This window comes from Gymnogyps californianus, chromosome 7 (assembly GCF_018139145.2).
Source record: "Gymnogyps californianus isolate 813 chromosome 7, ASM1813914v2, whole genome shotgun sequence".
Classification (NCBI taxonomy): Eukaryota; Metazoa; Chordata; class Aves; order Accipitriformes; family Cathartidae; genus Gymnogyps; species Gymnogyps californianus.
Window position 1 is genome coordinate 29,930,006 of NC_059477.1, and position 115,651 is coordinate 30,045,656.

Consider the following 115,651-nt stretch of genomic DNA (forward strand, 5'->3'; position numbering starts at 1 on the left):
TAAGACAGTTGAGTGTACCTTAGCTTTTCCTGAGTCCTTTGGCCAGTTTATTGCATTTGTGTACCAACATCTCTCTGCCCTACAAAAAAAAAAAAAAAACCACCAACCAAACCCCCAAACAATGTTCTGTCTGTTGCAAAATACAGAAATGAGACACAAATTATATCAGTACTGCACTGAAACGAAGTGTCTATTGAGTGCAATAAAAGTTACATAAAAAATGTTTTCTCAGATGAGAAAATTATTCTTAGATGTGTTATTTTTTCAGGGTTTTTTTAATGGCATCAGTCAGGTTTAAAACCAGAAATTGAAACTGTATCTGCAGCAGATAGCTCTCCATGTAAACCAAAGCAGCAGCTGGTAAAATATAAGAGCCTGCTGTGGCTCCTTTGTCTCAGAGAGGTGTACTAACATACTTTGTCTTGGAAGAAGGTTAGCAAGCAAGATTCCTGAGTTTACTTTTCGCAGTGGAAAGTGGTACTTCCAAAAGAGTCAAGCAAGTGGATTTGATAAACTGAAAAGCTGTGTTTTTAAAAGAAGAGATTCAAGTGTGACATACGAGAAACTTGTGCTCCCTCTCGTCTGTGCCAACAGAGATGCAATGCTGAACTAACTCATAGTTCAGTCAGCCTTGAATAGAAATAGAAATGTTGTTAATTCCTCTGTCCTTTACGTAGAGAAATGACCACCTTTTCAATGAGAGCACATAGAAATATACCAATCAGTGGAAGAACAGTTATTGCTATTAATGCTCTCTGAACTTGCAGATTAGCACAGTTTTGTCTGGATGAACAGATAAGTTCTTGATGATGCTTTGCCTTATATTTTCCTAAGCCATGTCAAACAGTTGTAAGTTGGGAAACATGTTCATTGTAACTTAAAGCTCTTATCATAACTGATTTGAACAAAAAAATAATCCAAAATGGGATGTGTTTCTCTCGGGACAGAAAAAGATGCTTCCCAGATCTTACAATTGTGATTCAATACCTTTGCTTAAAAAAAAAAAAAGACAAAATAATTTAGGAGGAAAATCACATAGTAGAACTGTGGGTTTGGTTTTTTCCCCACTAACCTTGTTAGTGAATTCAGAAATGTTTTTTGGGAAAAAAACTGCAGTCTTTCCATGAAAAATTGGCTTTGGAGAGAGTTAAAATTAACATATGTCACTTTGCATTTGTCTGTCTTGATACTTGCAACAAGCTTTTAGTGTCATCTGAAAAATTAGTGAGACATATTTTTGTCTTTTGATGTGTGAATAGGGTTAAAGACGACCAGTGCTGATGACCAGCAATGTGTTACATTGTAAGTTGTTTTTTTCCCATATGGATTGTGTATGTGCACTGCATATGCCAGCTTTGTATTGTGTCTCTAAACTGCATGTAGCCTCAGTGCTGTTCTTAAAATGTTTTACTGAGGTTATATAGTGCCCCTATTTAGAAAAGATATACTTCAGGAGAAGGAATGGGTATCAATTAGTTTGACTTCTTAAAAATAAAATTTTCTAGAACTTGGCATTTGAGTTTTAAATCGCTGTGGCCTGTAACCTTCAAACTGTGAGCTGCTATTAAGACTTCTCTTGGAAGAGGTTCTTGGCTTTTTTTGGGACACAGGCTGCTGTTACGATTGATGCCACAGTCTGTTTTTAGTACTTGAGTGAAAATGAGGCTATGGGTGAGTCTTGGGAATCCTAATCTGCAAGTAATTCCCCGCTTACTATGTTTTAGGCTTGTGTGTTGACTCTGTAAGAAGCTACTGTATCCTGTTAGCTCATCTGAATGCACCTGATTTCCATGGAGCTGATCTCCTTAATGTTTGGAAGGACCTTTCCAGATGTAACGTCTATGAAAAAGGGGTTTGAAAGATTAAAATGTGGCTGCCTCTAAAACTGAAGGGATGTATCACCTTTGTCTAAGTCTGGATGGAGAAGAGGAGAAAGAGAAAAAGGATAGCTGCCCTGCAGTGATTATAAAATGTATAAGGTTTTGGAAAACATTAAAAAGGAAAGGTGAATATGGTTTTTTGTTTAATATCAGCAAATCTCATGACCTCATGGGAAGCTTCTGCTGAAATAACTGCGGTACACACAACCACAGGAGGGGGAAAATGAAATACAGAAGTAGCATTACAATGGAACAAATAGGTCAGTTGGCTATATTATGGGGTCATATCTCCAAATTATTTGAATATCTTTTAGCTCACTTGTTTTCTGTGAGCTTGAATTAGAATACTGATTTAGATGTTTCAGTATAGGGCTAATACAGTTGCTTCTAGTCGTGCTTCTAGCATCTCTTCTCAAGTTCACTATATGTGCAACTAGGTAAGGAGGGACAGAACATTAATGGTGGTAAGAGGTTTTTTACTTTTTTAACCCTTCACTAATGAATATTTTGCTTCTGTTTTCATTTTACCGTATATTAAAATGTACCATATAAGTCAAATTCATAAACCACTCAGTTTGGAAGTGGCTTGAACTTTTTGAACCTTCAGATATTCATATTTGGGACTAAGGAAATAATTTCATTTCGGAGATCTTTGTTGGGAAAACTTAGTATTTTTTCCTTTGCTTTCCTGTGTGGTGTGATCTGCTTACAATTTTTTTTGGCATCTTCACTTAAGTCTCTGAACTACTAGCAAATCTATTAAGGCATTGGTGATACTGTCTTTTCCCTTAGCTCCTAGTATAGATTTGAGTCCTTTGTTCTACAGCTCTTAGATCTGCTGGGGGAAGTGACTTGGCGTGAGTGTGTGTCTGGGGAGGGGCAGAATGTGGTGGATGCTCTCTGAGTTCTTTTTGTAAAGCCGTTTTTTACTTTTCACAGTCCCTGTGCTTGCAGAAACTGGATTATTTTCAAATTTTGCAATAGTTAAGTAAATTTGATTGAATTGAATGATAGACATAAATATGTTAATTAAAATATCTCTGCTTTCAAAAACATGCCACTTAAAAGGCTGAGAGAGATACAGTAAGAAAATGAGGCATGAGTAACCACTAAGCATATATACAGTTACACTTAGAACAGAATTCCTCTGTAGAAGACTAGAAAATAGACTGAAAATTAACATCTGACGAAAAGTCCTCTAAGAGGAAATTCCTACAGGAGAACTTCATTCTTGAGATTAATTAAATGAAAGATTAGAAATTCTCTAGATAGCTGTAAGCTATTTAATACAACTGAAGTAAGCAATTAAAAGACTCAGTTGTAGTTACCAGCGGAGGCATTGCTGCCTCTTTATGATCCTGGTGCTGCCCCCCCTCCCCGTTGCATATGTTCTCCCTCCTTTTACAGGAAAGCTATATGTGCAGCTCATTAATGCTAGATGAAGGATTTTCATAAAAAGCTTCCCTCTCTGAATAAGGGTGATGTAGATAATAACTTATTTGGCATTGAAAACACACACAGTCTTGAGAAAACAGAAATAAGTGCTTTGTAGGAATTACACTAATGAAATGTATGTGAGAGTAGCTTGAAAGAGAAACCTGATTAACATCTGAAACTTCAGCTAACATTTAGCCACCTTTGAATAGAACTTACATTGCCAATAAAGCTACTTTGTCAAATCTCTGGTTTCTATTTCTAAGTTACATTGATGTAAGCATTTTTCAATCCACCTCTTTACAGTGTTTTTCTTCCTGTATCTTCCAGACAAACAGATTAATTCTAACTGTTCTGCGAAATGATTGTAGTTACTCTGGTATCTGCAAAAAGCATTTTCCACTTAAGTCTTTCATATTCATTCTGAGTATATTTTGAATTCTGCCACACCTGGTGTGCCGTGACAATTGCATGTGCTCCAGCAGTTGTATACAATAATCTGGGATGTGTTAATCACCAGAGATCCATCCCTTGTCTGAGGGCAGTGTGTGATAGCAAATCATGTCATCGTGGTAGGGAGAAAAATGTATAACTGCAAATTGGCACTGGATTCCCCAAAATTGAAGTAGTTGCCATCGTTCAGCAGAATTACTGGGCTACGAGTAAATGGGAAAAATAGAAAAAAAATGAATATGTGTACAAAGTAGCGCTATTATAATAATTTTAAGTTGCTTCAAAATAAGTTAGTGAGTACTTAAGTCGTTAAAGAGAAGAGCACTCTATGATGAGATTTTTTTTTCAGAAGTGTTCATTACTTTCCGCTCTTAAGTTTATGAGAAAACAGATGTGGTCTTCAGTGAAAATAAAGATAGGCTGATACAGAAGTTCTGAAGGTGAACTTCTTAATGCTATTATTTTTCTGCTGTAAACAGAAAGCCACATTCTAAAAATCTGCTTTTCAGACTTAAATGTACTCAGAAAAAGCCACAGTGAAACTTTTTGTTTTGGCAATATATAAATATAATTATTTTCATAACATGTAACATTAAAACATAATCTGTTGTCAGACTTTAAAGCAAAACTCTAAAAGGGAAGAGATGCCTTTCCTAGTGGCCGTTTATTGCATGTATAATAATTCCTTGTGTCTAAGTAAAAATAAAAAAAAAAAGGTTGACTAACTATTAATAAAATAAATTAGCATTATTTTTGTTGTAGCTTCCAAAGTATGGAAATGGGCTTGAAGCCCACTTCGCTACGTACAATTAATAGAAAAAAAATTGTGCTTTGAAGGCCTAACATTTCTGAAGTCAAGGTAGGATTCCTTGTCCCATAACAGACTGATCTCCTTACGCTGTGGATGGGATATCTAGTTGCCTTGCAAATGCTTTAAAGTGTATTAAGAATGGCATAAAAATGAATGAATGCTTATGAACGAGGGCATTAGGGACCCAGATCTCAAGCCTTCAATGCACTTCCAGCACTTGCAGAGAATGTTTTATAATATATGTATTCCTAATAACTATATTAACTAATGTGGCCTAAAATCAGTAGGGAATTAGCTTTTCAGAAGTGTATCTGTTTAGTGTCCATAATATAATTAACATATATTGTACACTTCGATATATCTGTACACAGGCTAAATAAAATATCTTCATATTGGTGTATAGTGGACAAAAGGATGGAGTGATAACATTTTAGAATTCTGTAACAATAAATCCATGTTTTACTTAGAACATATTTGAAGAGTATCCCAAGATTTTTTGAAATAATATTTGAGAAGCAAATACCAATGTTCATGCTTCCTCTTCAGGAGTGATAGGGAAATGTATTATGTATATTGTTTTTGTATTAGACTTAATCATTTCTGCCAAAGAGTGTCGTACATGCTTGCACTTCAAAAAAATGTTGAAATGTTATGTTGACTTTTTGAAACTTTTTTGGCAACGTTAGGCTTTCCATTTATTTTGTCCCTTGTTTAACAGTTTTTTGTGTGTGTTTTCAAAAGCACTTCCATTCACCATTCAGGGAATTCAATAGAATTCTAATAGGAACTGCACATAAATAACTACAGAAATCAATGCTTCAATTCAGCCAAGAGTTTTTTGTGACTTCAAAAGCCACAAGAGCATTTATTATTAGAAACATACAATTGACTTTTCTTGTATTATCATTTTGCATAGTGATTTGGTTTTTACCACCACAACAAGATGTTTGACAGTTTCATTTGAAAATGATGTATTTACATTTGGCGTTCCAAAACAGTGTAATTTTTATCTTTTCTGTGAAGCTCTATTCATGTGAATTTGCATGTTCAGCTCTGTGCAAAGATTGTCAGTGAAATACTTGCTAGTGGATTTCTCCTCACAGGTCAACCAAATGTTAAGCATCGTCTCCTATTCCTGTATTGTAATGAAAATATAAAAGAAATTTTTAAAGAATGGAGTTGTTGGGTTAATTTTTGTCTGTTCAACTCATACAATGTAAAGCATATCCTCTCTTCCAAAATGCTCAATTTCCTGAGTATAATGACCGCAGAAGTAACCAACCTGTGATAGCACAGGGTTGTCTTGGAAGTACTTCCAGCCTTTAGTATTCGCATTACACCTCAGGCCACGTCAGCTGTAACAGTCCTTTTGATCTTGAGGTTTTTAGGTGGGTGATAGAAAGCGAGGTGGTCTCAAAGGAGTTTGTTTGAGCACACTAGAAGCTTTAGAAAATTGATGCTTCTTTTCTTTTGAAACAGCCTGAAGATGATGTGACATGAAATACAGCACCCTGTGTTCAGTAGTGCTTACTGCCTTGTAAATGGATCTTGAGTGCTGTGGCTTTTGGGCAGCTCTTGCACGTGGTTTCCGTCAGGTAATAGTACAGTGTTATCACCCTGGGTGGAGAGCACATTCAGAAGGAAACAGAGTTTTGTTCTGATTGTCAGAAGGGTACTCACAGATTAATGGATTTTTCTGCATTAATGTTTTGTTTTCACTGTGATAGTTTGAAAAACAAAGTCAAATTACCAGCAGGGGCTTTTAGATAGCAATAGCCTTCCCCCAGCCTCCCAATCTCCTAATTCCTGCTTACCAGCCAGTCTCGTTCTCTGTGAGGAGGATGAGGTGGTGTTAGGAACTGCTTCGTGGAATTTAATCTTGTGAACGAACTGGTGCTGAGACTTGCCACCCACCCCTCCAATTACCTTGAGATGCAGACCAGCAGTCCCATTCTCATCTACTTTGCTACAGGAGCAGGTGCTGGTGGTGGATGCATGTTTTGGCACTTGAGATACATTTCAGCTAGGTGGAGAGGTAACGGAAGCATGGCCTGTCTCTAGTCCTTCCCTCTCCTAACGTTTGGAGTGGAAAGACTATGCAGGTGAAACTTACACTGCACCTTGAGAAAGGTTTTAATGGTGATGAGGGGGAAGAGAGGCAAGGTAGAGCATGGTGAGGAGCAAGACTAGTAACACAGACAATGTCATAACTGCAGTTCTGTTAGTGTTCAGTGTTGTTGTCACTTGGAATTACATGCATTTAGGATTTGAGTGCTGTCATGGTGTTATCTTAAAGAAAAAATGATAAAGGAAGTGAAGTCAGACCTTCTGTTGGTTCCTCAAAGTTCTTCCCCATTTCCTTTTACCACTTCTAATTCAGATTGCATTTGAGTCAGCTGCTTTCATCTTGACACTTATGTCATTCAAGCATCTACAAAGTTAGTATGCTAATGTCTACATTTCAACTGACTGATAGGTACACCAAAACCTATCTTACTTCTGTCACTGCAACGTGAAGCTTCTTTTAATTTCCCTGGCTGTTCAGCATTTACAGAAACAAGATAATGGAACGTTGCTGGCACAATTTGTAAGCCTAATGTCTGAAGTTTATTAAACACGGTTTTCTTCCTGAAACACACTCTGGCCCTTCCTCTGTTCTTGTCCGTGCTTGGTATTTAACTGGTATATAAGCTGGAGTGGAAGAAATAATAATGGGTAGCTAAAAATGATGGTTTTGTTAGGGAAACTTGCTTCTGTTAAGGGGCAAAAAAGGCTTTTTAGATTTGTCTGAAAGCAAGCGTTCCTCTGTATTTTTAGGTTTGTGGGTCTTCTGCTTCTTTATGAAACCCAGCTTATGGCAGTAAGCAAGACAAACCAGACACCTCATGTTTTTCTTGAAACCATTGTGGGTATTATCCATCCCCTCTTGCACTGCTGCTCTTACACAGCCAGTCCCAAATGTATCAGTGGAAAGGAGAAAAACATCTGTAATTTGTTTTGAATGCAGGAAGGAGAAACAGAAGAGAAAAGAAACAGATAAGAGAGATGGGGGAGACTGGGAAAGAGAACAGTCTTCCTAGCTCTTGCAAGTAGTTGCCAGAAAACCTGAAGCATGGAGGTATTAAAATGTATTACTGGTATGGAGCAACAATGACTTTATTGCTTGATACAGCACACTGTGTTTCGTAGTTCCACCCTATCATGTAATCCCTTTTATTGAACATTGTTTCGAACTGGTTGAGGTTCCTTATACCCTGTTTGTAGAACAGGTAGTTAGAAATTTACCTCAGAGACAAAAATATAGTCCTAAATTTGGACTAAATTCTTCCCTGACCACTTTACTGTATCTTGTACTCGTCATTCCTTTTCCAGAAGTGCTTTCTTCTCCTGCCGGGGCAGTGTGTCTGTGAGAGTGTCGCTCTCCATATAATTTAAAAAAAAAATAAAAAAATCTAATATCTAATTGGTGTTACATTTTAAGCTTCTTAATAAACATTCCATCAGCTATATATGGAGAAAAAAATGTGTTTCAAAGTGCTTGAAAACTATAATACATACAATTTTTGCAATCTCAGGTGAAGCAATCTGAATTCTTTCTGTTTTATCATTGTTGTGCTTTTTCAGGTATTTCATTTTGGTACTGCTTGGTACTGGACCAGTCTCTTGACTGTTCTTAATTGATCTACATCTTTCTTTGGAAGCTTAAAAACGAATCCATTTGAGCTTTTGCAATACTGAGCAGCATGAGAGAAGACCTTCATCTGTCCCGTGGGCTGTGCGCCTGACTAAGCATCCTCATATGGGGAATTCCCTTTCTACAACAGCATGACATAGTTGGTTTATGTTTGTATCTTATGACCTACTAAAAATATTCTCTTTCCTTCCCACTTACCTTCTAAGATCCTCTTGTGCAGAATTTGTGTATAACCACTTTGTATGCAATTTCTGTATTTTTGCAGTGGATTATGCCTGCTTGATAGAGTATAGAAATTGTCCAAACTTATAAAAGAAATGTATGGTTTCAGAAAATAGTTTTCTGACTAAATTTTTAAGAATAAATGTTGCTCTTATGTTCTGAAGACACTAATGACACTTTAAGAATGTTTTTTGTTTTTTTTTTTTCCTAAATTTACACTTGTGTTACTGGGAATGAAGTAGATATTATCTAAATTTCAGTAAATGACTGGATACAGTGTCCATGAGAGGCTGTGAAAACTACTGGGATTAGTACAGAAAGCATAAATTGGATCAGAAGCTGACCAAAGAGAAGACTGCAAACAGCTACACTGTAAGAGCAACTAACAGGATGGAGTTATTAGTTACGCTTTTCAAAAATCAGTCTTGAAATTAATCCTGTCTCATTACATTCATTAATAACCTTGGTGCAAGAATTATGTCTCTTCTTATTAAAAGCTGTAGATAACAGAGTTCAGAAAATTTTTTAGTATTTCAGAGGACTGGATTATCCGGTAAGGAAAATAAGAAAAACTCATAGATTTGAGTACTAAAAAAATCGATACAATTTAATAAGATGAAATCAAGTATTTAAGGCATAAGAATATTTCTTTGGTTTTAGGAATCATGAATTGGTAAAGTAGGAGAGGAATTTGGGAACACTGATAGTACCATAAGTAGCAGCTCGCAATATGAAGCATGAGCAAGGCTAACCCACTGAATAGTTATCAGTGGTTCACTGTCAGAGCAGAATGTACCTAATAGTTTCTGCACCCAGTCTGCATTGGCTAATGATTTTTATTACTGGCTTGGATAACAGGAGAGAATTGGGGATAGCATGTCTTAAGTTTCACCCACAGCGCCAACTAGGGGTGACTGCGAATGTGCTGGAGAAGAAGTTTCAATGCAGAATTTTACATGTTTTTTTGTAAACTTGTCAAGGTAAAGTAGGGACAAATTCATTAGTGTCTGCAGAACATAGAGTGTGTGTTTAAAAATGTATTTAGAAAACTATTTTCTAAGAAATATATCAATCTTTTTAAAGTTTAGACAGTTTCTCTTGTGCAATTGTTTTCCAGACTTTCTTTACTTTTTGTGTGACAGTAGTCCTGGAAACAAAAAGCATTCTTTGAGAGTTTTGAAATGTCTTAGTTTTTAAAAGGAATTATGTAAACCGGATTCCAATTCATAAGACACGTTTACAATTTTAATATAAATATTAGAAACTTAGTTGTAACAGTAATCTATATTATAGGTAGATAACCTGATTTACTGAGCTTATGGCAAAAAACTGAAATAATGGCCTCTTACTTCAGGAGATTTGTGCTGAAACCAGCTGAGGTCATAAAAGAAATTCTAGTTCTGTCCCCATTTCTCTGAAAAAGAATGCTGCTACTCAGTGCCCTATTAGGACAGACAAAAGGCTGATCAACAGGAACATCTGGATCCGACTGTCAAATGGCCTAGTGTGGCAATGCAACTAATTGCAGCTCACTCTTTTTCATTCTTTCAACATTTGTGTCCTAGTTCAGATTTACAGCATTTGCCATAAGATTATCAGTCTGTTATGCTTTTTTTTTTTAAACATTTGGAAAAAAATAGGAAGGGGAAAAAAACTTTGTTTCTCAGCAATCGATGTAGTTTTAATAATTGTGAGGAGTAGATAATGTCCTTTAAAGGCTTTAATACATCTACTCTATGGACTGGTGTGGCTGTCTTAAACACTTTTTTCAGTGCCAACAATGTGCCAAGGTGAGCTGATCATATGGGTTTTAAACCTTAAGGATGTTTGGCGTGCTTTTGATGGTTTATATGTCTATATGTTGTGTATACCAACAGGATTTCTCATAAAGTATTGTATATTTTAGTTAAATGCTGAATTGCCTTTCCTTTAGGATTTCTGTTCTTGCTTGTGTTTAGTCTCATCTGAGCTTACTTGGATCATATCTATTACAATATGAAAAAATGTACAGGATTTATCTACATAGGAATTTCTTGTAAAATAAAATTCTGCTAACAAGCAAAATCATTATTTCAAACCTGTTGGTTGTAGACGTTCTTATTCCCTATTGAGTATCTGACTTTTGGTTGAATTCTCTTCTGAAGTGAAATAAAGGCAGCCTTACTGCTGAATAAATGGGTGCTGTTTTGGATTATGTTAGAGAAGGAAAGAAGAAAAGAAAGAGAAAGAAAAAGATGTGTTAGATTTTTAGTAAACTGGATCGAAACCTGAATGTCTGAAGTGATTTATCTTGAGCTTTTGGGGGAGGCATCTTTTTTTCTTTCTTGAGGAAAAGGATTTTGTGGAGTCTTTCATGCATCTTAAACGTCTCAACTGTCAAAATACATGGAAGCACAAAATATCAGTATGTATGGAACATAAAATTAGAACAGGTAAGAAGTGAATATATTTCATGTGATAGTTAAAAAATTTTACATGACTTGGGCTCCTAAGCACTTACAACAGTTCTGAAAAGTAAATTGAAAGTATTATTTTTATGTCAATCTCTGCGTTTGTTTTAGAAAGAAAACTTACGTTTCTAAATCAGTTAAATGGTTTTGAAGAGTTCATTTGCTGTCTGAAAGGCATCTTACAACTTGTAACCTAAAGCTAGCTAAGCTGCCTGATAGATAGATGCAGCTAAAATATGTAGGAATCTTAATACTTCTCCTTTCCCTGTGCCCAATTAAACATTGGCTACTGTGTATACTTCTTCTGTAGTAATTACTGTTCCAAGACCTACATGGATGCCTGGTGTAGTCATTTTCCAGAAGATGTTAACTCAGCCACACACGGTTAAGGCTATGTCCTCTCAACTCTTCTCATTGACTATAGCAGTAATACATCCCTTGAGCACCGTAAACGCTCTGAAGCAAGGTTTTCTATGGCTATGCAGATTCCTAAGCATATTTTTTAATGGAAGTATTCTAAATGTTATTAATACTTTGCCTTTTCAGAGGAATGTATACATTCACTGACATCTTAAGAGTTTTGTTCATACATCAGAACCTTTCTGAACAGTAATATTAATATGTTAAATCTATCACTTACAAAAGTTTTGGCCCTTACTGTTGAGAAGAGAAACTTAAGAGCATGTGTATAGGTGATGGAGCTCCCCAAACCTGTAGGGAGCCTGCAGCAGTTCCTAGAGGCAGATTGTTTCATCTATTTTAATTGCCTTTGCCTTTCTAATTCCAGTGCCACCATCTCTGTACTTCTCGGGCTCTGCTGCTGTAGCCAGGGTGTGATAGAGGTGGGTGGTCATTGCTGATGTCGGCTGATAGGTTTTTGACTAGCGTGGTGCAGCAGAAGCAATAGCACGGAGGGGTCAAGATCTAGGATGCTGCGTTCAAATAACTGTTAGAAACAGCTGACAATGACAGAAGTTTGGAAGGGAAGGAGCAGATCTTGCTTTATCTCTTCCTTCTGCTGCTGCTTCTTTTCTGCTTTACCCACAACTGGGCATCAGTACAGGTCTTTGGAGTCTATCCCTGTAGAGCTACATGGTATTTTCAGGTAGGAGAAGATGTATGATCAAGCAGCTACGTAATCAACTTGGCCTTGCCTACCCCACCCCCTACTGCCTGAGCTGAGAGTTTTATACCAGTTATATTAGATGCACTGGCATGAAACTCTTCATAGTACAACATCTTTAATCGCTCTTATATTTTCATGCATCAAAATATCATGCTTTGTCTTTTATTGGCAAAAGTGGCAATGATTATTTTCAATATATGTTTATCTATTTGGACTTGGACATCTGCAGGATAAGAAAAAATTATTGTGAATTAAAAGTCTAGACTCCAGCAATATTCTGGCAAATAGTAAAACTGAACACGCAATAAGAAACTTAAGTGAAAGTTTCTGCTAGAAAGACTAATTGTGGAAAAGTGTATCAGCACTAATTATAACAGGAAAGTCTGTCTTTCTGGAAAGGTCTGCCAAAGTCATTGATGAAGATAAAATCCAGTCTTTCCTGAGCTGCTTTGTGTGATTGTGTGCCAAAGATGATTTGCTAAAAGGATCATAGACTTTATGCCAAGTTCTGTGGGATTTAAGGATTACTTGTTAACTAGAGGAAATTTTTTCTTTGAGTTGCATAAATTAACCTTTCTTCTAACAATTTATCTTTTGTTTATGTATTACTGTTCCTTGTTCATTTGTACTGTCATCATCATTCTTTTTTTCCCCTCTTCGTGCACTAGTCACTTTTCATACCACAGGGAGAAAAATTGTGCATCAAAAGGACTGGCACAGCACGTGCTGCAGATAAGAACCTGAGTGCTGTGTTGAATCAGATTAAAGATCCAGAACTCAGTAATCCTGACAGTGATGAATAACATGGAGAAGTATAAGAAGCAGGTCCTGTATACAGTGAACCTTCCTTGGTGTAGCCACATACGAACTGGTTATAAATCAGTTTCCTGGTTTTGTTTGGTTTGAACATGTAGGTACTGATGGCTATAACTTTTATTCTGTAGAAGATGTAACTGTTTTTAAATGTTCATGGTAAACCCAAAAACATTCCTGGTGTTTTTCAGGCAATGAAGTACTGGACTGAAAAAAGGAAGCCACTAGTGTGTTATCTTTTAAATAGAGTGCATTGTATAAGCTTTAGTGTTCATTTTCATAGCAAAAGAAAGAACAAGCATAAATTTGAAATTGTGAGGATCATGTTGTTAATACATATGGCATGTAACTATTATAAAAGACCTTATTCTAATGCCAGTACCTGATAAGAACAGCAAGAGTTGTATGACCAGTGTGGGCTGCTGCCACTGACTCACTGCGTAATGACAGGCAAATTACTCAGTCTTCTGCATCTCATTCTACTCCTTTATAAATGAGAAATATTGTTTCCCAGGAAAACTCTTTGAGGTCCTTGGATAAAAGGAGATTATTTTTTTGTACGCCTACTGAGTATATAAATTTGAAGTGAGAAAGTGCAGCAAATACCAGGTTCTATGCAAGTCTTTTACCAATACAGACACAGTACGATGACTCTTGCTGCTCATTATGGATTGTATTAAAGCACCTTGTACTCCTGAAGACCTCTGTAAAGCACAAGCAAAAACAGGGGTTTAGGTCAGACTTGGCACTTGAGTCTATTCTGTTCAAGCCTTTTTATAGTTAAGTACAGCTTCAATAAAACTTCTCTGAGGTGTGCATTGATAACTACAATTCTGTTTTCTTTGGTACGCCAGACACTGTACCACCTTCAGATGAAATAGTACAGGGAGCCTTTGAGAGCAGTTTTCTGTCAATCTCCATCACCTCTTTCACATTATGTCTTTGGCTATGTTTTATCACTAAATTTTCATAATATTTTGGGAAACCTGACCTTTCCAGAATTGTCTGCGTTAATACTATAGTCTTAATCTTTACCCTGGCAGCTCCTGCAACAAAATACAAATTAATGATTCAGACACCACAAAACAAATCACATGCCACTTTTGTTTCTTCCCAACTATTCTTCATTGTCATTGTTAGCTGTATTGTATGTAAGTCCTTGTGTATTCTGTGGTGAAAGGGACCTAAATAATTCAGGAGATTTTAAGGGGGGTCAGTAGCAGATAAGTAGAGAAACGATGCAACAGTTTCAGGTATATACAGAAGATGATTTGGATAAACATAAAAAGAATGCCATTATTTCAGCACTGACATGTGGAAGTTAACTTAGGTTTGATATATGGTTTGGTTTTTAATAAATTCAGACTTATTTTGTGATAGTCCATAAATAGCTGTGGAAGTGGTGGAGGGTACATGAAATTTCTGGTCTCTGGTGCTTCAAGGAAGAATATGCTGTTGTCTCTTTTTGTAAATGATTGCCCCTCTGGTTTTGCATCTTTATCTCCTTCCATTCCATTTATCATCATTCTTCATTCCTTTTTAATTTGCTGACTTCCTTAGACTTTTTCTTCACAAGAAGTGCCTGCTTTAGCTTCATGATTTAAAAAAAAAAAAAAATTCATCCCATCAATTAGCTATCACCCCATTTTATGCAGTTGTGTTCTGCCCCAAATTCAGTAAATACACAATCTAAAACTTCAGTTCTGAATTTCTCTTTACATTCCCCCCCCTTTTCACCATTTTCCGCTCTTTTATTCTTCTCTTGAAATTGCTTTTACCAAAATGAATGATCTTCACTTGGCTGGATGCTAATATCTTTACTCTGTTTTCCTTGTTTTGACCATGAAAGAAGCAGCTTCCCCCCTTTGTGGCCACCTGCTGTCCTCCTTGTGCTGCTGTAGTACTTATGCTGCTGCACAGTGAACCATACTGGGGAATTGGTCTGACTGAAAAATAATTTTGCCAAAATTGTGTTGCTGCTTAATTCCCCACTCTGGTTTACCATATGGCTGTACAAATGGCTATGTCAGCAGTAGGGAGAGGATGATGCAAGGCTGGAAATGAGTGGCCAGACTCAGGAGTGGGTCAGGAATGCTGCGTGAGCTAGCGGTGCCAGGTTATGTCAAAATAAAGAGTTCATCAGAGTAAAGTCTAATTGTCTCTGACGTGATCACATCCTACTTCTGGAAATCCTGATCTCTGCTGCTTTTTTTCCTTAACCTCTCTCCCTCTCCCCCTTATTGTTTAACATATTTTCCAAAGCTGCTTGTTCATCTCTTTCTTATAATAAGTGATCAATAACAACATCAGTAGAAGCCTCCATTTCTCAGTGTGCACAGGAGGTGGAGCCTGTCATCCTCAGGACATATTGAAAATCTCCTATTTAAATCATTTGGGTGGGCATCATTAGTCAAACGTGTACCATCATTTGGAAATACCTGTTAAATAATTATGATAAGGTTTAGACTGATAAGCTGTTGAATACGTATAAGTTTCAAAAGAATTATTTAAATTGGTAGTTTTTCAAGGCAGCACAGTATGCTACCTGTTTAGTATGAAATTTTACAGACTTAAGCCATTTTGGTAGAATCATTGGCAACAAAAAAGATGTAATATAACCTTATCTGCTTTCATAGTGTCTTTCCAGCAGGGACTGGATACCTTCACAACAAATAATTTTGTTTTTCATGTCCCTGAAATCACAAGGCGGTCTTTGTCTGTAAACAAATGCACTAAATAATCCCACCCTTTTGCTTAGTCTACAGAGATGCACTTTCATTAGTCTGCAGTCAAGTTATTAATAGCAGCATAAAAGTGTGTGTGGGTTTTGGGGGGGGAGGGGAGGAGAGGGTGGTTTGTTTTACTCTACAGATATTAAACTGATTCTGAAATGGTGAAATACACATCTGAATTTGTTACCTGCAAAGCTGGGCATTTTCAAATCTGAGCCTAGGTTAAGGCCCACAAAAATATGAATTCACATCTGAATCCAGTTCTTCATACTTCCCACGGTGCTGGGTAAATAGACGTTCTGGCTTGATCCAAACCTGTATGTAATGGTGCATCTGCAGGTGTTTAGGTCTCAAAACGTTTCAGCTAACCTAATTATATCTTTTTTTTGTTCTTAAAAAATCCATGTAAATTATGTTCCCTCTATTCCTTTATTTACTTGGAAAAAAGTAACAGAAAAAGTGGCATTGTTTAACAGTGTGATACACACCAGAGACAGTTTCTGCAGCTTGGCTTTGATTTTCAGCTGTGTATGTCGTTTCAGAAAGGAATGATATTAATTACTCTCTGGTAAATCATATGAGCTGTAGCTCATTGTGTTGTCCTTGCCTTCTTTCTGGCTGTTATAGTCCTGATTATTGACTTTCAAAATTTCCAGTTGTTTTTAGGACAAAAGGATCAATCTTTGGTTCTTTCAAAGATCAAACCACCAAGTAAAACAAAAATCTGGGCTTCATGTACCAAAACAAACATGAGCTCGCTCTGGCTACAGATGATCATTCAGTATTAGGGTTTTTTCAGTAAACAGATCATTTTCCAAACTTTAATACCAGGATTTGATGCACTGCCCTGATGAAGGTGATCTGTTGAATTCCGGTCTCTTGAAGTGTAACCCCAAATCAGAAATGGAAAACAGACTGTTGTATGGCACGTAAAATGTAAATAAATATGACTTTTTGTGGGTTTATGTCCCATGATCTCTACACTTTCTCCCAAGATATCCTAAGGCCTTACCATGTGTGCACTTGGGGATCTGATGCCTATGTCATAAGGCTGGCAGCACTCCTCTGCCTGAGAGCTCTTACCGTTGCCTTCCTCCTATTCTCAGTAGTTGTATAATGTCTTTTTAGCCTGTATCCATCCTGTACAGCTGGTACCTGCCAATAACATGGATCCTACTGCCCGTTCTTTTCCATAAGCCCTTGAACACTGTTCTCTTTTCCCTACTGAAAGGAAGGCATGATCTTCATTCAGGAGTTGCTCTTGGATTCCTGAGGTAATATTTTTCTTGAATTGCTGCCAGTGGAGCTAGTGGTTGTGTTCTCTTTACCTAAATGTTGCTGTCAAATAGTCAGTTTTCTATTTCTCCCCTGTTGCCTTGCCTAGATTTTATGTACTTTCCATAGATGTTGTATTTTTATCTGTAAGTGTTCTGAAAACAGGCATTTAAGTAAAGGCTCTCTGATCTCCCTTAACTCTGATATAGTTATTCTGGAAAGTGGTTTTGTATTCTCTTAAATTCTCTATCAATCATATTCCATAGAAAACTGAAAGGAACTTCTTAGTGAAGCCAACAAAACAGGAAAACAAGCTAACTACAAAAGTGAATTTCAGATAAATGTTCAAACAATTATAATTTTAAGACCTTTCCCATCCCTTGTGGTTCAGACTAAAAATTCAACAGTCCATGGAATTGCAAGATGAGATGTAAGAACCAGATTTGCGGTATTATTAAAACTTGCCATGTAATGGTGGCATGGCTACTCCTACTCCAGCTACCAGTATCTTCCTATATTATGTTTCAGAGGAGTGTAACAGCAAATTTACAAAATGGCTTAATAGAATATATAATGGCAAAAATATTAGTGGTCGTTCATAGAGGTAAGTTATTTTGCTGTAGTGACCACCATGTGCCAGAGATATGTACATGTAGTGTAGCCTATATATCTGTTAAAAAACAAAGCCTACCACAAAGTATGCATAAGCTGCAGGTTTGGGTATCTGTGCTCTTCAGTTACTTATTCTGGATTTCTTGAGAGCTAGATGAGATTTTTCTGCACTTCCATGAGCTCTGTCAGCACTTGTTCAGTCTAGTTGGCACCTCTTCATTTCTCTCTGTTTTTTTCAGCAGATTTTCTTAGAGAAAGGCAGATGATCTAACACTGTGAAGAAATTCTAATTTGTGTTTCTCTTTATATACTTCCAGAGGACAGATGGACACGTCTGTTATTTAATAATGCTCATGTTACATCGTTCATGAAGAATCAGAATAGCTCCTAGCAGTCTGCCTGCCTGTCAGTAGCAGACACAAGCTTCTTGCTGGTTTTGTGTTAAATAACAGGGTTTTCTGCTCTCTGGGCTCCAGCTTTCAGAGTTTGAGAACAGCACATTCTCGGATGGGCATTGTAGATTCCTCATACTCTTGGCTGCTGAGAAGTTCTCTTTCTTTCAGAAATTTTTGGGTGACCTTCTGGTAAATAAACATGCTGTGCTGGTTCTTGGAAAGTGGGATGTACTTTTCAAAAGGATAAGGCAGTGGTGTTAATAAACTCTTTACCATTGCCTCTCTCTATGATGCACATAACATCACGCTCATTCTTAAGAAATTGCTAGAGCATCCTGACACCAGCTCCTGAATCTGGAAAGGACAAGCTTTGTTTCATTTATTTCCTCTGAATAGTCAGAACTGAAGAACACTCAGATATTCTTCAGCTTGCCTTCTGAGCCACCCCACTGTCAACTAACGCTGAAGGAGTGGCATGGTGCGCAGCACTGGCTACCTGCTGTTTTCACAAGTGGTGGGTAACGTTCCCAGCAGCCTCAGTTCAGTCATCGAGTGATCCAGCTGGAAACGCATCCCTTTTGTTCTCTGGCTTCACAGATTCTAGCTTTGGACCTGCTAGCGCTGACTTCAGAGGAGAGGACCTTTTCCAGCACTGGACAAAGCTGGGACTTTTCAAACTTTTACTGGACTGTAAAATCAGTGTGTTTCTACTCTCTTTACAACGTCCTGGAGCCACCGAAACCTTTCCAGTCATGGGTCACCAGGGTGTCCTTCCTGTGATCCAGGGAATAAATTGTATGCTGTTGTCGCACCTTTCCACAGAAGGTATCAACAATTTCATGGTAGGCCAGGATGCTATTGGTGTTACTCAGTTTGCTGACAGTTCTGAGGCTGTTGAACTCTGAAACCAGCAGCCCATTTCAACAACTACATGGTCCTGTCTAGATGACTAGTCAGTATTTGCCAACCCACAGTGACAGATACTTGCTGAAGTGTACCTGTTCTGAAGTCAGTATTGCTAAAGCTGATATGGTGGCTGGAATTCAGAAGGGATCATCTGGACTTTGTCACCTAGAGTGCTGCCCATAATCCTAATGCAAATGTAACGTATTCAGATCTCCTTTGTATGCTATTAAAGAATGCAGTTTCTATATCTGCTCCCAGGTTTATTATTCTGTAATGGGTAAAGGATCTTCTCCATTTCATGGGTTGAAGTTTTTTGCCTCTCTGTAATATGGCAAGCTTGTTCAGCTCTGTCATGGATCCACTAATGATATCAGGAAGGACTTAACTGGGAAAACCGAACTAAGTCGCTGGTGGTTTGGTTTTGGCTTGGCACTCTGAATCTTCATAAGCCTTACTATTCTGGGCTGTCTCCTACATCTTTGTTAAGATGAAGCTTGTTGCTAACTCAGTTTACCACTGCATTTTTGGAAATACTGAATTTCCTACAGTCCTTATTTAAAGTACTTCTTGTAGTGAAAGACTTGGTCCCCCAGAAGAACTGAATCTGATCTGTGATACTGTTGTGGTTTAACCCCAGCCAGCAACTAAGCACCACGCAGCCACTTCCCCCTCCCCGCTCCCAGTGGGGTGGGGAGGAGGAAAGGAAAAAAAAAGTAAAACTCGTGGGTTGAGATAAGAACAGTTTAATAACTAAAGTAAAAATAAAAATACACTACTAAGAATAATAGTAATGAAAAAGAATACAACAAAAGAAAAAGAAATAAGAAAAGACAAGTGATGCACAATGTAATTGCTTACCACCTGCTGACCGATGCCAGAGCCGCGATCTGCCCCTCCCCCCCCCCCCCCCCGGCCAACTCCCCCCTGTTTATATACTGAGCATGATGTTCCATGGTATGGAATACCCCTTTGGCTAGTTCGGGTCAGCTGCCCCGGCTACACGCTCTCCCAGCTTCTTGCACACCTGCTTGCTGGCAGAGCATGGGAAACTGGAAAGTCCTTGGCTTAAGATAAGCACTACTTAGCAACAACTGAAACATCAGCGTGTTATCAACATTATTTTCACACTAAATCCAAAACCCAGCACTGCACCAGCTACTAAGAAGAGAGTTAACTCTGTCCCAGCCGAAATCAGGACAGATACTCTGATGAGAACGTCTTGCTATTTAGAAAGTAATCGCATCCCGTCAGCGAATATGGCTATTGCTTGTGTGATATCAGCACACAATCTTCATTTTGGGAAAATATCTCTTCTGAACATGTGTGGGAGCATGAGGAAGAGCTTTGTGCCCTCAGCGGAGCATGGTACCACTGTGCAGAGAGACCGTGCTCTGCAGAACAACACTCCTGTTGCTTTCACCTGTGGCTCCTGCAGCTCCTTCCAGGGGAACTGGGCTGTGCTGCAGAGCTGCCGGCAGGGGAAAGCGCATGTGAATAGACATTGGAAAATAGAAGAACCCGGTTACTTGGTTCCTTTGTTAATGTGCACATTCCATATCCTGCCATATGTCCTCCTTCTTTAGCCTTTTAATTCTGGGATATTATAGATGATGCCTTCAGAAGTGCTTCAGTAATGTTGGGCTGCGTGCCTGTTGTGAAACACCATTAGAACAAATTAACAATTTTTTTTAATAATGTTATGGTAATGTTAGTGTTAATACAGCATGGAAAAATTAACTAAAATCAACAACAACAACAGACCATTTGGTTTTATCCTTTGTAGTGGTATTAAATGAGACTTATGAAATTTTCTTATCTAAACCCTGAGAACCTATCTCTACAGCAGTTGGGAGGAATAATATTTTTCATAGGCAATATAAATAAACTGCGCTTCTAAGATAATATAGTTTAGCTATTCGCTAAATAGCTTTTTAGCTTAGCCTATTGTTTTTTTAAGGATATGAATTCTAGATAATGAAAACGCATTGGAATAAACAGTCCAAGGCAGTATTACTGATGCTGCCTTATAATAAAAGAAGTCGCATAACAGCATAATTTTTATGATATCGTGCCTTTGCCTCCAAGGGAAAAAATAGTGATTCTCTGTATGAGGTAGAAGTTTCACTTTCTGTCATGTAATGCAGAAGGCAGCAAATAGTTTGGGGAAGCTGAGTTTAATTATAAAAGAGTGCCTAAAGAAGGGAGTGTAAGAAAGCGATTGGGCCTGACTGCAGACACCTATGAATGAGAAGAGTTTTTAAACATAATGCCCAAGAGGAGCAGTACAGGTGTGCTGCCTCAGAGAGCTCATCACCTTTTAATGCCATCTTCATAGATTCATTTGTATGTTGTTAGACTGTTCCTTCTCAATGCACTTTGTACAATATTTTAACTTTAAAGAAAAAAATGAATGTAATCTTTTATCTTCTGAGTGTCTCTTCATACTTGATAGAGGCTGTAAGTTTTCTTCTCTTTTTATGTATCGGAAAACTTAGCTACTGGAAAGCTGTATCGTGTCACTGTCAACATGTTTGTGCATGTTGAGAATAAACTTGTACTTAAATCAGTTTTCCTGCAGGGTTTTCTCTTCTCCTGAAAGTCTTGTTTTGAAGGAGGTTGTCCCTAAGCATTACAGGCGTTGAATTAATTCTGTTGGTGAAGATGATAGAAAAATGAGGCAGGGCGAAGTTCTGAAACCCAGAATTAACTCAAAATTTGTGCATCTGGGAGACTGTTAGGAGGAAGTCACTTGACTATGCAGGTCCTTTATAGATTTTTCTGATGGTGTGGGAATTTTTCTGTATCTCATGTTAAAATCTGTGAAATTTAAAAGCCTTTTAATGATTTTTGGTAATGCTGTGTAGGTCATTATGTTGCCATCCATCCCTTCCATTCATAACCATGTGGAAAGCATCTCAGCAGAGTGCATCAGGCATCTTACACCTGTGGTGTTCCTCTGACTATAGATGTACCTGGCATCTCTCTTCTAAGCTTGGGAGCAGACTTGGGCATGGTCCTTGTCTCTTGGCTACAGTTTTTCTTCTTGCGTCCAGGTGGTACATGTTTGGTTTTCTGTGGTTTGGGGGGACCTTTTGGTAATTTCTATTGCTGTTCCATTGTCCATACCCACCCCAAAGGAGTAGGGCATGGAGTAGCAAAGACAAGGATGGAGTAGGCCAGAGAGAAGTTGAAAGGTGATTAGAGAAATGGGCATAATGCAGGGAAGGATTTGAGTGAAGGGAATTAAACAGGTAGAAGGGGGACTGTTAGAGCCTTGAAAAGTGAAGAAGGGACATGGAGGAGATCTGGAATACTTGAAGGAGGAGAATGGTATGGAACTGATGCTTTCAGTAATAAATAATTATCTTTTTAGTTTCAGCGTGGCTACTGCGTCAACCTGTGAATCTGCAACCATCAGCTTCTGAATCTGACCCGTATTTGTACCTACCTTTTCAGGGAAAACAACAGGAATGAGAGCCAGGCTATTTTAAGATTACTTAATTAGTATATTATTTAAATTGCCTAATGACTTTTAAAGGGCTATTAGTAGCCACATTTAAATATCTGAAAACATAAACTTAACAATGTGCTATCTCCACTGTCCACTATTATCTATTATTTCTTTCAGGGATGATAACGCGTACTTGCTAAGACAAAAAATCTTGCATTTGATGTCAAATATTCATAGAAGAACGGTTCTCCCAAGAGACACCATATCTGGCTTTATAAAATGAGAAAATATATTGAGAAAATTTTCTTGTTTATATTACCAACTTGATAGGAATTTTTGTTGTCTATAATGGTATTCATAAAAGTAACTTAAATACTGATTATTGTAACTTGTTTTCATTTCTCTGCAAGTCTGTGCTGATACCTTTGACTATAAGAGCCATAGCCTTTTATGTGACTTCATGAACTCTGAATATAAGCAAGAATTGCAGTGGGAAATTTTAGAACTGTATTTTCCTTTAAATAAAACATAAATGCCTAGACTAAGCTCTTTTAGAGCTTTTGGGAAACTAAGCTAGATTCTTCATAAAACTTGCCTCATTCATTATTTTTGAGATTTGCTTATTGAATTGATCTTACAAGTATGATTTCTCATTTGTGCAAGTTAGCACTAGTGGAGACTAATCACACCTGATCTAATGGTGAACTTTTTTCTAAGGACTGCCCATAATTTTGGGATGGATGACACCAGGTTGAATTCTAGATATTCCTTCCTTCTACCATCAACAGTCTCTGCACATGGCATTATTCAGAAGGAGACACTGCACAGATACTCATTTGTGCTCTGTATTTTGAGAAGGGTTTTTTTTTTTCCACAGTAGCTGCTGTTCCCTTTTAGAAAAGGGAAATGAATCTGTCCCAAAATGTTGACTGCTTGGCAGTTGAGCCAAAAAAAGCGTTCAATGATGGCCTCAAAGGAAAGATATTTAAGGAAGCGATGATTTTACTTGCTGGCAGCTTCCCTTCCACTACTTTTATAGAAAACAGCAAAAATTTTGATTCTCACCTTTACCAAAAGGACAAGAAGCTGGGAAACTTGGGTACATTCTGCAAATCTTTTTCTCATTAGGGACACTTAAATTTATCATTCCTGTCAAAAGATTTGAATCTTTTTGGCTCCACAGGCTTGGAGGAATTTCAGAGTGCGTTTGTCAGAGATTCACATACTGGAAGTATGGGTCACTTCGTACGTACGGATCCTTGAGAACTGAAATGCTGGGCAGAAATACGCCTGCTTATTAAGCCCTCTACTGTGTTTGGCATGGACCACAATTACACCTGAGGAAATAGTTACTTCCTAGATTTAAGAACTGCAGCATCATTTCCATGCTTAGTTTTGACTGTGAGGAGTTATTGCCCTGTCTTTGATAGGGGTTTTGGCTAAATGCCAGCTGTCTACATAATAGCTTGTACTGAATTTCCAAATATTAAAGGTCCACTATCATAAAAGTATATTGACTTGTTGTCTTACTGAGACACTTGTCAGATAGCTTCGGAGATAGAATTTGACCCCTCATGTAGAAATAATGAATATGGTAGCAGGGTGAATTTTATACTGTGACTGTTGCTTAGGCTGTCATTGCAGATCAGCTGCTTAAAATGTGTGTTCCTTACATGCTTTTGGAAACCATGGTATTGTGGATATGTTTGTTTTTTCTTGCAGATTTACATTACCTTTTTATTTTGACTATGAAATCCCTTTCTGGCGTTTGTAGGATGCCAGTTTTGCTGAAAACTTGCTCACTAAGCTTTGCATTAGGTCTCCGCTGTCAGGTTTTCATAGACTACCAAATGCTTCAAATGCTTGTTATGACTTTGAAACAGATAGACATTCAACATAATCATTATTACTTAAAGCACTTTTTCAGTGGAATAAAAGGAGAACCGAGAGCACTGAGGGAATTGGTTAAAATCTGTCATTCAGACCTGCTGCCTTGCGTAGGCACCTTAGCCTTTGCATGGAGGAGCAAAGAGAACTGAGTGCAGTAAAGATGGAACAGCCTTGCAGACTTCTGGTTTCTAACAGCCTGGGGATTATAACTGGTTTTGTTCAGTTACAATAGTACCTGTTAACTGCAATATAGTGGAAGAGACTATCCAAATGGGTTTTTTGCTAAGCATTTTGTAAAGCTGCTGTATGTTGGAAGGTGAATTAGTTTGCATAGAAGGCTCTTAAATCAATCTGCTGCTTCAGTCATTTGACTTCAAAGAGAAAAAGAATGCTATATCCTTATTTTTAAAACAGTGGGAAAAGATTGTTAAAGGCTAGGATGTCGCAGTTTCTCCTGTATACTGTTGAACAGTAAAATAACATGTTCATTTTTAACAGTAATTTTTTTTGCACAAGTAGTGTGAACTTCACTGTGGCATATAAAGCTAAATTAATCACTTGATTAAGACTTCTTTTGAGAGCAACTTTTATAGGTAGATTATTTTATTGTGAATAAGTAGATGTCAGTTATAGGCAATGTAGTGGAAAAGTTGATTTGTGTTTCACTTACTCAAAGTTTAGAGACCAGATATAAAACCACCTCTGTCAGCACGGTTTTCTTAGAATTGGGCTTTGTTTAAAAAAAATAAAAATAAAATTGGTCTGATCTTTCATACCACAAGTTTGAGAAGGTTTGTTGTGATGACATGTGGACTTCTGTATTGGGCTGTGGCTACAATCGGGTTGGCATTTATAGTTCTGGTAGGGGAAAAAACCAAAAACCAAACTTGCCCTCAGCCTCTCAGCTGAGGCACAGTTAACTGTGTACTTGCAGCCTGCAGCACAGTGGAGAGGTTCGGGGTGGGTATTTGAACCATCTTACAGTTTTAGTGGCAGAGAAAATATTTTAACGGGGTACTTCCAGACCTCTGGTTGTTTTACAAAGAAGAATAAGAGGTAATTTGATTACTGTCAAGGTATTGTCAGGTGCAGTGGGCTCTTCCCATGTTGGTTTGTGGCAGGAGGTATGTGCTAGCTTCCTATCAGGAAATCGATTTGGCCAGATCAAAGTTCTCAGGAGCAGCAGAGAAGTAAGTAAATGAAATTGAAGACCCTGTGATATGGAAGTGATTAAACTGCATTCAGGGTTTGGTTCTTGCTTAAAAGCAGTAAATACATGAGAGAAACCATAAATAGCAGTGTGATAAATAGTAGTGTGACATTAAGCTTATAAATAGCCTTTTATAATTCTGTAGTACTTTCTCCTTTGAATAGCCTGTTGCTCTTTAACTCTGGATGTGTGTGTTCATTTGCCCTTGTCGGCAATGTTTTATTCCAAGTGGAGCTGTGATGTTTCTTTTATTGCTTCATTTTTTAGTTGATTAACTGGCTTGTAACATGGTTAGGTGCCTGCTTTTTCAGTGGATGTGAAACTTCATACTGAACTGAGCCAATATGATAAAGAAGCATTAAAGCCTCTGTTGTCTTCCTGAACATGAATGCTTTAGAGGAGGTTGTAGAACTTGTTTTCCTACAAAAAATAAATTCAGTAAATAATAGAATAATTGAATTAATTCATCTCAAACCAACAGTATTGAAAGTTTCTTGCTGATTCTGAATAGCAGCTGATTTTAGAAGTTTTCAGTTCCAAGCAAAATGGCCAGATAATTTTTCTCAGTCAGATGTTTTATTAAATGCAGTGACACTAAATGTTTTTATATAGAAAATGTATACCCTGTACCTGGAAAATAATTCACTATTACGTTAGTAAAAAGAATCTAACTTCTAATTAAAGGTCTGAGATTTAATTGGGTGGGCTGGGATGAATAGTATATAAATACAGAGTTTGTCAGTGAATTTTAGTTTCGCTTGGGTACATGGTGTAACTTCATTTTGGTGCTGTAGTGCATTTAAAAGTTCCTTCTTTCTAGGTTTTGTGCCTGTTCCAGTTGTATACCTGCAACTTTGTGCCTTTACTTTTTGGATGTGGGAATATAGGGTGTTTTGTTTTTTTTTTTCCAGTATATTCATAGTTAGCCTTGACAGTGTGATGTGGCTTTTCACACCATTAACATCTGCTATTTTTGTTAAGTTAATTTTGTGGACACTTCCAAGTGTTACTGTGTAATTCTATAAAGAACAAAGCTATAAGGAAGAAAACAGTCATATTCAGAAACAAACAAACAAAACCTTTAAAGTTTTTTCAAAAGTCTACTTTGATGAACTCTGGTAAGAATTATAAACTTTTAATGTAAGATTGGATCTTGTCTTTCCTCTTGCATTATGTTTTCTTCCAATACTTTTTTTTTTTACAGATGCTTCTGTAAGTTTGTCAATTTAATTTCAAAAGAAGGAAATGCATCCCAAAAGGTAAAGCATTTTTAGATAACTCTTAGAAATACGCATTAAGGTAATTTTTCCTCTTACTCGTTTATGTACAAAATTGATTGTAGTTACAAAAGTCAGAATGTATGAAGATAAGTGCATGGAGCCTGCAGTCTGGCCTTAACGTTTAATCATGTCATAACCCCTGACAGGGTGCGACTGTTGAGGTCACTATGCCACGATTTTGGAAAACTTTTGGTTTGGCTTTGAGTTTCACTTCGTAAGAAGTACAGATAAAATTGTCTTGTCGTTTTCTGGTCAAGATCGTTGAAAATGATCCTTTTACAAACTAGGTTTGTACAGTTTACAAGTCTGGGGAGTTTAGACCTCTTTAAGATACTTTGCTAAAGAAACTAAACCCACAAAACTGATTGATTTATTTTTCTAAATTCCACTGCGGGTGAATGATTATCAGATTTAACTGCTTAGTCATTTGAACATGAGTGATATTTTCATTGCCAGATTCACTCAAATAATTTTGAACTTCTAGTCCTCTTGAGCTGGCTTGAAAATGGAAATTGTTTCCTATAAGGAAAATCTTTGAGAGGAGGCAGAGGAGAGTCAGAAAAATACTTCCCTAAGCTGTGCTGAAGTTGTAAAAATGTGAGAGCTTTTAATAACAAATAAATAAAAGGAGAACTTAAAATTTGGGATGATATGAATAGGATGATTCTTTTGCTACTGGGCAGGTCTGTCAGCAAAGCTGCTCTTGCCCTGTGCGGAGAGCTTTTTGTTCTAGTGCCCAGATGTGCTTTGCGATCTTTCTCTAGTGTGCACCCCAAGAGCAACCGAAGAGGCGACTTGCTCTGCTCTCATACCCCAGGGCCAAAAAGCTGGGGAGAGGCTGATTATCCGGCTGCTTGGGAAAGGAGTGCGAGGCAGGGCGACTGAGAGCCAGGGGCACGGATGGAGTGAGGTCACTTCTCTGGGCAGCACTGCTAGAAGACTTCCCTTGGTTTGTTTTCTGTTGGAGGAGGAAGCGGAGCTGACAAGCGTTTTCCAGGCAGGTCGCCAGACATGCATTATTTTAACGTTTCCAGCGGAAAATCGGTGGGTTTTGGCAAAACTGGAATTTTTTGTGTGAAAATTTCTATTTTGTGGAAATGACATTTCTGATTAAAAACTAATTTTGATGGAAAGTGTCCAATTGATTATATTCAGCCTTAGAATTAGCATCTGCTGTGTTTAAGTCTATTGAAGATAATTTGGCTTAGGTTTAGCAACTCTGAACAGAATATATGCAGACAACTTTCCTCCCTCTGTCTAATACTTCAGTTCTAGTGCCAGCCAAAATTCAGCTTGAAGTTGGCTATGAGTAGAATAAAAGCTTTTTCCAAATTTTGCCAGTTTGTTTTCAGTTTAGACTGCCTTCAGGTTCAAAGGCTTCACAACACAGATGCCATGGCTGGAACTAAAGCTGCCAATTCAACTAGCTGCTCTGGACTTGTCGATCCTGCTGTGTGCAGCAGTATTGATCTGTGGGTGCTCAAGTGGCTAATAGCTAGCCCACAGATTTTCTCTGTCAGTACGTTTTCTGTTGATGTTGTCTTCAGATAGTTGTGGTTGAGGCTTGTACGGCATACAGGATGTGTGACTTGTGTTCATTTACAGTTACACCAAGTTAGAACGTGTAACTTTTCAGCATTTGGTGTTTTACCCCTGTTTTATCTGCTTAATTGTATACAACTGTTGAAGACCAGCAGTAGTTACTTACATGTAATTTCTTTCTCTTTTTGGCTTCTTAAATTGTGTTAAAAACCCCTCCTATTTGTAGATGGAAAAGCTGAAATCAAAACCTGATTCTCACTTGCTGCATTTCCTTGATTCAGTGCATGTAGTCAGGCAGTTGCTCAAGTTTAGAGCAGTTAATAATTAGTGTCCGGAAAGGACTGTGCTAGGTTATTGTAGCTATAGGCAGTAGTATATTGTCATTAAAGGCTCAAAGATTACCAGGCTCCTTTTAGATACTAAAGAGTTTTTGGTTTCTACTTGGCCTGCAGAGGTCTGTAAACTCCTTTTTTAATAGGTAAAGAAATCTTTTTTGGAGTCGTATAGCAAAGGGGAATCAAATTTAGTTACCCCTTGATACTTTTGAGGAAAACTGTAGGAAGAAGTTTGGGGTTTTTTGGGTTTGTTGGTTGGGAGTTTTTTTCCCCTTTCTTAAGCAAGAGATAAAATACTATCTTGTTATTATCACCTGGTGCTTCTGGTTTTAGTTTGTCTGAACTTGAACTGATTTCAACCCTTTTTTCTTTTGGTGAGTAAATATTTAGGCTTCCTAATCTTAGAGTTGTATGGGAGCCAGAATTTCCTTTTAATGAAAAATCTATTTAAATCTGTATAACCTAGTTTAAGAACACGTTTAAAAATTACTGCAAATTTACTTTGAGAAGTTTCTATCAAGAAGATATTTTAGTAATGTTTCATTATAGTCTCAATTTATTACATCTTATTATAGCACTGAGTCATGAAACCAAGAATAAGAGATCCAGCTCCAGGAATGGGAAGAGTTAGATGTAGTAATCATCTATGTGAGGGTCGTGGATTGCCATTTTTAAGGCTATTTTCAAACAAGGGCAGGTTATGGATATAATCGAGTTTAAAATATTGAAGGTGGAACTCACTTGGAAAACTTTTCTATTTATTCCTAGTAATCTTTACACAAGATAAACGCCTCCAAATGTCATGAGGACAGCTGTGTACTAGGAAACAAGGTGATGTTATGTCTTATCAATAGATTTGCATATTTGTTTAATTTATAATATTTTTTAAATATAGAAGGATAGTTAAATTCACCATTTTGTGATATTTAAACAGTACTCCTCGTCCTAGTTGTTTTTCCTGGCAGCTTTATCCTTTTCTGACTGCTTCAGCTGTCTGCCCTTCCACAGGGTTTGGTCTGCCTTTTTTTTTTTTTAATAGATTTAGTTTTTTTCCCTGCTAGCTTTGCCATTTTCCATCCTAAATTGCTTATTCCAGGAGCGTGAGCTGCTGCTAACTTGGTGCACATGTTTCTTGGCTGTCCATCGCACTGGCTGAAGTGGTCGTATAGCAGTGCAGTGACCACAGCCGTGCACCCGGGGGGCTCTTCCTTCCATGTGTCTTCGCTGGCTCACAGGCTGGCCACTGCTATAGCTGGTGGTTGCCATCAGCTTCTGTTTTCATATTGCAGGCCTTAAACTATACCAATATCTTTACTTAAAGACATTTCTAGCTTCAGCTGCTTGCTCTCTGTTTCTTCACACCATGGTATGCCTTGCCTAACCCATTCTGTAAAGCGGTCGCACTGTGATCCAGGTGACTCCTGAAGATCAATTATAGTTTATTGCTTAATAGAGGGATAAGTGGGTTTTTTTTTCTGGTTCGTTAAGCTGTGTATGGGTATATTGCTATCATATAGAAACTTTCTAGACTTATGCTCAAAATAATCTCTGAAACCTCACGTAAACTTCTTCGCACATCTTGTTCAAATGTGTGTGTGACTGTTGTTTCATAAAACTTCCCTTACCCCTGAGTATCATCTGCAAATGAAAGGTCTCCGACTCAGAAACAATATGGCTGCACAAATTCATATGATGTTTCAAGTCTTAATTGTGGCTTCAGTGTGTCACCTGTAGGACAGATGGGTTTGTATTTGTTGTGAATAACCATAGGTATTCCTTATGAAGCCTTTTCCTAAAGGCACGTGGACTCTGGATGTTTTTCTTGTGTCATTTGCAAGTGATGCAGAAGTCCTGTCTCTTCTGAAGTAGTTATCATCAGGGCAGTGAGTACTCAGCCTTGAGCTGGCAGGAGCTAGCTGGAAGGAGGTTTTCTGTTGTCTTTGCATTTGTTCACACTCTGACCTGTAAGACTGTTGCAGTGAAAAGGGAAATGGGTTGAACCTGCTGAAGTAGGATAGGGTTAAAAAAAAAGTCTGACTATTTTAATTCTAGATCTTTCTTAGCTGCAGACTTCTAGTGTACTGGGTGTATTTCTTCAGCCTCTCTGAAGCTCAGTTCTCCATCTAGAAAACTGGTCAAAAACTGAAAAAAGAGATCAGATTTACTATGAAAGGATGTGCTATGGAAATCCAGTGCATTTATCAGGCTGCCAGTTGTAATGTGGTGTGGACAGGTATTCACTAAGAATAAATTTGAAACTTAAAAATGGGTTTAAAATGAACCATATTGGGCTGTCTGGAATTTGTAAGTCCATTTATCTTTTTTTTTCTTTTTTTTTCCTCTCAAAAAAAAATTTAATATCTTCTCGGGCTGTATCTAATCTAGAGTCCTGGATAGAGAAGATGGAAGAGTTACTTTCTTCATGTGAAAAAAGACTGGGCCTAGAAAGGGAGGACATAAAGGTTTTAGGTTCAAAATAATTGGCAGTGTTCATGGCATGGTTTCTAAGAACTACTTTTTTTATTAGTATTACTTCTAAACTGTGCCAGTAAGTATTGTAATCTCAAACTAATGAATTTTATCGTGCTGTTTTTGTGTTTCCTGAAATGTTACATACAGGAGTGACGAAAAGCAGATACCAGACTTCCTGCACTGTCCTACTTCAGACCCAAGGCAGAGAAAGGGAGCAGCTGAATTTGAGAGGCTTTTTTTTGGAGCATTGTGCATACAGTTCAAGCATAATGAGTATTGACATTTAATTAGATAGAAGTGTCATTTATAATAGGCTTTTCTGTTAGCTATGCTCTTGTTCTGGGGGGAAGGGGGGAGCAAGGGAGGGAATTGTCAAATTGTTGAAATAGTTTATTTTTCAGATGAAATAGTAGATTGCTACAGTACTACCAAACTAATTTGCTGTGTTCTGGTATACATCCTCCAGCTTTCTCTAATAGATTGACTGCTATCCTGTGTAGAGTGACCGAACACTCGTTAATTATTATTTTTATGTTGGAAAGAATGAAATTCTGGGAGTGACAAAGCAAGGTGTTTTGCCTTTAACCTTTGTCTCTATTAGTAATGATGTGATTATAACAGTGAAAATCTGGCTTGATATCACACAGCAGTTGTTCAAATTTGAAACCCCTATCCAAAGAAGCAGATAAAAAGCATTATCCAAGGAGGTCTTAATTTAAAAACAAGTCCTCAAGTAATTTTTAAACTGAGAGTAATTATTAATTTAGGTGTCGAGCCTATACTGAAATCCATAGCCATCCCCATGCAATCCTCGTGTTCATAAAACAAGATGAATTAACAATCTTAGAAACTTATGTGAGTAAGTGGATAGAATATTAATTCTCTGTTACTGGCTTGTGTATAGGAGAAGCTGATGGTGGAGGAGAGAGGCTAAATTCAACTTCTTTTCTCTCAGCTGTTGAACTTCAGGCCCCAAATTTCCAGAAACTGTCAGATGTACTTTAAGAATTAATGCTTTTTGTGTTAGATTTGGCTCTTCATGTGGTTGAGGATTGAGGATGTGGAAAAGGAGGATGTAAGAGTAGCTCATTCATTGAAACGCAGGTGAGATTATGGACATTTTGGGGGGCATGTGAGTATGTTGCTCTTTACTGCTCTCAAGAGTGAAGGACTTGCAGATAGGAATTTCTTTTGCTGTTCTATACTTCTTGCATCTGTGAGGGGTTTAATCAAGCAGCTCAGAGTGCCTGCAGATAATAGAAGTCTCGAGGGAATGTATAAAAGCAGCTGGAGATTAGATAAGTTTCGTGTACCAGTTTTGCATATGAAGCGTGGAGGCTGCTCAGGGCCAGGCTGTAAAGAAGTATGCGGGGAGCCCTGACGGAGGAGCGGGGTGATCTTGGAGTCCCAGAGCTGCCAGCCCCATACAGATACCTGGGCTAACAAGGGCACAATCTGGTTACCCACCAGTGACGAGAAGTTGCTCAGGTTTTGGAAACTTTACCTTCCTAACTTCCAATGCCAGTGTCTCCTTGTATCCAGTGCTCTCTTTTGACAACTCTTTGGGAATGTAGTAGCACTGAAGGAATTGTGCTTGTAGTTACATTGTGCGGTCACTGTAACTGTCCCAGTTTGTCAACAGGAAAAATGTGATATCCCTCTTTTTCAGTGGAAGTTTTAGGAAGAGTTTAATAAGTGGCCATACAATAGCTTTACAGGAGTATATTATTTTCCTTAAGCAGAATGAATTTTATTAATTTATATATTACAGATAATTAATAAACTTACAGAAGAAACAGAAGATTTTGATAGAGCCCAGAATCATTAATGATGGTGTTGCCTGGACAGAAGTCTAGCTTGAACCTTTGCACCTGGTGACGACAAAGTGAAATGACCCAAAGTTTACATATCAACTTATAAGAATTATGGATACTTCCATTGTTTGGTCAGCAGAAAGCAGGAAGAAATGAATGAAGTATGAATTGTTGGAACAAGTTCAGGATTGTAGTGCATGGGTCAATTCACTTAAATGAAAATGCATTTGCACTGTGATTTTATTTATAAGGAATGTTCTGAAACTGTGTGCTACATCAGAATTGCTGAAAGCTTTCAAAATAGATTTTTGAAAGATAAAAAAATTGAACTTTCATTTGTTGGACTAACGTGGACTTCCCTCAAAATAGTGCACAATCAACTAATGTTTAGCATTTTTCAAACTGGTTTTGGTTAAAACATTTAATGTTGTTTCACTAATGTTTTCAGTAAATGTATATGAAGATGGGTTCTAGATATAACTCAGTGTTTGTTTGAAATGCAGTATGTTGTATTATTCTGTTTAAACCTTCAAAATTGTCTTTTTACTTTTAATAGTTTTTTTTCCTCCTAATTAGATTGTGTGGATAATTTTAGTAACCATGGGGTCTGCAGTCTATTTAATGTATTCAAGCTACATCATGTTGTAAGGATGTGGGTTTTCTGTGAGTCTGGCCTACTTTTCCACCTCTTGTAGCAAATTCATGTACTGTGTTGGACCCAAATCAGCAGGTGGGCTACAGTGGAAATACATGCCTTCTGGGTTGCTAAAACACAAGCTTCTAAACAAATGGAAATCTGGCAATGCATTAGCTTCTTAGCTGCTTTAGATTAGCCATGAAAAATGAAATTTCTCATGTCCTTGCATGCACATGTGCATACTGTACTGTGCTAAGGTGATTGTCTTTGTGTATAGTACATGATGCAAACTCTCTTTAAAAGAACTTTTTACTTCAAGTCAGCGAATCGGTTGCATTCTTGGATAAATTAAATTGCAGTTAATTACCTTCTTAACCAACTGCTTATTTATTAAGCTGCTTAAAATTGGTTAGTTTATTGTAAGCCCAAGCAAATTGTCATTTTACTGTATACATTTACATAAAAGAATAGAGGATGCTGAAAATTCAGTTGTGAAGCTTCTGCATGCTCTTTAATGCCCTAACCAAGCCAGTATTGCAGGAATGTTCTGCCCTTTGATAGGGAACACTCCCTAGAATTGCTTCATTGCTTGAAACCTGAGCTCAGGCAGGAAATGTACAACTTACTCCCTCCACAGACCTGAGAGGTAAGTGGAGTTTCATTGCACAAGTTCTGTCCTTCTCCAGTTGCTGTAGCAGCACGTGCTTTGGATTGTTAATTCAAGTGTCTAAATATTACATGCTTAGCAGAAGACGCTGAAAAATTATAAGCAGAAACCTTCATATGCAAAGATTAATCTGATTTAAATCCAATTTAAATAATCCACTTGCATATATAGAAAGGTTTTAGTGTAAGCGGCCATGGTACTGTCCGTGACATGGATATGCATACACAGTAGTACCTTGCTTAAGTTAACCTGCTGTTTAAACTAGTAATTCTCAAACTTTTTTTAGTTGAATCTCACTTTTTGTCTTTACTCCTGTTTCTTTTAGGGCTGCAGATTTTACTTCGGAGCTTGAAGTCAGTCCTTCATTTGTTCCATACTAACTTTAGCTATAACATATTTTTGTTGCAGAAGTTTGTGACCAGCGTAGCTGAATTTTTATCAGTTTTGTCATTTTATATATCAGTATTTGCTGGGAAATCAGATAGTTATGATTTATAACCTCATAAGCAATAGCTAGCCATCTCACTATTTTGCTAGTATGTTTTCAAAATGTATAGCAAGAATGACGGTACCTAGTCAGGAGAAATAATATTGTCTGTGTTCTTGTGCATGTATTTCTGGAAGAAAGGAGTAGTAAAGACGATATGGATACAGTTCAGGGCCAATAATATTGTAAAACAAGTGTGTCACAGTAAGACCAGGAATTGCAGTCTGTCTGTACTTAACAACTGCGTCCTTTTTATATGTACATATACTGATAGAGGTTTAAATATGGGTTGTGTACACATGATTGGCCACAAAGCTGTTACATGTAATAGCCCTGGCAGATCTTAGAAGGAGCAGTATTTTTGAGAGAGCGTGTGATGGTGAAGGCATTTTAACATAATCCCTGCATACTTCCATAGATAGTTTCTTTGCTGACATATGGGGAAAGAGTAACTTTGAATGTGGTTTGACAGAAAATAGTCTGTCTTTTGTCACCTTCCTCTCTATTACTTTCATGGCTGTTATATTTCCATTTTGTAGAAGTATTTCAGGATTTCAATTATTATACTTAGTTGTAAAACTGTGTTCAGTAGTTGCAAAAGCCTCTTAGTTTCATGGAAGAAACTTGTCTACTACAAGATAACTGTTCAGGCTACTACTTGTTGTATGAGGGACATGGAATATAATGCTTCATTGCCTAACGTGAAAGTTCAAAACATGGTTTCCTAAGTTCATGAAGAAAACATTAATGAATAACTGATGTCCAGCATGGTGTGAATATGAGCTCCACACCAGGAAGATGCTAAACTCCAAACTGTGGAACAGTATGTGAGAAATATCTTTGTGTGTGTCCTATTTGTTTGTTCCTTACTTAAAGAAAGCGAGACGGCATTGCCCTTCAGGTCTGTGAGCTAGATGAACTGTTGTTCTGACCCAGTATAGCTGGTGCTGTTTCCTTAGTGAACTTATAATAGAGTGCCTTCTTTCTTGAATTTGACCATTTCATTTATGTACATTGAGAAAGACTTGAATCACTATCTGCGACTATTCGATGTTTTTGTTTTGTTGGAGTGAAGATCACCTGTGTTACAGCAAGAACCTTGCTGGGTCTGCATGTTGGGTCTATCAAAGGACATGGTGGATGGTTACTTGCTATTAAAGAATTTTGAGGATCACTGAGGGCAGATTTTCTCCTCGCTCACTCTTATGAATTTGTTGCTCTGTTTGAAACCCAGAAGTTTCACTAGTTTAAGGCAGTGATGAGGAGGGCAGAAATACTGTCTTGATCAGCAAATAAGACAAAAATAGGGGAGAGAACAGGAGGCAAAGGTGAGATTTGCCTTTTTCTTCCCTTAAAGCATGATGGTTTCTGGCCTTTAACATGTCTTTTTTTTTTTCTTCTGCAAAATTGTGGGTTGTTGAGTTAGACCCTCCTAGCTCACTACCAAATTGTTTTGTGAGGACTGCAGTACTTATTTAGAAGCTAAACAGTCCTACTTTGTGCACTGGTGTTTGTATTCATGGGAAAGGACTCTAAGATAACCCTCACTGTGTCTTGGTTGATTTGTCACTTATTCAAATCCTTGCAAAATATGCCTGTCAAAGGGTTGTTTCTGTGGTATGGATAAACTGTTTTTAATCAAATTGCATGCTTTTCTGAAACCTCCTTTGATTCAGCTCACAGGCAAATACCACTCTAAAGTCTTGGCTATAGTTATTGGTTGTGTAGCTGCACTGGTAAAGATGCTGATCTTTATGCCGTTATGGCTTGTAAAGCAATTGACTTAGATTGTGTCTGCCTGACAAAATATTGTTTGTGAAATGTTAGGCTGTTGACTCAGATCACTGGTATGGAGGTTCAGGTCCTGTTCTTCTGTGTTAAAGGTTCTCTTCTGCCTTTTATTTTTGAGACTTGTAGAAGGCATAGCAGAAGCAACCTCTTCATGAGGAGTTGTCAGACATGTTACTTTCCTGTTAGGCTTTACTTTGGAGTTTTAATGTTTGCGACACAATTTTTCATTGTTTTATCATTAAGAGAAAGTAATGAGTTTAGCTTGCAGCTGGTGGGTTTATCTGGTATCTTTACCCTTTCTCAGTTTGTCATGTTATTTTAGCAAAACAAAAATAAACTTGCTGTAATTCTATATGAATACAGCATTGCAGTTCTGAAGCCAGAGTGCCTGAGTAGCCAAAAAAAAAAAAAAAAAAAAGCTGTCTGGTAAGGAAACAAATACTTTTTAATCTGAAAATGCTGGTTAAGTCAAACCTGAAACATTTTGCAAGGATGGATTATCATCAAAAAGATTTTTTTATGTTTTAGATGTGTGGTCATGCTGAAAGAGCTGAAGATGTGCTCTAGAAAAGCAAAATATCTCAGGGATTTTTAGGGCAGTCGCTGAGGAGGTTGGCTGCAGGCGGTGGGAAGAAGGTTAAACTGCAGGGTCCCAGCCCTTCCTCATACAGGTGTTTTGGATCTTGGTCTTCCACTTTCCCACAAGGACCTAAGTATCTAAGCTATCAACTATTTAGGAGGGGATTGATCTCTTTTATCCCGATTCATTTGTGTATATTGGAGCACAGATAGCTCTTATGATCCAGGCAAGCTCTCTAATTACTGCTGGGATGTTTGCTGTCCTCTGCTAAATTCTCCTTTTTTTATCATGATACACACCCACTCCCCCACCCCTGCCCCAAAATAGGAAGCAAACATGTAAACGTTTTTGAAGTCTTCATAATTTTTTGCAGAATAAGGAAAATAATTCATTTTATATTCAGTTTTGAAAATACCTGTTTTCTTTTACTGTTTTTTAAGGTATTTTAATTTTCTATCTCAGTATATTCTCTACTTAAGTTATGAAACTTTCTGTTTGCTTACGCCCTTGTCAAAGGATGTAGAAATAGTTTGCTGAGTGTGTAATTAAGTGAATCACAGGCCCTGATCCTATGAAGTACTTAAGAAAGTAACTAGTATCGTTGGATAGGGCTAATAGCATCAAGTGTGCACATAAGTGCTTTGCTGGACTGGGATTGCATGAGAATCATTAGAATCTTAGTTTTGAAAAGTGAAAGTCACATTTCAATTCTTGCATTTTATTTATCAGCACTTAGCGCAGGGTGTAGACTTGTGATGGTCACAGCTCCTTATCTGGAAAGTAAGAATTGCTTGTGCTTCCAAACTAGATATGGAAATCCAATCAAATTGACCTAGACAGAAGATTCAGTAGTTTGACAAACCTTTTATCTATTCGTGTTGTAATTTAAAAAAAAAAAAAAAAGCAATGCTAATGTTTTTGTTATCGCTGTGTATTCTCATGTCTAATGAATGCACAGGCTTTGCAGAATAATGCATGAAAATCTTTGTGTATTTGCTGTTTTCTTTTCTTCATGCTTTTTCTCTGTAAAGCTTTTTGGTGTAAGCATTTTTTTTTTTTTTTCTGTTTTGCACTGAAATTAATTGCTTAATTGCCTCTAATATTGGGAGCCTAGTAGCTATGATGCCCAGCAATTACAATGCTTTTTGAAGGGAAAATGCTGTTCTGAGTCTTAAAAAAAAAAAAACAAACCCAGACCCACAAAACAACCTTAAAATAGGGAGGGAGTGGACAATGGGCAGAAAGTAAAGGACTGAGTATTTTGGAATAAGGTTGTGTTGTAATTTGTAAGAAATTGTTTCATTATTGGATACCATGAATTTAGTACTCATTTTTCTTTTGTCTGCAATGGAGTTCTTTAACAATGGACTTGCTGTGTGTTGACCTTTCTTTGAAATATGACATTCTTGCATTTGCATTTTTTGATCTTTTTTTATTTTATTTTTGTTTTGCCTAAAGACCCTGTGTGGACAGTAATGACCGCACGTTTCCGATTGCCTGCTGGCAGAACCTACAATGTACGAGCATCTGAGCTGGCACGAGACAGGCAGCATACGGAGGTGGTCTGCAACATTCTTCTCCTGGATAACACTGTACAAGCTTTCAGAGTTAATGTAAGTAATTTGCTTATTGCAAATCAGTATCACCGAGCTTGCTTTCCTTTGCTGGATTTGTATGGCTAGAGTTTGACTTTAAAAATAGTGTTAAGTACAGAATAGAAGGGGAAGTTATGTTCAGGCAGGCATGCTTGTACACGTACATACCAAGTCACTGTGAACTTAGTCATTCTGGCATCCTCTATAGTACTAACACATCTTCATTTCAAAATTGAATGTACAAAGCATAATTTATTTCTAGTAATTCTCTTCATGGACTAATGTTGTGTAGTGGAAATGGAGGGCAGTTTTGCTACTGAGTTGAATGAGAAGCAAGCTTTTGTTTTGCTCCATTCTGGTTTTTGCCTTTTGAGCATGAGTAAGGTGTAATGGTAACTCTTCTCATGACTGTGTAGCTAACTATGTTCAATCATGTATATAGTTATATTTGGTTATGGCTATTATCTTAAAGTATCTCTTTGCTTTTTGCTTTTCTCAGATTATATCCTTGTTCTATGATTTCCCTTGCTTAAACTCACCACCTTCAAATGCACTAATGAGGATGGCAGGAAAGAAAATAGGAAGGTGGTTGCTGAATGCTGAGAACTGTTACTGGGAAAAGTGAATAACTTTTACATATGAGCCTGGAATTTAAAATAGGTTATTCATCAGACTTTCTAATCTGTAATTCTTGATAAGGAGTTAAAATGAAAATGTTCATGATTTTGTGCATACATTCACACAAGCGCAACCATTTTTTTTTGACTTCTTGAGGAAAAAAAAAACACAAACAACAGGCAAGGACCTCACAAGAAAACATTAAAGCATTTAAAGTGATCTTTGTATGAGAAGAACCAGAACTCAACAGGAAAGAAGCTGTGGGGTGTCCTGGGGCAGAAGAACTCAGCTTTTACTTTATAAGCTATAGAATTGATGGCTTATGTGGAGAAAGGTTGAATAATGTGATGGTGAAAGTTACAGGTGGCATGATTATTAAAGTTTTTCAAGAGAAAATTGAACTTCAGCGAATGGAGTGAAGGAGTAGCTTGATATCAAATAAGGCTGTGGGACTTCAGATGGGAAGTGAGGGAGAAACTGAAGCAGTTCTCAAATCTATGTGAACAAGTTTAATTTGGTCTATTTGAAAGCATTCTGATGCTCAATAATTACATTGAATTCTGATATCCAGTGTTCAGTGAGGATATTGATACATTTCAATGTTTTAGGGAAGATTTGTGGGAGTGATTGCATTTCTCTGTTCTGTAATCAGGTGGTTAGAGCCTGTGCAGCCTGCAGCTGCCTATCAGAGGAGAGAAATCTCTGTTATCTAGCAAAAACTTGCAAGCATCCAGTGTCAAGTGGCTTAAGATTTTCAGGTAGACTTGGTGGTTATTTGTTTTAGATATTTCAATCAAGATAGAAGGTTTTAGGATGTTCTCTTAAGGCATTTTTGTAGTTCATTCAGGAGCTAATTAACTTTTCAGGACTTCCGAGTAGTTAAGGGTGGGAATTTTGGATGATGAAGCTGGGAGAGGCACGACCAAGGACTTTAACATCAAGCCTCATTTCCTTTCTGGGATAATTTCTCCTATATCCCTTTTCCCTTTTTCTCTACAATATTCCGCTGCTTTTCTGTATCTCTTATCTTCTCATCCTTGCTAACAGTTTGTCGGTCTATACTGCCTGACAAAAAGCAGTATGTGCAGAATGTAGTTGGAGACAAAGCATTAAAAGTGCATGAGAAATTGAAAGTGTTGTGTTCTTTGCTTTCAGGTGCGTGAGTTTTCCATTAAAATATCTGTCTTGCAGTTTTTTGTTTGCTTATAAGAGTTGGCTAAAATAAGGAATAATTGTTGTACGATAAGTATGGGAGATTATGCTTCTTTTTGATCTAGGTGTTCAAAAGCGGTATGTTGTTAGAGAATGCTAGTGCCTGTCTGGAGTAGAATCACCAGTTATAAATCCTCAAACATCTATTCTGTCTCTCCCAAGAAAAATTTATGTAATATGTTCTTACCACCTCCCTAGCATACTAAATATTTTAGTTGCATGGATCACGCTTTACTGCTTATACAGATCAGCCTGCAAGTTTGTCTATTAAAACTGAGTTTAGGGAGTAAAAAGTTCCTTGGTGCTCAACATTTTGATTTCTGGTCTTAGCCTCAGTCTGTTTTTTCAAAAACAGGGAGTAATAAAGTATTCAATCATAGCAAATATATGCTAACCTACATGGTATACAAGTTTCCAGGGTTTATAGCAGTGTTTTACTTTATTGTGGTTGACACAATACTTGGCAATAAATATTTATGGAATTGTTTTCAAAATAGGAAGAACAAAGATAACATCAAATAAATTAGCAAGGTTTTTTTCTCGTGGTGATTGCTATAGGTATTCTGTATGCTAATGATTGTAAAGTTTAATCATCTGGAGTATACAGTGCTGTATTAATAAAAATGTACTCAAATGCTATTTCTTCTCCAACAGCAAAGTACTGATCACAGACAATGTCTCTTGATAATTTCTGTGGCGTGTTCTAAGTTCACATTTCAACCAGCCTTTTCCATTGATCTGCAAAATAGGCATTCTTTGTGCTAAGCCTTACCTTGTATAGAGCATAACAAATCAAATCAAATAATCCCTGTGGATTGTAGCCAGACAAAGGTTGTTTTGATTGCAGGCAGAAGAATCAGTTGGAAATAACCTGTGCATATGTTTGAAGAGTAGAAATTCTGTCTATAAAATGATCTGCTTACCAAATGAAGAACTGCTTCGTCCCTGAAAAGCATACTTCATAGAACGCATAGCTGGAAGAAGTGAGGCTGACTGGAGTTAATAATGTGCTCAGGATGATTTGCATTACCGTAAACCTGCTTCTTCAAGATCAAATTGCTTTAATTGGTTTTAATTAATTGTTTAAATACCTCAAATAGTATCTTTTCCATGCAGGCTGACTTAATTGTATTCCCTGAAAGCCAGTGCATGGATATGGAGATCACACTAAACTTGAGGGAAAACTCAGTCAAGGTAGATGGGATGAGTTGTTCTGTGAGCAAGGCTAGTGGGTTAGTGGTCATGGACAAATGTTTCAATTTGGAGCCTTTATTATCTCAGAATTCTCCTCTTAATGAAGCCTCAACTTAATGAACTTACACTCTAATGGAAGTAAAATCTAAAAATCTGTAAAATAACCCAAACAAAAAAAAAAACCAAAACACAAAACCCCCACCAACACCCCTGTAATTTTAGAAGTGAAAATTTTCAGTAATGTAATCTTCAGTATTACTTAGTTGCTTCCCTTTTTTCTTTGACTAAAAAAATAATAGCCTGCTTGGAAACTTTTTTTAAAGCAAGATAACTTTTTGCAAAGCTAATGTAAGCTGTAGAATGAAAGGAGACAGTAGTGCAGCGCTAGCTGTTTGGGGATGCGCTTGCTTGAGTTGCAACCCAAGTATTGCGGTGAGCTGCGAGAGGAGAGGTTGCAGTGTTATCATTAGTGAAGGAGCAGCACAGCCTTCTGCAGACCTGTGAGCAGCAGGGCCGTCTGACCCCCTCCAGGAAAGCCCGGGACCTGTCATCCCATTCCTCTGTCATCAGAAGTCCCAATTTGTTTGGACTGACACGGCAGCAATATCTCCTGGTGTTTGCTGTAGATGCAGCCTATTCTGTTGGCCAGCAACAAAACCAGAATGTCAGTAATACAAATGGGGAAGATGGTGGTAGTTGGTAAGCAGGCATTAAACCTATGTAATTGCAGATGTTTTCCTAAATTTTCAAACATGGGTGTTTGTAAACAGCTAACAATCATTTCGCAATTAGAAATTAATGTGTATATATCTAGTGGTACTAGATGTTAGCTACTAGATGATAGATACTTCATAAAGTGCAGTTAATGTATTGATGACTCGTGTTGATGTCAAATTTGTTCTGAAAGGCCAAAATTTGTTAGACATCCTGCCTCCAGCAATGACTAATAAGAAGTACGCATAATATTCTAATATTCCAATTGAGAAAAAATGTTGATATGTTTTGTATCTAACTACTGCAATTTTATGTTAGATAGTTCCCATTTTTAATATGTTTTTCCATTATTCCCTGTTTTAAGAGGAAATATTAATGTTTAACTTTATCAGTAGGAATAAAGCAAGTTTCTTTTTATTCTAATCCACATTTATTTTTGGTTATGATAGTATTACAAATATTTTGGACCTTTCACAACAAGCAAGATTGTGACGTTCACCTGCTCTGGCAAGCTGCAACATCATTATATAAATATCAGAGATGGGTTAAAATGAGGTCTGGTTTTACTAGATGCTTATCTTTATTTTGCACTGAGAGTAAAACATTGTGATCAAAACAAATGCTTCATGTTGAAACTAGTCTTCTCTTACCAAATTTGCTGGTCTATTGCAGGAGAAATACATTCCTTGCGGTCGTGAAATGACGTTCTGTATTACTAAATTCAAACTGATCAGCAAGTTCTAAGCATTTTCTTTAGGAAACATCTATTCAGTTATTTAAGAAACAGTATAAATTCTCAGGTGTAGATTGGAAAAAAGCTACAGAATTGATATCTGCATGTTATTTGAAGAAGTAACATGTCAGCTGTGGTAAATGTAAGCCTAAACTTGGGTTCCAAATGTCTCCTGTTTTCTGATAGTTACTATCATAAGTTCTTAGTTTGAGTTCTGATTTAAATCTACATGGGGAAAAATGCCAAGAAGCAATTAGTGTTGCTATGTAATTTTAAAATTAGTTTTATTTGCTGAAAAAATTGTACTGATTACTGGTTTATTTCAAAATATATCAGAAACTCCTAATTTAGTAAAAATGAAAGTGACTATTTTTGGATTGTATATAAAAATTGCCTTATGCATTTATACTGTTGTGTATTTATTGTGTTAACATCTGGTTTTTTTCTTTGCTTGTTGTTAGTTATTGGAAAGTAAATTTTTCAGTAGTGAACTTTTTAACAATGCTGCTCCTACTGGCTGTTCATTTTGTTAAACATCAGGAAATTTTCTCTGTATGATTTTTTTTAAAAATAAGATCTTCTTTCAAAGTAAATATAGCAATTCTTAGATCACTTTAACTTAGCCAGATTTATATGGCACCTGAAATATATGCCTTATGTAATTTCAACTTAAATGCGCAGAGCTATGGTTATTATTGTCCTGCTGGAATAATAATTTCAAGCATAATTTGTTGGTAACTATTTTCTAATTTTTTTATTATTATTAAATAAATTATCAAGCTTCTTAGAGTTTTTAGCCCCCAGTAGATGGTTTTGACAGTTTACTCAACGTCAGTGTAATTTCAGCTGAACAAAAAAATGAGTTTTGATAGAATGGTTTTAAATGTTAACAAATGTCTGAATGGGATTTGTAGATTTTTCATGTATATGGATATTAATGAAATTCTTGCAACCTTCTTTTGACCTTTTAGTTACATACTTCTGTTTTAACAGCTGTAAAAGTAAACTGTTGTATAATCTCTATGAGAAGAGAGGTCATTTGGGAGCAGAACAGCAGTTTTTTTGTTTTAAAACTTTAAAAATATCTTATTGCCTACAGTAAACAAGGCAAGATGTATCAAATCCACTATAGTGTCAATAATGCTTGGCACCTAGAAGATTATTAGAAGCTTGCTTGGTGTCAGCGAAGTAGAAAATCTGGGTGGAAAACGTATCAGTCATCTCTTTCATAATTTTTTTTGTTTGACAGTTGTTCTTGCAGAATTTTTCCTCATCTTTTGTACTTCAAGAAGTGATGACACTTTAACTTCTTTGGGAAACTCCCTTCAGATTTCACCAAATGTATTTATTGAGTCCTGTCATAATGGCACAGTCAGCATCTCGTTTACTGTGTTGGCAGTATTTTCAGGTTAGGCAAAAAATTTTTAGGTACCAACAACTACAGATTATTTTTATATCATTTTGAGGGCAAGATTTGTCCCCGTAGTAGGAATCAAGTTTGTTCACTTGTCTCTGAAAAGCAATGTTACTGTTATTCAGTTTATTTGAATTAGTTCATTTAGAGTGAAGTGGTATCTTTGAGAGAACGCATTTAAATGACACTTCTCAGTTAGATATTTGGCTGCTTCAGCTGTCTATGCCATTTAACTTTGGAAACATTTTCAATATGCTGGTTAATTTAGATTCAGGAATAGATTTTCAGGTAAAATAAGAATAACTTGTACAGACCTGTACTTTTAAATTCAGTGACCCAAACAAGGCTACAAAGTTCTTTGTCAAATCCTAGCCTTCTTTTTCTTTTCCCTCTTTTCCCTCTTTTCCCTCTTTTCCCTCTTTTCCCTCTTTTCCCCTCTTTTCCCCTCTTTTCCCTAGTACTCCTTTTAAATATCAAATTTGGCTAATGAATGGCTTTCAGGAATAATCATGTAGCTAGCTGAGAAGTGAGAAATTCTTACTGTCAGAAAATGGCAAAGAGGAAAAATAATAATTCCTTACATATGTTTCAAAAAGAGAGATGAAGCTCGTTTAAAAATAGTGCTCCTGGGATACACTTTGTGATATTTAAAATTTAGGCTGCTAGAGCACATCTGAAGGAATGTGTATGTGCTTTGCCTGCCTGAAGTCTGTGTGTCCAATTATATATTTGTTCATTAAAAAATAAATGTATTTGTTCTCTGCAGAAACATGATCAGGGACAAGTTCTATTGGATGTAGTCTTCAAGCATCTCGATTTGACAGAGAGAGATTACTTTGGTTTACAGTTGGCTGATGAATCTACTGATAACCCTGTAAGTTGACTCTGTTTTATAAATACGATTTTATGAATTATAATCATGTTCATCACTGTGCTCTGTGTCATTGTAAAGACAAACAAATAGAAGCCAGTGCAGTATTGTGCCATCTTCTCAACTGTGTCATTTGAGTGGGTCAGTATCACCTTGTAATGATAAAACTAAATGTTAATAGTTACAAGTTTGGAGTAAAATGTTGAAATCTGTGCTTACGAAATAATACCTTAAAAGGATATTGCTTGTTTTATTGTCTCTATTTACTAGACTGCATGATCATTGTCAGTTGGGATAAGAAATAGTAACTCTTTTTTAATTTTTCTTTTTTAAAAATTTTTTTTTTCCATTAGGACTTACCAAAAAAATGAGGGGTTTTTAGATTGTCCTGTACAGTGTTTTTGTTTCTAGCCCAGCTACCTGGTAGGCCTTTTAATAGTGCTCCATATAGTCCACTATCTGACAAGGGCCGTCAGCTCATCACCTTAACAGAGGAAGGAAGGGACTCCTTTGAAAATGAATGTTTATAATAGTTCATGCACTTTAATTGAAAGGAAATTCCATGGGACTGAAATTTTGTAAATCACCAGTAGAAACTAATAGATCCAGCTGTAATGTTCAGTGACTCTAATAGTTATAGCTGTACTGCTGAGATCATGATTGCTTGAAGAATACTTCTTGAATACTTTCTTTTATAGGTATCAAATGTTCAATACTTGTTTTAAAATGCAATTTAACTAAGTATTATTCCTTATAATACAGTTCTTTACCTAATTCTCATTATATGCGTGTCACAGTGATAGGGTCTAAATTTATCTCCCAACTTGTGTGTCAAAAGTCATCTTTGTTCACAAAATGTGCAAAATGTGATCTATAGAGATAAGTGACACTGTAAAGTGTTAATCATTCAGTAACTAAGGTGAATTTCAGAAGATAGTGCAACTTTATTTGGTAAGTGCAGTTTTCATCTACTGTTGTTTTACCATCAAGAGTGACTGTTCTAAATAGAAGGAATACTTTTTTTATCTTACTAAAAGGTTGGGTTTTTTTCTTTTTACTTATTTTTAATGTCTTTTTTAATGTAGAAGAGGAAGAAAGAAGTCACAATACAGCCAAAATTTTTTTTCTGCCTGAATAGTGAACTGCTTCCACATTTCTTTCTTCTCTGAAGCAAATTATTCTTAATTATATTCTTTTTCTAAATTCTGGTAGTGTTAAGATTATTAATTTGAATAAAGCTGTATAGCACAGTTGTAGATATTTAACGAAGTTTTCTTTTGTAACTTTGTGGGTAGTTCTGTTAAGACATTGGCAGGCTGGCCTCATTTAACCTTTTTATTCTAAACTTTGTTTGCAGGCTGAAAAGACATCAGCATGCTGTAGAAAAGGCTGAATTACTTTTCAGCTTTGTTTAAGAGATATAATTGAATATCACTCGATACTTTACACAACATTCAGAAATTTGTAGTGTTTCTCATTCTCATTTATCTGGCTTTCCAAAGCTTAGACAGCTTTGGAAAAGGGAGTGAGGGTGGAGCGAATACTGCCAGTGTGGGTGCTGCAGTGCCCTGGGCAGGAGGGAGTGAGGCAGGGATCATTGCTGGGAGAGGAGAGAGTACAGAAATGGCTCTCCAAAGGACTGGGGTACAAACTTCATGGATCCCCAAGTCTATCTGCCTCTCAGACTTACTGGGATTTAAATGGGGTAACATCTTGCTAGCAGCACCTTGATTCATAAAGTTCTGGTACTTCTGCCTAAATCCTGTCAACTTCAGCTTCTTTGCACTATTAGTTGGTTTAACGCTCTGCAGTTTCCCAGAGAGAAAATCGCCTTTTGTATTTGGATCCAATGATATCACTTGAAAGCATGGATATTACCTGTTAAATATGGTTCAAAAAAAAGTTAGTGGTTTGAGCTATGCTAGTACATACCAAATTGATCTTTACAACTAGAAGGAAATGTAAATACAAGCTTTTCTGCTAGGCATTTCAGTTCCAGGTTTTCTGGATTAACTGTGATCTCAAACAGTACTTCCCACAAAAAAAAAAAAAGAAATCCGAGGATTATCAGTCAGATCTGTGCATTTATCAGATATATTGGATCATAACCCCTTGCTTAAAGATACTCAAGTATCTCTCACCATGTTTTGAAAGATTCTTATATAAAATTCGTGTGTATCCCTGGCTGGAGAGTCCTTTCTAAAGCCTTTACATTTAGTCTTAAAAGTTAATTGATCCTGTCTGAGGTTTTTTTGACATCACACTCTTTAAGCTGTATCAAACCATCTCTTTAGTTCCTCTTAAGTAATGTACTACAAGGATACAGCATTTGGATGTAGTCATCATTATTTGTTATTCCCAATGAATAAAAAGACTCAGAACTAACTTCAGATCCATAGTGTGTGTCAGATAGCTCAGGTACCTCTGTGTGTTTGCTTCCTACTCCCTCACATGAAAAAAATAAAAAGCCCTGTGATAATTGTGAGGTAGTTACATGCCATACAGGGTTAGGTCTCTGTCACTTCATAGGAACTGTGGCCGTATAACTGTTTGCTGAGGCTTGTGGGCTTGCATTGCAAGGCAGGATGAGGAATCGAACAGTGTATATAACTAAGATAGACTTATGAGTTAACTGAACTATGTTGGTATGTGCAGGGTCTGCTGGGTTGCTGGTGGGGAGTGGTTTAAACAACTTGTAGGGCTTTCCAGAGAACCATACTTCTGTCTGAAATTTGCAGCATTGATTTTTATAAAGATCTGTCTGTACTTCCTCATAGCAGCATTCTCCCGTAGAGACAATCAAGATTGGGAGCTGTTTGGTAAAATTGTTCTGTAGTCCTTAATCCAGTAGGCTGAGTGCTGAGCCTCTGGTTTCCAAGATCCCAATTAGCGACTTACCAGAGATGACACTCAGGCTGACAATTTGAAGAGAATCTGTGAGTCGGTGGGATCACTCCCTGGTTGTGTCAGACCTGCAAAATGCAGAGTCAAAAGCACTGGAACTAGTTTAAGCAAATTAGCTTCTGAGTTGGGTAAATTAGCCTGCTTATAGCTCTTCACTGCCACAGTTAGTTCACCTTAGATAATCAGTTTAAAGAGTAGCTGAGGATCGTTAAATACACCATAATTGAGTTCTAACCTCTCTCAGGCTCATGTGACAATCATAGAACCAAGTCATAGTCGAATTACCACTGTAAGAGACAGATATCTGGACAACAGAGGTTAATCTTGGGGAAGGAAGAACAATAGCAACTGTTGATGATAATGTTGGTGTCTTCCCAGAATCAGTAACAAGACTTTGTATGCCAGTAAGACGTTTTGGTAAAAGACCAAGTAAAAAGTAATAGAAAAGCAACAGTTTCTTGATGTATAAGGCTATAATTTGTACTTTTTTGTTTCTCTAAAGTTGATGTTATAATTTGTCTCTTTCCAGAGGTGGTTGGATCCAAATAAACCTATCAGGAAACAATTAAAAAGTGAGTACATGTATGTATTTGGTCAATTCATATATCACTATTATGCTGTTTTTCCAGGGTACCCTGATTAATGAGAAATAACTTTTCTTGACCGTAGGAGGATCTCCTCACAGTTTGAACTTCAGGGTTAAGTTTTTTGTAAGTGACCCAAACAAGCTCCAAGAAGAATATACAAGGTAGGTCTAGTTAATTTACAATGAAACATTTTTCTAAAAGGCTTATGTTTAAGGGGAAAACAATCATTAATTTCTTTGAGGTATAACATGGAAATTTTCTTTTAAGTCATTTTTGTGTCATATGTGCAAGCTTCTAATTTTTGCCTAATAATTACAGATATGAACTATGCAGTTGCACCAAATCAATATAACAAAAAGCCTCTGTGAATAAATTTACAAATTTATATGCAAAGTGAAGTAACTACATGAAGAAAATACTACCAAGTAGAAACAGAAAAGGGAAAATAGAGAAGAGAGGAAAAACTTAATCCTACTATTCACCAATGAGTACAAATTTAATTTTATCCTTACTTGTGTTCTCCTTTGTGATTAAAAAATTCCTGCGCTTTCTGCATTTTTTTCTTGATTCCCTCCTCCCCCTCCCCCCCCAATTTTTTGCTTGGCACTAATAAAATTAATCACTGTTTGTATGGTTATAGTCCTAGCGTGAAGCATGTAAGCTTATTTTGATAGCAATGTGTTGAAGTCTGTTGAAGAAAATACTCAGTGCGAATCAAGATGGGAGGCTTGTGAGTTGCAATTAGTCCCTGAAGAAATGCCTCAAATTTTCAATATTCTTAATTAGTTCTGGTCCTCTACATAAATGGCATGATTTGACAGATTGGAATTTTTGGATGTCAGCCATTCTGAAAACAGGTCAGCTCCGTTCAAAAAACAATCTCTAAATTGTTAAGGATAGCTTTAGAAATCTAAGTACCAAAACTGTGAAAATTTCAGTCCAAATTTTTTTGTAATTTCTTTTGATTTGTCATGTTTTGGACAAAATTTTACACACATCTATGCAGACAGAATTTACTAAAATGAGTCCCAGAGATCCTGGATCAGGCTTTGTTTTATTGAAATATTTACTCTAGGAAAATTTGGCAATTTACTACATCAGAATAATGAAAAATGTGTTGTTTGAATTAAAGGACAATATGTAATATTCCTAAGGAAATGGAAAAAACAGTAAATGTTGATCAGTATGAAGTAAACAGTAAAGAGAGACTGTTTACTTTGAATGTTATGCTGTAAATACAAAGCTATAAATACAGCCTCCTTTTAGATGAGAAATAATGTATGATTGCTGTATCTAGGTCAGCTCTGCCTTTTTTGCTAATAGGCCTAATTGCCCCTGAGAAAACTCGTTTGTATTTGGAATTATTATAAAGAGAGAATTATTATCCGTGGGGTTTTTTGGAGTTAAGTTAGGATGCCATGTCACAAATATAGAGTCCTTTTGAGTAATCAGTATTCACCCCTTAAGAAAAGAAAAGAAACAAAGTGCAAACTTCTGACAATTCCAGCTCAACCCGAGACGTTTCAAAGATGCTTAGTTTTTATAAATTTCATTAAAACAGAGGAATGGGTTGACATATGAGGCAGTATCAATAGACGTCAGGGAAAGGTTCAGTGCAAGCTTGTGTGTTATTAGACCTCTGCGAATTCGTGTGAGGTAGGCAGGTTATGAATGCCCCAGGTCAGGAAAGGTCAGCGGGAGCTCACCTTGTGTTGGAGAGTTTAGCTTTAGGAACTTGTCTTGGTAGGAAATGAAGCTTCATTAGTTCTGCTCATGGCAGAAAGACTTGCTTATTAACATTGACTCCAGTTAGCAATAATTCTGTCTTACCTTTTTCTACATATATCTACATAAGGAAGATGAAAACACTGTAATGCAATGCCACCTTCATTGTTTTAGCTGAGTTTGTTGTGCAGGCTTTTTCAGATTTACATTGCTAAAGCTTGTATTGACTTCCCATTTTGCTCAATAATATGCGAGGCTTCAGTGTTCAAACTGGGGTGGTTAGCTAACAAGCCATTAACTTCACTGTTTGCTGAAAACAGTGGACAGAAAATGAACTCTGCTTGATGTTCCTTAATCATGAGGTCCCTTAAGTACCATGGAATATTTCTAATAAAGCATTACACCAAAAAAAGTAAAATAAAATGAAGGTGTGGCTGCACATACAGAACATTTTTGTCCTACGTTTTTGCAGCCATAAATGTTAACAGGAAAAATAGGAAAAATTGATTTGTTCAATATATTTGTGAAGAGATGCTCAAGCTAAGCATGTGAAGCGTATCCTTTTAATATATTGTCATGTTTTAACCCCAGCCAGCAACTAAGCACCACGCAGCCACTCACTCACTCCCCCCTCCCAGTGGGATGGGGGAGAGAATCGAAAAAAAACCTCATGGGCTGAGATGAAGGCAGTTTAATAGGACGGAAAGGAAGGAAAATAATGATAATGATAATAATAAAATGACAATAATAATACTAAAAGAATTAGAATATACAAAACAAGTGATGCACAATGCAATTGCTCACCACTCGCCAACCGATGCCCAATTAGTTCCCGAGCAGTGATCCTCCCCTCCTGGCCAACTCCCCCCACTTTATATACCGGGCATGACATCATATGGTATGGAATATCCCTTTGGCCAGTTTGGGTCAGCTGTCCTGGCTGTGTCCCCTCCCAGCTTCTTGTGCCCCTCCAGCCTTCTTGCTGGCTGGGCATGAGAAGCTGAAAAATCCTTGACTTAGTTGTTGCTAAGTAGTGTTTATACTAAAAACATTAGTGTGTTATCAACATTATTTTCCTACTAAATCCAAAATACAGCACTATACCAGCTACTAGGAAGAAAATTAACTCTATCCCAGCTGAAACCAGGACATACATAAATTTAACTTGTCATTAACTTTTTTTAACAGGTAAAGAAATTTTGCTTTATCTGTCTCTTTTTGGTTTCAATATGCATTTTAAGGTGGAAAACGAAAAAATATTTTGAGGTCTCTAAAGATTGGTTAATGTCTCAGTTTTAACTTCTTGAGGTTAATACCTTGAACTAAGCTTCTTGCCATTCTGGTCAGTTAAAGAACCTCTGGATGGTTTTGTAGGAGTTAAGCACGTGGGCTAACATCTTTGCTTATCAGTTTGCAAGTGTTTTCCCTCATTTTCTTTCAAACATGGAATGTTTTACCTTTCCACTATATTTACCTTGCAAATGATTGGATTTCTGTGTGTGTATTTGTAAATGTTTGTGGAAGTCTTTAAAGTGGTAGTTAACCCACTTTCTGAAGACTACACAATTACGAGAAGTCACATTATGTGTAATAAAGTGATATATTTTGGTTTTAATTTCTTAGTGCAAGTTAATATTGGGAAATATTTACTGTTTGGTTTCAGTCGAACTTGAACTAGGTGTTTTTGATAAGTAGTTTTGATGAGTGTTTATAATGAATGGGTATGGCTGACTCTCTCTTACAATCTCTCTACTTGTAAGTCAGAACTACAAGAAGGAAACCAGATGATTTTTATAATAATAATGTAGGAGGTCACAAAACAGAATAAATTTGTAAGAAAGCAGGAATGAAGTTTAAATTTTACACTCAGTGGAACTTTTTATTTTAAATAAAAAGGCATTAGAGCCTAAATTCGACAGCTGCTCTTATGCTCTGTTACAAGAGGTTTTTGCTGAAAGTTTAAGCTTGTGCTAACATCCTGCCATCTCAGTAAGTCTTGTTTGTTACCCTACTTCAATCTCTGTCAGTGGAGGTTTATAGCAGGTGTGATTTGCCACTTGATATAAACATTTATACTTCTTTGAAATTGTCTAAAACCTTTGAGTGAAATATGAAGGAACTAAATTGAATGAACAAAAGGTTCATTCTGAGACGTTAACAAAATATTTGGGTTTTGTTGGAGAAACAAAGGAAGTAATATAGAGGGAAATCTGTTTGCAGTTTCAAGTTTGTTGGGGTTTTTAAGTCATAGTGTTTCTGCTGCCACTGTTTGGTGGGAAATAGTTCTTGTTTTAAAGTGTTCATCTGTTCCTTTTGCTGTTTCCATCTCCTTCCTGACTTGAAAGAGTGGGCATGGAAAGACTAGATGAATTTCTAAAACAAATAAAACAGAATGCAAAATTTGCAGCCTTTTAGAGAAATAGAACATATAACTTCATAGCCTGTAACTAGTTTAATTTACAAAGTTGTATTATTATTTTACTAATCACAGTTTAATTTGTTTCCCATAGGAGTTTAAGAAATAGCATGCAAAGTGTAAAGTTTTAGTTTTGCACTAACTGAAAGCAAAAGGCATTAAATTTATGAAAAATGAGTAAATATTTTTATTTTTAATTATAGTGTTTTTTGTTTGTTTCTTTAAATAAGGTACCAGTATTTTTTGCAAATTAAACAGGACATTCTTACTGGAAGGTAAGATATTTTTGTTGTGTTAAACATGAAATGCACCTTTGGTTGAGAAAAAGTTAAGTGAGGGATTTTACCTGCAATAATAAAAATATATTTAAAATAAGTTACTGTTTATACACATAGAAGTGTTTATAATAATTACCTGTCCAATTTGTTCATAGACTATGAAAGATTAGGCTTTTCAAAATAACCAAATTTCATATGAAATATGTAATTTTATTTATTTCTCATTTTAAAAACAAAACAAAACAGATTGCCCTGTCCTTATAATACTGCTGCTCTTCTGGCTTCCTATGCTGTTCAATGTAAGTATAATTAGTATTCATGTACATGTTAGTACTGAAATACATAAAAAGTAGTAGTGATTAGTTTCTAAAGAATGTAGTTTGTATAGCATTATATTGTGATGTTTGTGGACACAATGCTACTTTTCTCGTGATTAAGGAAATATGATTGGTTTTTCTTCCGCAGCATGTTTTGCTGAATTAGATATGGAAAAAATACTGGTAATGCTCTCTGCTTTCCTTCTTTAAACCCATGCAGTTAAAAAACCCCAAAACAACCCTCTTGTATTTCTCTGTATTCTGAACTGTGGAGTTGGGTTTTTTTCTTGAGAATGATACTAAAGCATTTTTTAGACACTTAAACATTTTTAACATACCATACAGTGAACCTCCGAATAGGTGTGGAAAAGGGAATTCTGGTCATATCTGGCCAAAAAGTTCAATACCCGTGTTGTCAGTTTTAAGCCATCCAGTGAGTAGATAAATCTTGAAGACTGAGATTTAGTCCTCGTCCTCTCTCCCCATTTTCCATCATAAACTTAAATTGTTCAGTAGAAAAAAAACCCACAACAACCAACCAACTAAGAGACTGTTCAGCACTTAGTTCTTGAAATTTGTGATTGTCAGAAAATCAGTTTTATAAGCAATCCTGATATATCCATCTATATTCCTATGTTTTTCTGCTATTAAAGATACTTCGATCTACATTTAGTACTATGTATACTTTGTACATATCCAATAAATAGTGTCCATGTTAATCTTTTCAGGGAAAAAACATATAGTAATGTTAATGTAATGTTTTATGCATAGTTTTGATAAGTGATCACCCTTTTCCAGATCAATCAATAGAGCAATTTTGTCTTAAACAAAACACCCAAACTCCAGCTACTTGAAAACAGATATGTACTGCAAGTGCTGTCATGCCATAGGGATTTGCCTTAGAAGAGATGAAGTATTTGATAATGAAGCAGGCACTATGAAAAGTTTATAACATTTTAAGCTTTTAAGAATGCAGTATGTTTGTTTTTCAAATATTGTAGAAGTGCTGGGTATGCGCGGTGCATTGTAGTTACATTTATGTATGAGATCCTGCTGCCCTTAAGTTCTTCAGTGTGCAGACCTCTGTCTAATGATTTTCTGTGGATGCCTATTACTAAACTCTCTCTGGATTTAGCTCTTGGCATTCTTTATAAATATAGGTAAATAGCAGACGTAGATCTCAGACAGTCCTATATTCTCTGTAGTGGATTTTAGCAAGGCATGCACTCTGTTATGAAACCTGGTCCCATTTTCCGATTTTTAAATTTAAAGTAGGATCTGTTTCTGGCGATGCAAGCACCCCAGACTTCTTTCCTACCTTCTCTTCCCTTGCTTATCCTCCTGCTCCACGAATGCATTCATCCCTCTTGTCAGTTCTTCCATGCCCCATAAAAGTGTCAGTAGGCCTGCCCAAGACCCCACGTCATTCTGTGTTGCTGTGAACTTTCCAGTTTTTTCACGTGTTATGTTACTTATCTGTCACTGTAGATCTGTTACATGGATTGCACATATTTAAAGCTGAATTTTTTTGGATAATAGTTAGAAAGCCTCAAAGCCTGTATTTTTAGCAAATATTGTTGTTTGTATGTTTTTTATTCTGACAATAAATGTGATTTTAATTTATTTCTTATAATTTTAAGAAAGTGTTAGAAATTATGTAAATGCACTTTTTAGTAGTTTCAAGTGAAGTAGTTTCAACGTAGGTGTATGTATGCGTACTTTTTTCCATACATACAATTGAATGTGCAAAAAAATATTTTTCTAATGCTTCTGACTGTATCTTGGTACAGAATGAGTTGGTGGTTTTTGCAGATGTTAATGAAGAAATAACAGTTGTAGTGTTAAAAATATATATATTGTGTAATCACATGAAAGCAAGCAAAGGTAAAATAAAACGAAAAAAATCAAATACTTTGAAGTATATTATTTAGTGCTATACATTGTGACAGCATTTATGAATTAATTTGTGTATTAAAAATTAAACACTTTATAAACTTCCTTCATAAGTACCTACTCAAAGCTCTCTTTAAATTATCTCCTTGGTATTCACTGAGAATATGACTCTTCATTCAAAAGGGAAAAGGGGAGTTCAAATGTCTTCTCTATTTTTGTTTGCTGTAGATCATAAGGTATGTGGGAGCAGACTCTTGTGAATTTGGGGGCATTGCACAATGCCAAGTACATCAGTGATAAACAATAACCTCTCTTTTTAATATTTTAGCCGAGCTGGGAGACTACAACCATTCAGAAAACTTGCCAGGCTACCTCTCAGACTATTCTTTCATCCCTAGCCAGCCTCAAGACTTTGAAAAAGAAATAGCAAAATTACATCAGCAGCACATGTAAGGATTTACAGCAGAAGATATTGACTGACTTTGTCAAATCCTGACTGCTGGTGCTGTGCTATTATATAAAAAATGAGTATTTTGTCTTAAAGGTTTCTGGGATTTTTTTGTTGTTTGTTTTTTTTTTAAGAGTACGTTTAATATGATTTTTTTGTAGTTTGTCTGTATAATAAGTACCATTGATACTCTGCACAGGTAGAATATCTATGACAGAATGACAGGGAAAATAAGTGAAAAAATGAACATGTTAAAGGTACACTGAAAACAGTATTTGTATATGTTATATAGGACATTAACTTAGCAGGATATAATTTCTTTAAGAGTTTTTTTTTCAGTCTTTGAGAATGCTCTGTGCATAAAAGCTTTGTTTTCATGGTGCTCTCACCAGTAAACAAGAGTTACTTTAGAAGCAACTAAGTCCTTTTCTTGAGTATCTGCTCTTTCCTGTGTGCAAGTCTGTGACCTTTTACTAAAGAGGAAAAGGTGATGAAGCAATGGAAAATATTTTTTTTTTTTCAGTGTGTAACATTGTGATACTTTTTCAGTGATGGTTCCTTGGTATTTTAGAACTTAAGAGCTTTTTGTTAGTTACATTTAACAAAATGTAAGCTATGTTTACAAAAACATTTGCTTAATTGAGGCATGTTGTTGGCTTTAGAAACTACTGAATGTGGTGTTACATTTCAGTCAATGGCTTAGCAAATTCTGTTAGGTAGGGTAAAGAAATTAAAGTGAGTTGATGGTAATTTAAACTTTAAGGGTGAGCCTTGGAGAGAAATTGCTGTTATCAGTACAAAATACAGCACTGCAAAAGCAATTTCCAGATTCTAGAGCTCCACAGACATTTAAATGATAGAGTGTATTAGAAATAAAACGTGTGCGTTTGCAAGCTGTTGTGGACTCTTGTCAAGACTTTGTCTATGTGGAAGCACAAGTTTTTTTCTGTTAAAATTTTTGGGTTACAGTGTGTTTATGGTGAGAAAGGAAATTCAGATTTCAGGGTGGGGGTAGAAGTAGTAAAACGAATGCAGATTTTCTGTTTGAGCTCACTAGGGAGCCTGATGTGGGGGGTTAAGTTAGAATGTTTCTAATTTAGCTTCTTTCTTTCAGAGGGTTGTCTCCTGCAGAAGCAGAGTTCAATTATCTCAATACAGCACGTACCTTAGAACTTTATGGAGTTGAATTGCACTATGCAAGGGTAAGTTTGGATGAACTAGTATTGTAATGTGAAAATGGATTCCTCTGAGATTTATGGAAAAATAAATATTTATTTTTAGTGATCCTTCCTGGCTGCTGCTTATAAGAGAAAAAAATGAAAATAGTATTATCTTATTAGGTGCCTAACTGTAATTTACCAATTTCAGTAGCCACTGTTTCACTCTAGTGAGGGTATTTCCTTGCTTAAATTTGGGCTTAGTTATACGTGTGTTATTCAGGTTGAGCCTTGTTGGCCTGAATGCCAGTTCAGTTGGCTACTGGTGAATAAGAAAAATGTACTTGTTGAATGTGCTTTTGATATTTAAGGATCTGTCAGCTTTGAAAAATATTTAATTTGGTTCCGATTAGAACCAAATTATAAATCATTATCATTATGTAATATGAACTGTTAATGTAAGGTAAGCATACTATAATTTGATATAGTGTCAGTTTTATCTGGTAAAGCAAGTAGCTTGAGGTCTTGACTCAAACGATCTTAACCTGTCAGTACAGTGCTACTATTTCTGCAAAGCCTGTGAATATAATTATTTTTAGTAATTAAGACACCTCTGTTTTTTAAATATTCTTGTCCTACTCCGTAAGGTTAGAGAAAATTGCAGTAGAATTTGAAGTGTACCCCACTTCATTGCTCTCTGTATTCTGCTGTTGTTGCACACATATTGAGAGATCTATAGCAGGTGTTTGATTAGAGTGCAAAGATATTTCAGGAAAAATGTGCTATTTAAATATGCTTACAATATTGTTTGTTTTAGAATCTCTCCTCTCTGTGTTCTGAGATTGCAATTTCCTTTCAGGTAGGAATTTAAGTTGCTGTTTGCTTTTAGTGTAGCAAACGTCAAGCCAATGTATTAGTACTGTTATTTGTAATAAACTGCTAGAATACTCTATATTGTATATTTCTTCGAAGTTGGTGGAAGACAGAAGATCTAACTTAAGAAATTAAAATTCTGTGGTATCTTATGAAGAACTTGGAGAAAACATTCAGGCTTGTCCTAAACAGGAATGAATAATTTAATTCTTACTTATTAAAACACATTTCTTTCCTTGTTAATTGAGATCTGTTTTACTATGGTATTTGTGTATTTAGAGAGATGAGAATGAATATATATGAGGTTTCAAAGATATTTATATTGTTCTTCAAGTAATTTTCTCTTTTCTTTTAAAGGATCAGAGTAACAATGAAATAATGATTGGAGTGATGTCAGGTGGAATACTAATTTTTAAGAACAGAGTACGAATTAACACCTTTCAGTGGTAAGGACAGCTGTTTAAGCTAATGTTTTTGTTTGGTATTTCAAAACATATTTTTACCGCTACCAGTGTCACATGCTTTAAAAAAGACTGCAACTTAGTTGTAGCATATCAAGTTGAAATTATTTACCTCATGCTGTGCTATGGGTAATTTTATGATGGGGTTTTGTCCTGTTCTGCATGCTGCGCTGTTAAATGATTGTGGTGCAAACTATAATGAATTTTAATACCTTTTTTTCTTCAGGAGTTTGTAAGCATACTTTATGTTTAATTAACTATATAGCCAGGGCCAGTGTTATGGTCTAGCTCACAGTCTTTAAAGAGACAACTGACCTTAAAAGTATTGACCGGGAGAGTGATTGCTCTTACCTGTTTTGTCACGTATAACTTAATTGCGCTGTGTGTGTTAAGTTTAATGTAGGTATAGCACTTAAGTGAGGTGGAGCATTCAGGATATTGTCATCTCTTCATCCATAGATAACCATTTTCATTATAAGGATCAAAAAAGTGCGTTTATTGTGGAAAATACTGTCATTTATTTCTCCTCTTAACTAAAATAGTTTTCAAAGCTGTTCTGTAAAAATGGAGTTATCCTCATTAAATATGTTACTCTAGTTATCAGTCTTCTTAAGTTGGGATCCTGTTCTTATTTACTCATAAGAAGGGGAAAGATCTAAGAGAAATCCTGTTCTGCACTATAACTTCTATAGTGCTCTATAGAAGGGCTCTATCACTTCTGTAGTCCTCTACAGAGGTTATGTCAGCTTCCCCAATGCTTTTTTTGGTTCCCTCAGAAGTAACCTTCCCTGGGTTTCCTTTGCCTGCTTGGAATCCACTTTGACAGCCTTACTTACTACATACATCGTTGAGTATGCTAAAGCATTCTGAGTGGGTGAAGTCAGCCGTATAAAATTATCATAATAGACATTAGTTTACCAGGCACAAAAGCTGTTTGCTCTAGAAAAACGATGAAAAGTTTTGCATTTTCATTTGCTACTGATTTTGCATTTTCATTTGCTACTAATGTGTGTGCTTGGGCAATGCAGCGCTGGACTTTTCTAAAGTTCTTGGCTGGTCTGTCATCTTCATATAAACAGATTAAATTGATTACCACAATTGAAGCTAGAAGAACTTTTCTCTGAATTCAAACTGATCCAGGCAGTTGAAATCCTTGGTTTTCTGTTGTTTTCTGTTAGTACAGGGTAAGATCCATTACCTATAATCAGTGACCTGTTTTCACTTAGTAAGTTCCCTTGCAGAGATTCAAGATGTTAATCAGAGTCTTGATCTTTCCTGCAACCCAATGAATTTTTGAGACATTGTCATTTTCTGTGCTAAGCTTAATCTCAAGTTTTGTTGTAGGTTGTTATGTATTCTGTGGTTTACCATGCTGAGAAACAGTGTGAATGGTCAAATTCTAGTAGATTTTTGGAGAGAAAGAAAAAACAAAGCTATGACAGAAGTGTTATCCACAGCCAGATACAATTGAACATGGTAAACATTTTGCCTGTAAGCCTGAGGCAATTACGGAGCATGTAAGTTTTCAGTCTCCATGGTTAGCTGGGTAAATTAAAACTGGATCTTGCAATGATAAGTCTGGAACTATGGTACTAGTCAGTCAGGCCTACCTTTATAATAGCGACACGTTCTAAGAAAGATATTCTTCATCTGGTAAGAGTTTTGAAGTGTTAGAGCCATTTCTGGGTTAAGGCTGCTTTATAAATGCAATGCTGTGATAATCAGGAAGGTTTTAATTCAGGCTGCTTTTACTGCTATTATTTTTTGGAAAACAGTAATAGTAGAAATAGGTTCTATAAAACGCACTGGTAAATTACTGAGTATGTACAATGTAAGTCATAATTAAGCTGCATGTCCCTACTGGAAGCTAGAGGTTTCTGTGAGCTCTGCTTCATATTGTTTGCATGCCAGGGATGCTGATCTAAATTCTTAGTGTGGTTTTTATGTGTGTGTAATTACCTGAACAGTTCTTCTTTGTATTCAACCATATCAGCTGACATCAGGGATATTAATTTCTTCCTGTGAAGACTATAGTACCAACATAATTGGTCTTTACAAAAAAAAAAAAAAAAAAAAAAGGACCACCCCCCTGCATTTCATCCTATTATAGGCTTTCTTTTGCTATGAGTAAGGATCTGAAATGTCAGTTCTCACAATATAGCTCAATAGTAGACCTATTACCTTTCCTTTTTAACCATAGTCATATAGCTGCTCCAGTGACACCAGTACTGATACTTTTTCTTCTTGCTTCCACTTGCTCCTGTGCAACTGTGCAACTGGAGCTGTGTAATGTCTTCCCAGTGCTTTATGGCTACAGTGAATGTTTAGATATCCCTTTTTCAGTACTCCTGAGCTGAATTTTGATACAAGTAAGAGGATAGACATGCATGTATGTGGGAAAAAATAAAGGTTTAACTGTATTGCTCAGAGAAGAATCAAGTAAAATGTCTTTACCCTCTCCCTCTTAACTTGATATTATATCTAAATTGCATATTACGAACCTTATGATCATGGGGAGAAATGAAACAGGAGGGAGACAAGGCAGGAATAAGGCAAACCAAAGGAGACCGCCTTTAATCCAGAGTGTCCTAACTTGATCTTCCTGTATTGTGGGTAATTCCTCTTTTTCCCAAACTGTGCTACCAGGCACAGAGACCTGGGAATCCAGGGAGTAGATCTTACCCTTGAAGACGAAAGGAGAAGAGCATGGAGTACCTCAGCCTTTCCTTTGTTACTAGATCACCTGTTCAGCAGTGGAGACACGCTTTCCTTTGCCTTTCTGTTGTGGTTGATATACCCCTGGAAAGCTTTGTTGCCTTTTGCATCCATTGCCAGTTGCAACTGCAGTTGCGCTTTGGATTTCCTAGTTTTATCCCTGAATGCCTAGATAGTACTTCCGTGTTCCTCCTTGGTCATCTGATCCTGCTTCCACATCTTGTATACTTCCTTTTGTGTTTGAACTCAGTCAGCAGTTCCAAGTTCATCCAAGTTGGCCTCCTCCCATGCTTGCATGTTTTCTAGCACATGAGGATTGTTCTGGATTGAGAAGATTGTCCTTTAAGATTGGCCAACTCTCCTCAGTTCCTGTGCCCCAAAAGGCAGCTTCCAAGGGACTTTGGAGCTCAGAGCTCTGAGCAAGCTGGAGTTTCTTCTCCTGAACTCCAGGGTGGTTTGGTCTGCTGCATCCCTCCTCACTTCCCTCAGGATCTTTAGCTTCACCGTCTCACAACTGCTGGAGCCAAATTTGTCTTTGACTACTAAATCTGGACAATCCTTCCTTGTTTGTGAGTTGTGCTACCAAGAGCATCTTCCCTAGCTGACTGGTCCAGAACCTGTATCAAAGAAGTCTTGGTCAAGAAATCTGGTGGATTGCTTGTGTCCTGCCTTACCACCCTCCTGGCAAGGGCTGGGGTGGTAAAGCCCTTAGTGAGAACCAGGGCTTGGTATCATGAGACTCCTCCCACATGTTTGGGTACAGTCCTCAGTTTAGACTAGGACTTTTAAATATCTCTTAATTTTAAAAGATTTATCTTATGATGTAGGATGTCTGAGATGACTGGAGTCTGGAAAATCATACTAGGAAAATATTATTGATGCCTGCCTGTTCTTACGCTTTTCCTTGGATATACACCATTACCGACAGTCAGAGAAAGGAAACATAGGCAGACATGCCTTTTGCTCTGGCCGAGTGTGGCTGTTCTTATTTAATGACTAACAGGGTATTAGCAGTGTGTATGAATTCTGTCTTATCTGCTGTATTTTTCAAAAATAGCTGAGATTCAGCTTTGCTGAGTCATTTCTTTGTACTTGAATGGTGACTCTTATAGGTTGAGTTAGACCTTATTGGCTAATGTTATAGTTTTGAGTCTGTTCCAAATGGTTTCAGGCTTAAAAGGCAGCTGACCTCACTCTGCCTAAATTATGGGGTGAGATTAAAAAACAGTGTGTATAGCTTTCATCCTTATCATTCTCCTTGAGTCTGTAAATCACCAAAGGCAGTAATTTCTTTAGCAGAAGAGGAAAAAAAAGAGTAAAAGGTAGTAGATTTTTTTTTATAAATGGAATAATTTTGATTTATTTTCAGGTTTTCTGTTGGCATGCTAAGCAAATCTGATATGGTGTAGAGTGTGTGCAGCTCAGTTTTTAGAAAAGGTATATATTAAAATGTTCTTTTAATTGCCCTGTACCACAAAATTTTAGAAAATTAATTATAACACACTTCTGGTAAACTGCAGCCTAAATAGTCTAATAAAACTTTTTTCTGTTTTTTCCACAGTCAGACTACTGTAATCACTAGTGTCTATCCCATCCAGCAAATGTAGGACCCATCCCTAATTATTCTTAAGCAATTGTTTGTCACAGGAGGTGTTAAGAAAATTGCTGCATTGCCAATAGAATAACTTGATTTCAGTAGATAAGTTGTAGCCCCCTTTATAGTTTCTAATCCTTGAGAAACTAACTTCAATAGCAACAATTTGTTAAGAATTGGGGAAAAAAAAAACCAGGACAAAGTTATAGCTGCTGCTTTTTTTTTTTTTTTTTTACTTATGGCAAAGCTAAGAAAGAAAAAAGAAATGGGGAAAGATTTAAATAAGCATAGTTTAAAGGCCAATATTCACAGACTCCCTTTATGTTATTGGAGATAGAAACCCTCTCAACAAATTAGGACATCCAAGTTAGGTTCCTGCACTGAATAATCCCCTGGAGAAAAATTTTTCCATTTGATTTAGTTAAGAAGATAATTTCTATATATAGATATCCAACTTAGGTGTCTGTTAATGTTTTGCTTTGCATCCTTCCTAGTCTAGAGGGTTTTTTATTCAACAAGGTGATTAATATGCAAGTAGTAATTCCAGTCACTATTGAGGTCCCTGTATATTCTTCGTGAATAAGTTTACCTCAAAAATTGTAGCACTATCTTCACTGACTTTTTTTTTTGTTTTGGGTTTGTTGTGGGTTTTTTTTTGTTGTTGTTGGTTTTTTTCTTTCTTTTGTAGCTTTACCAAGCCAATATAGTAACTTTAAGTACAGGGACCATCAGAGATGACAATTCAGACTAGTAAGGGTGCTCTGTATAAACATGCTGTGTAAAAGGTTGATTGTAACCCCTGAAGAGTTCGATGTGTAATTTCTCACAAGTTAACTGTGTGATATAGATTCTCTTTTCCTTTGAGTTTCATGACAATTGTCAGCAAAATCTCCTTTGAGTGAGATAGCATTTGAATTTAGTGTTCTACAGTTTGCAATATCATATCAGTTGTTCCTTTTCAAAGTCGCAGAAGTTACTATGTTTTTTCTCGTTACAATTGTAACCTTGCTTTTATTCTTGACCAAAATAATACTCCTGTATATTTAATAAAGGATGTGCACTATCCTAATATTGCATTTCTTTGAAAAAGTATATAATTAGATTGTGATGGAAATATGGCTTGTCTTTTCCCATTTAGCATAACTAGCATTGCAGTGACTGTTCAAAATTGCTGGAATTACTGTCAGCATCTCGTATGTTTATAGATAATCTGCAAGATGAAAAGATCTGTAGGCTGATTTTTCCGTCATGATATTTGAAATGTTTTTTCCTCCTCATAGCGTGATGATTTTTTTTTTGTTTTGTTTTTTAACTTTATGAATACCAAGATCGCAAGTCCCTATCTCCGGGCTTATGTCTTGTCTTAGCTATTTTACTAAAACAACTTCTGGTTATATTTAAAGACATGTAAGAACATAGAGAAAGAATGTCTTTCAGAAATCAGGTGAAGTTCAAAGTATTTTTTCATATTCTAGGGGATAACGAAAGCGGTCTCGGAAAAGAGAACATCTGGTTGGAATGACCTGGGGATAGAATAGCTCTTTGGACTTTGGAACTGGGAAAAGATACTTAAAATAGCGACTGCCTGGCGTTTAGGATGGAAACAAGTGAATTTGATAGACAACATAAATATATGGCTCAAATTTCAAATTATACAAGCTGTTTTATATAATCTTTGATATCTTATTTTTTGTCTATGGGAATTTCATGGAAATGAAGTGAAATCTGTTCTCTCTAGAAAGTATATTTTCAGTAGGTGTATTTAAGCCTTTAACCATGATTCAGTATACTAAGTGTTTAAATATTGTGATTTTATTTTCGTTTAGGTTGAAGATTGTAAAAATTTCTTTTAAGTGCAAACAGTTTTTTATTCAACTTAGGAAAGAATTGGTGAGTACTGTCTTAAATTTCATCTCAAAAAATGAGCGCAATGAAATTTCTCCCCACTGCACGTCTGCATTATACTGGCCGATATTGAGTTGATTCTTGCCTTTATCTTCAATTAAAAGTCCAGTTTCACCAGCATTCTGGCTATTTCAGTTCTCAAATGGGCCATTATAAGACTTTTTTTCATTTGATTTGCCTTATATTTTAGATATGTTTAGTTTTACATTTGTATGCAGGAAATGTAACTTGCTTATATAAGATCAATGTTGGAAAGGTTGAAAGTAAATCAATATTAAATTTAAATTTCAGAAGAAACCAAATTAAAATTAAAGGTAATGCTTAATGCTGCTTCAGTTGTATATGTGCTTGTAAGTAAATGTTTGATTAAAACATGCTGATTTGTATGATTCAGATTTAGTAATGCAAGTTGGCTTTATTACTTAAACAGAAGAGATAAGAATGTCTTTGCAGTTTTAAATTACGGTAATTTTTTATGCGTACTTCTACATTTGTTGGGGGAAAAGTTGAAGCTTTCTGTGAAGATTGTGTATGTTTCACTGCTTGTGGTGTGTGTTTGCTACCCTGTGAAGCACCGCAGGACCACTGTGCATTTAATTCAGCAAGAAATGGATTGTTCCATGCCTCCAAGGGATTAGTCTAAACCCATCACAGACATATCACTGGGGAAAGATGGAGGAATTAATTAAAAATATGACTATGTGATTAACTCATCAGATTAGTTAAAAGGTTTTGTGCAGTTCTTACAGCTGAAAGGATTTGAAGACCTGAAATGCAAAGTTACTGACTAGATAAAAAAGATGGATTCTAGGCAGAAATGCATCCTGAGTACTATAGGACTATTCCAGATTTAGAGACAATATGGTTAAACAAGAAAAATATAAGGAGGAAACACCTGTTATATCAGATCAGGCCAATGGCTGGTGACTAGTAGTGAAAACAGGAGTCAAACTGTATATCTTAAAAGCAGATCCTTTAAAATGAGGCCTAGGAGTTTGCAGTTTTCACAGATGGAACTACCTGACCACATGCAGACACTTCATTGTGTATTAGTTGACAGGAGAATTTTAACCTGTGTGCTTGGAGCAGCGTGAGTAGCTATCAGTTCAGAAGTAGGGTAACAGGAGTTAGAGGATTTTGGGGTAATTATGTGTAGACAGAAATGAACTTTGGCTATTACATGAAATAAACGGGAGTATTGGGCAACATGAGCAGACATCATGCAACATGAGCAGAAAAATGGTAATGATACAAAAAAAGAGGGGGGGGCGGGGAATATTTCATCGTGGTGACACAGGTATTTCTTAATACCCTGCGGGAGTTATAGGCTGGTTCTGAAAGGCAAACTGATCTCTGACAGCCCAGAGGTCAAATTTTTTCTTGATACCAGTGTGTGTAACTTCCATTACAGTTGCAGGAATGTTGTATTTAGATCTGAGATGAGAATTGGGGTTTTTATTTGGAATTCAGAAATTATGAACTGCAATTGTTTTCTAAATCAGAACTTGAGGAAAAAGCTGTAGTAGCAGAGTTCAGGACCTTGAAGATTGAGATACCGAGATAAAAAATTGGATTGCGTACTGTACTTGAGTGTTTTCTCTATTTTCTGCAGAAAAAATTCTGCATATAATTGAAGGTAATATAAAGATAGCTTTCTCATCTTGTTTTTTCTGTTGCTTTTTAATACTCTTCATATTGTTACTTGCACCAGAATGTAGTACATGTAATGAATGTGATTTCTCTTCTGAGACATCTTATCTAAGCTAACAAATCAAGAAGCCTTGTACTGTTTTTCTTTAAGCTCTGTGTATCAGATGAAAACTGATGGCAAGAACTTAATTTTCATTCATTTCAAGTCATGAATATCTTAAGATCAAAGCTTACATTTGGCTTCCAAAGAAGGCATACTTAAACTAAGTTTTTAATCAAACCTAATATTAAAATTATTTCCAGAGTTACTTTCCCTGAGTAGACTCATAGGATAAGATTCATCTCACCTATATTCAGCTTCAGTTAGGTTAAAAGAACATATTTTCTGTTTCATGATAATTAGCTAACCAGAGCTAATCATTAGACTTCCTCTATAGTAACCAGACACATGTGAAGGGTGAAACATCTTGCATGAATTGGAAGTACGTTTTAGGATGCATTAAGTTGCTCTCTGGTGGTATATGCTTACTTTACAATAAAGGGAGCCTAAATGGCTCTTTTTAGGCAGCAGAAACTAGGTGAAGTGACTCAGTGATTGCACGTTTGGTATGTAAAATATCTCTGGTCCAGTGCTTTGAGTGTATGTTTAAAAGCACCGATTTATGATACGGCAGTGAAAATACATTCATGGTATGCTGATGATTTGTTTCGAAGTTGTGTGTAAGTATATAACAAATTGTACAGCTGAGTAACCATATTTATTCTGATGCAAAGCTGAGATGCTGTAGGATATTAAATTAGTGGACTTGGGAGAGGAGTTTTCCAGTGTTTTTATTTTTTCTGAACTGCTGGGCTACATATGCTTTTAAGTAGTCCTAAACAGATATTTTTCAAATACTGCTAATGAGTGTTGAGAGCTTTTAATTGCAACTGTCCTCAAAAGTGCAAGTGCCTTATCTTTAATCACCTATTAAATTTATTCCCTGACTTGGCATTGCTTAGAGGCATCAACATAAGTAAAGAATTATTTGCCTACTTTTAATAGATTATATCTGTGTTTAAATAAATCACTTGAAGTCAGATGAAGCAGTTTGATGTCAAAGTCATTTTCCACTGGTAGCATAATACAATCTTGAATGGAAGCTGGTTGTGTATTCTGACAATTATATAGCTGGAGCACACATCTACTGGAGTAGATTTTCTTTCCATTGTTTCTTTATGATTTTGTGGCGGGAAAAGAATGTTACATGTATGACTTCTTCATCCGACATTAGAAGCTCCCTGAGCCATAAGTTCAATGCCAGTTTTTTTCACAATATTTTTGTTTATTCTGCCTATTCCATATGCTGGTTCCCTTATGTGCTTTGAAGCTGTTTGAGAATAATTCAGTAGTTTCATTTTTCTAGATGTTTCCCTAAGCTTCTCTGGTTTTAGTTAGTTGCAGCCTTGGCTGTTGTAATGCCAATAGTCAGCATCAAACTCTTAAAGCTGTCCAGCATGCTTCAGTGGTCTTGATTCTTTGACAGCCAAATAAGCTGTTCAGCATGTTCTTTTGCTCTTTTAGAGCCCAGATGTCCACTGAAAAATACTTGAGTCTGTAAAAAAACCAGTATCATGGGGTTTGTCCATAACCAAGACCGGGTTTCAGTGAGTGGCCAAAATGATTTTTTTTTTTTTTTTTAAATTATAGATTATGTATCTGAAGTTTGTGCTTTGCATTTTTTCTTCTTACTGGCTTTTAGAAAGAACTTGGGCTAGAATCACAAGGTGATACATGGGCTTATCTGCCCAAGTACATACTTGATCTTAAGTGACACTGGCGTTCATTAGATGCCTAGTTGATTGTTGCCTAATCCTATCAAAGTTTCTGCAGTTGGGTTTTTGCCTGAAGAGCAGATACTGTTGGCACAATTTGTGTTGCATTTAAGCTTCCACAGGACTTTTGTCCACTATTTGTGGAATATCTTGAGTCTCTGGAGCATCTGCTGCTTATAAAGCGCGAGTCTTTTTGTCTCTCTGAGATGAGGGTAGGGAATTTTTGCTTTGTTCTGGCATTTTTCTTTGTTTAGGCAAAGTGAAAGAGACCCACAAGAGAATATGTTTTTCAACCCAGTTTCTCTCCTGAGCAGTGAGAGATCTGCTCTGAAGTCCCTGTTTCAAATCAGGCAAAGGTGGATTTGAATGAATGTCCCCACCTAAGGTGAATGTTCAAGGGCTGAGCTGTTGTATGTGAGAGGGGCACTAATATCCATTTTGCTTTTTTTGTTTGTTTTTTTGTCCTTTTCATAAAAGGAACCACAAACATGACTTAGACTTTACTTTGCCCTATCCCTCCAGTGTTTCTTCTTGGATTCTGTAGGTAGCCTGCCACGTGGTGTACACTTGTAAGGTTATGATTTAAATTAACTTACATGGTGGTATTTGGCTTACCTGTGGTTTCACGCTTGGGCCCTGAGCCTCATCACCGGTATTGCATTCCAGTTGCTTCACTCTTCTCCCCCTCTGTAGCAAGCAGACTGTTTTCCTTTCTCTAATAGGAACCATGAACACAATTAGTAAGATAGTCATTTCAGAGCAGAATCCAACTGTGACTCCCTGAGGTAGTCTTCTAACACTGTCTCAACAGACCTAAAAGCCTGAAATGCCTGTATGTCATTGTCATACCATAGAGCATTCAGCATCTTCCTGAAGTCTTGTGCTATAAAAACATTCTCATAGGCTGCAGTATAACCGTCCTGTTATTTTATGTGCTTTTGGCTGAAGTACCATGGACGTTATAAATGGTCTTACGCTGAGCCCACATTGATTCACGCCTACTATTTTCAGGGAAAACAGGGGCAATCTTATTCTAAATCCAGCTGCCAGACAGCAGTAGAACCAGGGCTTGCACCCCAGAATCATCAGCAAAGATGAATTTCAAGTGCCCAACTTAACATTTGGCTATTACAGAACCTGCAAGGGTGGATAGGAAAAGGTTGGGTGCACTTAGGAGCCAATATCTTAACTCTTCTTTACCTTAAAGATTGATTCCTAGCTGTAATTGAGATGAAGGGTAGGGTTTGAGAATCAGTTCTCTCTGCACTGCAATGAAAGCCTTAAAAGCTATGAATAGAACTATTGTTAAGGTACCTTTAAAGCTCTAACACACCAAGTTCCTGTGAAAGTGCTGTTGTGCATTACAATTAAGCTGATCTAGCTGCAGCTCCTTCTCATCATGCGATACCAGCTCCTCCTTCATGCTTCATGCCTGATCTAGTGATCAGATGGTGGCATGAGAATCAGATCAGCTTGTTCTCTGGAATACAAACTAGGGTAAACAAGCAGGAATCCCCCCCCCCCAATTGTAATGCTTTGAGTGACATGAAAATGCATGATCATCAGCTCATATAACTTGTCAAATTCTCTTTTCCAACAGTGTAAAAGGCTGAGCGAGCATTAAAATTTGCTACATCATGTGAACTTTTTGTTGTCATCTAAAATCTTAGCTGGTTTGTCCTTCACTGGGTCCAGATGAGGCAGTCCATAATTTTATAGTTGCTCTCTTGCAGAATAGTAATGTATCTTGTTTATATTATTGTACATTTACATTGTTGATAAAGCCTTTTTTAACTGAATAGGTAATGGACTTAATTTCTCTTACCTTGTTTGTGACTTTTAATTTTTAAGTACTTCTGTTAACGTGTCTAGAAAATACAGGGAACAGTTGGCAATACTTGGAAATTAAGAAAATAGATATAAGTAATTTTTGTAAATTGAAGTAAAATATCAGGTTTTAGTTTCTTGCATATGATTTCTTGAATTTCATCACTAGATACTCAGAATTTGCTGCTTACTTTTTAAATCCATTTTATTCTTTACCCTAAATTCATAATGTGGCTCAAAATACACACTGGGATAAGAGTTGCAGGTCTGTGTCCCAGTATCTCAGCAGATGTAAAGATGAGCAGGCTAGGAAAAGCTTAACTTGGAAAAGGAGTTTACTGCTGAGTGAAAACAGTTAAGGTGTGCTAAATGTTGTGGAGGATTTAGTACTGTGAAGAGAAAGCAGAGAGCTGATGATGTTTTCTGACCTACAAAGGTTGTAATCAAGCTCCCTCAGCAGGCAGAATAGCTTAGCTTGCTTTGCAATTTCGCTTCTTTCCTTTATCAGGAACCTAATTAATCATTTAGAAGTTGGCACATCAGTTGCTCTTGAGATCAATACCTGTTCCCAATCTCTAATTGGCATGTGTACATGACAATTCCTTCTCTTAACTGTAGTAATCTTGAAACAGGGAGGCACGTTGCCGTTGAGTTCTCAAATCACAGAAATTTTTTAATGTAGTTTGGGTCCTACCTTTTGGGACCATTTCTTCCCATCTAGACTTGTTTCAATATCACTGAAGAGACTGTTAACCTTTGAGCAGGTTCATTTAAAAAAAAAAAAGGGGGGGGGGGGAAATTCCTTTAAAGAAAACTTAGAGGTATTTAAAAAGGGTTTATAATACATAAAGTTAATGTAAAATTAGAGAACCACTTCAAAAAGGATAATTTAAAAAAAAAAAACCAAAGCTAACAGTATTTATCTTAATTTCAAAAGTAACTGGGAATAATTTTTATCTGAAATAAACTTTTCTCGTTTTTAGCATGAATCTAGAGAAACGTTACTGGGATTCAATATGGTGAATTACCGAGCATGTAAGAATTTGTGGAAAGCTTGTGTTGAACATCATACATTCTTCCGTTTGGACAGACCGCTCCCCCCTCAGAAGAACTTTTTTGCACATTATTTCACTTTGGGTTCCAAGTTCCGGTACTGGTAAGTGCTGATTTGAGATATATGGGAAAGAACATAAGAGAACAGGCAACTCATCAATAAACACAGGGAATTATTTAGAATCTATATTAAAAGGTGCCATAATTCAAGTAGCTTTTGAATCCTGCAACTGTTCCCCTCCCCTGTTGGCCTAAGTTTCAGATGTTGTCAGTAATTTTCTAGGATAGCTTGAAAATACAATTATTGTATTATTTGTGGTTGTTATCGAGCTAGTACTCCGAGGTTGCCTCACAGGCTGCATTTCTTCGCCTGTTTACCTGCTGGGTTATGTTTATCTTAAAAATGTTGTCTCAGAACTTCAAAGTCTTTGACCTGGTGTTTTTGAAAACTGATGGATCTCAGATCTTATGTGAAGCAACAGCAACAAAACAGAGCTAAATAAAGATCAAATAGAAATCAATGATAAGAAGCTTCTACAAGTAAAGCATGCTTAAGCTAGATGCATACAAATAGGACTTAGGTGAAGACACAAGACATACGTGTTCTGCACCAAAACCATAAGTTTAGAAAATAAGGAGAAAATTAAGTCCATAACTTTTAAGGATGAACTTAACATAATAGGGAAAAAGTTTGGAGGTGCAAAGAATGACTGTGGAATAACTATAATCGCCAAGTATAATTTCTGTTCTAACAATGGAGTGCGTGGTGTTGGTTTTTAGTGTTTTATGCTTTTTATAAAAAAAAGTTCAGTAACTGAGTTAACTGTCTCTGCAAGTAATGCAGAATGCCAATGGTTTAAATCGTGCCTGAAGTAGAGAATAATGGAGCTACTACTAATCATCTGTCTAGAATGGCAAGTGTCTGTGATGTACAAAGGGAGATGATGAAAAGCTAGAAAACACAATAACAGACTATTTGTTACACTTGTGAATTGCATAAATGTATCAAGAGGAAAGTAATTCAGTGGCTAAATTTTTATACAATCTGTTTTTTTGGCCAGCATTCACAGCACCCATTTGAGAAAAAGCATTCTGTGATCCTGAACAGTGTTTCAGACTTGGTTCAATGTTGCTGTAGTGAATTTGGGGGAGCTTTTTCATTTCTGTAAAGATTTCGAATTTGAGTCATTGTGGTTACTATTACAGAATAGCTCTTTGATGATGACATTCAACTTATGTTAATGTAAGATGAAAAGAGAAACTGCATAAAAATGAAGAAGGTCATTAAAGTTAATGAAGCAGCCAAAAGGCTAGAATTTCTGCAAGTAGTTTGAGAGATTGTTTAGAGGCAGCATAATAGTAGTAACATGGCACACAAGGAGAGGTTAAGGGCACTAGGCTTGTTTAGTCTGGTGAAGAGGAAGCTAAGGGGGAATTTAGTAGCAAGCCTAAAGCGACTTCAAGGGCAGTGTCAGAAATGATGGAGCCGAACTTGTGCTAGTAATGGCAGGTGATAGAACAAGGGGCAACAGCCACAAATTTCACCTTGAAGGTTCTAGCCGGACGGTAGGAAAAGTTTTTTGTTTTTCTAGGAGAATAGTGCATGAGTGGAACAAGTTATCCAGAGAGGTTGTGGGATCTCCATTTTTGGAGGCTTTCAAAACTTGGCTAAACAAAGCCATGGCCAGACATGACCTAGTGTTAGCAGGAGACTGGACTAGAGACTTCTAGCCAACATTTCTACGATTAAAACGAACTAATCAAATACTAAACTGCCAGGGCTAGACAGAATTATCTCCAGTTCTGAAAGAAATCAGAGACATGAAATTGTTGAACTATTAAATGTGTTACGTAATCTGTTATTTCTGTTGGACTAAAAGATTCTAATGCAGCAAATTTTAAAGCAAGGTGATTTTAAAAAAAAAAAAAAAAGAAAAAGTTCCCAGGAGGGATCAAGAAGACTACTGATGAGAAAATCTGACTTCTGTACACTGTCCTTGGATTTTCAAAGTGGTTCTAATAGTATTCCTCACCAAGTACTCATTAAAGAAGTTAAACTGCCAAAACATGAAGAGTTTTATTGTATATTAGCAACTATTTAAACCAGATAGGAAACAAGTAGGTCCCTTCTTCACAATGAAGGGAAGTTACCACTGAAGTGATACAGGTTTTTGTAGTAAAAGCTGAAGTTGACTGTAGAAAGTTTTGGTGGTATGTCGCAATGAGGGGTGAGTAGGCAATAAAATAGTAGATCAAGTTCAGTGTCCAAAAATGCAAAGTAATCTATGCAGGGAGAGAAAAGAGGAGGAACATCAATTATAAATAAGCTATTACTGTCTTGGAGCTTTGTAGTTCTCTGAAAACATTAAATCAATTATTAGTAGCAGTTAGAGAAAGACAAATAGAATGTTAGAGTTATTGGAAAGGAATAGAGGAAAATATAGATGGCTTACTGCTTGTCAGAGTTAAAAATGTATAACCTCAGGAAGTTAGCAGGCAGCGGATTTGAAAAGAGAGATTTCTTAGAATCACAGCATGGCAGAGGTTGGAAGGCAGCTCTGGGCACTGTCTAGTCCAATGCCCTGTTCAGAGTCCACTATAGCAGGTTGCCTAGGACTACATCCAGCCAGGTTTTGAATGTCTCCAAGGACGGAGACTTCGCACCATCTCTGAGCAACCTGATCCAGTGTTTGACCACCTTTACAGTAAAAAAGTTTTTCTGTTTTGTGGGGGGGGTTGTTGTTGTTGTTTTCCCCCCCCTTAAGTAGGATATCTCATATTTCAGTTTGTGCCCGTTGCCTCTTGTCCTGTCTCTGGGCTCCCTTGAGAAGAATCTGGCTGTATTTTTTACTTCCCCCTTCAGGCATTTATACGCACTCATTTGATCCCCCTGAGCCTTCTCTTCCTGAGGCTGAACAGTCCCAGCTCTCTCAGCCTCTCCTCATACGTCAGATGCTCCGGACACTGAATTGTCTTTGTGGCCGTTTGCTTGACTTGGGGGACCCTGGAACTCAACACAGCACTCCAGATGTGGTCTCACCAGTGTTGAGTAAACCTGCTTTCCAGCCAGTTGGCCCTCAGCCTGCGCATGGGGTTATTCCTCCCCAGGTGTGGGTCTTTGCATTTCCCTTCACTGAATTTCATGAGATTCCAGTTGGCCCATTTCTCCAGCCTTCACACATCTAGTAGTTCTGTAATATGAATGTGAAAACAGCTAATTATTCTTTGATTTCATAGTGTAAATGTCCCTGTAGGGGACAGGAAAGAGCGGAGTTTTAAGTATCAATATCCTTTTAGGACATGTATCCTCTGACTCTGTGCCTTGGTCTGAAGTTATAAATGGGGAAGTGGCTGCAAGAGGGAGTTTTGCTGGTATCTTTCCACCAATTCTTAACTGCTGATAGACACTCCAAAAAAAATTGTATTTTTTTTCTGAAACAGAAATTATGAAATACTATAAAGGATCTTTGATTTGACACAAGACATCTGGTCTTATTTGAAAAGTCAGCAAGTTCCAAGATCTAATCTTGGTTTTGACAAGTTGTGTAGAAGAATACAATCCTGATGTGCTTATCATCTAATTTCTTCGTGATATTTTGCTGAACTAAGTAGCGACTAAGTTGTCAGCAATTCAGGGAATAGTTTAGGAGGAGTACAGAGGAGATGCTGTAACTTTTGATTGTGGCTATAACAGGAAAGATTATAGTGTTAAGTGTTATCCAAAGATCCAAGCAGAACTTTCTTATTGCTTTGCATAAGAAGAAAAATGAAGAGAAGAGAAAGCTTTATGTTATGCCTAAAATTAATTGGTCTTTCTTAGAGTTAGACTGTAATAGGAAAGAAGACCTACACTTCTACCAAATGCTTTCTAAAGTTACACTGTACTGAAGCTAGCGCAATTGCTTGAGCATGAGTGAAAACAGAATTTAGTTTTTTTTGTTGAGATGGTTCAATTTTAAGCAAGAAATTGGTATCCTAAGTTTGTTGCATTTAGTGGTTCGGTTTGGTTTTCTTTTGTTTTCCAGTGGGAGAACAGAGGTCCAGTCTGTGCAGTATGGTAAAGAAAGAGCAAACAAAGACAGAGTATTTGCAAGGTAAGCAATTTACATTTGTACAAGATCAGTAACTCTTCTGTTTTGTATCTTTTTAGATGTTATGGGATCATTGTTTTCTGTTTGCAAAAATGTAAAATAAAGAGCAACTGTTGTCGAGTGTTGCTGGTGGCTTGACTTAACCATATTCAGGAGTTTAATTTTGATATGGATGGGTGTCTCTTTGGGGCAGCCAGAAATGAGGGAGAATCTTACGATGGCAGAGTTAATATGAGTATTCTTTAATATTTCTCCCTTTATATATTTTTAAAATTCAGAATGGCCTTCAGTCTGTGTAGTTTGTTGTTACATGTACTAGCCCTCTTTGTGCTGTCTTTATTGCAAAGAATAGTCTCTCTAACTATTCCATTAAAATATTGAGTTAATGGGTATGTTTTATCCCTGATAACAACCTGCAACTGTACACATGTATTTCCTTTAGAATAAGGTACTGTGAGTGTCTTACTTGGTGAGAACAGCTTTACCACTATAGTCCCAAAGAGGTATTTTACTATGAAAAATTTGACTGAGTGAGCTGCTTCTGAAGGTATTCTGTCACAGAGTAGTTGGCTAATGATAGAATCTATTACTTAATTGTGTTTCAGACTTTTGAGGGGTTTAGTGATTACAAGAAAACAGTCGAGACATAGACTTAGTTCTTCATTGAGAAATTATGATACAGTATTCAAAAGTAAAACTGCTGCTGCATCCATTTGGCAGCCTGCTCTGATCATTAACAGAAAGAATCCTTATGGGGAGGGAGCATGCTCCATGCTTTTTTTATGCTTATACTTCTACTGAGATGGGGAATGTCTTGTAGCATAGTTACCCCTTAAGGAACTCGAGTTCAAATTTATGCTCGCAGACTTTTAGTAACAATCCCAGCAACCTTTCTCAAGTACCTGCAAACACTGTTTTTCAGAGCATTGGTGAATTCTGCCTTGATTTCCTGGCCCACCCCCACCCCCCTGCCCTCCTTCTTCCCCCCTGTGCAGTGTAATATAATTTGAGTTTTTAGCTGGGCACACCATAGATACCCGGCTCCATATGTAGAAGGGTTTGGGGGCAGAAGTGCTGTGACATGTTTGTTCAACAGGTAGATTTTGTAAGACCAATTCGTTCTGTGTGCTGTAGAATTCTTTTTTACTCTATTTAATTTACTTTGGGAGTCTGGTTAGATTTTTACTTGGGGCAACTTTTTTAGTACTCAGAAGATTCAACACTGTGACAACTGAGATTTATTTAAATGACAGTTACAAATCCGTTAAAAACTATTTTTCTTGTTGCACTGTGAACTTGGCAATTCCCCACAAGTAAGTAGGGTCGACAAGAGCCGATGCTTGGTTTTGAGCAGTATATTTATCATTTTAGAAACTCTTATTCAGTAGATGGCACTCTTCCCTTTGCATCGAAACTGAACAAGTGGTGCTGGGGTCACTTGTATATTGTAATATATATTCTGGATAAAATTGAAAGCCATGGTTAGAACTGCTCTGATGTTTTCTCAAGTCTTTTTGGCTTTTTTTAGTTAATAAAATACTTGGTTCTTCTGTCCTCAGTAATTTTATTTTCCACTGTTGCTTTTAGATTAAGGAATACAGCATTCATCCTCACCTTTTGAGTTGTTTAGTAATGTTGATGACTGATAAATGTTTGAGGCATATATGCGTACGTCACTGAACTGAAATTAATGGCGTATTGTAACAAATACACTTCAAAAGGCTTTTACTAGATCATCTGTTTCTTCCTCTATCCTCCCCATCACAGTGTGCAATTAATGCATTTTCAATTTTAAAAACTTCTAGTATTTTCAAGGGTGAAAAAACTTGAAATATAAGACATTTCTAGAACACAATGTGGTTCAAGAAGCTTAATCTAAGAACATTATCTTTAATTCTATCTTTACATTTCAAGTTGAAATACTGAGTAGATGTTAGCCCTTTTGTATTCATACAGAGGATAAGTTTTGCTTTTTAAGGTTTTCCAGGTATAGTGTGGTTTTTGTTCCTGGAACCTGCCTTTCTCTTTCTCAGTGTGTCTTTCTCAGACAAAGTCATCGTGTTGTTGAACAGCTTTTTAAGCTGTCAAGCGGTGGGCTTGTTTCAGTTGCTTTTGAAAGTTCTGCTAGGTATTGGTTGCCTTTTGCTATGAAACCAGGAGCGTGCTGGCATTACAGTCAGGTCTTTCTTGAGAATTAAGTGAACATATAAAGAAATTTAAGTAATTACTGTTGCTTTTATTATTACCACATCAGAAGATTTATTCAAGATCAGTTAAAAAAAAAGAGATGTTTTCAGGTTTTTTTTCTAGAGCTGTCCAGATTTACATTCTGTTTTCTTATCAATATCTAACTAGAAACTGCCTTATTTGAGCTAATACTGTCTAAGCAAAATTTTGAATCATTTCATTGTAAGAAAATAACACCAATAGTTACATTTAGATGTTATTTGAGTGATCTGTTTGTTCTGAGTTGGGAAATGGTGATTGCCACAAGTAACGATCATCTAGCCTTTGCACACTGAGCAGAACATAGATACAGAGCACAAGACACGGAAATAAAATTTCTTAACAGCCATTTGAATAAAACAAGCAGTTATAACCTCCAATTAGCAGGCTTAGCTGTTTGTCCTCAAGATTTTATTTTAAAATTAGCTGAAGTAGTATTCATGGATTTTTTTTTTTTCAAATCATAAAAACATTTAAAATTTATTTAAAAAAATGGAATCTATTACTGTGAAGGAGATAGTCTGTAATAAATTTGATACATTTTGTAGATGCTCTTTTCTTAATCTTCATGCAGCAGGAACTTCAGCATTTAGAAGACTGTTGCTGCAGTTGTTTAGAATTTTTTTTTTTTTTTTCATCTTCATTACAGCTATTCTCTTGGCCTCATTTGTTGCAGGATGTTCACAACCCAAGAAAACCCGTAAGAATTCCCAGGAGCATAATAAAAGTGAAAGTAGATAATAAAAGTGAAAAAAGTTCGATCAAGTCATGAATGGAGAGATTTCTTAAGGAGCACTGTTCTCTCTTAGAGTCCATGCAAAATATTCTAATTCTGTTCAGTTCTGATGGTGTGTACTGGAGCTGAGAGAATGTAGTTTATGCGCTTTGTATGATAGTGAGTGGGTATCTCAGTCAGTTATTTGTATTTGCAAACTCCCTGTCATTAAGTTGCAATCTCTGTTTCCAAAAATCGAATCTTGCTTCAACCGTGCATTTATTGAGGTTAATTAAATAGTTCCTCAGTTGCTTTAAATTGCATATGTCATTTGTGGTGTATCTGCAGATTTGTATATAGTTTCAATCTCTTGGTCTGAAGCAGGAGTTGCCAGTTTTGCTGAGAAACGCATTCCCTGTACTCCTTGTCAAAATACAAAGCAAGGCTGTGGCTCCAGGTTATATTTCTTTTTGGGACAGAAATGATTTAAAAGATTCCCACCTGTATTCCCAAACAATACCCTCTTTCTTTCCCAGCTCCTGTGAGAATTTAGCACTTCAGCTGTGGGACACAAAACAAATTCTGTCTTCGAAAGCTTTTGTGTACTGTAGCTGAGCTAATATAATTTGTCATGCTTTTTTTGAGTTGCATTATGTAACTTCATCCCCGCTACTCGTGTTTTTTGTATTTGATGTACTATCACAGCTCATAAGACTGTTCTTGATTTTGAGGGCAGGTAAAGTTTTCTGTCTCTGTCCCTACTCAGATAGATAGGACTTCTTCCAACTTTCTTAGGAATGTCTCTGCAGATACACCAAAAATTAAATCTGAAAATAGTTTACTCTGTTAACTAGCAGAACCCTGTGCTGGGGTGCAGTAGAAGCATCCAGACTGAGCAGACAAATGTGGAATTTAGAATTTCAAAGTTTATCAAAGCATTTCAGAAGTATTTTACAGCTTACTTCCCCCCTTCCATCTCCTCAGCTGCACTCTGGCATGAGAAAGTTATTTGAATATTGTAAGGAATTAGTGATACATGAGAAATTTGCAGGAGTATTTCACAACATATCTTAAATGTTAATAAAAAAATAACTTATTGTTAGATTTAGAAGTGTTGGCAGGAGAACTAGTATCAAAAAGCCACAGCACTGAGAAGTTCGGTGCTGCAGTGTGGTAATTTTTTCTTTGAAATTTCTGCAAAGACAGGAAATGGAGGCAACAAACATGAGTGGGTGGGACCCTGAGGTTAGAGCTGTTAATAAAATAATTGAAACGAACCTTTGCTGATAAACGCTGCAGCTGTTTATCATGGTAGTAAGGTATTCTTTCTGAAAGATCAGACCCTATCCGCAGTAACAGGTGAGTTTTCTTAACATTGGATTTTTTTGATAGGGAAGAAGGTGATGCTTTTCTCATTTTAGAGTTATGTTCATTTGTTGCATAGATTGAGGAAGTTTTCAAAAATGTAGTTACAAACTGTGACTTAAGATACAATGCAGTGGGGTTTTTCTGAAGCAGTCAAAAATGTAATTTTTGGAAAAACTTGTTTTTTTCCCTCTCTATATACTTCTGTGTCTCTCTTTGTAATTTAATTTGTTTTATACAGGCAAGGATAGTGTCTTTTCGCTGTTGCGCATTTAAAAAACAAACAAACAAAAAACCAAAACACCAACTTTCCTATATTCCACTTGTTGCTTTTTCACTGAAGGTAAATAAGGTTCAATAGATGCCTTTACATGTCTGTCAGAAAATACTGTATCTGCAGTCCTGTATTTACGTAATTTAGCATTGGATATATTCTGTTCCTCTGCATTTTTCCCTCAGCCTGTTCTTTGGTTAGTAGAATCCACCTCTTGGCAGAGCTGGCTCTTGGTGCTAATCTGCTGGCTGCAAGCATGCTGTCAGCAAAGTCTGGCTAATAATAGCTTTGATTAATAAAAGAATAATGAACGGATAACATTAGACATACATTTCAGTTCTGCTGTTTTTTTGTTATTTTACCTGTTCAGAACTGCTCAGATTTGCTATGTTTGTGAAGAAAAATATCCAAGTGGTTTGAGTTGCTCACATTTGAAGCAAATTACAGAAATTGAAATGTTGGTTTAATTGACATGATACCAAGCTAATTACTTTTTGAATCAAATTAATACTGCTTAAATACAGTGAAGCATGCTAAGAAACTGGATGTGTTTTTCCTCAGGAATTAAATAATTGATATTTTCCCTGTTTACAAATATCAATATACTATTAGATTTTTTTTCCCAGGTGGAATAAGACCTGAAACAGCAGTATTTAGAATAGCCCGTCTCGCTTAACTGTCTGAAATTTGTCAGCTGTTACTCAGTAAGTTTTTAGAGCAGCAAAGCAGCATGCAATACATGTTCAGAACTGCTTGGGGGTGTAAAAACAAAAATAAACCCTCCACACACAGATCGCCACTCCTTTAGTATCAAACAAACACTGTTGACATCAATAGGACTTACATATTTCTGCATGTGAAGATAGATTATTCGATATGACGCTTGGTTGGTCATTGTTGTAGACTTTTTTGATAGTATTGAGGACAGTCTGCTTAAGGTGGTGGCTTGCATTGCGTTTTAAGTTCTGTGGGAAACAAAAATGTATTTGTAGCTAAGGTTCTCATTTTCAGAAGGACGTAATGTGTGTGCGGGTAGTTCTTTAATTTCTCAAAGTTCCTTCTTTCTGGACTTGCACTTTCAGTAAATCAGTAAGGAGACAATGATGAAGGAACAGTTACCATGTGTCCCAAGGATAGCAAAGGCAGAAGTTATTTTGTGATACGGGTGTATGGAGCTGGGGAGAGAAATGAGGGAGTTATGCTGATACAATAATATGTTGTCACCTCATTGTGCAAAGCTGGAGAATAGAGAAGAGTATAGTGATAGAATATAAAGGCAAATGGGAATGAAATGATCATGGCACAAAAGACTGATAAAATTGAGGTATCGCTGGAACAAGAGAGGGTTGGGTGACGATAGAGGAGAAATTCGAACTGCTACTATCGAAGTAGTAGAAGTAAAGTAAAAACCTGGTAACACAAAATACACAGGACATTTAAGGATTTTTTAAAAGAATTTTTGTTGTTGGTTAAAGAATTTTCAGTTGAAAACAACAAACAGCAAAAGTTTGGGTATGTTTAGTTGCAGGATGACGAACCATCCAATGTGATGCTAAGAAAAAAGCAACCACAATTCTTGGATGATTCATTTGATGATTTCCAGTATAAAAGGGAAATACAGTATTTCATGAGAGACTACAAGTATAGTCTCATTTGTGCTTAAGAAATAGGTGAAAGAAACAGCAGAAGGGCATTGTAGGTATCTTGGGATGACTGGAGAATGAGAAGAAAAAGTTTCCTCAATATCGAGAAAGGGCAACGAGTAGAAAATAGAATTCCTTTTGTATAAAACCGCTGGTGATAACAACCTTTAACCTGAAGGACATTTCTGGCACAAAACCAAATGAAGTTTGGTTACCCACAAAGAAGTTTAAATAGGATGATTGTGTCTGCCTTACAGGTGACAAAACATGTTCTGGAAGAAAGCATGTCACCTTGATGGAAATCCCTGATGAGTAAACAAAACTCAGTAGCTCCGTTGCCATGTTGATGATTACCCCACTTTCAGTTCTTCAAAGTCTTTGGGAGTTTTTTTGGGCTGATGTTTCCACTGCTTTATTTTTCCTGAGATAGCTGAATAGTTGCGTTACTTAGAGGGTTTTTTTTGTTGGGGTTTGGTTTTGGTTTTTTTTTTTCATTTTTAAGTTCAGACCTCTCAGTGACTATTCTGTTTGAGTCACATTCTCTTTGAGGCATTAGAAATGCCTAGTGAAGTTTAGTGGGTTCCTCTTCCATCTTGCCTGTCTCCCTCCTAGCCAACATTATTTTATGACTATATTTCATTGATGTTCTTGTACAAAGTACAGAAAATGAAGTACAATATATTGAGAAAATACAGAACTGCCCATGTAAATATAGTTTTGCATTATTACATTTCCTTTCTTCCATATAATTTGGTTTCCTATGATAGAACATCAGTTTCATTGTGGTGAATTTTATGTAATTTTGTTCTTACCTCATATAATTTTTGGTTAGTCATTTTATTTTCTTCTTCTAGATCCCCCAGTAAACCCTTGGCACGGAAATTAATGAGTGGGATGGACTGGGAAGTAGTGAGTAGGAACTCACTGTCTGATGATAGGTTGGAAACACAGAGCCTACCATCACGGTCTCCACCTGGAACACCAAATCAGTAAGTAGCATCAAATCTTCTCTCCCTAGAAGTGACTGTCTGCCTCTAATGTGAGTGACCTCCTTGTGTAATGAAAGGATTAGTACATTACGGAGACAAATAACTTCACAAATTATGTGCTGAGTGGTTCTGGAACATTTAGCTCCAGATAAGAGAAAGTATTTGCGGGTGAATTTTAGGGGCTTCTCATTCAACCTATAAAAAGTGTAAGATGTAGGACACTACCCTAAATTTGAGAGCTTGAGTTTTCCCAAGCACAGTTAAAACTAAATTATTCATTTGGCTAAGAAAAAAAAAAGATAATCTGTGTGATATTTTAGAAATAATTGATTCTGGTTAATACTACTTCTTGAAACATTGGGGAAAACTACTTAATCAGAAATCCTTGCAGATTTATTCCCCGCAATTTTTCTGTATTTCCTTTCAAAGCTCAGTCTTTTCGTATGATAGAGCTTTCTGTTTTATGTTTATAGTTAGTGAAAAATCATTCCTGATTTCTTTTGGAAAATAACCAGTTTTCTCAGTGTGCTGAAACTGACTTAAGAATTGGTATTATCCAATTTTGTATTGCATAAACCAGAAGTTTTAAGATTCTTTGGCATTGCAGCGTATTATTCAAAAGGCTGTTGTTGTAAATACCCGTAGCATTTAAAAATTATTGTAAAAATTGTGTAATAATGATGCTTATAGCATAACATAATTTAATCATGCATGTTTCAAAGTGTTTTAAGAAAGATGCCTATGTCACTATGCTAGTTTTCAAATGGGAAAATTTGGGGTCACAGAAATGATAAGAGACTCAGTGCAAAGCTTATGATTGTTCTAGAAGAAGATGCAGGGGATAAAATGTTCATCTTAATGAATTCAGGTTAAGTTCTGCCATGAACAGAACCAGCATTTTTCTTCTTGGGGATTCATTTTTCTTCTCATTGACTGGACTGCCAGTCCAGTAGCCTGTTCATTGGACCATAATGCTTTCAGATGTTAATTAAAAAAAAAAGAAAAATATTAGCCATTTAGTGTTTATGAAAATAATTTTTGAACACTTTTAAAAAGAAAATTATGAAATGTAGCATGTTGATCTGACAACATAATTGTTTCAGTGATTTTTGAAACTTTAAATAATTTAATAAATTTATGTATATGAACATATGCTTGCACCAAGAGGAAATAATTATTTTAGCATTCCTTTGTAGTGGTGTAAGAAATGTAGATGAATAATAATATTCTTTTCACATTGCATTGCTATGCTTTCCCTCTTAGTCGCAACTCTACCTTCACTCAAGAAGGAGCCCGGTTACGACCCTCATCAGTTGGACATTTAGTGGACCATGTAGTTCACACTTCTCCAAGTGAAGTATTTGTAAATCACAGATCTCCATCTTCCACCCAGGCTAATAGCATCATACTGGAATCATCACCGTAAGTTCTGTTGATAGTTACTGTATGGTAGCATGCAGGACTTCTGAAGATAAGTCAGCAATCTTCGCCATTAAGAGTTTAGTGTTAAATCTCTGGGTCAGGGAGAGCCAGAAAATCTAATAAAAAGGCAGCTGTTGTTTAGGGAGTATTAGTATAGGTCTTACTGAAAATTAAATGATACAGAAGTAAAGACCTAATCTGACATGTTCCTGGTGCGGGATTACAATACGTTCTCCACGCACCCACCCAAAATGTGGGTTTGCTGTAATGTGACCATCAGTGTCTGGATTTGGAAGCGAAAGTTATTTTTTTGATAGAACTGAAGTATGTTGTTTTGTGATAAAAGTTTTTAATTTCCGTGAGTTTAGAAATTTTGCTTTTTGTCAAGGCATAGAAATATGAGTGAGCTTTACAAATTACTTAGCCAAAATACCTTTTTAGCACCCCAGCATTCTGAGGTTGCTTGTATGATTTGTATATTGTTATAGAGTATATCTTTATTTTTTTAAGATAGCACTATCAGGCTTTTTTTCTGTTATGCTGAATATTCTTGATACTATAAGTTTACTATGCTATTTGAAATTTGATTTGAAATACTCAATAACTTGTGGCCAGAGTACAGATTAATTGGGGAAAAAAGGTGCACAACATATGCCTTATTAACACTGCCACTGTATCTTCTTATATGTAGCTAGACATGTAATGCTAAACTTACCCTCATAATTTTGTATAATCTCTGTTAGCAAGGAAATTGTGTAAATGGTTTCAAAACCGTTTGAGAACTATAAAATAGCGCATACGTAATTACATGTTTATAAAAAAATTGTGTGTCTCAGGAAAAATTACTCTGAGAAGGTATTTGAACACAAACGTTGCTTGGACTGTACCTTCAGTTTCAATAACTGTGCATAACTTTGGGGAGGGAAATAGAATACAAAATTTTTAAAGTTTTGTAAAATAACACAAGGTGCTTTTTATGATAGGCTACAATAGTTATAATTTGACCAACAACTAGTTATTTAGCTTTCAGAGTTATAAAACAGTAATTTGGCCTAATAATATAAAATCCCCCTGTTTTGGTGGGCTTTTTTAACCTATTCACATGGCAAGGGAATCTCAAAACTGGAACACTTGTGAATCTTTTCTCATACTAGAGTTTGCTGTACAAAGGCCACAGAGGGTCAGGTTCCTTCTGTTCCAAGACTTCCAACTGAAGTCAGTTATGAGAAACACTTACTGAATGGTAGTGATACAGTGAAGTAAGCACAATTCTTAAATATTTTCTTTTATTCATATACCTTTACTCTAAGTTAAGTTGTAAAAGATGTTCCTGAGTGTCCTTGGGATTTGTTTATTTAATACCTGATTTCTTGAGTAAGTCACCATAGAAATGAGTCTTAAAAAGAGAGGAAGTGGTTTTGTAAATTAGTTGTGCAACTATGGCTGTTCTTTTTCATGATTTTGCACTTTTTATGCCCAGGCAGAGAAACTGTTGCTCTTCCATCACTAAGTTTTGTTTTTTGTTTTGGTTTTTTTTTCCCTTGTTGGAAGCTTAAAAATGGAATTTAATCTCCCAGTATTGATATCTAGCATAAGATATTGTTAAGAATGAGGATGTTGACTGTCAAAAACATATGAACCCCATTAGGGTCTTCTGAAAGTTTCAGGTGATGGTATTGATTCAAGATTTGAGATTTATGAAAGAAAGTAGTAGTCGTGAAGTGCATATTAGCTATATAATTTAAAATGATACTGTTATACAGTCCAAAAAGCTATTTCTTAAACAATTTGACCTTTCTGAGTGAAAAGATTTGAGTAGTCCATCTGCTAATTTGTTGGGAATTTTTATTTATTGATCAAATTTACATATGTAAGAAAGTCGGAGGGGCTAACCTGACAGGCAGTAGATTTAGTGATCTCTTTGAGTTTGGAGTCAACATAGCAAAAGAAATTAGAGTTTCAGTGCGGTTTCGAAGGATGTTACAGCTTAGCTAATACAGCCTTTAATTCCACATGTTTTTCTTCATCTGTATGTGCTATTCAAAACTACCTTGAGAGATTTCTGCTTGTAGTTCCCTGAGGTAATTATAACCTTACATTCCAAAAGCACGTGATATGTGTTTAGTTTTATAAATTTATGGGGATGTGTATGAAACTTTTGCTTAATATATTAAAAGGTCAGACCAGATATCTGTAACAAAAATACCCAAAGCTTGTCAGTGCCAGGGTTTGTGTGTTATTTTATTATTATGTAAATTGCTGAATGCAGTAACGGAGAGCTGCTTTGCCTGCAAAATAGGCTGCTTTCACTGCCATTGTCTAAGCATTCATAAGGAAATTCAAAGCTGACTGGGCAAATATAAAGCAATGAAGTTTTTACCCAAGGCTTGATTGTTAGTTCTCACAATTCATTATGCTAATATATTACCGTACTTGCATTGCTGCTTCTAAAATGCTCATTTAAGTAACTTTTCAAATCTTTTCTATAAGTTTGTATGTTCGGTAGGAATTTATTTGTGTTCGTTGACATGTATGTACAGACATGTAGTCAAACATTAAGATCCTATCTTTTATTGGAATGACTTCTTTTGTGTCTCTACTCATGTTTTCTGTTCCTTTTTTATTCAGTTTAAAACTCTCAGAAGTAATTGTTTGCAGGAAAATACATAACTATGTTGCCCTTCACTTAAAAGGCTGAATAATCTGTGCTGGCCAGACTTGAATGAATAAGTACATAGGCAGTTAAAAAGCTCTGAGTGACCTTTGTAAGTCAATGTCTAAATAATTTATAGCTGCTGTGAAAATTCATTTTGCAAATGTTGGCAGTCATCATATTTTTCTCTTTCGCCACAAAAATGAATGTAGAAAAGCTGCTTATCCTGAAAAATAAAGTATAAGGATAATATACTCTTTTTCACTGTCACTTGCATTGGAAAGTGTTAAGAAATATTATTTTTATTCCCTAGTGTGTTTTGAACATGAGATTCTTCAGAGATGAGATACTGAATAATTAGTACATTTTTTCTTTTAACACTGCATGAAAAAAAATTATTTTCTGAAAGTTGAAATTAAGAAAAAACATACAGAAAAAATATTGTTAGGATCTTTTCAAATGTGCTGTTTTCGTACATCGACAAAAATTTTACCAATATTTCATTTTCTAAGAAAATTTACTAAGTTTTTTAAAACTGAAATGGAAAATGTGTGGTTTTTCAAAATGAAGTGTTCCATTTCCCATTCAATTTTCATGCTTTTTGAAAGAGGTTCATTCTTTATCTGAAATCACAGTAGACAATTGTGATCTGATTTTTTTTTTTGTTTGAAAGCATGTATCTGGGATCTGCCTTTCTTTAATTGCATAGAAACAAATTATATGGTATGGAATTTGATGTGTGCCTTAGGTTTTCTAGCTTGCAGTAACTTGAAATATTATGCTGTCTCATAATGAGAGTTTTACCCTGCTGACAGTTTACTGTGGCTAGACCAGTTAAAGTCCTACCAGTAGTAGGACTACTCGTGGTTACCCGTGCTTTTTAGAGGGATGTTATGCTATGAGTTACCGCTACAACTTGCTGATAACGAAAGGGGCAGTGTCCTATTTCTGGCTTTCGGGAGTGTACTTCCCTCCCCTCGTGATGGTCGACCCTGTGATGAACCAGTTCACCTTGTTGAACCAGCAGAGAGCTACCCAGGCTTGTCCAAAGAGTCAATGTATTTTTGCTTGCTTGGTAAGCTGCCTTAGCCAAGGGAGGAGCACTGGAGTGCTTCAAGGAAGGGGCCATGGGTGTGGGTGAAAGAAAGAGCGGAGGCACCCGTTTTTGGTGGTAGCGTTCTCTTTAGGCTTAGCTGTAACCTGTAACTTCATGCTTGGTGGGTATCAGTGGGCTGTTGTGAAAAGTCGTTAAATTACTTAATAATGCCTTTTAGTGTGGTTCATGGGGAGGAAGGCATGTATCCTCGCTGATATTTAGAAACTGGCATTCAAAATAAGTTAATGGGAACTATGTGCTAACTGCCCTTTTGGGCCTCTCAAAGTGTTGTGCTTAATTCTTAAATATAAAGCCATATAATGAAAGAGGAATCATATATTTATGTAATAGGAATTATACAGTTAAGCTTTTATTCCAAAAGGACTAATAAAGGAAATTAACCATATTATACATAAACACAGAGAACATTTTTATTAATCTACAGTAGAGTGCTTGCAGATCTGAAACAGAACTTTCTGCTATTCCATCTTCAGTAAGGGTGTTATAACTCAACTAAAAAATGCATGTGACGAATGCCATTTTTATACGTTTCAAAGCTGTGCACATTTCAAAGGGGAATATGTTCAAGGGGAAAAACCCCAAGTTCTCTTGAAATGTATACATATACTTTTAAATGAAAAATTAAAATTTAACACTATCATCTCTAACGGTCTTTTCAAATAAATGCAAGGGGACAGTTGAGTTGTCTTCAACTTGCACTCCTCCTATTTTTAGATCAAAAGCCAAAAACTAGTGTGGGAGCACGTTATTATGCTGCTTGTGTCTGTTTTTAAGATTTAAATTGCAGGCATTAATTTAAGATGCAAACTAATTGATTTTCTTGCTGAGGAAAACATATTAAGTGACATATCTATTTTAGAAATAGGGGTTTTTTTAGCAAGAGTGCAGAGTATAAATACAGTGAATTTTATAATATTCCATTATAAAGTGGGTTAAGAGTGCTAAAACCATTTAAAAAAAAAAAAAGTCATGTATAAAAGATGAACTTACCGGTTCTGTGTACAGTTGCTTGTCAAGAAAAAAAGCAGTAACATGTCCAGACATATACTTCCAATATATTCTACCACAGTACATTTTTGAGATTCTAAAAATACATACAGATATTCAGCTCTCAAACTCTTCAGTTTCTTCTAGCATTTTCAGTTTATTTGGAACCCTGAAAGAACTGTCAATATCTCATGATTGTTCCACTTCATACTTCTATTTTGGTATGTAGATCTCAAGAGACTCCTATAGATGGGCAGCCTCCTGCGTTACCACCCAAACAATTTAAAAAGAACAGTTGGAACCAAATTCATCATTCACACTCACAGCAAGAACTGGATAACCATATTAATGAAACATTTGATGTTCCTGCATCACCTGAAAAATCCACAGTAAGTTTTTGGATCCAGTTTAACCATTCTGCTTTTTATTGGAATGATAGTCCTACTTTCAGTGAGCTTGGTTCTGATGCATTTCAGAGAGTAGTTGTGTCTGTGCATTACATTGCAGCATTTCCATTATGCATACTGTCTCTTGGCTAGCTCCCACTATTTTTTCCACCTGCTGGAGTAGTCCTTTGTCAGTTGTCATCAAATGACTACAGTGGGATGGATATGGAAACATTTTGAACATTAGCTTTTCAGCACATGCAGAAATTTCTCACTAATCTCTTCTTTGAGAAGTCATTTACCATCAATTTCAAAGAAGACATTGCAGACACTACCACTGATGTTTAATCTAACTTTTATCAAAAAACTGAAACTAAAAGTGCCTACCAGCTTCTAGAGCAGTTTTGTCAGGAGAGGCTTCTTCAATCTGTGGTTGCATTTCTAATCAGAATTTCCAAGAAAGAAGCTCTACCAAGAGACCCATGACAACAAATGTAAAAATCTGAGCAAAAGTTCTTTTTCCACGCTTAAGCATGTGCTAGGTGAGTAAGCTAGTCAGTTGATTATTGTCTGATTGAGGTGAGATCTCACTGACCGTTTTATGATTTATGTCCTTCCAGAAGTTTTCAAATGGTTCTTGGTTTATGCTGATGTGGGACAGGAAACGTTTTGCAGGATGGGAAAACTGTTTAACATCCTGATGTAGCAAATACCGTATAAACAGTTTTGCCAACCTCAGACATTCAAAATTATGAGTCAGCTCCCAAAATTGATATTTTAGAAATGCCTATGGTTTATTTTTATTTGCATTCTGAACTGTAAGCGTAGGGTGTTCTCTCAGGCCTCATTACAAAGTTATGATTCCCATAAACCCCATATTTAATTTCGTAGCTGGGGTTTTAATAAAACACTCAAAAGTGAAACTTGTAAATTTATGAGCATTTTGGGAACGTTGTAAAAAATTTTGCTTTAATTAAATAATGAAACAGAATTTTTAACAACTTTGTCTTCTGTCAGTGCTTACCTGAGTCATATTAAAGTACTGTTTTGTTTTGAAAGATAACACTACTTTACTCATCAAGTTCTTCTGCCCTGTGTTCAGTTATCTTTACCAAATCGACAAAAATAACTTTCAGTTGTTTTTTTAACTCCTTTTAGTTCTGCAAAAGCAACACAGCTGCACGAGAATGAGATTCTTTTTTCTCTGTGCATTGTCAATGTGATTGTTTGCTGTGGTCCAATGGGCCACATTTATACAGCCTTGCTTAAGGCAGTACACTGTTGTAATTGAAGATCTAATCTGCTCTGCTGATGGCTCTTTATTTTGGGTATTAGAGAAGAAGGAATGCAGCATGGCTGAAATTTTGTGAAGTTGTAAATTTAGGATTTGGAATGTGGGGGGTTTTGTTGGTTTTTTTTTTTTTTTTTCCAAAGTTGCTTTTCTAACCAGAATGCACTTCAGGTTCCTGCTCCACTAAAGTCTCTTCTGCTGCTCCATCTCAAATGTTTTAAGGAAAACCCCTCACCATTTTGACTTCATTTAGCTATTGAATGTCCTTTGTCAGTTGTATGTATGGAAGAATCTATTTAGAAAGGTAGTAGGACAGGTATGGGAATGACAATGTTTTACTCCGTCTGCAATCCCTAAGTATCCAGCCTGAGAATGTCCAGAAGTATTTGAAAACAGGTGTGGCCAGGAGTCCCTTCAAACAGGTTAATGATGATATACAGTGCTCTCTTCAGGTTTTTCATTATAAACTGCTGCTCAAAATAGCCTCTTAAAGCAGGAAATTATTATTTTCTTTTTTTCTGGGGAATGCAGTGGCACAAAAGTTGCCAAACATGGCAAGTGAGCATTTTGTTGTTGTTCATTCTGCCCAGGAACCTGAGTCTGGTCTCCATGCCAGTAAACATAGGCTAAAATGATTTGCATATTATCAGGCTTCCTAAGCACCCTTCCTTCTCATTAACATAGCTTACACTGTTACTTTCCTCTCCTTCCCTGGATTTTTCATCTTTTCATTACTATGAGTATGTTCAGGGGGGGTTGTTTTGTTTTAACCAAGATCTTAAAACACCTGGAATTGGGTTAACTTTTTATGAGCCAAGTTGAGCAGACTTCTTTTACCTATTGAACCTGCAGGTTTTGAACTTTCTTACATATAGAAATGTTCACTTTCATAAGTTTTTTTGTTTTCTTCCTTTCTGAATATGAGTCTTATGCTTTGGCTGTAATTGGTAACATTGAAAACTTCCTTGAAACAAATTTCTTTAATAATACTTTGCATCCTCACCATAGAAACTATAGAAATACTAGCTAATGTTCAGTCTGTGAAATAAATATTGATGGGAACAAACTAAAAATCACTTCAATGGCACTAAGTTGATTTTTCCAGATAAAAAATATATCTAGTATTCCCCAGTTTATTAGTAGTTCCTTTAGCAGTGGTGGTGTGATCAGAATGAAACCAGAAAGAAAGCAGCTAAAATTGTCAGAGCTTGATCAGTGCAGAGCATGTGTCACACCTCATACTCCACTACATTGGAAATGGAATAGGGGATATGGAACCAAGATTTTGTTGCCAGACTTGTCCTTGCTTACTACTGTCATATTGCTGTTAATAGAAGCAAAAGTATACCGTCAATTACCTTATTTTTCGTCATATTACATTCTTACTGCAGGCTTTTCACTGCAATCTTAATTAAAACAAATTTAAGGAGTTTCCATTTAGTAAACTGTTTTTCTTAAGACTGCTTGAAGCTAATTAGTCTTTTCTAATACTGTTTCTTACTTTGAGCTTGCATTGACAGAACACACTTTTAACTTCGTTATGTTCAAGACTTTTAAACGTGTAACTTTTCTCTTCTGTGCAAAACTCAAGATAGGACATTTGCACTATTACTTGATGTTTTCTCAAGTGTCCAGGAGCAATTACTTGATGAGGAAACTGCAAAATTATTACATACAATGTCCTCGAAGTCTAACTATGAACAAAATATATATTAATACAATATAATTTTTGTTTACTAGCCCAATGGTGGTGTCCCCCATGACAATCTTGTTATGATCAGAATGAAACCAGATGAAAATGGAAGGTTTGGCTTCAATGTAAAGGTAACAGTATATCTATTCCCTTCAAGTCTATTAAGATTATTTTCTTACATTTGTGATTTATTACTAATTTAATTTGTTTTTAAAGGGTGGATACGATCAGAAGATGCCGGTAATAGTGTCCAGGGTAGCTCCAGGAACACCTGTAAGTTATCAAAAAACCAAACTTGGTAGCAATATCTGTGTATCTTGAAGTATGTATTCAAAACTGTAAATTATTTCATAGCTGCCTATGAAAATTAGTTTGTGCTATAACATAATCATAACAATGCAAATATGTGCAGTAAGAATTTGATTTTTAAAAGTTCTTCAATCCTCACAAATATTTTTTTCTTACTAAAACAAAGTTTAATTCCTGGCAGGGAGTTACAGATGTTCAGTATGTACTGTTCCTTGAGCTGTCATCCTGAAAATATAGTTACTTTATTACTTTTTTTAAATATAGGCATTCACATAATTTCACATAAATTACGTATTGAAAGAGTCTTTCAGTATGTTAAAAATAACTAAAATAGCAAATATCTCTTATTTTAGTAACAGATGTAGCTGAATAAAGCCAAGATTTAGGTTAAAATCAGACATCACGAATCATTCATCAGGTCTGATTGTCTGTTGTTACTGGTGTTTAGTGACTATCAACAGTGTCTTCAAACTAGGCACAATATTTTTTCAGTTGATTGCCAAAAATACTGACCTGGTGTTCACCTGACTGGAGTCAGCTCTGTTTATACCTTTTACAGTGAACTGTTTATTTGCTAACATTCAAGAAGTACAGCTTTCTTTTTTTTTTTACTATTTGAAACTATTAAAATGTTTGCCAAGAGCATTGTTCTTGTCCCTGTTAATTGTTATCTCTGAAATATTTAATAACATAAATAGTTTTGGCTGAATGCTTTGAACATCCACTCTCTAAGGAGAAGATATTTGGTGATGGTATGTGCTCTTTCTTTTCTGCAACGATGACTATGGTTATAATAAGGATTTTTATTACCTGATTCCTCTCTCTGGGATTACTGGGATTTGTGCATTGTCTTTGGTCCTTGTCTTACTCTTGTCATTACGGTTGCGATATTTCACACCTGAAGCATTTAAGCCTGTGAAATTGATTTGGACAAGGCTTTGCCATGTTACTCCCTTCCCTTCAAAGATAAGAACATCCTGCTTTTTAATTGCCTATACAAAATGGGATTCAAACAGAGGAGCTTTCTACTTCAACCAGAGGAGTGGAGTAACAGCTGCTGAAAGACATGTTACAATGACAGTAACCTCCCAGTTGCAAATTGATTTGTTCATGTGAATGGTACTGTCTTACGTATTGTGTAACACTTAAATTCATCATTTGAATACAATGCAGCAACCATAGCAACTAGGCTGTTAGGATTCAAGTCTCCAAGTACAGTTACTTTAAGTTGCTATTTTAAGGTGAGAAATCGGAAATGGCTTGTTTTACAGATTATTTATTTATTTATTTTCACCTTCCAGGCTGATCTCTGTGTCCCTCGTTTGAATGAAGGGGACCAGGTTGTACTGATTAACGGCAGGGATATAGCAGAACATACCCATGATCAAGTTGTTCTGTTTATTAAAGCTAGCTGTGAGAGACACTCAGGGGAACTTGTGCTCCTAGTTCGACCCAATGGTGAGTGATTTGTACATAATAATAATAATAAAAAAAAAAATCCACACCTTGCTTTCATTTTCTAACCTCCATTTCGTGTCCTGAGATGGAATGCTTAACATCTGTGTAAAAAAGAACTCCTTCCCTTGAAAAGGAATTGCAACAACACAATGTATTGTACAAATCTTGATTGATCAACATAACTAAGTGTTGAAAATTAATCGGAAATTCAGAGATCAAATATTTCTAACAGATAACTAATTTAAATTTTGTTCTCACTCTTGTTGATAAAAATGTCCAGAAAGCTATATGGATATTGAATGCAGTTTCTGAGGTTGCTGTTATTCCCTTAAGGAAAATAAAAACCAAACAAACACAAACAAACAAAAAACCCCTCACCAAACACCCAGTGTTTGGATGACTTTGGAGGTCGTTATATGCAAAATCCTTCCATATGTTTTTAAAACAATCCAGAATGACTGGTAACATGTCTACTTGAGGAGGCTTAATAGAAGAAAGTGATAAAAATGCAGTCTAAATAACAGCTTGTGCAATATATTCGTGAAATACACTGTTGGAGCATTGCCAGCAGATGGTCACTGGATTTAATTCTGCTGCACATCCCAATTATAATACAGTTGCAGAGGAAAAAGCAAAATGAAAAATAATTATGTTTAATCGGAATAATTGAAATTATTTTAGGAGAGTACCTCAGCCACCTCATGGACAATTTTTCCTTTATTCACTTATTTGCACTCCTGACTTACTTATGCTCTCATTCTGTGTGTAAGTTCTCTTGCAGCTTTTGTGTGCTTACTTTCTTTTTCAGATAAAATTGTTAGCTTTGTTTACAAAGTTACTAAAACAGTTTCCCCTTGTGTGTTGATTATCTTTGTATTCTGGATAAAAACATTTGAGTTGTAAAGTGAGGAGTTGCCCGTTTCCTCCTTCATGGTCATGGGATATCATTTAAAAACAGGCTTTCAAACAGCATATGTCTCTGTTATGTGTAGTAGAAGATGCCTATTATTTTTCAGTTTATTTATAGGCAGGGCACGCATACAGCATTGATAGCATTATAATGGCATATATTGATGCCATTTTCTCAGGTGGTCTGCACATGTTTCCCTAATTACTGAAGCCTAAAATCAGTTCAAAGTGAATTAAAAGTAAAAATGTAAATGCAACTATAATGACTTCAGAGGCATGATGTCAGAATCTGAGATTAGGGATTTACACAGACAAGGTAGGGTATAACATGAGTTTTGATCAAAATTTTAGCAGTCAGTGATGTGCTTTCACTTAAAATTACTATTAAACAAAAAAAAATTAGTTTTGTCATGGATTATAATGATCAGTAAAGGCTACTTGCCCTTGCTGATGGGGACTAAAATCAGTGTGTTACTAAATGTGGATTTTTCTACAGGAGAAACACTTGTCTTTGCTGTTTTAAATAAGTGACTTAGAGTTAACTTTACTTGCCAAACAGCATGTTCAGTCAGAGCATTCATACCTTTATTTGTTATAGCTGTCTATGATGTTGTGGAAGAGAAGCTGGAGAGCGAGCCTGACTTCCAGTACATCCCCGAAAAATCTCCACTTGATGCTGTCCATCAAGATGATAATGCTCTGAGGGAATCCATGATTCAGCTAGCAGAGGGGCTTATCACTGGAACTGTTTTGGCTCAGTTTGATGTGAGTACCATGTCGCCTGTAGCTGTGTGCAAGTTCCAAGTCTTTTGGGATAGTAATCATTTTAAGCAGAGCAGATTTCAGTTAAATTTCAGTAGAGTCAGCATCTTTTAGCAAAACAATTGTCTTACACTCTCAAAAGAAAAATAACTAAAAAAAATCCAATCCTGTATTGTATGTGCAAACTTATGGCATAGAATAATCCTAATACTAGTTTTTAGTGTTGTTTGTTATAAATAGCTTTATTGATTACTTACAGCTTTTTGTGGTTGTCAGGGACCTATGCTAATAAAATACTTGCATAGAGCTGAAGACTGAAAAATGTATACCAAGATACATGTTCTGTACTGGGACCATCATTCCATATCTAAGTTACTGTAGAAACTGAATGACAGCTGAGCTGTTGACATTTTATGGACAATCTCAATGAGGGAAGGTAAAACTACCAATGGAAAATACAACCCTAATCTGAAGGGTTACAACCCTAATCTTAAAGGTTGATGTAACAATGTCTTTTATAAATAGTTGATTTTTTTATGACATATTTCAAAAGAACAGTGCACTTCATGTGGGGTCCTAAGCTGCTGATAGCTATAGTCTTTCTCTAGCACTAACTTGTGCCTTGATGATATTGCATCTTTAATGCATGAGATCAAGTGACTTAAAGCAGGAGGCAGTAGGTTTGTAAAACACAGCAGTGTGAATTCTGTGAATTCCTCACCAAGTGGAGACCTAGCATTATGTGTTACAACATATATTTATAAAATATATTTATGTACTATTCTTTAATAACTTTGGTAAAATTTATATATAGAAAGAAAAGATTTTCTCAAAGTGATTTAAAATCTTAACCTTACATTTAAATGAAATGTAAATATAAAATAAAATGTACATATATATACACATATACATGTACATAAAATATACATATACATAAAATAAAATGTACATATAAAATCCTTAACGATACATTTTCAGTCTCCCAAAAAGGTTCAATGTTTAAAGTTTTTAAAGTGCTTTTTATTGAACGTGGATCATTTCACTGATACTGTTTGCAGCAGAAGGATTGTGGCAGTGCATGGCTAAGGCATGAGAGGGCAGGAACCTCTCAAAGGAGATCTTTTGCAGGAAAAGCACAAGGTAGCCCAAGATTCACTCTACAGTTATTGAAATACGGAAGGACATCTTAAAAAGAAACAACTGCAATGTATGTAGATGCTTATACACAACGCAATCTACTTGCCCCAAATCACCACGTGGAATGTCAGTCCCTTACCAGTATACAATATTGACTTTTCTCTGGATCAGTGTTCTTACGGAAGCTTGAAATTTAACGTTCAGTTTATCTTTAAACAAATTGGGAGGATGTCTTGATTATTTTCAGTGATGCCACAGCATAACTAAATTCGTAGTGCTTTCTTCTGAAAAGAGTTTTCGCGTGTGTTGAAGCTACCTTTGCTCAGTAGCTTATGTTCTAAAAAGTACCTCTAGGCAAATGATACACTAACGGGTCTTTTGCATCTATTATGGTCTGACCATTCGTTTTGTCTTTTAGCAATTGTATAGGAAAAAGCCGGGAATGACAATGTCTTGTGCCAGATTACCTCAAAACATTTCCAAAAATAGATACAGAGACATTTCGCCTTGTAAGTATGTGTGTTTGTATATGTGTTCTAAAAGTATTTTACTGTAGTTAGTAAATAAGTAACATCTTTCTAAAAATTTTTTCAGATGATGCTACACGGGTTATTTTAAAAAGTAATGAAGATTACATCAATGCAAATTATATAAATGTGAGTAGTATTTTTCAAAAGAGCTTCTGACATTAAGTAATTTTGCAGTTCTTCAATGGAGAAGTTGATTAAAAAAAAATAACATTTTCATAAATCTAGTTCAGACTAGAATGGCTGATAAACCTGCAGTCGGATGGTTTGAAATTTACTGTAGATATACTTATTTGCTAATGCTTTGTGGCAGGTGTTTTTATAAATAAAACCAAGAAGAAGAAAAAAAGCAAAGAGAAGCTAGCCCTCTACGAGAGGAATTAATTCTTCTTTTCTGATTACTAATGTGGCAGTAGTGTTCAACATCAGTAAAGTTTAATCTGGCAGCACTTTCTTTTACATCTGTTTTTTTGTTTGGTTTTTTTTTTTCCTTCATTGTTAGTAACAACAAAATTACAGCTACTTACTTTCAGGAACAAAAAACAGAGATTAAATTAAATTCCAAGATCAGTATTTTAAAAGCTAGTGTCAGAAACCCACAGAGCATGAAATTTTTGAATTATTTGCCAACTGGTCTATCATCTCTTTTTTTGACCATTAATCTTGATTATGGCAACTGCATAACTGTCAGTTAATATGTGAAGTGTACGTGGATCTTTGTAATAATTTTGCATGTGAAACACTTTGAAGAATTTTTATCTGTGCTAATCCATATTTACTACCTTATAATAAATAGAATTAATATAGTTGATGCTTTTTAATGTACTAGTTACTAAACACTAAATGTCTGATGCCTGACTTACATTTGCTGAATTAAAATAATGACTTTGTCTTCTCTTAGATGGAAATCCCTTCTTCCACAATAATAAACCAGTACATTGCTTGTCAAGGTCCATTACCGAACACTTGTCCTGATTTTTGGCAGATGACTTGGGAACAAGGCTCATCTATGGTTGTAATGTTAACAACTCAAGTTGAACGGGGCAGAGTAAGTAAGATTTCCTTAAATACTACTTGCATAATCTTCTAAAAATCTGTTGGTGATTAGCCTTTAAAAGATTAGAGGAATATACTGTTATGACATATAATATGACAAGGAGTGTAATGGTTTTAAACTAAAAGAGGGTAGATTCAGACTAAAGATAAGGAAGAAATTTTTTATGATGAGGGTGGTAAAACACTGGAACAGGTTGCCCAGAGAGGTGGTAGATGCCCCATCCGTGGAAGCATTCAAGGTCAGGTTGAATGGGGCTCTGAGCAACCTGGTCTGCTTGAAGATGTCCCTGCTCATTGCAGAGGGGTTGGACTAGATGACTTTTAAAGATCCCTTCCAACCCAAACTATTCTATGATTCTATGACTTTTTTTCATAAGAGCAGTGCATTCCTAGTACTGTTGCAATGATGACTCTTACATTTTAAACCTTCTGATATTGTTAACATAGCTAATATTTAAACTTTGTTCAGTTCTGAAATACATTGAAGTCTTCACGTATTTCTTAAAATATTTTTAGGCTTCTTTGTTTGATTCTTTATTGTAAAATAAAAAGCAACTAGAATTTACCTTCATAGGATTTTTTTCTCTAAACTTCAAATGAAGGAACTCCAAGAAGTTTCATCAGTTTTTGTAGATTAGTTCTTTGATATGTAGAGAGATTATTTTTTTAAGGCAGCCTAACACAGCTTTGTAGTGTTAAGATCCCATGCCTGGATGGCTGTCTTTAAGAGAATCCTGGATAAGCTTGAAATCTAAAATTTTTCATAAAATGTTCTTTTGTGGCTACAAACATTTGTTTAATCATATGAAAGAATCATTGTCCTTTAAGTCATTTCCATATAAAAATGTGTAGAAATAGAGTACTAGTAATAAAGTAATTAGAGTTATAAATTACTAAAAATAATTGTGTATGGTGCTGTAAAAAGCCTCAGGTGTATTTTGTGGTTTGTTTGTTTTTGGGATTTTTTTAAGCTATAGTTTCTCCTTAATAGCTTTGTTTATTATGCAGCTTTGTCCTTTGGAGGCAGGCAAAACAATTAAATCTGGTCATACACACAGTGTAATTCCACAGTTTTTGGGTTTATAGTCTAGAGCATTCACAATAGCACTGGCTGGTTGAGTGTGTGGACAGAAATGACAGTCTGGAATAATAGTTTAGTGGAATTTCTCCACATTCAGGACTTCTTTTGAAGATGGATTTATAGTAGGTTGTGGGTGTTCTGATCAACTCAGACACTAGTTCAGCTGTCTGTATATATTCTGACTTTTTAATAACCATATATTTGCTGGGAGGTCAGGCCTCTAAATATAATTAAAATAATTGAAGGAGAGTTGCAGCGTTTTTTAAACCATTTTTTAGTGACTCAATGTTAGCGTGATGCTGCCTGCTCCCAAATAAACATGATGAGGGAATTTCAGTACAAGTGTCCTTTTAATTTGAGTTTTCTTTGCAGATCTGCTAAGAACAGACTTGCAATAGCAGTTCTCTGAGGTTCCCCCACCCCTTCAATAATGATATTTGTGGAGTTCTTTGGAGAGCTGCTTAATAATGAAATAAAAGGACTTATCTGTCTTATACCCATAGGCAGACTCCCTGCTCTAAAGCTGATCATGGGGCTACTGACATCACTATCCCACTGCATGCCGGGATGTCTCAGTGGAGCAGGAAGTCTGCAAATCTGGCTGCTCTTAAAGAATTGCCAGGTGGGTTGGAAAAACAAAAGTACACTTGAGCTGAAATGACCTCTGTAGTTAGGTGTTTAAGCAATATATCTGAAAATCTTAATGTTTGAAGTTTTCATTCACATTCGATGACTTGATCAAGAGTCTTTGAAGTCCACCATCTGCATCCCCCTAATTTCTGCATTAGTTTAGCAACTTTTTTGTTGCTTATCGCCTTTTTTTTTTCCATTTGTTCTTTTCCCATGTAAATGTGCTTTGAGAAGATTAGATTAGGATTTTGGAGGTCAGAAATGTTTATAAAGCAGCATCTTTGTCACTCAAGTGTTAAGATGGAATATTTATAGATAGACTTTTTTTAAAAATTGTAATGAAAGTTAAAGGCATCCATCTTCAGTTAAACTAACCTCAAGAGCTGATGCGTGTGTCCTCTTGAAAAGAGAACCAGGAAATCTCTGCGATACTTTATTTTATAAACAATAATTAGGTAACACAGTCTATTTGGTAAGTAAATTAATAGTGATTACACAATGATCAAAATAGTCTTTAATGAACAAAGGTATAAGGAACTAGAGAGAATGAAAATAATACTCTGTGAATTAAAACACAGACATCTTTAAAAATGTGTTGACCTTAGGTTAAATGCCATCAGTACTGGCCAGAGCCATCAGGAAGCTCATCATACGGGAATTTCCAGATTACCTGCCATTCAGAAGAAGGAAATCCTGCTTATGTCTTTCGAGAAATGACATTGACTAATCTGGAGGTAAAATCATAATATATAGTTTTAAGTATTAATCTGTGGAATCCTCACAGACTAGCTAAAACTTACTTTATCAGACTTTCTTTTCAACTTGGTGGCATATCCAGATAAATGGAACTGTTTATTTCTAGAAGCCTTTAGAAAACTACTCATATTGCCATTCACTTACCTAGTATAAATTCTGCTCTTAGAATGACAAACCTTTCACTAGCAAAATATCACAAAGATTCAGTTTCCATAATCATATTAATTGGTTTTAAATCACATAAAAGATGTATTATTTGTCTTAAAAGTCTTTACTGGTGTCTTTTGTGCTCTGGACAAAGAAAAACAGTAATTAAAGAAGTTGAGAAACTTGTTATTCCCTTGATGTTTTCAAAACATGAGACACTAGAGGTATTTCATTATTGCAACTGAAAATCTGTCTTTGTAGAGGTAAACAGTTCTTAATAATTCCATCTTGGAGAATATGTGCAAGTAGATGGAAGAAATCCTGCTGAGAGAAAGATGAATTGGGATTGGCGACTACATGTAAACAAGGACCTTTCTGAACATGCACTGCATGATTTTCAGGGCACGTGTAGTTTTCAGAGCCTCCCCAGCTAGCATTTCAACCTCAGAAATATTTGGAAATGAGTATCTGGAATTTAGTTCACGTACTCATTTCTCACTGCTTGGGTTACCAGATGAGATGCCAGTTTTATAGAGCTGCCTTTTAGTCAATTTGCAGTTAAAATTCCTTCCCTGTGTCCTGTTGAGACAATTGCTCATTTGTTATCAGCAGTGGAGCCTCTGTAAATGATTCCGTGCCTAAAGGTTATTTAAAGTGCTGTAACTCCTGTTCTTTGAAATGCTGCTTTTACACTGATTGTACAGCCTGTCCCCTCCCCTAACCAGAGGCAGATTATGTTTGTCATACTAGAGCAAGGGGCAGGAGGGAGTGGAAAACAAAGTCATTCTGCATCTTATGTATAGTACGCTGGATAAAATTAAGAGGTGCAGATAAAGCCAAAACAATGCTGCTGTTCACACGGGGTCTGAAGGAAAGCTTTTATGTCTTAAAGTCCTGCCTCTCCCCTCCGTACCCCAGTTCTGTCATTTGATGTACTAAGATAGTACCTCTTTCTGTTAAATTTGTTTTGCTAAAAATTTGACCACCTTCTTGTACATCCAGTGTTCAGATAGGTCATTGGTATCCTTGAACTGCTTTGCTATTACATGGCATGTAATTTTTTTAACCTGTTGAAGATGTAAACATTTGTGGATTGCCTTTTTTGTTTTTAAGAAAAAAAATGTAATTATAAAATCCAGGATGAGCAATGATTAACACTAATAAAGTGCTGCTAGTTGCCTGAAGCCACTTTTATTATGGGTACAAGTTGCTGTAAATGTACCATTGATTTTTTTTTTTTAATTATTCTTTTTGGCTTTTTTTTTTTTTAATGGGACCTGAATTACCTTTGAATAAACCTCATGTTTCTGATTAGAAAGAGGAAAGCCGCCAACTAACCCAAATCCAGTATATAGCATGGCCTGATCATGGGGTTCCTGATGATTCCAGCGATTTCCTAGATTTTGTGTGTCTTGTGCGAAAGAAGAGGGCTGGCAGAGAAGAACCTGTTGTTGTTCATTGCAGGTATCCATTTTTTTCCAACTTTATTAAATCATCAAACTGAACTTATTTGTCATCGAATAGCTTTTCTGTGCTTTGTTGTTGAAATATTTAATTGTATCTGCTTTGGGGATGACAGGAGAACTCAATGTTTAAATTAAACAATTACTTAAAATTGTAATCACGTTTCAATAAGCAAAATTTTGAGTATCTACGTGCATTGATCTGTGCAGGGATTTTGTTGTTTTGGGGTTTTTTGTTTTGTTTGTGGTTTAAATGCTTGTGCTAACAGTCTATATAATAATTCAGGGAAATGGCAAAAGATACTTAGGAACCTTTTCCTCATGGTGACTATTCTACAAAACTCCAGAATAGCTGTATAAGTAATCCATAGCAGAAAACGTGGGTGGTGTATGCAATGATCAAATAAAAGACACTTTCTCTCAAGTCTGCAGTCTTAGGCTACATGATATTTTGATACATACATTAAAATGACACATTTTTCTCAGCAATTTACTTTAGTCGTGAATTAAAATAACTCTGTTACTCAGATTTTTATGTACACTTGAAATGTGTTTTTTTTGTTTTCTTGTGCGATAGTTTTTAGTAGCATTCTACATTCCTATAGTAAATTCCAAAATCTTAATCCTTTAAAATGCCTGATTAGTGAACTATAATAGTGCATAATGCCAAATGTCTTCAAATAAACATGTGCTATACCAATTCTTGTGAGCAGTTCTGTGAATAAAATTTTACCTCTAAATTCCTGAATACTCCCCAGACAGTCAGTGTTCCTGAGTCAGGTGTGCATCATTCTTGTTTCAGAGAGAAGCTGAGAGATTTAAGGGATAAAATAAATTTAAAGACTATCTAATCTACAAGTAAACTAGACATTTATTGAAGAAGATGAAAGAAAAACATTTTCTCTTTTTAACACTTTGTGTATCAGAAATTGTATTTAATTGGTTTTGCTCTTTCTTCCGCTTTATGCTGGTCAGGGTGAATCTTATTGACTAGGGAAACCAGTACCAGAATGGCACTCAACTTCCATTATTGATATACTTTTGGTTGATATGGTTGTGAACAAATAGTGAAAATATCAGCCAAATACAACTTTTACAATATAAAGTGTGCAAGTCTGCAGAGACACTGGAACAACAACTTCGGAGAGTATGAACAGTTTCATTCATCTCAATGAGGCATCAGTTCAGCTCCACGCTGATAATTTCAGTACCAACATTGATAACAGTTTTATGTTTCACAGAAGAAAAGAGAGGGAATATCACAGTTCAGCATAATTTACTTAATTGGCCTAACTTGATGGCTTTTGGGAAGTATAACCAAATTCCACTAGTGAGTCAAGCTGAAGGAGCCCAGGGGTTCCTCCATATGTTGCGTGCACACTATTTTTAAAGTCTGTTCAGTATAATAGGACAAGGCATTAGTGCAACAAAGTGGTGAAACTTGTTTTCAAAACTAAGCCACCAGCTTTAGTGTGGGGAATCCAAGTAGCTAGTAGAGCAGACTTTTCTTTTGTACAACAGTAGTTTAAAAACAAAACAAAAAAGCCAGAGAGGTTGTAAAGCAACAAAAACCTTAAGAAATTGGAAAGGTTTTTGTTACGTTGAATGACTTAAAACACTAGTTTCCAAGCTTGTGTTCATGTGTTTGTTTTTCTTTTTCCAAGGCTCCTACTAGTTTAGTTGAACAGTTTCTAATTCTTGTTCTAGCTGAGATGGTGAGCCGCTCATCCTGTCTGTGCCCTTCATGATTTTCATGTCCTGTCTCAGTGTTCCCCTCCATCAGTCAATGATTTCTTTTTCCAAGCTGAAGAGTCCTAGCCTACCTGATATTGATCATATGCGAACTGTCGCACTTTCCATCATTGTTGTTGCTCTTCTCTGAATCTTTTGAAGTTGTAAAATGAATCATTAGGTTCTTTGACAGATACTGTTCCTGTTTGGATTTGATAAAGCATTCTGCATATAAATTCTATATGTATAAATTCTGGAAATATAAAATGCTATTGAATAATTGTATATAACCAGCACATTTACATCTTGTCATAAAATTCTCATGATATCACTGAAATATATAGTAGCTTTAATGCCACCTTCTGGGCAAAGACTTAAAGTAGTAGTTTGGCCAGACTTAATTTGAAGTTATGCTTCAAAATCAGAACAATTACACTTCAAAGTTTGAAATGTTTATATTAACTAATTTAGAAGCAAACACTTAGATTTACTGACTGAAATACTAGTTGTATGAGTTGAGATAATGCTGGCATTTGAAAATATGGATTTGGTCCTGTATTCAAATATGGAGAAACATTGGTTTTCTATTTCAAAAGTGCAACATAATTTTCTTGAATATGAAAAATTTTAATTTGAAACTGATTATCAAGTTCAAGGTTAAATATTCAGTCTTTGAGGATTGCTGCTTGTGGAAAAGTGTATGTATATGCAAAACAATGCAGATAAATCTTTAGATTTGTTTCATTTTTAAGCTAAAGGTGATTCCTGTAAGCTCTCTTAACAAATTTGCCATTTCTACATGTATATGTTATGGTTCTTCCTTGGCGTGAAAGGGATTGCTATTACATATTCCTTTTCAATCTACACAAGTTAGATCTCTCTTGTACTTTTTAATACTAAGAAAATTATAATTATTGTCATCCTCCAAAGGTTTCTACTAATTGTTCTATTCCTTATTCTAAAATATGAAGGTATGGATCACTTCAGGAACATAAACGTGGTTTTAGAAATCAGCCCAGCATTCCAGTAATGGTCAAATTGACACAAAGTGCACAGTGTATGCTAGGTATCTCTGTGCTTTGTTATCGTCTCGATATTAGTACAATTTATAATATGATCTGAATAGATATCTGTTTGTAAATTCTGCTCAAGTGAATGGCTGGATTAAGACAGTCCCTCTTCAAAGGACTGACAATTCTGCACTAATTGTTTTTTGCTCTGTTCAGGCAGGATGGAGGCTTCCAGTGACACAGACACGATCTGTCTAATCCCTGCCCTAATAGTATAGGAATCATAACAATCAATCATGAGAATCCTTGAGAAGGAAGGTCTTTAAGTATGAACTATATTCCAGACACTGTGTTTCGTTTTCCATTTTGGGTTGCTTGTTGTTTTTTTCAGTGCTGGGATTGGACGGACGGGAGTTCTTATCACTATGGAGACAGCGATGTGTCTCATTGAGTGCAATCAGCCTGTTTATCCATTAGATATTGTAAGAACCATGAGAGATCAAAGAGCCATGATGATCCAAACACCTGTGAGTATCATACTTGCGGTTCTATGTCACAGAAGAAGAATTTCCTATTATGTAGTCATATCATTAGACGGATTTTTAATATACTTGCTGTTGATCATATTACAAAGAGGTCACCTTTACCCAGTGTAGCTGTAGCCTTGGCTCCAGGCAGGAATAAATTGCTAAGGCTATTGGAAAGGAACAATTCTTTAAATTTCTACAAAGAAAACTTGAAAAAAGCAGCAGCTGTTTCAGGGATACATGGCAATTAATGTCAAAAAGGGCCAGTTTTCAGTAGTGTAAAAATTACTTGGTGGAGAAGGCAGGAGCCTAATTCCAGGTGTTAAGAATGGAAGTAGTATAAAAGGTAAACACAGAAAGATCCAAGACATGCAAGAAAAACCTGCAGTGATGCAATTCAGTGATTTTATGTTGCCTTAGTTAAAATGAAAACAAGCCTTAACTCTGCCCTGTAGTGACTCAATTAAAGGGAAATAATCAGAGAAATAGTTTTTTTAAAAATCACTGTAATTAAATCTGATGCGAGATATATCAAAGTAATTTTAAGTGTATTTAGTCTAAAAAAAGTAACTTGCTACCAGGATTCTTTTGGTGCTCTCTTCATATTTGATGTATCTTAAGATGCTAGAATTTTTCCTGGATCTGTAATGTTTGGGGTTTTTTGAGATAATTGCAATGTTGCTTTAATGTATTATATTTCAGAATTGTGGAAGTTTTAGAACAGATTTAGAAACTTTTTATTTGTATCAGTCAGGTGTTGCGTATCTCAGAGCAGTTTGTGTTCACATTTTTAGAAAATACGTAAAAAGGGTCAAAAGATTGAGTTATGTTGTCTTTCAAAAAAAAAAAAAAGGCTTGGACTCTTGATTGTTCCAAGCTTTGACCAGTTCCAGGTATTCTTTTTTTTTTTTGACTCGGTAATCAGTTGTATAGTTTTACTCGTAGTATATAGCGTTTAAAGAGAAAGTATTTTGAAGGAGAAAAGGGACTAGATCCAGTATCAAATCTTTCCCACAATTACCTGAAGGTAGTTACTCATTGTAGTAATTTTAATGTCCCTGCTGCTGTTCCTCTAATCAAATTTGGATAAACCTTTTGTGCTCTTCAGAGAGTATTCAGACTGACAAAAAGTATGTATGGGCCTCCATTTCTAGGTCATCTGTCATTCAGTGCTGCTGTCCAGTATTCATGTTCCACTAAAAGTTGTGTTATTCAGCTAGCACAGGAAGGATGAGGAAGATGATGATACGTGGAAAAAAAAGGATGGCTCTTGCTGTTTGTGATGACTATACAGCATGAGTAGCATATCTCTAGCATACATAGAGAGGAGGAAGAGAGTTTTATTAGTAAAGGCAGGAGGTGCAGTGGTAAGGGTTTTAACTGTATTTTTTCATGGCATGTGCTAAATAGCTTCTGCTCTTCTCATTTTTCCTAGAGAAACCAGAATTTTCAAGCTTCAGTGAAACACGGGTGTTTACTGTATCAGAGGGAGAAGGATAATAAAAGACCTGAAGTATTTTTTTCTTTTTAAGATTTCATAAACATCAGCTATTACAATTTTTCCTTCTCTTCCTGATTTTGTATATCCTGAAAGATTCACTCAGTGTCCACAAGATGGCCCTATGCATGGGTGTCTGCTGTGTGTACTATATGAGGAGAGTTCAGAGTCTCCTTCAGGGAGCACTGGAGGCAAAATAAATATTTTACACAAATATGTATAAATTTAACTATTTTAATATACATGCAACAATACAGTAAATAATGATTCTGTTACTGTGCCCATTTAAGATCTGACATGACTAATTACTGCATAGAGAGGGATATTCCACAACACTGAAAAGGCAGGCATGCTGGCTTTCTGACCGGCATATAGACTATCATGTAGTATTCAGTGTTAGTTGTGGTGCTTTACAAAACAGTGATTTTATTTCATTTTATTTTCATTATATTCTAATTTGATTACTGTTGGGTTTTTTAACTATTATCTGTTTAAAACAAAATATTAGTGGCCTCTATGTATGCAGGTGCTAGACTTGAATACATTGCAGAGTTAGACATTATATAATGTTAAGAAACTGAGTTCTGGCTTGTTAAAACAGGAAACAATTTTCTTTTTTATCAAATTCTGAGAGGGAGGTGCCGGTAACATGCCAGAATTAATGTAGGTATGAAAAAGTGCTTTGAAACTATAGCTTCTAAATCCAAGTGCATGGAAACCTCAGGTCAGTGAAACTTCAGCAATGAAGTGAAGAGCAGAAAATTACTAAATAGGTGATGTTGTAATAATAGGACTGGCTTTGTGGGTATGACTTTTGGTATATATTTCAAAGTGCCATTCATCCCATTCTTCTGTTGAGAAACAAGATGTTCTAATATAAAGTTCCTGTTGTTTTGTGTTTTCTAAACTAACTTTGAAGCACAGTTCTTGGCCTGTCAAGAGAATGGGATGGGGAAATCTTAGAGGCCTTTTCTTCTTCCAAATGAAATGATTCGATTACGTTTCTTTTCAATTTACTGAATCTACTTTCCGTTTCAGAGTCAATACAGATTTGTATGTGAAGCTATTTTGAAGGTGTATGAAGAAGGATTTATTAAACCTTTACAAGCATCACTGCATAAGTAAAGAGCAAAAAAACCTAGGATATCAGTTGAGGAATCCTGTCCTCTATAATGAACTGGCAGCATTCTTTGTGCCATAATACTGCTTGCAGGAAATGACAGTGAAGTACAGCAAAGAATTGACAAAGGACTTTGAAAACTTCAGCACTGTTGCACTTTACGTTGAAACAAAATCAGTCTCTGAAACTCTTCTAACCTTCATCTGTTTGAAGACTTTATTTTCGTGCTTTGCTCCGAACAAACCATAAACTGAAAGAACTAATTGTGTTCAGGGTAATCTACGATATTTCATTGTAGTGCCATATACTGCGCTTCTGGTTGAATTGCTACAAACAAGGCTTGGAATTATTTCACTCTGTTTTACACCCATGTCTCTTAAAATGAAAACAAAGGAGAAAATACACTAAGCCATGGTCTTTTTCCAGTGCTAGGTTTATTTACTATGTACAGACTCTCACTGTTTTGTTTTTTACAACATTAGCAATATTGCTGATACTAGATAGATACACACTGCCTACTGATGCAGCACACTTTGTCCTACACCCTTACTAGAGACCAGCTGGTTGTTAGAGGAAAGCTGGCGTCTGTGTTAACCCAGCAGTAGCTGCATAATGCCCACTTACCAGCATCTTGTACAAAATAATAACAATAACAATAAAAATTAAAAAAAAAATAAACAGCATTTCTTTGACACAGCTTGTGTGTCATACACTGGTGTATTTTGATTCGTGTGACTTAAGATTACGTGATGGGAACTAGTGCATGCATTATGTCTTAACCCCTTAAGTGCCTTCAGACTTACAGCGTACATCCAGTGAAAGGCACTCATGATTCTGTGGGGGTGGTATTGTCCTGTCATATTTATCTTAATGGGTTCAGATTTTAAAAACGGCCCTTGGTGCTTGGAATGTGTTACTGCAAGGGGTCATGGAAATACCATTCCCTTTTTCCTTGTACAAGTACCTGTGTGCTACTCTCAGTAGCAAAAGCACCTCTGCCAACTTAATGAATGAGCATTGTATGCTGCTGTGTTGTAATTATGTGAAAAATCTGACACATTCCTTCATTCCTTCCAACTAGTAACTTACTAGCAGCTTAGGATGAAATGCTGGTAGGTCATTAGAAGCTGATACTTTGTTTTATCCTTTTATTGAGAATAGCTCTTACTCGATTAGAACATAACTCTTTAATAGCACTGATAATTAAGTTGAACTTACAATCAGATGTGATTTAATTCCATTACCTGCTAACCAATTACTTTTTAAGTCCTCATAGTTGATTTCAAGCCATGTTCGTACAGGTCTGCCTTCCCCCCCCCCCCATTGTTGGGGGGTGGGGGGAAGGGAGGAGAACACTATGAAGTTGTCCCAGAACTTTATTTTAATTCCATGATGACCCCAGTCACCTTCTGTTATGCTTGTGCAAAATTGTTCCAGTTGGTATGGGTTGCTTCTTATTTAAGTAGGTAGAAGATTTGTAAGAAATCTCTGTCTGATACAGTATCTGAGCTCATTCTAAGGATACATAAATGTCCCAGTTTTTTAATATTTTTCCAGTATAGGAGAAACCAAGTCAGAAGCAAGGTATCCAGTGTAATATACTGTAAGAAAAAAAATCAGTCACTTCTTTGACTGCCCTGTGACAACATAACTTTGTGCCCTCTATTTAAAAGTTTTAATTTATTGTATTGGTTTCCTGAAATTGTTTATCCAGTAAATTTTGTTGTAAGCTATATAGAGCATAGAATTAAAATGGAAAGTTCTACACTAAATAATTTTTAACTATTGAAGAATTATATTATATAATATACTGTGTTCTATGGACATTTGAAAGAGATCAGCTATGAACTATTAAGTGAAAAGGGATTCAGGCAAAGTGAAATCCTGGCTTATGACTTAGTAATAAACGTGAACCACAATGCCAAATGGAAGATAGAGTTTTAAATATTTTTAGAAAACAAAATAATATTAGGTGGCCTGTGGCCCTGTTACTTATATTTCTAGATTTGATGCTTAAATCAATATTATCCCTCAGTGAAAAATGAATCTTACAAGAATCTCTGGATCTGATAAACTGAAAAAGAGTAATAAGGTAGCTTTAATCTCAGTTTTATTTTAAGCCATTTGCAACAAAAGAAAATTCTTCTTTAGGAAAGTATAAGCTTTAACTTCCATGTGACGAGATTATTAGCTGAGATGCTGGCTAGTTGGAAGATTATTTTAAACTCAGCACTTAATGTCTAAAAATTAAAATAATTCATCCATTATATTGAAATAAATCTTCTTCATAGTCAAGTTGTAAATGAAAATAGCATTTTGCCCTTTTTTTCTGAGGGAAATCAGAAATGGAGTTTATAGCAACTTTATATAGTGTTGGTATGTCACATATTTAAATATTCTTATGTAAAGTTGCCAAAGCAGTTTGAGTTCAAAAGACCCATTTATACCACAATGAAGTGTGGGATATTTATTGGTCATCTGTCATTACTGTTTTGATTACAAACACAGCCAAGAATAATAGGTCTCTTCAAAATCTTCCTCTGCACTGACTTAAGCTGATTTGTAGTATATTACCTAGTTGCATTAGGAAAAAATTTGGAACAAAGTAACTGTTCTTAGATAATTGGCCTTCAGTGACTCTGGCTTTTTGGCTTCTCCAAAGCCAGGATAGTGGTAACCAAAAACTGATTGGGAAAGAGAATAGCATTGAAACCTTTCTGCACCATCAGTCATTCGGTCAAATGTTTCTACCTGTTGTGGTATAAATGGCCTTTAAAATATTTTTATATGGCCAAAAAAAGCAAAACTGCTAATATTTTACTTTGGGTTATGAAGATCTGTATCATCATTAAGACTTTTTAAAAGAAGTTTTTGTATGTTTCATGCTGTACAAAACATGAATGTATCTTTCAGACATAATGACCTATAGACCTATACGTGATTGGTGTTATGACTGTTGGATTTTATGAATAATTATTTTCATACCATTTGATTAGGAAAAATGTTGGGTGGATGTGGGAAAGAGTATGTTTGTAACACTTCCATGATACAAATCCAGTTTAAAAAAAAAAAAAGTTTTCATTGTAAATAAGAGCAATATTATGACAATTTTGTGCCAATGTATAATGTTAAGACTTTTGTTTTCCTTTTGAAGACTACCACTATCATCTCTTGTTTAAAGTGGATTTGAAGGGTTTTTTTAGTAGAAAGACATGGGGCTCTAGTGGGGGCTTTGAGTGTTTTGGGGGCATTTTTTATTTTTGCTAAATATGAAATAAGATGCAGGTATTGTTTAATAAACCACCTACAGATTGTCAGCCAATCCACTTCAAGAAACACAGCTTTAGATACACCAGATAACTGAGAGCTGAAGAATTCATTTATCCTGAATTTGGAAGCATTTGGTATTTTAAATAACTTGCAAGTCTTAAGCAGTAAAATACTGCTTTTATGCATTTTATTTTTATATGTTCTCTCCCAGTTATGAAAAAGAGCCTGGGTTTTTTTTTTTTTCCTCACTACATTTAATGCTAGCTGACATTTCTTCCACATTTCTCTGTTAAATCTTGAAAGCTTATGTCCCATATAGATAAAGCAATAACACTTCTTGTGGAATATCTGATTACAGTCTGGCACACCATCTATTAGAGAAAGGGTGAGAAAGCAGTTGGGGAGATTAAGGAACATGAGTTTGTTATGGAACCCGTGTAGCTGGCAACTTTCCGTGGAGACCTTCCAAAAAGCTTTGTGGTACCCGTGGAAGGGCCAAAATGCAGCGGACCTGCTGCAGTTGCACTGCCCAGGGAGACGGGAAGTAGGGAAGGTCTGGCATAGAGATGCTGGAGCTCCAGGTACGCTGTGGAGCTGAATTACGTGATATTTTTATGCTTCTGCAGTGTGTGTGCAGGTGTGTGGGCGATGTTTGATGGCTCAGGGAATTAGCATGAGCATGAAGAACTCTACAGATCCACCGATTTCCAGGCGAAAGCAGGTTGCCCAATATGTATGCTGTAGTTTTGACTGTAGAGCCACTATGCAGGCAATCTTCAAGACCCTCAGCCCTGAGGATAAAGGGAGGGATTGGGTTATGGTCCAAATTAAAATTGTGCATATTTGGACTTCCACAAAGTACAGGAATGGTGCCCTCTAATGTCACTTGTAGTCTTTTTGTAGCTCACATCTCAGGTCCCCAGCTGGCTGGGTGTATTTGCTAATTTAAGTACCCACCTTTTGTCTTAAGACTGGAAAAGCTCTTTTCATTGCTACTTTTAGGGCTAGGATCCAATATCAAAATCTGGTAAAAACATATTCATTGATTAGATGTGGATCTTGCATGAAATTGCAGGGATTATAATTAGTGGTGATTGGGAAGCTGTTACAAGGGGAAAATGGTTGGTTTGTTTCAGTATAACTGTTCTGTCCAGTCTCTCTTATCCCACTGCAGTTATAAATTGAAACTGATTTTTTTTTTCTTTCTGGTTTAGCAGTCTGCAAAGGAGGCCAGTTTATTATCACTGGATTTTACCTCTGTGCTGGTTGCTACCACGAGTGTGCATCTGTTCAGTTTGTAGGGCTTCTCCAGCTACAGCTTTTTAACTGGTGTTAAGCTGTAAGCTCTGGCTATTGTCTTTGGCATGGTTTGCTCGTTGAGAGCTCAATGGTAAAAATTTGAGATAAATCACTTTTTAAAAAATGCTGAAATTGTCGATTAAAAAAATTTGGACTTTTTGATTTCTTTGAACCAGTAGCCTCATTTAAAAAAAAAAAAAAAAAAAGCCACTAAAATATCTATCATTCCAGTCTGCTATAGCATGAACTATGGTTTCACGGACTGGCTGACAGTTTGTTGGTTTATTTCGTATTTAGCAAGCTTACACATTTTAAAGGGTAATTTTTTTTCAGAGTATTTTGATGTTTGAATAGCAGCACTTTATCTCATGCTTACTACTGACTGAACTATTGGACAAAATAAATTGGGTTTGGAGAGAGATGCTTAATGGGTTTCTATGCAGAGATGATTCAGATTACACCCTGGTACGAATGCTTTCTGTTGTTCCAACCATTTCTGGTTTATTGTTCATGTGTTTTTGAGGGGCTTTCAGAAAATAGATGTAAGATATTAATAATTATATCATCTCAATTTTCCTGTCTTAAAAAGAATATAAAGCTTGCATTTGGGCAAAAAAAAGGAAAAAAAAAAAGGTGCAAATAGAAACTACAGGGTACTTGTAAATTTATCTCTGTGATCTCTCTCAGCTAGCTGCATATTAGCTATGTTTACTGTAAATGTTTCTGCTAAGCATTATTTTTTAACATTAGATCAATTACCTGGAAATCAGTATTTTTTTTTTTTAACTTAACTTATTTGAATTTTGATAACTAAAGATAATGCACAACAAAGTTTAAAGAAGTTGTCACCCTTTTACTCCTCGGCCAGGGGCCTAAGACATGAGTGAAAGGGTTAAACAGTTTACATTAAGCTGTTGTTTTCTTTAACTAGAATATATCCACAAAGACTAGACTATAAATGATCCAGTGCAATTATCTCAGTACATTGAGGCACCACAGCAACAACCCATAATAATCTTACAGGAAAATTAAGGTAAGAAAACGAAGGTTTTATTTTATCCAGTGTACCCAGATTTGTTTTCCATTTGGTTTGGTTTGTTTACCAGTGATCCCATTTTAACCAGTCAATTTGGCAGGGCTGTTTGTGTAAGGTTTGGTTTTTTTTCTGTAACAGGTGCTATACTGTGTGTAAATACAAAGGGAAGAATATTATTTAGATCATTATTAACAGTCAGATGGTGGCAATATTTTTTGCTAGTTACTTCTGGTAATTAATTTGCATTTCCAGCTCTGGCTTTCAGTTGTCAAATTTCATCTCAGTTTCATACTGCTGAATGATGGACTGCAAGTGTGAAGTAAATCATCTCGCAGTTGAGTAGCTCTTTTGTTGTTTAGACTAACTTTTGTGTATCTTTATTAATGCTGGAGGGATGGGAAGGTTCTTCCCATAAGTAGACTTTTGCCTATAAATTTGTTTAAAAGCACATGAGGGGGAGAAAAAAAAAGAACAAAACCTAAACGCAACATCTTGGCTAAACAGCCAGGGTGGTTGATTGAAAATGACGGAAACTTGAAATTGGTCAACACTGGACAATGTGAAAATAAATTCAGCTTTTGTCACTGCAGCTTACTGTATGCTTTAAAGGGCCTTATGTATTTGTCCTCATTTTGATAAAATTAAATTTCTTGCCATTAAAATGGTACACTAACTTCTACCGAAAACCAGCAGTTCCCAGGATAAATATGCTAATTAACATTTAACAAGTCTTGTTTTAGTCTTAAGTAAAATTTCATTCTATTATGTGAAAAAATGCTGTTATGCATATTTTGTGGATATATTTAATTTCAGTTGACAAATAGTTGTCTAGGTACAGACTTGAAAATATATATAGTTTACTTGTGGATCTTAATTGTTTAATTGCAAAATAAAGATGTGCTTTAGTAATTTAAAGTTTAATTTTTTTGCGATTTTCTTGCTACTGTACACATGGTTTTGCTATGCTACTTTTATACACTTCTGATGCTAGATGATGTTCATCTTGTGTTTTACTTTTTGACGTTGTATGCCATAAATACAGCCCTATGGATTGAATGCTAGAAGAGGATGCTAAATTGTCAGGAATGAAATTGCTTGGCTACAGAAGCATGACAGTATCAGCCAAAGTTTTTTACCTGAAAACATATACTGCAGTTTTTGCTCTAATGGAAGAATAACTCTTTATCTTTTATACAGTGAGTGTTTTTGAGACGGTGTTCAATAGAGATTGTAGTCTGATCACAAAACTGAGGGCATGAGTAATACTGATGTGAAGAACAAAAATTCCAGATGGAAGCTTGTGATGAAATATTTGCTGCCAAAAAGTGAGGGGATGTTCAAAGCGAAAGTAGGAAAAGATGATGAAAGGACTTAAGAGCCAAGACAAAAATCTCAGGAGGGATAAGTGTCTCAGAAAAGAGACACACCCATATGTTCTTAATTTGACTGATTAACGTAGGACTTTAAAGTGAGGACAAGGTGTTTGGATTTGAAGTACAAAAAGATAAACTACTGGGAAAGCATTGAAGGAGAGAAACAGAAGTAAGAAGAGGTATTAAGCAGGAAGAGATTTGTTTAAACTGGAATAGGAAGACTGGATAGAAGGCAAGTCACAGATACCACAGTTGCATGGGCATATACTTGGACTCTATCTGAGTAGCAAATAGTGAGGAAGGAGTAGACTGTAATTACATGAAGAGTAGCAAGAGGCTGGTGGAAGTAGGAAGAGCAAAAATGAGCAAAAATGTTTGTGTCACTGAAGCTACAGAAAGGAAGCTGGGAATAACAGAGTTCTTGGTGGCAATGGCCTTGTGAGTGACAGAGTGGAAAGAAGCTCAATTTGAGGAAATAGTTGAAGATGGGCAGAAAATTCAGGTAATTCTCCAGAATGCTTTGTCTAATAGGAAAATGTGAATTGGTGTAGACTTAATGGCAGGGAGACTACCATTTATGTGACAGACATCTCCACTAAAAACTAAGCATCCTTGTTATGCAAATGATCAGTTAGTTGATCTGCACTGAGAATTCATCACATATCTAAAAACTTCCAAGATAAATTATTTTTTCCCTTTTAAATTTAATAAGATTTTGTATGTTTCATGTGGGAACTTTATTGCAAGCTCCCGCATGTGTTTCATGACAGAC

General features: G+C 36.1%; 1 protein-coding gene across 1 annotated transcript; it reads left to right on the forward strand.

Moving 5' to 3' along the window:
• The first annotated feature begins 38,425 nt into the window (after nt 1-38,425).
• PTPN4 (protein tyrosine phosphatase non-receptor type 4) lies at nt 38,426-109,192 on the forward strand. Its single transcript, XM_050899569.1, has 26 exons — nt 38,426-38,572; nt 45,206-45,313; nt 48,744-48,786; nt 48,884-48,962; nt 53,173-53,217; nt 53,467-53,519; nt 55,759-55,879; nt 56,993-57,080; nt 58,266-58,354; nt 64,505-64,568; nt 70,859-71,031; nt 74,954-75,022; nt 82,097-82,231; nt 83,495-83,653; nt 88,640-88,799; nt 91,828-91,911; nt 91,997-92,053; nt 93,391-93,547; nt 95,055-95,221; nt 96,774-96,864; nt 96,950-97,011; nt 97,784-97,930; nt 100,255-100,383; nt 101,868-102,016; nt 105,148-105,283; nt 107,820-109,192. Exons 1-26 carry the CDS (start codon nt 38,435-38,437, stop codon nt 107,904-107,906), a joined length of 2,790 nt encoding a protein of 929 aa, XP_050755526.1. The 5' UTR covers nt 38,426-38,434; the 3' UTR covers nt 107,907-109,192.
• Nucleotides 109,193-115,651: the final 6,459 nt, after the last annotated feature.

What these genes read in the sequence shown, in the direction of transcription:
- PTPN4 (XM_050899569.1), top strand. Translation starts at nt 38,435, where the DNA reads ATGACCGCACGTTTCCGATTGCCTGCTGGCAGAACCTACAATGTACGA. An exon ending in CGAATTAACACCTTTCAGTG is followed by an intron (nt 58,355 to 64,504) that starts GTAAGGACAGCT and finishes ATTTTCGTTTAG; the next exon opens with GTTGAAGATTGTAAAAATTT. An exon ending in CTGTTTTGGCTCAGTTTGAT is followed by an intron (nt 95,222 to 96,773) that starts GTGAGTACCATG and finishes TTTGTCTTTTAG; the next exon opens with CAATTGTATAGGAAAAAGCC.